The 130,762-nt window shown below is 37.2% G+C and overlaps 6 protein-coding genes across 11 annotated transcripts in view; 3 read left to right on the top strand and 3 right to left on the bottom strand.

The window, feature by feature from the left end:
• The window catches only part of LOC306866446 (tryptophan 5-hydroxylase 1), a 7,371-nt gene extending 5,560 nt beyond the window's left edge, over positions 1-1,811 (bottom strand). For 2 of the 4 annotated variants that reach the window (XR_013783944.1, XM_079411666.1), the window contains exon 1: positions 1,646-1,811. Coding sequence is in view for 2 of the 4 variants with exons in the window: in XM_079411666.1 (XP_079267792.1) it covers positions 1,646-1,741 (96 nt within the window). In the remaining 2 variants the exon portion in view is untranslated. Of the gene's footprint in view, positions 1-359; positions 623-982; positions 1,171-1,645 lie in introns of those variants that run through there. The other 2 variants (XM_079411668.1, XM_079411667.1) reach the window with 2 other exon arrangements.
• Positions 1,812-9,084: 7,273 nt separating this feature from the next.
• On the bottom strand, positions 9,085-22,465 carry LOC306867127 (protein saal1-like). 2 transcript variants are annotated; one of them, XR_013783989.1, is made up of 14 exons: positions 22,299-22,465; positions 21,621-21,820; positions 13,707-13,808; positions 13,544-13,627; positions 13,380-13,459; positions 13,230-13,289; positions 13,018-13,133; positions 12,048-12,210; positions 11,794-11,876; positions 11,038-11,208; positions 10,731-10,921; positions 9,786-9,878; positions 9,425-9,679; positions 9,085-9,271 (listed from the first exon to the last, which is right to left on the bottom strand). XR_013783989.1 is itself a non-coding variant. In XM_079412665.1 (13 exons), exons 1-13 carry the CDS (start codon positions 22,300-22,302, stop codon positions 9,584-9,586), a joined length of 1,443 nt encoding a protein of 480 aa, XP_079268791.1. In that variant the 5' UTR covers positions 22,303-22,437; the 3' UTR covers positions 9,171-9,583. The 2 variants fall into 2 exon arrangements, 1 of the variants encoding a protein (XP_079268791.1); XM_079412665.1 differs by having other exon boundaries at positions 9,171-9,679; positions 22,299-22,437.
• Positions 22,466-35,292: 12,827 nt separating this feature from the next.
• LOC306867027 (mucin-2-like) lies at positions 35,293-63,632 on the top strand (the record flags this gene model as incomplete). Its single annotated transcript, XM_079412491.1, has 45 exons — positions 35,293-35,365; positions 36,342-36,603; positions 36,694-36,808; positions 39,224-39,314; positions 39,477-39,598; positions 39,714-39,939; positions 40,049-40,174; positions 40,397-40,511; positions 40,657-40,795; positions 40,929-41,042; positions 41,592-41,658; positions 41,765-41,902; positions 41,992-42,156; positions 42,475-42,569; positions 42,822-42,948; positions 43,828-44,083; positions 44,186-44,238; positions 44,635-44,735; positions 44,853-45,004; positions 45,222-45,360; positions 45,455-45,559; positions 45,856-46,035; positions 46,167-46,409; positions 46,512-46,668; positions 46,901-47,035; positions 50,563-51,063; positions 54,004-54,233; positions 57,672-58,007; positions 58,369-58,543; positions 59,492-59,739; positions 59,819-60,005; positions 60,124-60,331; positions 60,418-60,593; positions 60,777-60,846; positions 60,964-61,064; positions 61,175-61,206; positions 61,331-61,508; positions 61,594-61,698; positions 61,818-61,858; positions 61,975-62,097; positions 62,185-62,283; positions 62,811-62,939; positions 63,046-63,085; positions 63,190-63,313; positions 63,416-63,632. 45 exons carry the CDS (start codon positions 35,293-35,295, stop codon positions 63,630-63,632), a joined length of 6,816 nt encoding a protein of 2,271 aa, XP_079268617.1.
• Positions 63,633-73,542: 9,910 nt separating this feature from the next.
• LOC306867026 (mucin-5B-like) lies at positions 73,543-81,776 on the top strand (the record flags this gene model as incomplete). The annotated part of the gene is made up of 25 exons (XM_079412490.1): positions 73,543-73,636; positions 74,654-74,918; positions 75,131-75,242; positions 75,745-75,832; positions 75,958-76,037; positions 76,180-76,393; positions 76,660-76,785; positions 76,881-76,998; positions 77,072-77,210; positions 77,403-77,510; positions 77,702-77,771; positions 77,863-77,997; positions 78,508-78,675; positions 78,785-78,879; positions 78,975-79,104; positions 79,221-79,467; positions 79,569-79,609; positions 79,708-79,811; positions 79,965-80,116; positions 80,252-80,390; positions 80,475-80,585; positions 80,723-80,902; positions 80,993-81,103; positions 81,315-81,477; positions 81,634-81,776. 25 exons carry the CDS (start codon positions 73,543-73,545, stop codon positions 81,774-81,776), a joined length of 3,333 nt encoding a protein of 1,110 aa, XP_079268616.1.
• Positions 81,777-91,150: 9,374 nt separating this feature from the next.
• LOC306866699 (Fanconi anemia group I protein-like) lies at positions 91,151-103,662 on the top strand. The gene is made up of 38 exons (XM_079411980.1): positions 91,151-91,280; positions 91,853-91,968; positions 92,106-92,178; positions 92,284-92,414; positions 92,636-92,789; positions 93,070-93,127; positions 93,288-93,329; positions 93,399-93,522; positions 93,604-93,689; positions 93,778-93,910; positions 93,983-94,063; positions 94,491-94,627; positions 94,707-94,887; positions 94,999-95,086; positions 95,188-95,318; positions 95,404-95,474; positions 95,564-95,678; positions 95,769-95,891; positions 95,990-96,058; positions 96,145-96,246; positions 96,329-96,511; positions 97,526-97,647; positions 97,744-97,905; positions 98,603-98,782; positions 98,873-99,039; positions 99,123-99,202; positions 99,279-99,395; positions 99,480-99,531; positions 99,754-99,881; positions 100,398-100,463; positions 100,546-100,642; positions 100,821-101,005; positions 101,164-101,220; positions 102,365-102,424; positions 102,512-102,589; positions 102,711-102,806; positions 102,893-103,006; positions 103,094-103,662. Exons 2-38 carry the CDS (start codon positions 91,867-91,869, stop codon positions 103,154-103,156), a joined length of 4,008 nt encoding a protein of 1,335 aa, XP_079268106.1. The 5' UTR covers positions 91,151-91,280; positions 91,853-91,866; the 3' UTR covers positions 103,157-103,662.
• Positions 102,635-115,834, bottom strand: LOC306866700 (DNA polymerase subunit gamma-1-like). 2 transcript variants are annotated; one of them, XR_013783957.1, is made up of 23 exons: positions 115,663-115,834; positions 114,620-115,230; positions 114,340-114,535; positions 113,137-113,304; positions 112,898-113,044; positions 112,441-112,520; positions 112,172-112,354; positions 111,837-111,988; positions 109,987-110,110; positions 109,681-109,905; positions 109,480-109,597; positions 109,303-109,377; positions 108,821-108,937; positions 108,584-108,744; positions 108,431-108,484; positions 108,235-108,352; positions 106,795-106,930; positions 106,376-106,622; positions 105,873-105,995; positions 105,609-105,786; positions 105,282-105,416; positions 104,967-105,127; positions 102,635-103,392 (listed from the first exon to the last, which is right to left on the bottom strand). XR_013783957.1 is itself a non-coding variant. In XM_079411981.1 (23 exons), the coding sequence occupies exons 2-23, from the start codon at positions 115,183-115,185 to the stop codon at positions 103,310-103,312; spliced, it is 3,621 nt and encodes a 1,206-aa protein (XP_079268107.1). In that variant the 5' UTR covers positions 115,186-115,230; positions 115,663-115,826; the 3' UTR covers positions 102,635-103,309. The 2 variants fall into 2 exon arrangements, 1 of the variants encoding a protein (XP_079268107.1); XM_079411981.1 differs by having other exon boundaries at positions 105,208-105,416; positions 115,663-115,826.
• Between the last annotated feature and the right edge of the window lie 14,928 nt (positions 115,835-130,762).

Genomic DNA, 130,762 nt, shown 5'->3' with positions numbered 1-130,762 from the left:
CTATCATAATTTATAGGAATTCTGTCATTTCTGCTCATTTTTATGAGTTTCAACTATATTAGATTTAGAAGTGAAATTCAAAGTAGTCAAGAAATGCATCCCTCACTGCAGGATGCCACTTTTATTAGACAGCAGTTAAACTAGTCATTTTTACAGTTTGTAGTTTTATTAAAAAAATAATAATTTACTAAATATTGGTCACTGAGGGGTTTGTTTTTAAATAATCCTAAACTGACAAGCAATTCCCGCACACTATCGCAACTTATCAAAAAGGTAATATTTATTAACACAACGTTTTAAAACGTTGTGTTAATAAATATACACACGTGTGACCGAAACGTTGTGTTAATAAATATTACCTTTTTGCAAGTTGCGATAGTGTGCGGGAATTGCTTGTCTGTTGACGCGATCCACCTGGTTGGTCCTTTGTCCTACGCACCTATTACTTGCAGGTGTGCGATGGAGTTTGATCATTAAATAATCCTAAACTACAACAAACTCCAGTTGCGAACAGGTCATCCGATTAAAGGTGCTGGTTCCTGCGTCAGTTCAGCACCGTGGACAGCGACAGTCATCATGACCTGCTTAACATAAGCGCCAGCAGAGGGACGCTCCGCAAGCCCTGTCCCAAGGTTGCAGACGTGGTATTATAAAACATATATAATGTATATGAAGTACATACATCCATATGCATTTAAAAAATGTTTACATACCATCAGCTCCTTTACTAATAATTCATACAAAACTGCCAAAAGATCTTAAATAATCTTTAAACAAATAATTAGCATGAAATAGTATTAAATAAGTAATTAATTCATTATAATAAAATGAATAATCTTCTAATTTCCTATATTAAATATGCATTGCTTTTTATTTAATATTAAGCTATATAAAAATTATTCATTAAAAATTTAATTTAATTTATAAACTACAAAAAAATGAGCTTTAATTGACCCTCAAACAAAGCTTATCATCTACTGACCATGTTTCTTTTATCGCGCATGTGGGAGAGTAATCGTCCCTGTCCTCGTCTTCCCGACAGCAGGATTCCCGACAGCATTAGTGGGTTGACCGTGGCGGGGTTCAGAGTACTGCAATTCACCGTCTCGGTTTAACAAAGACGGGCCAGTGTCTGTCGTCTTAAAACAATCTCATTTGGACAGCGAGGAAGCCTATTATTAGCGCCCTCTTGTTTTAATCTAACACTGGGATTAGGCTGCAATTAATCACTCTTCCACGCACATCTCTGTTAAGTGTACTTAATTTGATGCATCTTTAGATTTGGTGCGAGGAGGATTGGAACATCTTATTGCTAACTGTGTCAAGCATGGATGTGTTACACTTAAAACCGAATGGAGAGCTTTTGTGCACTTGGATAGCGGTGCACCATGGGATCTGTCAACTTCAGTTACCTCCACATTTGTCTTTTCAGAAACCTATGCTTCCTGGAAATCTACATTTGGCATTATAAACCTTAAATAACATCATTTGTTTTGCATAGAAACTCTGTAGAAGACTTAAATTCTCACCTGAGTAACAACTATGAAATATAATTGAAAAAATATATGCAAATCAACCAAATTAGTAAAAAAAAAAAAAAGTTTGCCATTTAAAATGATAGAAATAATGGAAAAAATACGCTTACCTCATTGTTAAGTTGCTTCTCTTCCAATGTCAGACCAAGGTTCATGGAGTCAAAAGATCTTCCTCTGCGCGGTCCCTCACTTTTAGTTGAGTACATGCTGATGTTTCTTATTATTTCAACGAGTATGTCAGTCTTTTAACTGGATGTGCTACAATTGTTGTAATACAATGAGACTGTGCGCTTTGCTATTTATGAGGTGCTGAAGAGGGGGAGGAGGGGTGGAGAGTTAATCTTCCTCCTGGCAGCAAATGGAAAATGAGCAGCTTCTCACGTCATGGGGATATTCATAAGAGAGACATACCTTTTCATATTCTCTTTGACATTCTGCACACAAAAAGATCTGTGTGTGAGGAGAGCTGCGTCAATGGATGGAGTTAGGAACAAAAACGCCCACAGGACACCAAAAAGCCTTTCCTGAAATCTGTCTACACGTGAAAAAACAAATATTATAAGAGCATAAGCCAATTATATATGCCAAAAACACATTTTATTTTATTTTCAAATTAGTGCTGTCAAACAATTAATCGCATCCAAAATAAAAGCTTGTGTTTACATATTACATGTGTGTGATCCTGATCATGTGCACACATTGTACCCATTCATGATTCTGATTTCACTATACGATTTTCTCACAATTTTTTATTTTTTTTTTACAATAAAGAGAGATTTTAGACAAAATGTTTATTTGGATACATTGAAATTTTATAACACAAATTCATATAAACAAACTTTGCCTGTGCTATTTCCTTTTAAAATGAGAGGCAACCACTCTATTTTAATCATGATCCAAACAAAGATGCTCCATACATGCAGCAAGAACAGTTTTTCATCTAAATTAGATTGTATAATTTTGAAATTTGAAGCAAAAACAGAATGGTCTGACTTTAGTTTTGTGAAACTAGACTACATAAAACATCTAAAAGAAACAAAAACAGCAGACAGGCTGAATGAAAAGAGTTTGTAGACAGCTAGAGGTGGCAAAAAATTTGCCTCATAATTCTCTATGTAGGAAAACCCCTGTATATATACTTAGCCTTTATTATTAATAACTTAGCCTTTTTATTTACTATATTGCATACAATTAAACAGTTGCAAAGAGTTTTAATACTGTACAGTGGAATGTAGAACTGGCGTTGGCAAAAGAAGCATGTGACTCCATTCATGATTTTATGGGTCAGGTGTATTCCAGAATTAACATGGAGAGAGTGTTGATAGCTGTGTTTTTTAAGAGGATTGACTCTGATTCCTTGAATGAGTCTTAAAGATGTGCGTCTGAAGTCAGTCCCGGGACTCCACTTGGGAAGATCTGTGCGTACAGGATGTTTTCCTTCTCTTTGTCCCGCCTCAGTGCTTTGTGAGCCTTGTCCCACATCTAGGGTTCACGGTTAAATTACGATAAAATCCCTCAAGAGGATGATCTCTCTGTCCAGGCACCCTTGAAGCGTTAGATTGAGGCGTCTTAGGCCACCAGATTTCATTAGATTTGATGGGTGGATCTTACTCTACTCTACTTAATACAAATTTGTCTGTCTGTGTGAGACAGTGCACCTTTTTAGGACCCAGAGAGAGACTTTGAGGTCTAAATTTCCCATCCTTCCTTTTGGGGTTTGGGTCACATGTTGCGAGAAACAAGTCTGTATCAGGTGGCCTGAAGGATGAGGTCCTCATGACAGGATCATGGCATGGATAACGGATTTATACTGTAAAAACTATTTATCATGTAACCCAAAATATGTTAATCTAAATTAATCTTAATTTAGGTCAATATTAAATTAAATTAAATTTTTTTTTTAAATCAACATTGTTAGTTTAAAGCAGCATTCAGAACTTCAGGTTTTGCAACAAGATATGATTTCATGATCTACAACTTCTGTTTTTTATTTATAAAATTATTTAAAATATAATTATAATAACACATAATTATAAATTATGATTAAAAATATGTTAAAATAAATTAGTAAAGAGTAAAGTTAAAAGTAATAAAATAAATAAAATAATTTTTTATGTAAATCATGTTTATATACGTCTACATATACACACCTAATATATGTGTGTGTCTGTATATGTATATATAAAACAATGTATTATTAAAACACACCCACACAGTATATATATACAATGTATATATATATATATATATATATACACATTTCGTATTTAAAATTGCAAATACAAATTTATAGTGCCGTGAAAATGTTTATGCCCCCTTCCTGTTTGTTTTTATTTTTTTTGCATATTTGTCAAACTTAAAAGATTCAGATAATCAAGCATATTTTTATATTACACAAAGATAATGCAAGTAAATACAAAATGCACTTTTTAAATGATAATTTCATTTATTAAGGGAAAAAAGCTGTCCAAACCTACCTGGCCCTACGTGAAAAATTAATTGCCCCCTCCTGTTACATCATGAAAGAACTGTGATTAACCACATTATTTTACTTTTTACTTTTGTCATTTAGCAGACGCTTTTGTCCAAGGCGACTTACAAATAATAAAAAGTAACTAAAATTAAAAGTTACAACTCTATAAATACTATATACCCACATATTTAAGAAAATAAAGAAATTAAATAAAATTGACACATGCATATAACATTTCAATAATAAACAAATAAATGGAAAAACTAAAATCGATTCCCATCTACTTCCAGAGGCTGTGATGTCCCACACGTGTCAGAGTTTGGGGTGTGTGGGCAGTGTGTAAACTGAGGAAAACCCACCTGGCGGAAGGCAAACAAACTCCTTTCAACTGTGCGGGGTGTGTGTGGAGGAGGCTGAAGACTGCTGCTACATCAAAGCCTGAGCTCCAGGGGTCTGGACACTACACGGATGCTCTGCTGTCATGACTGATGGGTGCAATGTCAGAGCCCCAGGAGCCTTTGAACAGAGTTCGCTTTAACATTACGCCAGATGTGATGATGTGATGAGTTGTGACAGACAGAAAAGTGAACATTGGGCAACATAAAAGGGAATCTTTGTACTATATACTCGATTTTTGCATAAGGCGCTGTTCTAAAGTCCATTCATAATTCATAAATTGCTTTTTTAGAGGTAATACAGGAGTATTTTTAGAGGAGTCAGTTAGGGCAAGACGATGTCTGATACGACTCAAATGGGTTTAAACGGGTACATAATTATGCGTATACGGCTGATAGTTTTAAAGATTGGTGATGAAGATGTTTTGTCTCGTCTTGATAGTTTGAAGTCGGGTCAGTTAGATGAAGCGAATCGATGTTAGAAATCGTTATTTAACCATGATGAGTCAGCCTCTCTCTCTCTCTCTCTCTCTCTCCACAAAACGAGCTCAGTGTTAATTAAAGGAAGGCTTGGCTTACATCATGCAGCCTCTGGTTCTTTTGTGCTGCTTGTTCTGAAGAGGCTCTTAGCTGCAATGGCCAGTGAATGCTCAGCGGTACACACTCATCTCATTACAGCTCACTCACAACCTAACACAACCGCAAGACGTCTACAAACACCCAGACCACATGAGTTCACCCGATGTTTCATAAAGAAAATAATGCTTATTTTAGGACCATTACAATTATTTTCATTGTGATATTCATTTTTTTTATTTCTGGATAGCTAAACATATTTTAGTCATTACAATCAATTAAACATATTCTGTATAATGTTAATATAATAATGTTGTGCTACAGTAATGATAACTTGGTGAGAATCAAAAATTGTGAATTAGCCACAACAAAGTTGACCTTCCAGATGCAGTATGGTAATGAGAATTGTCATGCTTTTTCCAAATCATGAATTTTCCTAAAGCAAAACTACATAAAATTAACAGAAATATTTTGTGAAGAAAAGAATTCAGATTTTAGGGCATTAAAGCTATTTTCATTTATTGATTTCTTAAGAGATAAGCTCATTTTCACCATTACAATCAATTTCAAATGAATAAATATTTATAAACAATAATATAATTTTTTACAGTAATAAGAATCAGTATTCAGAATTACAAATTAAATTCAGATATGGTAATGAGAATTTGGGGGAAAACATTCTTAATTGTCATGAAAAATGTCATGCAAAAATATTCCTGACATTTAAAATTTTCCTAAAGCAAAACTAATTAATTAATAATTAAATACACACAAATAAATGTTACAGTAATAAGAATTTAACAAGAATGAAAATTGAGAGTTACAAATTAGGGAATGAGAATACTGGGAAAACATCCTTAATTGTCATGAAATATGTCATCAAAAAATATTCCTGAATTATTTAATTTCCCTAAAGCAAAACTACAACATGATAAAATTAACAGATAAAAAAATGTGTTTCATAGAGAACATAATTCTTGTTTTGGCACCATTTTCATTGTAACATTTATTTCTTGGCAGTTAAGCACATCTTAGTCATTAGAATCAATCAAATAAATTAATTAAATGTTGCAGTAATGAGAAGGAAAATTGAGAATTACCAATTCTATTCAGATAATGATAATATAAGGAAAACATCCTCAACGGTCATAAAAAACGTCATGCAAAAATAGTCCTGAAATGTTTAATTTTCCTTTAACAAACTACATAATAGTCATTATCATTTATTTTATTATAATTAATAATAATATCATATTTTTGTCTTTATTGTTATTTTTATTTAGATTAAATATAACCTGGAAATGTTCTTAACAGATTTTGCTGTAACCATTTTGATATCCCATTAAATTTTGTGCTGGCCTACAGCAACATTAGCACCTTCCGTATCACAATAAACAATTCAAATTGAAGAATTTATGTATTTACAAACAAGTTAGTCAAAACTTTTCTAGCATTCCTTAAAGAGGCAGAACATCACAATCCACTTTGTGTACACAAAACCAGTGTGTGAGCGAGTGTAACTGGAGACAAGGGAAAGTGTGAGTGTTTCCTCTTGGCAGGTGGCACAGAGAACATGCCCATCCTAGACAGACCCCTCACTGATAACCTGGCCCAGTTCTGTTCATTTCAATCAAGGGATTTATATACACACACACACACACACACACACAGTGTGATAGATGAGCTTGGCGATCCACCCTAATCCCAATAATGATACCAACTCCACAGTTCACATGAGGACACCACTTGCAAACACATTACTGGAGCAATGAAGTTTTCCGGACGCAAAAAAAGTAAAATTACATTTGACTGCTGCAATAGCTTCTAGTCTAATTCTGTTCTCACTGATCTACAGTCTACCAAGAATTGGATGCACGGCATCTGCTGTATGCGAAAATCTGCTTTGCATTATAAATGAGTTCAGCAGGCGTGAACAATAGCAACACGAGTCTGCAATAGCAATACGAGAATAAAGTCTAAATATTTTGAGAATAAGTCAAAATGACAATTATGTACTTGAGTATTAATAAATATGTAAAGTATTGACTTTATTTTCGTAATTTTGACTTTTTCCCCCCAAATATTTCAACTTTTTTCTCATATTGCTGACTTTATTCTCAAAATATTTTGAATTTATTCTCGTAATTTTAACATTTTTCTTAAAATATTACGATTATTTATTTTTTAACTTGGCAATATTATTTTTTTATATTTTTAACGCTGTTGTACATATAATTCATATAGTTGTAGTTAATTTTATAAGATATTTACGTTTATATTTACATATTTATGTATAAAAATGTATATTATAATATTACTATATCATAAATATGTAAAAATTAAAAAAATAAAACTGGTCCCTATGACATGTTTGCTAAATTCTGGGTGATTTGGATTGTTTAGATGGTTATAGCTTGGTGTGAGATGTCAACATGTCATTATTTTAATCTGAATGCAAAAACAATTGAGCACTAAACTGTATGGATAGAGTTTCAACATCAGGGTGAGTAAATAATGACAGAATTCATCTTTAAACAAGTATGAGATGGAATCAGTTATTCTGGGAAATCCAGCGTGAACCGAGAGAAATTTTCATTGTGTGCTTGTTAACAGGAGAGATAAACAGCAGCTGAAGAAGGTTGTGATGAGAGGCAGCTCCACGGCCCTTAATGAGCTCCAGCACACAAGCAGCTGGACGAACGAGTGAAAACCAGACGTACGTGCCAGAGAGCACAATGCAGACGTGTGGCACGTGACCGCTGGCTACTCCAAAGGCCGCATTCATCTTTAATGACATGCATTGTTGAGTTCCTACCTGATCCAATTGTCTATTCTTCAAATGGAATTTCTGAGGTGATCAATCACAAAGATGCCACTGAATTTATACGAACCATAATGAGGCTCCTACCACTGCATTATGACAGTGTTTCAGACTTTTAGTAGACATGCAGTGGCCCCAAAAGCATTTGGACATTTAGCCACTTAAAACCAACGTAAAAAGTAGTTTGTAACAGATTTACATTAACTCAATGTTCCTGAAAAGAAATATTTAGATGTAAATTTGATTACAAAGACAAAAATGCTTTCATTGGAATAATATGAACCAATGAATTTCTGACCTGTTCTCAAAATGAATTTTTTCCAAATGATTTTTATCATTTGAAACTCCATTAAATAAAAACTATTTAATTTACCATTTCTGCTGAAAATATGTAATTAAAAATATGACTCAGTTACTAAATATGAGACATTTGACGTTTGGGGTTTGTGTGTCTTTAAACCCAAATGTATGACTTTTACTGGCTGTTGCACACATCTAGCATATACTGTAGTTAGTGGGCGATGTGCCATTTTTGGTCATGTTACATGCCATCAATTTAGGAGTTCTGGGCATCAGAGGGAAGATGTTTGACAGCTGCCAATCATCTGTTTACGCTTTAACTTCTATAAACAGCACTGCTTCTGTCTTAACCAGTCCTGCGTCAACTCGTATTTGTTGAGCGTTCACTCATACACGCAGTGATCTGAAGCGAACCAACTCAAGTGCTCCCTCACCCTGGGGTACGTCTATCAGATCAGCCTCAGGTAGATCTAAAAACAGACACATGTCAATCAAACGTCCTTGTATACCTGAGTATCTGGCCATTTCAGGCCAACCAAGATTCCCTCAAAAACAGCAAAAGCCAGTGCCTTGAAATCATGCAAATGTGGTTAAAATTAGCCCCTGTCCCTTTTACATTCAGACCGGGTCGAGATCCCAGCTGAGTGTCTGGCCGTGTCTCTCTAAGGTCCTCCTCCTACACACCACATTTCCATAAGAATGCATCGCGCTCTGCATATCAATCCGAACTCTTAATTAAAGAGCTGCTATATTCCTGCTGGCGTCACATACGCGCGGGAAGTGCGCAGTAGACCCTTTCTCCCCGTTCTGATGGCCATTTGGAAAGCAAATGAGGGAAGTGATCACAGCCTGGACGTGGCACGCACATTTGAGGGACACCTGATGGAGAACATCAGTAAACACTCGAATGTATGCAGCCAACGGTGCGTAGAAAAAATGTCAGCGCACTAATCTTTTAGTTTGAAGCATAACACAAATCAAGTTATGTAAAAAATTATTCCGTGAACAATGTTGTGCACTTGAAAATATACAATTAAATAAAAACAATTACTTCTTACAAAACACAATCTACAAAACATGTTTTGTTTACTAAATAGAAATGCTGTTGTATACAAACAAAACGATAATATACACCAGGGCTGTCCAAACTCGGTCCTGGAGGGCCGGTGTCCTGCAGAGTTGAGCTCCAACCCTAATTAAACACAGCTGAAGCAGCTAATCAAGCTCTTACTAGGCACACTAGAAGCTTCCATGCAGGTGTGCTGAGGCAAGCTGGAGCTAAACTCTGCAGGACACCGGCCCTCCAGGACCGAGTTTGGACAGCCCTGATATACACAATTTAAACAAATATTTTAAACTATAACGAAAGCCATTTTATTTTTTGTTGTGTCTAAACAAAAGACGAGTCTTTTCATAAGGAGATGAATTTATATCCAGTATTTTGGGTCTGGAATTTGCTGAAAAATGTTTCCTTTTAAATGTTTCAGCTTGACGCATCAGATGAAATAGAAAAGTCCTTCTTTATAATGTCTGCCAGTTTCGGTTCTACTTCTGACAGCAAGCCAACCAGGTGCTGGACCTGTAGATGAGATGAGAAAAGACGAGAAGCTCTGTAATCACTGAGGGCCCGTAGGAGCAGCGAGAAGGTCGACAAAAAAAAAACAAAAAAAGGGAGAGGAACGTACCGCTGTTATATGTTGAGGTACGAGGGTGCCAACAGCAGACACACAGCTTCTCTCTGTCAAACATCCTTCCTTGACTATGGATGACAACAGATCCTGAAAATTAAAGAGAATTTTCAATAAATTAATATGTAATATATCCAACATTTTAATTTTTACATTTACTTTATATTTTCATAATAATACATTATATTTTTGGATTGTACTTGCATTTAATATACTATATATCTTAATTTAAAATTTTATAAATTTATTATTTTTTAAACATCACATTTTTATAATATAGTGTAACCAAATAATATATAAAGTACATCTTAAATTAGAATTTAATAATTTACGTTTTTTGAAAGCCATTGGTTTTCTGAAGAAAAAAAAAAGAAGCATATTCTGTAATAATTTTACAGTCAAATAAACAAATTATGTGAAAAATTACCTGTTTTACCCTCAGGTATTAAAGGGTTAGGTTGTAAAATAAAATGTTTATTTTTAATCATATAATATAGAATATATAATACTTTAATAAATTATACATTTATATAATATAGTATAATTTAGTATATAATATTTTAAATTAGAATGCAATCATTTATTATTTTGTAAATTTGATAGCTTTAAGTTTCAATTTAATTGCATCCAAAATAAAGGTTTTTGTTTACATAATATATGTATGTATATTTTAATATATTTATTTATAATATAAATTATATGAATATAAATATAGACATGTAAATATGTTCAAAATATATACATGCATATGTGTGTATTTATATATACATAATAAATATACACAGTACACACATATATTATGCAAACAAAAACTTTTATTTTGGATGCTATTAAACGCAATTAATCGTTTGACAGCATCGTTATAATATATTATAATATGGTCTCAAGTTAGAATTGAATAATTTATTACTATTTTGTAAACTGGATAGCTGCTAGTTTCACCTTATTCAGTTGCATAAGGACGGCTGAGAGGAACTCTGCTGTGGTTTCGACTAAAGCTTTGAGCTGTTCATCTTCCTCTTGCTTCACTTCTTTCTGACTCCCTTCAGATTCAGAGTTTCCAGCTGTTCGGCTCTCACGCCATTCAGCATTGAACTGCAGAATGCGAATAAGACTTCCTATTAATTCTGTACCTGTTAAGAATAAACACACATTATGAAATTGAAACAGCAATATAATGGCAAACCTTAAAACAAACACCACAATGCCTCTCATGAAGCAATGAATGCTAAAAGTGTGTGTTTCGTACTGATATCTGTCTGCAGGCTGGAGTGTAACGCTGACAGTAAAGCGAGCGCTGGGGCCAGGAGGGCTTTCTGCTCCTGCAGGATGAGAGGAGGATCGTCCGCTTGACATAAATCCTCACATACGATCTTACACACAAACGTCCACACTGCATGACCACAAGCTCCATCTGATACTGGACACACGGTAAAAACAAGAAATCATTGCATATACCATTTTATGGACAGTCATAATGTATAAATATTTGTTAATCAGATATTTAATCATAGTTTTATTACATTTTATCATTGTTTTTATATTAGACCTAATTTAATTAAAATGAGAAATACTTCAAGGATGTATTAAATTGATCAGAAATAGCAGTAAAGACATTTATAATGTTACAAAATATTTATATATTTTTTTTGACTTAGAATGATTTCTGAAGGATCATGTGACACTGAATAATAGAGTAATGAGGTTGAAAATTCAGCTTTGCATCACAGAAATAAATTACATTTTAAAATACATTACAATAGAAATCAGTTATTTTAAAATGTAATAATATATTTCACAATATTACCATTTTACTGTATTTTTGATCAAATAAACGCAGCCTTGGTGAGCAGAAGACACTGACGCTCAGAGAAGGAACACCAATGTATAGCTCAAGTGATTATGTTATTGCCACTAAAAAAAACTTAATAAATAATAAATGAATTTTCAGGGTCAGTAAAGGTCAGTGTGTGTGTTTGTGTGTGTGTGTGTGTGTGTGTCTCACCCAGAGCCTGCATGCCCTCTTCTACTGTAGTCAGAAGCTGAAGTGAATGAAGATACACTTCAAGAGCCTCTGGACTTTCTGACCTAAAACACAAAAATTTGAATGAGCCTAAATTCATATTTCAAATACAACATTGATCTGATTCAGATAGAACATCTTCTCTTGCTCTAGCAGCAGACAGAGGAATAGGTTGGTAAATGCCTCGGATAGACAGATGAACAGTAGGTCACATCACCTTAATTAACACGTCTCACCTAAGCTGTGTGGCCGCCTCAAGCAGAGAGGACGCGACATCCTGCTGTGTGTCCTTGTTTGGGTCACTGTCGCTGGCTGGGGTGGACACCCAACTCTTCATCATCTCCTCATCCTCATCAAAGAGCTTATCCACCAGCTCCCCAACCTTAACCAGCAAATCCACTGCAGAGAGAGATCAACTTTAGTGTCCCAATACTTCAGCGGCACAGTTATCTGTCTGATAAACTTTGATCTAAGATTAATTTAAACTAGCATCAAAACACATCAAATGTATGCATTTTAAAATTCTGTTGTGATTTTAACATAAATGTCAATTCAAGTAAAATATATTTCTTAAATGTTAGCTCTGATGAATTTAAAACTTTAGATGAAAATATAACCTTTATTATATATTATTTTATACATTAACATTTTAAGAATGACCTAAATTTAGTCATTAATTAGCTATAAGAAGTTATTGTTAGAGAGAAATTAACAAAATATTTTTTCTCTTTAATATATACTTATCAATAACTACAAGACAACACTTGGTCACAAAATAGCTAGTGAAAAAAAATTAAACAAAAGTTAATAAAAAGGTTAATAATAATTCATTATTATGAATGTTTATTGCTAAAACACAAAAATCACACACAAATAAATAAAAAATAAATATGAACTTATATTCAATAAACGGAATGCCATCTTTTCAGAAAATTTAAAATATGAAATTTACAGAAATATTAAATATTATATATTATTTATATAATAAATATTAACAATAATAAAACTTAATAATAAAAAAGGTAAATGTTATTAATTAGTAGTTGCAGTATAAATGTGTAATTAATATTCATTGCTAAAAAAACAAAAATCATACATTTGGGGGAAAACCCCCACAAAATTTCTGCTTAATTTCTTAAGAGTTTCAAGCACTTTTTGTGCCCGTTTTTGAAAGCACCATTAGCAACATTTGTAAACATCACTGACCGTTGGTGGAGCTGCTCATGATGAAACACAGACTGCTGCACATCGCCGGCTGCTGCCGTATCCTCTCCAGCCACAGAGGGGTGACATCAGACTGAGACAGGCACATTAGCAGGAGCCTGAGGAAGCCACAGTGTTGCAAGTCACACACCCGCATTCAGTAAAATGCAGCATGTTTTCTTCTAATTTTGTAACAGGGCTTTATCAGCACTGACCTGCAAGTCTCCAAGAGCGTAGGTGGATCATTGTCCCCGAGAAGAAGAAGTAACACAGAGCTGAGATATACAGAGAACATGTCAGACATTAATTAGTAGTATTGTATTTACAAAAGTAGCTAAATTATTCTGAAGTTAACAGAGAGTTACCATAGGTCAGAGTTCTGGCTGAGAGATACACATGTATCATGGAAACAGGCCATATTACCCAGAATTCCAACACAGATTTCCTGTAACAGAAGCTCTGAGTAATTATATGAAGTCATAAGCATTCAAACATTATGTAAAGCAGTTACAGTGGTAAAATGTCTTACCGTAAGCCGTGGACTACGTGACTTTGTGACCACACCCAGCAAGATGTCTGGAGCTTTGAACTCCTGAAGAAAAACAGCCACATCCTGGAGAGAAAACACATGTAATGTATATGTAGATGGTGGGCATGGAGCAGGGGGATGAATACAGTGTGTTTCAGTTTACCTTATCCATAGCCATGTCCCAAACTTTACACAAGTCCTCCTCCAGATCATCTGTCAGTTCCACTGAAGAATCACTCGGCTCACTTTCTTGATCTGTCACCATCTAGAAGGTAAATGAAGTATATGAAAGAATTGCACAGCTTCAAGAAAACTTGATAGACTGATAGATACATAGATAGATATTATAGTTAATGTAATATAAAAATATATTTAAGTGACCCTTTTTGTAGTTAATGTATAAATTATTTTTCATATTTATATAAATTTACTTTAGAATAATATTTATATAATTATGATAAAAATTATGAAGACAATTCAAATCAAAAGGGGTCACATTATATTCAAATGTAATTAATTTTTTTTTTTTTTTTAAATGTATTTTTTAATAAAACATAAATGTGACCCTGGAGCACAAAACTCTTAAGTCGCTGGGGTATATTTGTAGCAATAGCCAAAAATACATTGTATGGGTCAAAATTGAGCTTGATATTGTTAATGAATTTACGTATCTAGGAGTCACATATGACTCCACCTTAACATTTAAATGTCATGTAAAAAAGGTGGCAAATAAAGTTAAATTGAGTTAAGTTGAATCTTTATTTAAGAAAGCCATAAAAACTTTTGATAAAAAGCCATTGTCATTCCACCATTGCGATATCTTAGAGAGACATACATTTTTAAGCTTTGACAATTTCAAAAGTCTCAAGTATGCTTGTTTGGTATATAGAGTGTTACATAATCTTGCTCCCCCTCCGCTGCATGGCTTTTTCCAAAGACTTGAAAGCGGAGGTAGTACACGGGCCTCTGTAAATGGGGACTGTGATACCATTTAGACATACCACTTTTGGACAAAACGTATTGTCGATAATGGAATAGTTTGGCCCTCCCAATAAGAGAGTGTCCTACTTCCAACACCTTTAAAATTCACTTAAAACAGTGGCTTCTAGAAAATCTGAGATGTATTCATTTTTAACTGTCACACATTTATATACACTTTCACTGTTAAATTGAATGCAGTATAGAGGTGCATGAACAATGTCTTTTCGTATTTTGTATATGTATTTTTGTTTTGCTTGTTGTTAATGTATATGTCATCATTATGTGTACTTTTTCATTTATAGTGAATGAATGTTGCATTATTGTTGGCTGTTTTTGTGTTACCTGCCTAGGGACTGCAGATGAAAAGTAGTTATTGTTACTAATTCTGGCATATTTACATGGTGTATTTTTATACAACAATGTTCATGAATATGCATGGTCCCTATTAAATAAACCAATAAAATATATATATATTTTTCTAAATGCCAAAAATCATTAGGATATTAAGTAAAGATCATGTTTCATGGAGATATTTTGTAAATTTCCTACCGTAAATATATCAAAACTTAATTTTTGATTAGTAATATGCATTGCTAAGAACGTCATTTGGACAATTTTAAAGGAGATTTATAGTTGTATCTCAGTCAAATATTGTCCTATCCAAACAATTTTATTCAGCTTTCAGTTCATGTATAAATCTCAATTTCGGAAATTTGACACTTATGACTGGTTTTGTGGTCCAGGGTCACAAATAGCATGTATTAAAAATGTATATATCATCTGTCAACGTAACAGGTACAGTATCTCACAGAAGTGAGTACACCCCTCACATTTTTGTAAATATTTTATTATATCTTTTCATGTGACAACACTGAAGAAATGACACTTTGCTACAATGTAAAGTAGTGAGCGTACAGCTTGTATAACAGTGTAAATTTGCTGTCCCCTCAAAATAACTCAACACACAGCCATTAATGTGTGGAATTAATGGCCACAAAAGTGAGTACACCCCTAAGTGAAAATGTCCAAATTGGGCCCAATTAGCCATTTTCTCTCCCCGGTGTCATGTGACTCGTTAGCGTTACAACTCCTTCTTGCAAAAAAAATTATCTCTATGAAGAATATCAGTCAGGTTTCAGGCCTCACCATAGTACAGAAACTGCACTTGTTAAAATTACAAATGACTTGCTTCTTGCGTCAGACCAAGGCTGCATCTCATTGCTAGTATTACTTGATCTTAGTGCTGCGTTTGACACTATAGACCATGACATACTCATAGATCGATTACAAAACTATACTGGTATTCAAGGGCAGGCTTTAAGATGGTTTAGATCCTACCTGTCCGATCGCTACCACTTTGTTCATTTAAATGGGGAGTCATCTCAATTATCACCAGTAAAGTATGGAGTACCACAAAGATCTGTCCTAGGTCCTCTGCTATTTTGAATAAACATGTTGCCTCTTGGTAATATTATTAGAAAATACGGGATTAGCTTTCATTGTTATGCTGATGATACTCAACTATATATCTCAACAAGACCAGATGAAACTTCTAAACTATCTAAGCTAATAGATTGTGTAAAAAATTTAAAAGATTGGATGACCAATCATTTTCTCCTATTAAATTCAAATAAAACAGAGATATTACTTATTGGAGCAAAAAGCAGTACACAGAATCTCTTGGATTACAATTTGCAACTAGACGGATGCACTGTTACGTTAAAAATCTGGGTGTTATTTTAATCATATTTATATGTTACATATATGTTATATCATATGTTACAAAAACAGCATTCTTCCATCTTAGAAACATTGCCAAGCTTCAGAACATGCTACCTGTTTCTGATGCAGAAAAGCTAGTTCATGCATTCATGACCTCTAGACTGGACTATTGTAATGCACTGCTAGGTGGTTGTCCTGCATCTTCAATAAACAAGCTACAGATAGTCTAAAATGCAGCGGCTAGAGTTATTACCAGGTAGGGGTGGGCGATATGGGAAAAATATCATATCACGATTTTTTATAGAAATATCACGATTCACGATTTTTATCACGATTCTTTGTTAGTTTTACTATTTTGGTTTTACAAGTTGTCTGAGCATTACAGCCAAACTAGAAAGACAAAGATGCATGGCAGCTATTTAGGCCAAAGTGGGCGAAGATAAAAAATCTTTGTCATTATTTTATTTTTCTTATTAAAAAATAAGAACAAAGATACACATTACAAATACACATAATATACAAATAAAACAAACAGTGCTTTATTTTCAGGTACAATAGGTGTATTTAGCAGAGCATTCAATGAAATTGAATGAACAAATATAAAAATAAAACACTAGATAGACTGATTCCTAAAGCAACTGTTAAAGTTTTTCAGTCAAGAATAGTGAGTGATTTTTCTCTTTTGCGTTTTGTTGTTTTGTTAACGTTAAATGAATAGTTCCCCCACAAATTAATATTCTGTCATCTGTCTGTCAATTCTGTCATAACGTTGTATTTTTATATCATCATTTACTCAAAAGTCGTTTTAAACCGGAATGAGTTTCTTTCTTCTGCTGAACATAAATGCTATTTTGAAGAAGGTGGAAAACCAAACAGTTGCTGGTCCTCAGTGACTTCCATAGGATTTTTCTTTCCTACTATCAAAGTCAATGTGGACCAGCAACTGTTTGGTTTTCCACTGAGTAAATAATGACAGAAATTAAATTTTAGGGTGAACTATCCCTTTAATGACAGTCGACAACATGTTTAGTGTCCTGTCCCTTTAAGAGCTGCACGCATCTAATATACAGGCACGCATCCGTTTCTCTCTTAACTATTTACTTTCATTTTAGAGATAACCAACTGAGTCTGTATGCAAACCTTGTGTGTTTTGACAGTATTAGCGCAAAAGATAACTTAGTTGAGTAATCAGGCACTGTTAGACAGGCGTTTTAGTGCGCGTGCTTCAGGTGTATGCGCTCAGAACAAGCGCACGTCAGACCAGCGCGCGAATGAAACATTTAACCAGCAAGGCTTGTGTGCAAATAATGTACTTTTGCGATCGCGAATAAGTGCAGTGTCCTGTCAGAGTAACTCTACTGCTGTATGTCGTGTTGTCATAGGCGTAATTTACGGGTGGGACGGGTGGGACATGTCCCCACCACTTTTTACCAGGCTCGATATTGTCCCCACCACTTTTAAAAAGTAACTGAAAAATAGATTGCGTAAGGTATGTATTAAAGGAAAAGCACCATCTACAAATCGGCACTCTTCATAATCTAATTCATTCATTTAACAAATTTTTCCGCCGGTCAGAAGTTTTTCAACATCCTCAAAGATGAATATTAAGTCTCGTTGTGAAACTATCGCGAGATACGCGATATGCGTCATGGGATATGTAGTTTCCTTTCCCTATAATTAATTAGTCTACAGATCCTGTACCTCTTTTAAAATTTATTTGTAGTCTACAATGTTAATACTGTATTTTAGTCTTAAGGTCTCTGCACACTGAGTCCGAAATTTTCGCATGCGTTTTTTCGCATTCGCAATCTTAAAAATTCGTCACGCACAGAGACCTTGCACACTGTAAGTAAATCGTGACGTATTGTCAAGTACGTCAAGTATTGTCACTGAGTCCAATGCGTTTTAATTAATCCGTTGCGAAAGAATTCGCAAAACTATACAAAATGTCTTCAAGCAGTGAGGATGATTTTGTTGGCCTCTCTCTTTTTAAAAAAAGAAAAAGAAAAAGGAAATATTGGGTCCATCCAATCCTTAAATTGCGCAGAGAGGAAGGAGAGTTCCACCTCCTCATCAAAGAGCTGCGGGATTATCCCGAGAGATTCAAAGTTTATTTCAGGATGTCAGTGCCTCAGTTTGATACTTTGCTAGCGATACTGAATCCACATATTAAAAAGAAGACCACCAATTTCCGTGAACCAATTTATCCTGAACAGAGGCTGTCTGAGGTATGGATACACCAACAGACACACACACACAGACACACACACCCCGAACTGCTGCATCGGAAAGGTGCGCGCCAGGCATAAAAAAATAGGCAACAGCAGTTCTTTATATTCTGTATCTTTGTATTCCGCAATTTGTTTGTCATAAAGTGCTCTGTGCTGCAAGACGAAGTGTATTAATTTGTCTGACACCATTTTGGATTTTGGCTTTCGCTTGTACGGTGGCTCTGAATGGTCAAAACACCTTCTCAAAGCATCTCAAAATGCTTTATACGGATGCGAGAAACGCAAAAAAATCGAACCCGATCCGATTTTTTTTGACGGACGACAATTTCGGAGGCAGTGTGCAAACGTGATTGACAACGTGAGGTCGTATTTATTTTTCAACGTGCGAAAATTTCGGACGAAAAATTCGGACTCAGTGTGCAATGGCCTTTACTGTGCGTGGCTGCTTCACTAAAAAGCTTCTTGTATCACTTCCACGCTTTCTTTTGGACATTTTGTTGATGTTTTAACATTTATGCTATAGGTAGCAACATTTACTGTTAACTAGCCTTTACATGTGGGGTGGGGGAGGAAAAAATAGAGCTTTTATAAAAACGTCATAAAAAAAAGATTCGTCAAAACAATTTCATTTATTTAATTAATAAAGGTAGTTTAACTATTTCAAACACAAATTAACTCTCATTCATGTTTTACACAAGGTTTTGCGTAGTTCAGGATTGGTTAAATTATTTGATTGGATGAGGAAACATTTTGTGGGCTTGTCTTGACTCTTGAGGTAATGTTGATTCTTCGTTCAGCGCGTGCATTGATCACCTACTTTTAGCAAGTTGTCCTTTTAGCAAGTTGTTCCACATTGTGAATGTTACGTTTTTCTTATTTGGATTTTTATAGACATATTTGTGAATGTGATGCATGTGTGGAAATTAAGTGCATTTCCAACTCTGAACTCAGTCCCCAAGTAAATTCGGTTATTAAATAAACAAATAGCAAAACGTTTTGTGCGGTGTCCCCACCACTTTTCAAAGCAAAGTTACGCCACTGCGTGTTGTACAGTACATAGAGACGGAGGCGCCAGAACTGTATTTGACATAATGTGCGCGGTAGCGCGATACTACGATATTTCTTCAAAAGCAGATCGTGGAGACATTTTTATCGTCCACGATCAAAAATCGTCATATCGCACACCCCTATTACCAGGTCAAGAAAATATGATCATATTACCCCAATTTTACAGTCTCTGCACTGGTTACCTATTAACTTCTGTATCATCTACAAAATATTATTACTTGCCTATAAGGCCCTAAATGGTTTAGCTCCTGCGTACCTAACTTGTCTTCCAACCCGCTCCCTAAGGTCACAAAACTCTGGACTTTTGGTAATACCTACTACCTAGGATAGCAAAGTCCACTAAAGGAGGTAGAGCTTTTTCACATTTGGCTCCCAAACTCTGGAATAGCCTTCTAGATAATGTTCGGGGTTCAGACACACTCTCTCTGTTTAAATCTAGATTAAAGACACATCTCTTTAGCCAAGCATTCACATAATGCATCTTATAATCTTGTACTGCAGTTATATCTGATCAAATGTACATTGTTATTCTTTAGCTTGGGTTGAACAAATCATTTTTGCTTAGATGGAACAGCAGCTACGCTAATTATGTCTCTATTTGTTTCTCTGTTTCTGCCACTAACATACCATGGTAACTAGGAATTACAGAAGCTTCAGTCTAGATCCAACCCTTAAATGATCTGAGATGACCGAACACCTGAGAAAAGATAATGCCAACCCCTCAGAGGATGCCAACGCTCAGACAAAATACAGAATTACCAAATTTTGCCATAAGTTACATATATTAAGTTTCTGCAACATATAAATATATTGTGGAAACTTAATTTCCACAATATATTTCTCTTGTAGAGCTGCTTTGCAACGATTTCAACGAGGGGTCAGCCTGTCAGTGCTCAGACCATACGCCGCACACTGCATCAAATTGGTTTGCATGGCTATCGTCCCAGAAGGAAGCCTTTCTAAAGATGATGCACAAGAAAGCCCACAATCAGTTTGCTGAAGACAAGCAGACTAAGGACATGAATTACTGGAACCATGTCCTGTGGTCTGATGAAACCAAGATAAACTTATTTGGTTCAGATGGTGTCAAGCGTGTGTGGCAGCAACCAGGTGAGGAGTACAAAGACAAGTGTGTCTTGCCAACAGTCAAGCATGGTGGTGGGAGTGTCATGGTCTGGGCCTGCATGAGTGCTGCCGGCACTGGGGAGCTACAGTTCATTGAGGGAACCATGAATGCCAACATGTACTGTGACATACTGAAGCAGAGACTGGGCCGCAGGGCAGTATTCCAACATGATAATGACCCCAAACACACCTCCAAGATGAGAGAAGAAGCTGAGGGTAAAGGTGATGGACTGGCCAAGCATGTCTCCAGACCTAAACCCTATTGAGCATCTGTGGGGCATCCTCAAACAGAAGGTGGAGTAGCGCAAGGTCTCTAACATCCACCAGCTCCGTGATGTCGTCATGGAGGAGTGGAAGAGGACTCCAGTGGCAACCTGTGAAGCTCTGGTGAACTCCATACCCAAGAGGGTTAAGGCAGTGCTGGAAAATAATGGTGGCCACACAAAATATTGACACTTTGGGCCCAATTTGGACATTTTCACTTAAGGGGTGTACTCACTTTTGTGGCCAGCGGTTTAGACATTAATGGCTGCGAGTTGAGTTATTTTGAGGGGACAGCAAATTTACACTGTTATACAAGCTGTACACTTACTACTTTACATTGTAGCAAAGTGTCATTTCTTCAGTGCTGTCACATGAAAAGATATAATAAAATATTTACAAAAATGTGAGGGGTGTACTCACTTCTGTGAGATACTGTATGTTTTTGTAAAAATTAAACAACAAGTAATCTGACGTGCACTTATTAAAAAAAGAAAAGTAATCATACTCATTTTATTATATTTTAAATTAGCTTTTAAATGACTAAAAGTGGCAAGATTGGCAAAGATTGAAATGGACAATTAATTAGTATTTTGGGGGCTGCACTGTGATCTTCTTGTTCTAATATGCCTGGCAAGATGCTTGTTATGGAGACCAATGATACATAAGTCTAGCGTGCATGGTTATACCTGAATAAGGCGGGTCAGAGTGCTGAAGAGCCAGTGTTTGCTGTACACTGTCTCCCCGATGGCGTCCGCCTCCTCACCGGCTTCAGTCTCATCTTCCTCTGGTGGAGGTGATGGGTTGCGGTCCATCTCCAGCGAACCCGTGGTGGAGGATCCACAACTGTCTCCATCCACCTCCTCCTGAGAGCATCTGTCTTTGTGCTCTGATGAAATCAATGCATGACATAAAAGCATGAGTGATGAGATAAAATGCATGCTTAAACCTCCAATACACAGCATAAAACATATGCATGCAAAAAAAAGTCTCAGATAAAATATTAATGTATGCACAAACCTCACATGCACACAAAATGGATACAAAACTTGCACGACTACATGTATGCATGAACTTCTCACTCATTCACGCAAAGCCTGACCTAAATGCATGGATAAATCGAGTTCATGAAGTAAATGCGTGCATATTTAAGTTACTGTACTTAAATTGCGTCAAGCAACATAAGTGTGAATTGCAAACTTACAAAAACCAGTTACGCTGTATGTTTAAAGCTCGAAAGGTTTAGCAGGTTTATTTATATAATAACGTTACCGGTTCAACAGCGTAGCAAATACTGAATCATTCAAATAAACAATCACTTCAGAGAGGATCAACACTAACCTAATAACCCACATATCCCGACTTACCCATTAATAATGACTTTTCACAACAAACGCTAAAATGCACAGAAATATCAAATCGAAAAATAAAAATTAAGCTTCATGATTTAACGTTTTGAACCAGCGCATAAAAGTGAATACTTCCGCTCACAACTCCACAGAGCATGATGGGAAAGAAAAAGGAAAATAAAAGAGGATAGAATAGCCGTTGCACGAAACTCTGAACATAAATGGGCGGAGTTTGTGTCCCGGTTTGACAAGCATAAGTTTGAAAGGGAGTAAATAGTATTTGTCATATTTCTGCTCTGCAATATCTTTTTTTTTTTTTTTTATTCAGTGTCTGTAAATGTTTAAGTGTAATTATGTAGCTATTTAGGCTATTGTCTAGAGTAGTGCTTCCCAAACCTGTCCTGGAGGACCCCCTGCCCTGCACATTTTGTATGTCTCCCTAATCAGACACACCCAATTTAGTTCTTGCAGTCTCTACTAATGAGCTGATGAGTGGAATCAGGTGTGTTAGATGAGGGAGACATACAAAATGTGCAGGGCAGAGGGGCCTCCAGGACAGGTTTGGGAAGCACTGGTCTAGAGATAGAACAGGACGAAGGTCATTTGCACAAGGCACGAATCTGATTAGGCTAAACTGAATGAATGAATGAATGAATGATGCATTTATATAGCGCTTTGTGTATAGCTGTACACCCAAAGTGCTTTACAATCATTTGGGGGTCTCTCCTCAACCACCACCAATGTGCAGCATCCACTTGGATGATGCGACGGCAGCCACAGTACAACGGCACCAGTGCGCTCACCACACACCAGCTACAGGTGGAGAGGAGAGAGAGTCATAGGCTGTGTCCAAATTCAGGGTCTGCATCCTTCGGAGTACTCATTTGAAGGATGTTACGTCACAGCGCCGCGACGAAGGCTGTCCAAATTCGTAGGATCCTTCAAATGCGGCCCACAAATACGTCCTCCTTTTCCCCGAATTGGAAGGATGGGTGTGGTGGATCCTTTCCCGTCCTACCTATCCCATAATTCTTTTCGGCAGAGCGTAATGGCGGACGAAGCGAGCGGTAGCGGAGTGGGAGAGGAGTTTCTCTGACAAAACAAGCTAAAGTTTATGCTTCGGCTCAATGAATTTGTAGGAGAAATTAGTAGAATACTTAAAAACTGTCTTGTAGTCTGATATAAAAAACTCTCCGACAACGAGCAAAGAAAGTATTTAATTTATTTAATTGCTTTATTTCTTCCAAAATAATTAAAATGAGGAGAATAACTCTTTGTTTGTCCATTTTCCCGCTTCTTGCTTGGCGCTGTCACGGTTGCTAGGCGACAGGATATGAGCAACGGGTAAGGGAGGGAACTGAAAGAAGGGTAGGCTGTCCAAATTCACAAACACCGACTTCCGGGTTTTGCGGACGTCGGAGGATCCCTCCTCCTTCAACCGGGTAGGAAGGATCCTAAGGAGGATGCAGACCCTGAATTTGGACACAGCCATAGAGCCAATCAAGTGGATGGGGATTATAGGAGGCCATGATGGTCAGAGGCCAGTGGAGGGAATTTGGCCAGGACACCAGGGTTACACCCCTACTTTTTTACGAGAAGTGCCATGGGATTTTTAATGACCACAGAGAGTCAGGACCTCGGTTTAACGTCTCATCCGAAAGATGGTGCTTTTTGACAGTATAGTGTCCACCTCACTACACTGGGGCGTTAGTACCCACACAGACCACAGGGTGAGCACCCCCTGCTGGCCTCAATAACACCTCTTCCAACAGCAACCTAGTTTTCCCAGGAGGTCTCCCATCCAGGTACTGACCAGACTCAACCCTGCTTAGCTTCAGTGGGCAACCAGTCTTGGGCTGCAGGGTGATAAGGCTGTGACTGGTGCAAATTGGTGCTTTAATATTGTCTTTGGTCGGATTTCTGTATGTCAGTCACCAGTTCTCTACATGAATATTTAAACGGTTACACTTTTTTAATGTAAAATGCCTCTATGGGACAAAAAAACATCATTTGAATGTGGTTTTCTGATCCTCCATGCGCCCCCTGGAGGAAGATTCCTTGTTCACACTGTCTGTGTTTCATATCTTTATCATAAATTGACTAATGACCTAAAACAGTGCAGAATATTTCTTACATTTCCTATTTCCTATTTTACCTTATAACTTTTTCACGTTTCAATGTGGTCTCAGACTTCTGAACCCCACTGTATTTGTATAATGTCCATTCCTGTAGGCCTGTGTTACATTCAGATTTGATATGGATTGTAAATGATTGTAAACTGTACAAATCCTCAACTCGATGGTTATATTATACTCTTTTCGCACTTGAACTCAGTAGGCTAATCTAATAATCGAGGCAATGCATGTACTGCAGTCTTACACTGTCTGTACATACACAACATATAGGCCTATATCAAATGAGGCAGTGTCAATAGAAACTAGAGGCAGTCATGTTGGTTTATCTAATCAATGTTTTATGTTTGTTCCCTCCCTGTGCCAACAATGTGCTCCGTTTCATGAAGGAACAGCTGTTTCTGTTTGGTGTTACAAAATGTTGGAGCCATCATCTCACTTTACATACATGCACATCAAACCTGATATTTGCCTTTGGAGGAACTTATGTACAGTGACAGAGAGAATGTTGCAACTTTTTTTTCAAAGATTGTACTTCCATCGAGGATGTAGAAATTACATCCTGCACTGGCCACTGTGACACCAAATCAATGTGAGAGCATTGCACCCCTGTTGATTACAAATATACTCATTTTTTGTTCTCTTGAGTTCTCAGATGAACTGTATTGCTTCTGAGTCATACTGTCATACTTAACATAATATTTCATAAAACCTCCTTTCTGAGGACCAAACAATGAACAGTAATGATCAATATTAATAAAATGTTAAAATGAAAAAATAGGATAACAGCTTTGCAAATAAAAACTAATTTAAACTGGTGCTCAACAATCTAGTTTGGTACTAAATGTTGATTTGTAGTCTTATATTTCCCATAAATTAAATAAAAATACTTTTTTTCCCCCCTTTGGCAACAGGATTGAGAAATATAATGTCCTCAATTAAAGTCAATTGGGTTTATTAAATTTATTCTAAGTTTATTTAATTTGCAGTAGCCAATTGGTTTCATATTTTTCCATTTATTCGATGAAATTGAATACATTTTAAGTCTGCCTTAAGCATCCAATCCTTTGTGGAGACACTGCTTTATTAGAATAAACTCACATTCAGTACTACACTCATCTAACTGGGGGTTTCTTGGAAACCTGCGCAGGTATTTGATGTACATGAACGATTTGATGCACAGCTATTCCTGCTTCCAGGAGGAGAAATTCACCCTTCGACCGGTGACACTGAAGTGTGCCAACAGCAGCGAGATCCTTCATAACTACAAATGCATAGAGAGCTGCTCATGCACTCCAGTTAAGTGTAAAGACTAGAATACCATTGAATAAAAGATCTTGCTTGACTGATTTGTATATGAACCAATAATCTGACAACCAAAGAAAACAACAATTTCAAAATATATATCCAAATATGGCAATAGTGATGATTGTTACAGTGCATTAATGGATAAAGTTATATTGCACCATTTATTTATTTTTCTGTCTGGTTTCATCCAGGGGTATGGTTAACTCTAGTCTGTATTGGTATCTCTCAAATGGGATCCTGGACATTTTTTCTTTTATTTGGTAGATTCTTTGGAAATGCTTGAGATAATTATGTACTTTTCCTTCCAAATGAAGTGAATTAAAATCACAATAAAGCATAATTAAAAGCATCAATTCCAGTCCACTGGATTTTTTCAAAAGTCCCTGTGAAAGCACTGAAATAAAACCACCAACACTTAAAAACGGGATATCTCACAATGATTAAAGTACAAAGACTTTTTAAAGATTTTAGAAGATTTACAGGTAATTTATTTTAAAAGTCAACTTCTTGATCATTTAAACATTTAACATTGTATACTTAGACATAAATAATCTCCAGTATATAAAAATACTAAAACTTTGTCCATGTTTAATTTGGATTTTGAATCTCACTGTATATAGACTACCTACCTGACCACAAAAAGGTATCGTCATATCCATATCTGCAGTCCCTACACGCCTCACTATAAGAGGTCCCTGTCGTCCACCTACTGAAATTGACTTCAGCATGCACCTGTCTAACAGCATTTCTCAGTCGGTTTTACACATTTCTCCAGACTCAAAACAATTATCCACACATGCTCTTAATTTAACTTATTACAGAGCACTTAATTCTGATTCAGGTAGACTATTTGTGAAAATACTAACCGTTGTCTAGGGTTATGTTATAGCTATCTATCCTGCGATTTCTATTGTGAGGAAAAATTTGATACATGACTAGAACCTTTGGAAAGTTAAAACAAGAAAATGAAGACATCGCATGGGAGAACAACGAAGTAGTGTTTGAAATGAACTTTTTCACTCACCAGCCAATTTGGCTACAAATTTTTGAAGTTACGGCCATTCATAGCTTCTACTGGCCAAAAAAAAGGGGAAATAAACCAACAGCTTGAGGCTCTCTACACTGGACGTGACAAAGCTACTGTTGCAAATCATTTTGTGTCAGTACTAGGGGTGTGAGATATTGCCAAAAAAAAGAAAAGAAAAATATCTCAGTATTTTCTGGGATTGTATCGATAAAGATAATTAGACAATATTTTGCTAAGTGTGTTATTGTGCTGATATCTTAAGCTGACTCCTAAAGTTTTTGATATTCTTGAGTCAAATACTTACATTTAATCAGTCAATTATAATAATAATACATTTAGGCTGTTACTAAACAAATGAAATCACTATCAAGAAAATTTATCTTTACAGAAGATGCATCTGAAGATGTTTTTTTCACATGTTAATGCAGTTTAGAGGGACATTGGATGCTTTAGCATAAATAATGTTTTGATATTTTAAACATGAAATGTTGAATACTGATATTTGAAATTATTTAAAAATGAAAAAATACTTTAAATGTGAAATTAAAACCGTTTGCAGGTGACAGCAAGTCACTAAGTCGTTGCGATTGAACCGTGCCATTTAAATGGTTGATTGATTCATTCAGGAACAAAACACCATCATGTTGCTCAGAGACGCAGAACAGTGCTGTGGCTGTGTTTGGAATGTTTTTTGTTGGCGAAATAGAGCAAAAACAGCCAATATGGTGTCTAAAACGTAAGTCTCTTGATATGAACTTATTGTTTATTGAACTGTTGTATAAAATCAATATCATATTTGTAACCTGATTTTTAAAGAAAAAACGGCACTCTTCGTGTGATATTGATTCACTATATGAATAGATCGAAATATACACAATTTCTGCTAACCCTAAATGCGCACACGCACTAAGTTAGTCTAACCAGACTTACGGTGCGTTACAAACGATATATTTATCGCCTTCCGAAGAGCACTTTCGGAGTGAAAACAATCATGGCCGCCATACTGAAGTGTTGTTCCAAACCAAAGTGCTCAGAATTTCCCAACCCTTCGGAATGAAGGATTTCGAAAGGTACAACTGATGGATACTTCGGGCCCTCATGATCCTTTGCGCCTCCGTATAATGACGCAGAAGAAACAGTTTTTATTCACATTAACTTTCAATGTTAAATTCACATTAAATATAAAGTCAGTCGTATTAAAATATGTTATGGCATGACACCCATATTTGTTTCATTAATTAAACAGACAGGTTTTTATGCATAGTTAATAGATTACATTATTAGGTTACTTTGACCATCGCCCACTAGATCAAGTAACATAATCTAAAGGTGACAATCAAGTTATTTCCTGATATAGTTAATGCATTTGAGAATGTTTCGAATAAAAAGGAAAAAATAAATAAAACATATGCTGTTGTGGCTGCTGTGTGTCACATGACGAACTCTCCCCCAACTCGTGCCCCCTCAAAAATAATGAGTGCATGATGCCCCTGCCTACACCCTTCAACCCTTCGAAGCTCTCACTCCGGAGGGTAAACCCTTTGAAGGGATTAGGGCATAGGGATGAGCCCTTCCGAATGGTACGCATGGACAATCACTTTGTGTATGCGTGCACTCTGTAGGTGTGTTTTGTTTGGCTTGTCATGCTGTCTCATGAGTTCAGTATTTGTGCTAAACCTGTGCAGACTTGGCTTGCATGAACTTCCCCAAGACATTAATGAGTGAACATAATTTACGAAAAGTAACCACCAAATTGGCTAGTAATTTGACGATGTTACCCGCCACAACTGATTTTTACCTGCATTTGGCGGGTGTTATGCTGCGTTCCAGGCAACCCGTAACCCGTGTTTTTCCAACCTTCTACCCATGAAAGTGCACTGGAACGGCAGTCAAACCTGTGACTTCCCAACCATGAACTCGTACTAGATCGATGTACTCCCAGTTCCACGCTCTGACGTCGCATAGCCCGCGAAACAACAATTGCAGCTCCTATGGATGCTGCGTTTATGCAAGTGGTACATGGTGAGAAATAACTTTAGGACAATATAACGCCATGCTGGTTTGTTTACATCTAGCTACCACAATTCCTTGCACTCAGGCAGTTTGGCGTGACTTGCCTGGAACGCTACAAAGTCATGAGTCGTGGTTTGAAGTCATGGCTTACGGGCTCAAAAACCTGCCTGTAACACAGTATTAATTTAAAACCCTGGTTGTCGTGAAAAATTCAGGCTTTGTCCAAATACCCAAACTTGTGGTCTTGGACATTTGAGAGCGTGTGCGCGCGACAGGAAGTGTGCAAGTCTGTCCCATGTCTTCAAAATGCCAAAGTGCAGTGCCCTTAATAGCTACTAAATCCATGCTATCTCGAATACCGCTACGGAGCGCTATTCGAGGCTAAGCGTATCCCATCATGCATCAGATCTCGCGAGAGGTCACGGAAACCTTTCCAATGTAAGTTAAATATTCATTTATTAATTAGATATTACAATATAATTTTGTACAACATTTGCAACTGCTTTAAATCACTTAATTAGAAGCACCACAAATTAAATGATGTCATGTTATAGGAACTACTGAACAGACATTTAAAAGTTGATTTTAAAATGCAAAGTATTTCAAATTCAAATTAAAATAAAGCTATGTAAATACTTACATTTTTACAACACTATAAGTGTGTGTCCCATCAGGTAATGGAAAGTTCGACACACACTTGTGGTCTTCATCCTCACTTGAACACTTGGGCCAAATACAGGAAATAAGTCATTTAAGTAGTCAAGTGCAAAGACTGCAAATGTGAGTATTTGGACAAAGCTTCAGTTTTTGCAAAAAAACTGTTCCAGTGGGTGGAGTATGGGCTACATGAATATCCATGAATTTATTGTGGGCGTGTCCTTGAAACAACATTTTAAGCATTAACTGCAAGGTGCATAGTTAGTGTAATATGATACATAATGATATATAATAATATGATTGTTGGCACACAAATAAGCGAATATGTTATGCTAGCCTATAGGCTAATCCAGATTTTTAGTCTTTGATTTTTTTTAATTCTTTATTTTTTTCTGATTTAGTTCAGATTTTTTACTCTTTCCCTAGAATTACTTTTGTACTGTTCTGAACTCGGTTTGATAACCGAGGCAATGTAATGCAGTCACTATATGCAAGATTCATGTCAAATGAGGCAGTGGCAATAGAAACTCAACGCAGTACAACCAATGTTGGTTTATCTAATCAATGTTTTATATTTGTTCCCTCCCTTTGCCAACAATGTTGCCCGGTTTCATAAGGGTATTTTCTGAAGAACAGCTGTTTCTTGGACTGTCAACACTTGCTTTGCGGTGTTACAAAAAGGTGGAGCCTTTGTATCGGATCTCACTTTGCATGCTCATCAAAAACCTGATGTTTACCTTTGGAGGAACTGTTGCTCTTCTGAAAGAAGTTGTCTGATGGCTTGAGCAGATCTCAATATCACAAAATTATTATATTTGCTGTTGACTGAACAATGATTTACAAAGGAGGGCCTGAATTTACTTGTTGTCTAATGCCATGCCAGCCTTCTGATTATTCACTGTGTAAAGAAAAGAATGAAGGGCCATGTCAATAAACTCTTTTTTTTTGTTTTTTTAATAAAAGCTGCAGTCCATAAGTTTTGCCTCTTTGTCACCATCTCTGTTTGAAAACTTGGAATTGTTGTTTCTTGTGGAGTTATCTTCATTGCGTGGGGTTGTGCTCCTGCATGAGCGCAGATGAATCTAATGTTTTGAGGTGAATGTGTAGCTGTCAGTCACCACACCGGTGTGAATCCTATACTTAGTAATCGAAGATTCTAGCCTACGTCTTGTAATATGTGACCCTGGACCACAAAACCATAATTTTGACCCATACTATGTATTTTTGGCTATTGCTACAAATATACCCCAATGACTTAAGACTTTTGTGGTCCAGGGTCACATATATGACCCAAATAAGAATTTTCACCGTATATTGCCATCTGAACAAGTAAGTAACAAGTCTGCCACATTTGTTCTGACCAACTGAGGAAAAAAGCATTACAATAAATTGCACTACCAATGGTGATTTAATCTAAAGATCGGTTAGCTCATATCACATTAAACCTTGCAAATTATTATTATTGTTATACTTTATTCTCAAATTATTCATGTTAACAACATCAGCATTGCATGACAATGAGTATAGTGTGTATTAGCATGTAGATTTCAATTTCTGTACAGTCTAATATCTAATTGTCATACAAATCGAATTTCATACCAAGAAATGATTTTAACCCAAAAAGCAAACTATGCTCCCTTCGAACTGGTTTTCTGGTTTTCTTGTGTAATCCCAGGCTATCTGTAATCAGAAGCACATTTAAAACTGGAATATAATTTAATTTCATTCACATGTGTTTCATAAACACATTATCCTTTCTGGATTACAATTCGCCATCAAAATGATTTTTTTGACATTTAATTATTCTAGCTGCTGTGAGCAGGGCCGCATTAAGACTGCACTTGGCCCCAGGCCTATGACTTACTGCAGGGCCCCCCATCACAATAATTATATATATATACAAACCCGATTCCAAAAAAGTTGGGACACTGTACAAATTACGACTAAAAAGGAATGCAATAATTTACAAATCTCATAAACTTTTATTTTATTCACAATAGAATATAGATAACATATCAAATGTTGAAAGTGAGACATTTTGAAATGGCATGCCAAATATTGGCTCATTTTGGATTTCATGAGAGCTACACATTCCAAAAAAGTTGGGACAGGTAGCAATAAGAGGCCGGAAAAGTTAAATGTACATATAAGGAACAGCTGGAGGACCAATTTGCAACTTATTAGGTCAATTGGCAACGTGATTGGGTATAAAAATAGCCTCTCAGAGTGGCAGTGTCTCTCAGAAGTCAAGATGGCAAGAGGATCACCAATTACCCCAATGCTGCGGCGAAAAATAGTGGAGCAATATCAGAAAGGAGTTTCTCAGAGAAAAATTGCAAAGAGTTTGAAGTTATCATCATCTACAGTGCATAATATCATCCAAAGATTCAGAGAATCTGGAACAATCTCTGTGCGTAAGGGTCAAGGCTGGAAAACCATACTGGATGCCCCTGATCTTCGGGCCCTTAGACGGCACTGCATCACATACAGGAATGCTACTGTAATGGAAATCACAACATGGGCTCAGGAATACTTCCAGAAAACATTGTCGGTGAACACAATCCACCGTGCCATTCGCCGTTGCCGGCTAAAACTCTATAGGTCAAAAAAGAAGCCATATCTAAACATGATCCAGCAGTGCAGGCGTTTTCTCTGGGCCAAGGCTTATTTAAAATGGACTGTGGAAAAGTGGAAAACTGTTCTGTGGTCAGACGAATCAAAATTTGAAGTTCTTTTTGGAAAATTGGGACGCCATGTCATCCGGACTAAAGAGGACAAGGACAACCCAAGTTGTTATCAGCGCTCAGTTCAGAAGCCTGCATCTCTGATGGTATGGGGTTGCATGAGTGCGTGTGGCATGGGCAGCTTACACATCTGGAAAGGCACCATCAATGCTGAAAGGTATATCCAAGTTCTAGAACAACATATGCTCCCATCCAGACGTTGTCTCTTTCAGGGAAGACCTTGCATTTTCCAACATGACAATACCAGACCACATACTGCATCAATTACAACATCATGGCTGCGTAGGAGGAGGATTCGGGTACTGAAATGGCCAGCCTGCAGTCCAGATCTTTCACCCATAGAAAACATTTGGCGCATCATAAAGAGGAAGATGCGACAAAGAAGACCTAAGACAGTTGAGCAACTAGAAGCCTGTATTAGACAAGAATGGGACAACATTCCTATTCCTAAACTTGAGCAACTTGTCTCCTCAGTCTCCAGACGTTTGCAGACTGTTATAAAAAGAAGAGGGGATGCCACACAGTGGTAAACATGGCCTTGTCCCAACTTTTTTGAGATGTGTTGATGCCATGAAATTTAAAATAAACTTATTTTTCCCTTAAAATGATACATTTTCTCAGTTTAAACATTTGATATGTCATCTATGTTGTATTCTGAATAAAATATTGAAATTTGAAACTTCCACATCATTGCATTCTGTTTTTATTCACAATTTGTACAGTGTCCCAACTTTTTTGGAATCGGGTTTGTATATATAATACTATATATATATATATATATATATATAATATAATACTAGCCTAAGTAAAAATAAGCTTACTGAAGACAATAAGCTTACTGAAGACACAGTCACAAATTAGGCTACAACAGAACAAAGATCATAAGAAATCGACCTACTTGAAATACATAAAGCACTGAATAATAGTGCTTTAAGTAAGTGATTTTCTTTCTGATGTTTGATTTACATTATTGACACAAATGGCAACAGCAGCTATATTAGGCTGCTTTAGAGGAATAGTTCACCCAAAAAAAGAAAATTCTGTTGTTGTTCTAAACCTGTATGAGATTCCTTCTGCTGTTGAATGCAAAATAATATATTTAGAACAATACTGGTAATCAGACAGTTGCTGGGCCCCCATGACTTCCATAGTATGAAAAAATAAACTATAATTGGAGTCAATGGGGGACCAGAAACTGGTTGCGATCATTTTTCAAAGTATCTTCTTTTATGTTGAGGAGAACAAAGAAATTCATAGAGGTTTAGAACATTTTTGGTTGAACTATCCTAGGTACAATTTCTTTATGTTTACTGACGTGACGTAATGATGCTCAAATTTCCCACGAAAACCTACCCGTAGAAAACATTATTAGAAGCTAACCATTGTGAATCGGGCTAAAGTAAGGTGATAGATTTGAACACTGGCTGGTTATGTACTTGCTCAAATATTGATTTTGGATCATTTTTAACCAAAAAAAGTTACAGACTGCAGCTTTAAATTTCATTCTGTAAATAATTTAATATCAGTGTTCCTGAATTTACCATTTTAAGGAATACAGAGATGAATCCATTTGAGCTTGCAAACTGAATTTCAAATACAATTTTATATGTTTTACTGTATAATCTCTCTATAGTTCCCCATGCCTTGATTAAAATATTATATTTGAATAAAATATACTGAAAGTAGAACTTAAAAAGTGTGCGTAGTATTGCATTATCAGATGTACTGTATTTTGCAATATTTCCTTCTTAATGAAACTTAGATTTTTCTTTAAAAAAAAAAGTTGCAACAACAATAGCAGTAAAGAGCCTGAACACAAATAAAAAAGCAAAATATCAACGATTTATTTTGTAATTGGAAAAAAAAAAAAGTATGTATATTTAGGATACATAAATTAGCAGCTTGGACATTCTACTTTAAATTCTTAAAATAAGTAAGCTTTCAATGATGATGAATTAATTATTTTTCAAACGTTGCACAGGGTCAAATATGCCCATATACCCATAAATCGATTTTATTTATTTATTTATTTTTTATTATTAGGTTTTAATTAATTTTTATTAGCATCATGTTGTCTAAATCCTGTCTGTAAAAATTTGGTTATTTGTACTGCAACTAAACAACAATCAGAAATGTCCTATCTTGTTACCATTTGGTGTCCCCTCAGTAAGACTTTTTTATTTTATTTTATTTTATTATTTTTTTTTTATTATTATTTTTTTTTTAATTCACTTTAAATACTGTAGAACTTTTTGATGCCTAATGTTTAATTTCCGGATTAACTAATCATTTTCGAAAGGTCAACAGGGTCAGCCATGCTTGAAAAAAACAGCTGAAGAAACAGCCATAAATGGTTATGCATGACGTCACATTTCTCTCAAGTCTAAAATCTTTAACAAGTAAAGGATCAGGATATGAGCACTGCCAGATGGTGAATGGTTAGTTTGTTTGAATTCACGAAAGCACAGGTGGCATTCAGGAGCTTGAGACACACCTGTGTACCTGCAAAGATGCTGAACGTCAAATTATCTGCATCACAGACAGGATATTCAAACCTCACACGCAATCATATATGTGGACACTCGACATGCACTGCCATTTCGCTGCAAGCTTGATGGAAAATTTGATTAATTTGACACATTTATGATCATATCCTTCTTGAGAAATGTATATGGATGTCTAGAAAGTAACTCAGGACACGTAAGACTAGTTATTTACACAAGACCATTAGTCTTCATCTCATTCTCCATATCAGCTGCTAAATGGTTTATTAATCATGTATTGTATATTTATTTTGCAGGTTTTAGCAGTTATTGTTACTAATCCCCATCACACATGTACATTGAAATTGTAAATTATTCACACCCTGCTGTAAATATAATATTCATTGCATAATTTTATTAAATGTCACATCAAACACTGTTTGCAGAGGCAGAGGAACTGCCGCCCTCACACACACACACACACACACATGCCATCACATAGCATGTTGACTTTTTTTCTGTCACATACACCACAGAAAGCTGGCAGACCCTCCCTGTTGGGTGGGGAGTGAAAGGTGAATGAGAAATGATATAAAAGAAATCCAACAGTACTGCAGCTCTACCTGTAGACAACACTCACCTCCCACCATGGAGTGGAGAACATCTATAGTCTGCATACTGCTTCTGGCGCTTACCAGCATCCAGGTTGATTCAAAGACGGGTAAGAGTTAACAATCAGTCAAAAATTTCATACTTGAAATGGTTCTTGAGGGGTGTCATCTGTCTCGTTTATTTTATTTTTAAAAACTTTTTTTTTTTTTTTTATTATTAGCATAATATTTCTCTAAACCCTGACTGTATGATTTTCTAAATATTTTTTATTAAAATATTATATATATTTTTTAATTTTTTAATCACATCTGTCTAAATCCTGTCCTTATATATTATAATATAATTATTTTTACTACTAAATAACAAATTACTGATATTGTTATAATTTGACGTCCCCTCAATAAGACACTATTTTATTTTATTTTATTACTTAAATTTAGTTCAATCAGTATACAATTTGGAAGATTTTATATTTAAGATTCAATATATGAAATGTTAAGTGTGTACTTATATTGTCACAATTTTAATTTGACAATATTATACACACCTTTTTATTTTATTTTAATTTTAGTTCAATCAGTATACAGTTTGGAAGCTTTTATATTTAAGATTCAATATATGAAATGTTAAGTGTGTACTTATATTGTCACAATTTTAATTGTGAACAAAGTGACAAAGTTCATTTACTTCCCTTCACGATGACTTCAACTTTCCTTAAATTTGTGGATTGACAAATGTAACCAAGTGACCAAATGCAGGAAGTATCTGAGAATGCCTGAATTTTAATTGAGTTTGCAAATAGGGAAAATAATTGTAATTCAAATTTAAGGGCATATAATTCATTTTCATAATGCATTCATAGAACTGCTGTAAGCATATATTTTAATAGTAAATTATATGTTTCACATAATTTTTTTTTTCAGTGATCAACATTTGAAAAGCTTAAAGAAATTTAAGAACTTAAAGAAATTTGTATTTAATTTATATTTAATAAATTATATTTTTCTTTCTTTTCTTTTCTTTATTTTTCTTCTAAAATAAGTCAAACTTTTCACATTTCTTTGTTTTCTCACATTTTTTTGCAGTCTATCCCAGCAACCATGTCAACAACATCTGTAGCATGTGGGGAAACTTCCACTTCAAGACGTTCGATGGAGACGTGTATCAGTTCCCAGGCACATGCGAGTATAACCTGGTGTCCGAATGCCAAAGCCTCATTCGCCAGTTCTCGGTTCACGTGAAGAGAACAGAACACAGCACTGGCCCAAAGATCAGCAGAGTCTCTGTTTCCATCAGTGACATCGGCATTGAGTTGACCGAGAAACAGGTCATAGTCAATGGAGAAAAGTAAGATTCTGGGGAACACAACCAGCTGTAAAAGGCTTTAAATGTATTCTGGTTGGTCAATCTTTCATTTGAATCCTTTCTCTTGTTCAGAGTAACGCTGCCTGTGCACGTCGCAGGGATTCTTGTGGAAGAGAACACCATTTACACCAAACTCTATTCCAAAATGGGCATCACTGTCACATGGAACAAAGAGGATGCCGTCATGGTGAGTTTATAGACTAGTCCGGCTCATCATGAGCTCAAAACAACTCCTATGAAAGTACATCTTTAACCAGAATCAAAAGATATAGTCTAAATATATTTATAGTCTAAATATAATCTGTTCAGAATTTGAATAAATGTTTTATTCTCGTGCTTCTAAGGGCCATATACCCTGTACAAGCAGTAAAATATCAGGAGTGACACAAACATAAATGCAGGATTCATTTTCGAATGGAAGATTTGTCAAAATAGATTAATGCAGACTAATGGATTAATAGAAAAATATTTGAATTTTCATGTCAAAATTATTTATAAAAGTAATGACTGTAAATCTTGCGATATGTGTACATTGCTATTCTTGTTGTGGTAAAAAGTTAATAGTTTTGCAGCACTGCCTACATAATTTTATGACTAAAGCCTTGTTTTTAACTATAGGTTTTCAAATGGATATCTGATTTAAGAATTGCAAACCTTAAATACACTAAACTTGCTTAATTCCTTCTAAGATGGACAAGAGTTCAGTAATTGTGTCAGATGAGTGATTCATGTAACCTATAGAATCGGTTCATACATTATGAGTCACTTGTATGTACTCTTCTAGCTGTGTCTGAAATCGCTCTCTCGTTCACTTATTCACTAATCCCTATATAGTGTATAGCAGCTGAGTGGACTATATCAGAAGGAGTGAACGAAATGAAGTGAACTGTGCGTGAGACCGTGTAAACTCTGCAAAACATCTTCGTCACATAAGTACTTTTATAATTTAGAAAATAGTGTTAATGGCAATAACACTTAAAATGACTTTATATTGTAATTAGCTTTGTGGTTTCATTGATGGTATATTATTAAATTGTTTTGTAATGCTTATTTTCATAATAATTAAATACTATTAAAATACTGTCAACCACAATAAACTCACATTAACACGTTCATAATTTGATGTATTTTGTAGTATGAAACGCCCCCGAGCAGCGTTTTTGCTCACAGATAAGATGACAATGGCTGCGACCGTTAATTTGACATCAGAATGAATACGCCACCACCGAATATATTACCGTATACCGTATATTTTAAATATACACCAAATGATCATCATTTAAATGGCATCTCTCATTCAAACCCGCTCACTCCTACTTCTGCCGCATTGGATTGTGGGAAATAGTGCTTCAGCGAGTGTACATCAGTTGTACACTCAAAATCAGAATGCATTGTGGGTAAAAAGTAGTGAACGCATGTAGGGAATGAAGTCGTTCATACAGAATTCGGACAGCACTACAAAATGTCTGACACCCGATATAGTGCACTATGTAGTGGATAGGGAGTGTTTTTGATTCATTAAAAAGAACCGCTCGTATGATTCATTTGTTAGTGAATCACACAACACAGCTAGTGCTGCTAGATGTCTTTTATTCACTAGAAAAATCAGCTATTAAAGGGATAGTTCACCCAAAAATGAAAATCCAGTCATCATTTACTCATCCTCAAGTAGTTCCAAACCTGTATGAATTTTTTTGTTCTGCCGAACACAAAGGAAGATATTTTGAAGAAAGTTTGTAACCAGGCTGTTTCGGGGCACCTTTGACTTCCATGGTAGGAATAAAAAAATACTAAGGAAGTCAATGGTGCCCCAGAACTGCTCTGTTATTTGCATCCTTACAACCAGTTTAGACCACAAACTAGCATGTAAAGCTTGGGTAAAACATGATTTATTTAGTTGTGGCACGGTTGACTAATAAAATGAATCTGCGTAATAGAATCTCAAATGCTTTGTGGACTAGAAAATAATCTAATATTTTATTTATTTTTTTAATTGGACAATGCGGTCACTTTATTGGGCTTCTCTGATGATTGGACGAGTCTTTACAGCAAACGGCCAAACTGAAATGGCGTAATACACGATTTACAGACAGAGAACTTCAAAATCACGCTGGAGATGGCTGTGGCATTATATTTGACGTTTATTATCTTTTTAAGTACCTAAAGGAGCAGAATTAATTTATTGCTCAACATGACAGTTTCAAGGAAGTGAACAGACAGTAGCATATTGTGCAAGAAGCAGTGAAGTAAAATGCTATATAAGGCAATTCTCTGTGACGCACTGAAGCGTATTTCCATCCTTATGAACATAGTTGTTAACAATAGTGAATTTAAGTCTGCAAGTAAAATTTACATGTGTATACTGACAAAACAAGTACTGTGCAATACCACGGTAACTTGGTAATAATCTGGTACCATTTTGTTTTGTATTTTTACGTCATTGGCTGGCACTGGCCTTTTCCCATAAGACTGAACACAAATGATATTCCATATTCCATTGTTTTGCTTGCTCTGATCACATAACATCACTACTGACATAAAGTCCAAATGGCCACAAATATTAAGTCAAATGATCTAACAATTGTGTGGGGTGCTTTGTTAGGTGGAATTAGACCCCAAATATTCCAATCGGACTTGTGGACTGTGTGGCGATTTCAATGGCGTTCCAGTTTATAGTGAGTTCATTGAATCTGGTAAGTAACTTTTACAGCCTGATTTCTTACTTTTCTGCATATAGTGATTATTTGACCAATTATAAACAATATCAATGTTTATTCCTCATGGATTCCAAATTCGATGAATCTCCAAGAACTTTAAGAATATGCAAAATCAAGTGACTGTCTTATTTATTACAGGACGGAGGGTTGGCTATGCTGAGTTTGGTAATATGCACAGAGTTCCCAATCCAACACATGTCTGCGAAGATCCTTTTGAAAACGACGATGAGCAAAATGTAGTGGACAAATGTGAAAAATTTGTAAGTTACAGAAGAAAGTTGATCATTCCAAATTAAATTGTTAGTCACAACAGCAACTTTTACTATTGTTACTTAATATGGCCCTTCAAGATGTTCCATGTCCTTTTCACAACAGCGGGCAGATTGTGCAGACCTTTTGGAGGATGAAAAGTGGTCTTCTTGTAGCTGGGTTGTGAACCCAGAGCCATATATCAAGGCCTGTATGAATGATATTTGCTCGAGCCAACCTGAAGATGAAGACACCAGCATCTCTGCGCTCTGTGCGACTTTGTCTGAATATTCACGTCAGTGCTCTCATGCCGGAGGAACTCCGCCGTCCTGGAGAACAGCAAACTTCTGTGGTAAGAAATGCCTTGATAATTCTGGTGAAAGTGATATGATTCTTCCATTTTGAGCTGTTCCTTATTATAGCAGCTGTAAAGCAGTTGTGTGTCTTGTATTCCTATGCAGATGTGACGTGCCCATACAATATGGTACATTCTGAAAGCGGCTCCCCCTGTATGGACACATGCTCACACAAAGACACAAACACACTGTGTGAGGAACACAACACCGATGGATGCTTTTGCCCGCCAGGTCAGTACCACCATTTATATAATATAAACTACTGTTCAAAAGTCTGGTTTTTTTACATACAGAAAGGGTGCATTAAATTGATCAAAAGTAACAGTAACAGCATTTATAATGTTACAAAAGCGTTAAATTGTAATAACGTTTCATAATATTACTGTTTTTATTGTATTTTTCCACATTAGAACCACATCAAGTTGATATTGTTTCATTGCATCTTCATTATAGGAACTGTGTTTGATGACATCTTAAACACGGGCTGCATCCCAGCAGAAAAGTGTCAGTGTAAGCATGACCGTGTCTACAGCACAGGAGAGATCCTACGCGAAGATGAGGAAGAATGGTAAGAAAACACATTTAACTCAATATCCATATGTATGGCACTTTTTTATCCTAGTGCATTTTGTGTCCTTTCATGTATTTTATTACTCGTAGACAAGAAAAATATGTATCACCACATCTGTTTGTAATTGTATTGTGTAATTCAGTATATGTAAGGAGGGAAACTGGATTTGTACGAGTATTCCTGGCCCTGGCCTGTGCTCCGTAGAGGAAGGATCTCACTTCACCACCTTTGACGGGAAAGAATTCACTTTCCATGGAGACTGTAACTATGTGCTCTCAAAAGTAAGTGTGTTTTAGTTACTAGCTACACCTTATTTAATTGCTAAGACATGTTGGTTTTTCTTTGGTTTGTATCCATGCTTTCGGAATATGTGAAATTCTTAAAATATGCTAACTTCTGCATTTGTTTTTGTAGGACTGTGAGGAGTCCAAGTTCATCATACTGGGTCTGATCGTTCCTTGTTTTACTCATCAAAGTGACACCTGTTTAAAGTCTGTTGTGGTGCTGTTTGACAACAACATGAAAAATGTGAGTACACCTCTCTACTTCCACAATCTTATATATTTGACTTTTATAGCAAACAGTGTCTTTTTGACAGTTTGAGTGAGTAATGAGATGTACATAATTACAGTGCTGTTCAAATGTTTAAGGTCAGTAAAATGTTTCAGATGTTTATGCTTACCAAGGCTGCATATACAGTTAAAACAGTAATATTGTTAAGCAACTGTTTTCTATTGTAATATATTTGAACGTAATATATTCCTGTGATTGCAATGTAGGAATTTTCAATCTTCAGTGTCTTGTGATGTTTCAGAAATCATTCTAACATGTTGATTTGCTGCAAAAACATTTCTTATCATTAATGTTGAAAACAATTGTGCTGCTTAAACATTTTCTGGAAAACGTGATAGATTTTCAAGATTCCTTGAGGAATAGAAATAAAACAGCAGACTTTACTGTTATTTTTATTCAATGTAATGTGTCCTTGCTAACAATAATAGTATTTAATTTTAAAAAAATTGAAAAGCAGTGTAACTTGTGCAAAATAAAACTATGACGGTGCTCTTTTTTCTTCAGCCCCTGATTATTAAAGCTGACGGGACGGTGCAACACAATGCAGAAATTTCACTTCCTTACATGACAGGTGAAGGAGAAGAAGCTTTTGATTTATTTTCTGTGCTTTAGAGCCTATGTGCTAATATATATATATATGAAGTGTTTTTCAAGTTCCTTGATTCTTTTTCTCTCAGCTGACTTCACGGTGTTCATGCCGTCATCGTTTCACATCATGCTTCAGACCACCTTTGGGCTGCAGGTGCAGGTACAGCTGGTGCCTCTTATGCAGGTCTACATCACCGTAGACCAAAGCTTCCAGGGCAAGACTTGTGGTGAGACATCTGTCTTAAAAAGCAACATCTGCATTAAAAAGTGAACTCATCATGATAGCCAATGTTGTGGTGTTTGTTTGTTTATGCAGGTATCTGTGGAAATTTTAACAAAGTGCTGTCAGATGATCTGAAGACTCCTCAGGGAGGGGTGGAAAGTACAGCGGTTTCCTTTGCAAATGCCTGGAAGGCCCAGTCCAACTGCCCCGACCGTACTGAGAGACTGGACGACCCCTGTTCCTACAGCAGTGACAGCGGTGAGAGACTTTTTACTTCCAAAGTCAATATGGCGATTAGTTTTTAATTTTGTATTCGTATTGTTTTATACATATACCGAAGGGATTATAAGTAGATTGGATAGCAATAGATTCGGAAGCGATCAAGAGCACTAGTGTGTTCACGTATGACCGAAAACCACATCAACAGGTGTCAGTATTCTACCAATATGTTGCATCAGCCAGTATTTCCACATAAAATTACATGGTGCCCATGTTTTAATAAAGTATCTGCTCATTTATGCATGTTTTGTTAAGTAGAAGTTTTAATTAAATTGCCATCTTTTATGATGCTTTTAGAGCACTTCGCTGAGCACTGGTGTTCCAAGATGAAGGACAAGGAGAGCCTCTTTGCCAAATGTCACACCACTGTCAATCCAGACAGCTACTACAAAGTATGATATGAAACAGTAGCAGATTATATACAGACAAGCAGCATTTTCTTAACCTTTTGAAACTGAGCAACCCAGTTGTGTATTATAGTATTTATTAATATTTTAAATGAGCTTTTATGCTTACATGTTCAGTTTTAGTAATTTGTGCTTTTTTATATATATATATATTTCTATTTAGCTTTAAATCAAGGACCGATTTAATTCCATTTATCCCGGCTTCCACAGTGACACAACATGTCTATGTACTTTCAGAGATGCAAATACTCCAGCTGTACCTGTGAGAAGAGTGAGGATTGTCTGTGTACAGTGTTCTCTGCGTACGCCCGGGCCTGTGCGGCTAAAGGAATAATCCTCCAAGGCTGGAGAGACATTGTGTGCAGTAAGATGGCTGAAAATTATTTATTCTGTAGATGGATGGATAAGGGGGATATTTCAGTGAACAAAACGTCAAAAGTCTATTTAATGCTAAGTCGTGTGATTAACTTTTTTTTGCATACAATTTTGTGAGGGAGAAAATGCTAATCTCACAGTCTTTGAAGTCGACAATTTTTCCTTTGCATTATTATCTCTGTATTATAAATGTAATTTTAAATATATTTGAATTGAATTCTAAAGGTTCAGGTTTTTACATCTTGAATTAAAGGTGAATATTTTCCAGGTAATATTTTCATAATTTAATTTTAATTCGGTAGTAATGAAAAGTTGATGCCAACTTCATATCTTTATAGTATAATGCTTACCATTTTTCAAACACTGTGTAAGTATATAAAACAATATAGCTGACTTTATTTTTTAGGAAGGGCATCCTTTACAAGTGGGGTCATTATATTTGGGTGTCTCAAAAAGCTTCAAAATAATCTAACCTAGAAGATTAGAAGAATGCTTATGTAATTTTGCGGTAACGCTTTATTTCGATAGTCCACTTTATACATTCTAGTAACAGTAAGTAACTTTGCAACTACATGTAAACTAGCAGTCATTAGAGTATTAGTAGACTGTCTGCTTAATAACTTCTAACACTTTATTTTGATGGGTCCACAACATACTGACTATGACACACTTTGCAAGTATGTCAACTTATTCTACTAACCCTAAACCTACCCTAACAGTCTACTCTGAGAGTAAGTACACATGTAGTGGCAAATGAATGAGAATTAGTTGACATGTAGAATGTCTAAGTGGACTATCAAAATAAAGTGTAACCAATTTTGCTACATGCATCTTTAAGACAAAATCTCTTTCAATCTGATCTCCACAGAGAAATATACAGAGAATTGCCCGGCCTCACAGAACTACTCCTATGAGCTGCAGAACTGTCAGCGTACCTGTCTGTCTCTCTCCTCTGAGCGCCAAAGCTGCAGTGTTGACTTTGTGCCCGTTGATGGATGCGCATGTCCAGAGGGACTCTACCAGGATGAGAATGATCTGTGTGTACCTATGGAAAAATGCCCATGTTACCACAACGGACAGAAAATTCATCCCGGCAAGTCTTTCACCATTAGGGATGAACACTGGTAAGTGAATGATAATATATTGTGGGTATTAGTGGAGAAGTTATACAAGAAATTTTAAAACTATGAATTTAATATACAATTTGATCTTATTTCTCTGTCCAGTGTTTGCATGAATGGAAAACTTCACTGTCGTTCCTGGAAATCCCGAATTCTGGGTATGAAATGTTACTTTCATCTACTGCATAGGTTAAATGAGTTTGTATTCAGTTTATATGGACTACCATCACTAGTACTGGGCTATCATGACATCTGTAGCCTATGTGACATCAAAATCAAATGTGATATTGAAATGAACTGGCGTACCAAGGTTTTAATAAACAACAAACAGTGAGCAATAAATAGTGGTTGATTAATTTGAATTTTTAATGGCCAGTGCTGATATGTTAGACAACAAGGTGGCAGAAGGCAAATATAAATCATGCTGTACAAGTTAACTTTTATCACAATTGTTTATGTTTTCACTATTGCTTGACACTATTGTAAACAGTTTTTGAATATGGTTTCTTATACAACAAGTACATGAATGATGCAGCGTCTGATATATTTCGCAGGATGTTCCTCTCCGAAGGTTTTTTTCAACTGCAGTACAGCAGCCCAAGATGAACATGGATTGGAGTGTGCAAAGACTTGTTTGCAACAGGAAGTTGACTGTGTGAGTCTCTTCTCTCTTTTTCTTTCCCAGAGTCTATCACTTGATTTTGCTGATAGTGTTATTAGTGTGGATAACAGCATTTTGCTTGTACATAATGTTTACTTCCCTTCTTTACAGTTCTCACTGGACTGTCAGTCTGGCTGCCAGTGTCCGGTTGGTCTATTGGATGATGGGAGAGGACATTGTGTTAAACCGGATAACTGCCCGTGTAAACATGATGGACTGTATTATGCACCAGGAGCTGAGATAACCATAGATTGCAATCAATGGTCTGTAAAAACGGTGTTATTTTATTTCAAGTAATGAAATGTTTTTCAATTGTTTTAATTTCTTTTTTAATGACAATAATAACCCAGTATAAAACAACTGTCATTACCATTGATACATTAAAGTTACATTACCATAAAACCCCTAAATAATGAGGAAATACAACCTGGCCTTTAATGATCTGTAGTATAATACTGTAGTCTCCCTCTATATTTACAGCACTTGCAAACGAGGAAAATGGAAATGTACAAAATATAAGTGTCCAGGCATATGCACCATTTACGGCAGTGGACATTATAAAACGTTTGATCAGCAAACATTTGGCTTTAGGGGAGATTGCCGTTATATTGCTGCTCAGGTATGTGCATTTGGTCAGAGGCTTTATTTTTTTTTAAATTACAAATAAAGCTCTTCCTTCAGTAGGCAACACAGCACGTTCTCTTGTTTTGCAGAACAAATGTGGAAATAAAACTGGCAATTTTCATATAATCACTGAGAATCTGCCTTGTGGAACAACAGGAACCACATGTACAAAGGCTGTCAAGATATATTTGGGGGTAAGGCCACAGGCGTAGCATGCTATGCAGTTTTATGTTTAGCAAAATATTCAATACTATGTGATACATTCAGAGAAAAATAAACGATTTTAGCTGTTCAGCATGTTAAACTTATTGTTATGTGTTGTATAAGACAATAATAGTGTACACATTTTTTCATTTTAAAGGCCAATGAAGGATTTCCACCCCTCATTATCTTCAACATTTGAAAGCAATATATAGTTAATGTCTGTCACTGGATTCTAAAGTTGTTTTACGAAGTTTACGACTGTTTTTTTTACTTCTCTCTCACACAGAGGACTGTGCTAGAGCTTTCTGATGGAAAGGTAATAACCAATGATACTGGAAGTGATTCAGAGATCAAGTACACTGAGAGAAACGTTGGGATGTACCTTGTCATTGATGCTAACATTGGGCTGACAGTTTTGTGGGACCGCAAAACCACCGTCCGCATCATTCTGCAACCTCAGCACATGGTGAGTTGAAGCCATGACTCATGATCTTCAATTTTTTATGCTTTTAACTTACGCTTCCAAACAATTTACAACAGTCCCTGAATTTGATTTATTTGTAGCGCAACATCTGTGCTTTATTGTTTTTTTGACAGGGAGATGTTTGTGGTCTGTGTGGAAATTACAATGGAAATGGAAAAGATGACTTTACCACTCAGGGAAATTTGCCAACTTCAAATATCCTGGAGTTTGTGGACAGCTGGAATGTAGACAACTGTCTGGATGCAAAACCAAACTACAACCCATGCATTGATACCCCCAATCGAGAGACATGGGCAAAAATACAATGTATCATCATCGAGGATATCGATGGTCCATTCAAAGACTGCCATCAAAAGGTACAGTTGCAAAGACTTCTGAGTGAATAAATGGAGTTCCCTATAATGTGGTATACAAGAATCCTACATATTTTTTAAGGATGGAAATGCATGTTCCCACAGGTGCATCCAAAACCATATTATGATAACTGTGTGAAGGACGCATGTGCATGTGACACAGGTGGAGATTGTGAGTGCTTCTGTACAGCTGTTGCAGCTTATGCTCAATCCTGCAATGAGAAAGGTGTTTGTGTGAACTGGAGAACACCTGAGATCTGCCGTAAGCATGTTTAATTCTAGTCCACATCTTATTGTGTAATCTTTAAATGTGATTCATGCAGATTCTGAATTTTCAGCTACTGTGTTTTCACAAAAAAAGATAATGTGTATAAACTGATTGCCTGATCATTGCTTGAAGTGATTTCTTTCTTTTAACAATGTTCTGCAGTTTTATTGCATTTCTTTTAGTTCAACTGTACACATTCATACTTCTGTCCTTGTTTCTCTTTCAGCTGTGTACTGTGACTACTACAATAATGGAACAGAAGATTGTACATGGCATTACAGTCCTTGTCATACACCTTGCTACAAAACCTGTCTCAACCTTAATGGTACCTGCAGTAACAACAGTTTACCCAACCTCGAAGGTAAGTTGACATCTGGTGCACGCTAGTGTGCAGTTTACAAGACTGATATGCACACTGCCTATTTCTGACCTGGCAGTGTGCAAACATAGCTCCGCATCTGAAGATGCACAATTTTAAGGCGACTCTTGGCAAGGTGGCACATTTTTACCCTTTTTTTTTTTTGCTTTTTGTGGCTTTTAGGGACAAAATAGTAGAATTTATTGCATAGGTTATCCAAGGCTTTTTTAAAATTGAAATACTTTTTTTTTTTTTTTTTAAAGAGTTATCACAAAGTTTAACCTATTATTTAAAATTAGTAATCATTTAGAATTAACACTATTTGCTTAAAGTTGTTTTGTATCACTATAATCTCATACCACGGACAATTATTAACCTCATACTTTCGTAAAGATACATCATTTCCTTATTTTGTACTGTAAATGTGACCATTTACACTAAGCACCCAGTTTGTGGGTTTAAAATTTAAATTACATTTACAAAATTAGCATACAATTAGGACTGTCACTAATTATTATTTTGGTAAATGAGTAATAATCTGACGATTCTTCGATCCAGCGGCTGCTGGTCTTTCAAAGAGGGGAAGCTCATTTTCGGCCTACATCATAAAAATTGTCCATTTATTTATATGTAAATTCTGCCCTACGTTCCTCGTGTGCAGTTTGCTAGCTGGCTAGTTCACGCCTACGACGCTAGCCTACTGTACGATCTAAAACAAAAGATATTAAACTCGACTGAGGAAATGTGGGAATTAGGTTAAACTGAAACAAGGAATGTGGTGTATAATTGTGTGAAATGTATGATGAAAATTGGCTAGCAATTTCGCCAAGCAAATACCAAGAAATAGGTTGCAGCAGTTTGTCTTTCGACTACACTTCAGCTCGAATAGCTTCAGCGTTAGCGACTTTTTAATAGTACAAAATCGCTGTCAATCAAAAGGAGATGCAGTCTTTCGACAGACCCTCTAATCATCACGCAGAAGCCCGGAGTCACATAATCGCAGCATTTATCCAATGACCATCTAGTTTCGAAGCACTGAAAAAAACTGTTCAAAGCATCCCCATTGAAGTCAATGGACGCTAGGCTTCAACAGGGAAATACACTGTGACGCTACGGGAATATATGAGAAGGAAATCGAGTCAGCCGACCTGCTATATGTAGCTGATTCTGAACAAACTCGTCTTTGAGATGAACGTGTTCTAACGCATTTATTTAGTGATTTATTTATTTATTTTATTTATTTAGTCATTTAGCAGACGCTTTTATCCAAATCGACTTACAAATGAGGACAAGAGAAGCAATCAACTGTAGTATTAAAACAACTATAAACAGATCCAAAACTAAAAGCTAAAACTTTATAAATACTACCTATACACATTTTAAAAATAAAGAAATTAAATAAAAATGACAAATGCATACAACAAAATTTCAAAACTTAACATTTAAATTAAAAAATAAAAATAAAGCTAAAAACAATTCAAAATATTAAAGAACAAAAGGTATGAGTATAATAAAGATTCTAACATAACACTAAGCCAAACACCAACCACTAACCGGCAAACTACTACTTCTCACCGCTGTTTCCTTATAGTTCCCAATCCCAGTCCTCACTCTCCCCCGCTCTGCATACTGTATTTCATATGTTTCTCTTATCATGTACAACCCTTGTTCTATTCGACAGTAAGTGCCCTGCGAAGTGGATATCACAGGATATTCCACCATGATTACAGTTTGAAACGAGCGTATATGTTCCATACAAAGGGCATTAAAGTGTGCGAGACTTGAATTTAAATAGTATTTATTTACAGAGGTATATTTTGTCACACTTCACACTTTTCTAGTAAGTTTCATCTGTGTGTGAAGACGCTAGCGCAGCGCAAATTAATAAAACTTCAACCATTACAGGCAATGTTATGGGAGTCATGGCATGGATTTTTTAAATTATTTTAATATGTTCCTTGAGGGTCACTTAAAATGTTAATGTTTTTGCACTAAATAAATAAATAAATAAGCAAATATATATGCAAAAAATTATTATTCTCAACCATGTTTCTGAAATTATCAATTTTTAAGGGACGACTCCTTTAAGGCTTATCAGTACATGCAAGATCTTTTACTCTTCTGTTTGTCCTGTTGTCAGCACACTCAAATGTCAGAAACTGACCTGAATTTGTGTGCTGCATCCAGTGTAGATGGTGTCAGTTATTACGCAAGTGTCAGCCATTAAGCGACTGAACACCAGTGGGTGAGGCCTATTATAGTGCGGTGATGTATAAATATTCATTTATGTCATTCAATGCCACCCAATATCAACAAACCATTTTTGGAGCTTGAATAAATGAATGATTTGTTTATAATGAGAGGCATGTTTTGAGCTATGAAACTTGCATGTTTTAATGGTACACAGAGCAAACACAATGGTCCAAAGTTTAAGGCAAATTTGATTTCTCATGTTATGACCCCGTTAAGGAAGCTAAAAGGGATAGTTCATCCAAAAATAAAAATTCTGTCATTAATTACTCGCCCTCATTTCGTTCCAAACCCGTAAGACCTTCGTTCATCTTCGGAACACAAATTAAGATATTTTGATCAAATCCGAGAGCTTTCTGACCCTCCATAGACAGCAATGTAACTAAAATGTTCCCAGGTCCGGAAACGTAGTAAGGGCATTGTAAAAATAGTCCATGTGACATCTATGGTTCAACTGTAATTTGTCAAAGCTACAAGAATACTTTTTGTGTGCGAAGAAAACAAATATAATGGCTTTTATTTAACTATTCTTCTCCTCTGCGTCACCGTCCACCGCCATTCATAAGAGTACCTTGACCCATGCGTGTGATGCTGCTGATGTAGAACACACATGCGCTATGCCTTGTTTACGATCAGAGGAATGTCTATGGAGAGACAAAAAGCTCTTGGATTTCATCAAAAATATCTTAATTCATGTTCCAAAGATGAATGAAGGTCTTATGGGGTTTGGAATGACATGAGGGTGAGTAATTAATGACAGAATTGTAATTTTTGGGTGAACTATCCCTTTAACGTTGCTTAATGTATTGAGTCACTAGCTTTGAAGAATCAAAGCACCATAAATAGCCTGCTGCGTACAGATAATTTGATTGTTTGACAGACAGATGGATAAAAACAGATATGAATGTGAAGTTTAATGTTAAGCAATAGAAAGGTGTTTACTATTTAATATTTCTAACATGACAAATATGGCATTCTATGGATTAGGGCAGTTTTGCAGTAGGCAATATTTATAACAAGCAGTGTTTGAGGGAAATTAGGTTCTTTTTTGTCATGTTTTTAGTACAGCAAGCCAAATTCACCATTTTTCATGTTAAGCATTTTAGAATGTGCCTGCCTGTCTACTCTTACTGTCATTTTTTAAAATTAATAATAAAGTTTGTCATTAAGTGAAATTATTCAACTGAATATATTAAAAGTAATAAAATAATAGAACTTGTATAATAGTTCAAATAATAGCAATCTCTCTTATTTATTTATTTATTTATTTATTTATTCAGGATGTTATCCAAAATGTCCAGAGGATAAGCCTATTTTTGATGAGCAAAATCAGATCTGTGTGGAGGAATGTCCAATACCAGAACCTACCACAACACCAGAACCTACCACATCATCTACCCCTACACCGACAACTACAACGCAGTCTACTACAACAACATCTACGCCTACAACAACAACAACAACTATCACTTTTTCATCAACATCAACTGAGACTATGACACCATGCATATGTTGGTGGTCTGACTGGTTTAATGTATATAATCCTGCATTAGAAGGAGGGGATGACTTGGAGACTTATGAAAACATTGTAAAAAGGGGAAAAGAGATCTGTGAAGAGCCAGTAGATATCGAATGTAGGGCTGTGGGCCAACCTGACATGAGCTTTGAAGATTATATTGCTGCTACACAACAAGTTGCCCATTGCAATGTTTCATATGGATTGGTGTGTAAGAAAACAGAACAGAATGTACGCCCCTATAAGTGTTTTGACTATGAAATACGTGTTAATTGTTGCATCCCTTGTTCCACACCATCTACCCCTACACCGACAACTACCACAAAGTCTACTACAACAGCAGAACCTACCACAACAACACCAGAGCCACCCACACCATCTACCCCAACACCGACAACTACCACAAAGTCTACTACAACAGCAGAACCCACCACAACAACACCAGAGCCACCCACACCATCTACCCCACCGCCGACAACTACCACAAAGTCTACTACAACAGCAGAACCTACCACAACAACACCAGAGTCACCCACACCATCTACCCCAACACCGGCAACTACCACAAAGTCTACTACAACAACAGCAGAACCTACAACATCATCTACCCCTACACCAACAACTACCACAAAGTCTACTACAACAGCAGAAACTACCACAACAACACCAGAGCCACCCACACCATCTACCCCAACACCGACAACTACCACAAAGTCTACTACAACAGCAGAACCTACCACAACAACACCAGAGCCACCCACACCATCTACCCCAACACCGACAACTACCACAAAGTCTACTACAACAGCAGAACCTACCACAACAACACCAGAGCCACCCACACCATCTACCCCAACACCTACAACTACCACAAAGTCTACTACAACAGCGGAACCTACCACAACAACACCAGGGCCACCCACACCATCTACCCCAACACCGACAACTACCACAATGTCTACTACAACAGCGGAACCTACCACAACAACACCAGAGCCACCCACACCATCTACCCCAACACCGACAACTACCACAAAGTCTACTACAACAGCGGAACCTACCACAACAACACCAGAGCCACCCACACCATCTACCCCAACACCGACAACTACCACAAAGTCTACTACAACAGCAGAACCTAGCACAACAACACCAGAGCCACCCACACCATCTACCCCAACACCGACAACTACCACAAAGTCTACTACAACAGCGGAACCTACCACAACAACACCAGAGCCACCCACACCATCTACCCCTACACCGACAACTACCACAAAGTCTACTACAACAGCGGAACCTACCACAACAACACCAGAGCCACCCACACCATCTACCCCAACACCGACAACTACCACAAAGTCTACTACAACAACTCCAGAGCCGCCCACACCATCTACTACAACAGCAGAACCTACCACAACAACTCCAGAGCCACCCACACCATCTACCCCAACACCGACAACAACAACAAAGTCCACTACAACAACACCAGAACCTACCACATCATCTACGCCTACAACAACAACAACTATCACTTTTTCATCAACATCAACTGAGACTATGACACCATGCATATGTTGGTGGTCTGACTGGTTTAATGTATATAATCCTGCATTAGAAGGAGGGGATGACTTGGAGACTTATGAAAACATTGTAAAAAGGGGAAAAGAGATCTGTGAAGAGCCAGTAGATATCGAATGTAGGGCTGTGGGCCAACCTGACATGAGCTTTGAAGATTATATTGCTGCTACACAACAAGTTGCCCATTGCAATGTTTCATATGGATTGGTGTGTAAGAAAACAGAACAGAATGTACGCCCCTATAAGTGTTTTGACTATGAAATACGTGTTAATTGTTGCATCCCTTGTTCCACACCATCTACCCCTACACCGACAACTACCACAAAGTCTACTACAACAGCAGAACCTACCACAACAACACCAGAGCCACCCACACCATCTACCCCAACACCGACAACTACCACAAAGTCTACTACAACAGCAGAACCCACCACAACAACACCAGAGCCACCCACACCATCTACCCCACCGCCGACAACTACCACAAAGTCTACTACAACAGCAGAACCTACCACAACAACACCAGAGTCACCCACACCATCTACCCCAACACCGGCAACTACCACAAAGTCTACTACAACAACAGCAGAACCTACAACATCATCTACCCCTACACCAACAACTACCACAAAGTCTACTACAACAGCAGAAACTACCACAACAACACCAGAGCCACCCACACCATCTACCCCAACACCGACAACTACCACAAAGTCTACTACAACAGCAGAACCTACCACAACAACACCAGAGCCACCCACACCATCTACCCCAACACCGACAACTACCACAAAGTCTACTACAACAGCAGAACCTACCACAACAACACCAGAGCCACCCACACCATCTACCCCAACACCTACAACTACCACAAAGTCTACTACAACAGCGGAACCTACCACAACAACACCAGGGCCACCCACACCATCTACCCCAACACCGACAACTACCACAATGTCTACTACAACAGCGGAACCTACCACAACAACACCAGAGCCACCCACACCATCTACCCCAACACCGACAACTACCACAAAGTCTACTACAACAGCGGAACCTACCACAACAACACCAGAGCCACCCACACCATCTACCCCAACACCGACAACTACCACAAAGTCTACTACAACAGCAGAACCTAGCACAACAACACCAGAGCCACCCACACCATCTACCCCAACACCGACAACTACCACAAAGTCTACTACAACAGCGGAACCTACCACAACAACACCAGAGCCACCCACACCATCTACCCCTACACCGACAACTACCACAAAGTCTACTACAACAGCGGAACCTACCACAACAACACCAGAGCCACCCACACCATCTACCCCAACACCGACAACTACCACAAAGTCTACTACAACAACTCCAGAGCCGCCCACACCATCTACTACAACAGCAGAACCTACCACAACAACTCCAGAGCCACCCACACCATCTACCCCAACACCGACAACAACAACAAAGTCCACTACAACAACACCAGAACCTACCACATCATCTACGCCTACAACAACAACAACTATCACTTTTTCATCAACATCAACTGAGACTATGACACCATGCATATGTTGGTGGTCTGACTGGTTTAATGTATATAATCCTGCATTAGAAGGAGGGGATGACTTGGAGACTTATGAAAACATTGTAAAAAGGGGAAAAGAGATCTGTGAAGAGCCAGTAGATATCGAATGTAGGGCTGTGGGCCAACCTGACATGAGCTTTGAAGATTATATTGCTGCTACACAACAAGTTGCCCATTGCAATGTTTCATATGGATTGGTGTGTAAGAAAACAGAACAGAATGTACGCCCCTATAAGTGTTTTGACTATGAAATACGTGTTAATTGTTGCATCCCTTGTTCCACACCATCTACCCCTACACCGACAACTACCACAAAGTCTACTACAACAGCAGAACCTACCACAACAACACCAGAGCCACCCACACCATCTACCCCAACACCGACAACTACCACAAAGTCTACTACAACAGCAGAACCCACCACAACAACACCAGAGCCACCCACACCATCTACCCCACCGCCGACAACTACCACAAAGTCTACTACAACAGCAGAACCTACCACAACAACACCAGAGTCACCCACACCATCTACCCCAACACCGGCAACTACCACAAAGTCTACTACAACAACAGCAGAACCTACAACATCATCTACCCCTACACCAACAACTACCACAAAGTCTACTACAACAGCAGAAACTACCACAACAACACCAGAGCCACCCACACCATCTACCCCAACACCGACAACTACCACAAAGTCTACTACAACAGCAGAACCTACCACAACAACACCAGAGCCACCCACACCATCTACCCCAACACCGACAACTACCACAAAGTCTACTACAACAGCGGAACCTACCACAACAACACCAGAGCCACCCACACCATCTACCCCAACACCTACAACTACCACAAAGTCTACTACAACAGCGGAACCTACCACAACAACACCAGGGCCACCCACACCATCTACCCCAACACCGACAACTACCACAATGTCTACTACAACAGCGGAACCTACCACAACAACACCAGAGTCACCCACACCATCTACCCCAACACCGACAACTACCACAAAGTCTACTACAACAGCGGAACCTACCACAACAACACCAGAGCCACCCACACCATCTACCCCAACACCGACAACTACCACAAAGTCTACTACAACAGCGGAACCTACCACAACAACACCAGAGCCACCCACACCATCTACCCCAACACCGACAACTACCACAAAGTCTACTACAACAGCGGAACCTACCACAACAACACCAGAGCCACCCACACCATCTACCCCAACACCGACAACTACCACAAAGTCTACTACAACAGCGGAACCTACCACAACAACACCAGAGCCACCCACACCATCTACCCCTACACCGACAACTACCACAAAGTCTACTACAACAGCGGAACCTACCACAACAACACCAGAGCCACCCACACCATCTACCCCAACACCGACAACTACCACAAAGTCTACTACAACAACTCCAGAGCCACCCACACCATCTACCCCAACACCGACAACTACCACAAAGTCTACTACAACAGCAGAACCTACCACAACAACTCCAGAGCCACCCACACCATCTACCCCAACACCGACAACTACCACAAAGTCTACTACAACAGCAGAACCTACCACAACAACTCCAGAGCCACCCACACCATCTACCCCAACACCGACAACTACCACAAAGTCTACTACAACAGCAGAACCTATCACAACAACACCAGAGCCACCCACACCATCTACCCCAACACCAACAACTACCACAAAGTTTACTACAACAACAGCAGAACCTACAACATCATCTACCCCTACACCGACAACTACCACAAAGTCTACTACAACAGCAGAACCTATCACAACAACATCAGAGCCACCCACACCATCTACCCCAACACCGACAACTACCACAAAGTCTACTACAACAGCAGAACCTACCACAACAACACCAGAGCCACCCACACCATCTACCCCTACACCGACAACTACCACAAAGTCTACTACAACAGCAGAACCTATCACAACAACATCAGAGCCACCCACACCATCTACCCCAACACCGACAACTACCACAAAGTCTACTACAACAGCAGAACCTACCACAACAACACCAGAGCCACCCACACCATCTACCCCAACACCGACAACTACCACAAAGTCTACTACAACAGCGGAACCTACCACAACAACACCAGAGCCACCCACACCATCTACCCCAACACCGACAACTACCACAAAGTCTACTACAACAGCGGAACCTACCACAACAACACCAGAGCCACACACACCATCTACCCCAACACCGACAACCACCACAAAGTCTACTACAACAGCAGAACCTACCACAACAACTCCAGAGCCACCCACACCATCTACCCCAACACCGACAACTACCACAAAGTCTACTACAACAGCGGAACCTACCACAACAACACCAGAGCCACCCACACCATCTACCCCAACACCGACAACTACCACAAAGTCTACTACAACAACTCCAGAGCCACCCACACCATCTACCCCAACACCGACAACTACCACAAAGTCTACTACAACAGCAGAACCTACCACAACAACTCCAGAGCCACCCACACCATCTACCCCAACACCGACAACTACCACAAAGTCTACTACAACAGCAGAACCTACCACAACAACTCCAGAGCCACCCACACCATCTACCCCAACACCGACAACTACCACAAAGTCTACTACAACAACACCAGAGCCACCCACACCATCTACCCCAACACCGACAACTACTACAAAGTCTACTTCAACAGCAGAACCTACCACAACAACACCAGAGCCACCCACTCCATCTACCCCAACACCGACAACTACCACAAAGTCTACTACAACAGCGGAACCTACCACAACAACACCAGAGCCACCCACACCATCTACCGCAACACCGACAACTACCACAAAGTCTACTACAACAGCAGAACCTACCACAACAACTCCAGAGCCACCCACACCATCTACCCCAACACCGACAACTACCACAAAGTCTACTACAACATCGGAACCTACCACAACAACACCAGAGCCACCCACACCATCTACCCCAACACCGACAACTACCACAAAGTCTACTACAACAACTCCAGAGCCACCCACACCATCTACCCCAACACCGACAACTACCACAAAGTCTACTACAACAGCAGAATCTACCACAACAACTCCAGAGCCACCCACACCATCTACCCCAACACCGACAACTACCACAAAGTCTACTACAACAGCAGCACCTACCACAACAACTCCAGAGCCACCCACACCATCTACCCCAACACCGACAACTACCACAAAGTCTACTACAACAACACAACCTACCACAACAACACCAGAGCCACCCACACCATCTACCCCAACACCGACAACTACCACAAAGTCTACTTCAACAGCAGAACCTACCACAACAACACCAGAGCCACCCACTCCATCTACCCCAACACCGACAACTACCACAAAGTCTACTACAACAGCGGAACCTACCACAACAACACCAGAGCCACCCACACCATCTACCCCAACACCGACAACTACCACAAAGTCTACTACAACAACTCCAGAGCCACCCACACCATCTACCCCAACACCGACAACTACCACAAAGTCTACTACAACAGCAGAACCTACCACAACAACTCCAGAGCCACCCACACCATTTACCCCAACACCAACAACTACCACAAAGTCTACTACAACAGCAGAACCTACCACAACAACACCAGAGCCACCCACACCATCTACCCCAACACCGACAACTACCACAAAGTCTACTACAACAGCAACAACACCAGAACCTAGCACATCATCTACCCCTACACCGACAACAACACAGTCTACATCAACAACTGAAAGTGTTCAAACTGGAAAACCACCACCAACAACAACAACAACATCTATTCCGCAAATTATAATTACAACAACATCAAACCCTACGACATCACCTACCCCTACAGTGAAAACTGAATCGGTGGTTTCCAGTACTACACCAACACCTACTCCTACACCAACTCGACACTACGACTGTCCTGAATGGGATGCAAACGTACGACTTAATATACTTTCTTATAATTTTTGTATCAAGGGGTCATGAAATGCAGTTTCAGATTTTTATATTGTTTCTGTAGCTAAACTCTACAGGACAGCAGCACTCCAGGACTGACGTTGCCTACCCCTGTTGTAGAGTAACCTCTTATATGTCTTAATAACAAGAACATTTTGATTCTCCATTTCATGAGCCCTTCAAATATATGTGGTGTATTTATTTATTTATTTTCTACAGGAGAAATGTACTATTATAAGTGTCTTTGGTGCCATTTAAATATTCCAAGGAAATAACCTACACTACATTTCAATTTGACATGTATCAGTCTTTCTAATTCTTGTAATTTTTTCTTTATCACCAGACCAATGAGACCTTCTACTTGTGTAAATGCTTAATGGCGAGGTGCATAGAAGACAACATCATTGAAATTATCCCATTTGAATGCCCTCCACTGCAGAACATCACCTGTGAAAATGGCAAAGATCCAGTGCTCGTCTATGATGAGTATGGCTGCTGCCAATATTATGCATGTGACTGTGAGTAAACTGGTATTCACAATCTGCTTTATTTGAGCTGTTATGCTTTCATGGTTTCAAAGGTGCTTGAATTTTGAATGTGTTTCTTTTAAAATTACTATAATTTAACTTTTTAAATGAAAACATTGCAGTTATGATCTGTGATTTCCTTGCGTCTCATTGAATCTCTTTGTTTTGATGCGGTGCAAGAAAATAAAATGGTCTCTGTCACAGGTTAAATGACAAAGTGGTTATGATAAAATTTTCAGTTCTTCAAAATGTCAATTGCTATTTTCAACAATCAATGGACATAGGATCAGATTTACTAAACAGATCAAAATAATGTTAGACCACAATCCTATAAAAGCACAAATGGGAGTGTAAGGTTGTGGCTGATCTACTGCACAAACTAAATAACACAGAAGCAGCCAGCTCATTTCCGTACTAACAATGCAATATAGGAAGTGGAACACAAAATAAAAATTATGTGGCTTGGTAATCGATATATTCAGATAACATTGTCATTCCAAATAAATTAACGCAAGTGGAGAAAATTTTTTGTGGTGCCTCCTCTTGTGTCAAGCACAAAATGGATTAAGATATTTTGGGGGGGCATTAAATAATGGCACAAATACCAGTAATTTGACTACTGCAAACCTTAGTAAATCATGCATGTTTCATTTAAATACTCATCTCTCAGAAATTTTGCATCTGAAAGGAAAACTCCTACAAATGCACATGCAATAAGATCAGCCGCAAAAATTACTGTCCACACATTTCATTGCTTATTTTTTTACTGCATTTCATTAGTAAAAAGGCTGTAATTTTTAACTGCAAAAAGTGGGTTTGCCTGGAACAAGCTATAAGTAAATCTGGCCCTTAGTGTTTTACCAAAGTCAAGTAGCTTGTACAGTTCAAATAATTGAATACTGTTTTTTTTTTTTATTGTTCACCCTCTCCTAATCATAGGCATTTGTGAAGGCTGGGGTGACCCGCATTACGTCACATTTGATGGACACTTCTACAGTTATCAAGGAAACTGCACTTATGTATTAATGGAGGAAATCAGGCCTCATTTCCATTTGAAGATCTACATTGACAGTGTCTACTGTGACCCTGTTGAGCATGTATCCTGTCCCAAATCTATAATTGTGTCTTACAACAAACTAGCCATAAGACTCACAAATCACAATTTCATAGGAGGAGCAGACCTAGAGGTGAGACTTTCTAGATTTGGAATGAATAACATGTTTTGTCTGCTTTACTAAGTATCCTAAAATTCTCCTGTCATAACAGGCTTTTGAGAACAACATAAAGATAGAACAACTACCATATGCTCGTAATGGTATGAGACTTGTAACCTCAGGCCTAAACTTGATCCTGAATATTCCACTGCTGGGTGTTAACATAACATTTGGAGCCACTGGCTTTGGCGTCAGTCTGCCATTCCAGCTTTTTGGAAACAACACACAAGGTCACTGTGGTAAGTCAGCCACCCCCCATTTTCTGTATGGATGGTGACATCACAGTGTGGATGGTATACGAGTGATTTGTTTTTATGCATTGCCCATCTAAATTACTTCAAATTCATTTTCACTAAGGAACATGCAACAACAACCAGGCTGATGACTGCATGATCCCTGGAGGGATCTTGGTGGATGACTGTGCAGCCATGGCAGATTACTGGCCAGCCGGTGGTGTGAACGGTGAAATTTGCACTCCACCAAATGCATTACCTACCGTTGGGGGTGACAAACCTACATCTAAGCCATGCCCAGTTCATCCTGACTGCAACCTCCTTGATAGCGAGTGAGTGGATTCTGTGTGGTGTTTTTATTATAAATGTCAATATACAGAGCTTCCAAAGTGATATTTACTACCTCTGTCTTTCTCAGGGTGTTCAAAGCATGCCATTCCCATCTGTCCCCCAAAAACTTCATTTTAGCATGTGAATATGACAGTTGTCATATGAGCAACCCTGCCGTGGTGTGTACCAGTCTGCAGACTTACGCAAGGGCTTGCTCTCAATTAGGGATCTGCATACACTGGAGGAACTACACAAATCTTTGCAGTAAGTTTTATTTTATTAATTTTATGTCATACTGTTTCTTTAGGTTTTTCCAAAACTAACTTTCGGTTGTACATTTCTGACTTTAAATTCCTTTTTTTATATGAGATTTTCTTTGTGGTCTCAGACTTTTGGATATTTCAAGATTATTGTGTGTAAGTGTTGTATTGGTTTTTTCTTCCCCAGATATTGAATGTACAGCAGATAAAGTCTTCAATCCTTGCGGTCCAGCTGAACCACCAACCTGTGCTGATATGTATGCCCATTTATCCAATTTTTTAAATAATTTAGACATTTTAGAATATAAAAGTTTAAATGTTTATTGGAATGAATCTCAGGTGATATGTGTAATAAAAATGTAAATACTTTGCAGACCTGGACAGAACACCATTAAAGTGCCCACAGAGGGCTGCTTCTGTCCTGAGGGCTCATTGCTCTTCAATAAGGAGTCAGGAGTCTGTGTGAACAAATGCGGTGAGAAGCCTTTGAGTCAAGTTTATGTGCATGCAGATTGAGATGTACAAAATTTGTGCCTTTCTGCATCCTGCATGTCTTAACTGCTTATCTTCCCTTTTTGTTTTTAGGATGCCTGGACGCCTCTGGAACACCACGTGAGGTATGGCGGTGTTTAACAGTTTTAATTTAGCTGTTTGCTCAATACTAGAATTTAATTTCATAGTTCTTAAACTTCAAGGTATTTCCATAACTTTTAACTGAATTCTCTTGATATTTTGTTGCAGTTCGATGAAGTTTTTGAATACAACTGTGAGGAGTGTATCTGTGAAAAGGCCAGCAAATCTGTGACCTGTAAGCCCAAGAAGTGTCCTGATGTGAACCCTGCGAGCTGCACTGAGCCTGGCTTTGTGCTGGTCAATGTCACCGATCCTTCAGACCCATGCTGCAACAAACAAGTTTGCAGTAAGTTAATATAGTTTTTTTTTTTTTCAAGAGTACAGTTTTTTTGGTTTGGGTTTACATCTTCTTTTTGATTTGTGTGATGTAGATTGTGATGCCAACATGTGCCCACCTATGGATACAAAGTGTGCAGTCGGATATGCACCAGTCCTGGAAGTGCCTGACGGAAAATGCTGTCCAGTAATCAAATGCGGTATTGCTATTATTCACATTTCAGTTAATTTTTGTGACATTTCTATGCTTATTTTTGTCTCAGATTGTGTCTGTAATATCATTCTTTATAGTTTTGTGTTTTGTTGTTTGCCTCCTCAGAGCCAAAGAAAGTGTGCGTCCACAAAAATATGGAATATGAGGTAATTAAAAATGACTGTAATAGTACTTCTTTCTTTTTTTTTTGAATCAAACATTTCTGATTTTTTAAAAGTAATAATTAAGCTTTACATGCTCATCTCCCCATTACTTCCCCCAGCCTGGTACCGACATCCCAGTTGTTAAGTGTCAGGAATGCAGCTGTACATGGGACGTGGATCCTAAAACGCAGTTCTTCAAGATCAAATGTGGATTTGTGCAGTGCAATGAGAAATGTGATCCTGTAAGTTGCATGACAAGCTTCTGATCAGCTTGTCTCAGGACTGAGTATAATTTCATTGACTTCATTTGATGTTTATTTTTTTCCCAGGGTTATGCATATGTTGATACGAACTTAGACGACTGCTGTGGAAAGTGTGTGCAAACTCACTGCATTGTCAAAATCAATGGCGTCGATCATATAATGAAGGTAAAGTCAAATGTCAAAAGTTCAGTTGCCTTGACATGTGGAATATTCAGATTAAATGGAACTTGAATTAACATGGGCCAAATTTACTAAACAGGACAAATTAGCATTAGAGCGCAATTCCATAAAGGCGCCAATGGAAGGGGCAAATTCTGCGGGCTATTTACTAACAATGCGCACATTAAAGAACAAAGACACAACCAGATCATTTCCATAATGACCAGCGCAATCTACCAAAAGCAGTGCAAATTACCACGTGCTTTTTTTGGCATTAAATAATAGTGCAAATACCAGTAATTTGACAAGCACAAACGTTAGTAAATTGCATTGCGTGATTCATTTTAATACTCTTCTCCCATAAATTTTGCATCTGAAAGGAAACTCTTACAAATGCATATTCAACCAGGTCAGGCACATTTTGTGTAAGGGACAGACCCAAATTTAAGCCAGTATTCCTTGAAAATCCCATTCCTCCTAACAAACCTAACATTTTTGCAATGAATTTGACCTTGTTCTCTTTTTGTTTGTAGGAAGGAGAAACTTTGCCCTCTACAAATCAGGGCTGTGATAGAATCACGTGTACTAAAGTTAATGGACAGTTCATCACCAACAAATACACAGTCCAGTGTCCTCCTTTCAACATTTCCAACTGCCAGCCTGTCAGTACTTCATATATCATACAAACACACATTTACATGTTATACTGACTGATTATGGTGATTAAATCACATTGATGACATTTTGCCTTTGTGATTTGCTCTACAGGGCACCGTCCAGCAGTCATCTGATGGCTGCTGCCATGTTTGTGAGTATTTGTTTTCATTTTTTTTAAAGAAAACAATGTGAATTTTGGTTGATTTGAGTCGATTATTAATGTGTCTATGTGCGTTCAATTGCCTGTGTTTGAAGGTGTGGACCAAATTAAGGGATGTCAAGTACAGACTGTTCTTGATTATATAAATCACAATGACTGTCAGTCAGAGAAGAAAATGGACCTGACATTTTGTGGTGGAGACTGTACTAGTTTTAGCAGGCGAGTAGACACAGATTCTGTTTCGACATAATTGCATCCTAACTTAAATAGACCGGTTTGAAATGGTTTACATGCGTTTTTCTCTCTTTCTCACATTTGTAGGTACACTGAACCTGGATTGTCCTCTTGTACCTGTTGCCAGGCCACTCGTGCAAGTAATCGCACAGTGAATCTTGGTTGCATAAATGGAGACATAGTGCCCTACACTTACATCCATGTTGAGGAGTGTGCTTGTAGCAGAACTAACTGTCATGGAGCGGGAGTGGGCCACACACTCTTTGAAGACAGCCAAAGAAAACGCAGCTTAGGACTTCCGTGACCAGCAGCAGATCATCATCCATATGAAGACACTGAAATATGAATTCTCTTTGTTTGAAAATTAATTTAAATTGCACATGCTTTGTTTAACATTTCTAAAACTTTATCTATAGGTCTCTATTTTTTCCTTTCTTAAAAATGCATACTATTTTGTTTGTGTTTGAAATTAAAAGCAATAAAAAAGCATCTTAAACCTAAACACATTCATGTTGAGTCTTGCACTGAGAACATTTTTATATTTTGTTTATGATCACATATTTATATATACATATGTAATATTATTTACACTATTTCGCATAACCTTGGTGTCACTAGCGGCATGATCTACTTTTTGAGCTACAGAAATGGTATAAAAGTGAATAGCCAAATAATGTAGTCAGTAGGTTCAAATCATGCTTACTAGCAGCGAAATTGCATGATACAATTTAATTGCTTTAAAATGCTACGATCATCAAAGAATGTAAAAGTTTGAGATCACATGCGTGTCCTTGCTGAAATTATCTAGTGCATCTATTTGTTTTTGTGTGTAGGTTTATGGACAGTCATGTGAACAGTTTGTCAAAAACAGTTTGTCCACTGTCATTGCATAACAGGTTTGCTCTTTCAATAATAAAACCAATAATCTTCCGTTCCTGACATCTCATGTAATATGATTTGTCACCATATTAACTTTGTTATCCTGTTGTTAAAAGAGTAGCTTTCACTATGAGAATGTCAGAATCCCTCCTAAACTTTTGCAGCAGATTAAAGATCCTGTATTTCAAAAATATATGGATTAATCATGAAAACAAATTTTAATATACCATATCTGAAACTTGTACTGACAGGATGACTAATGCATTCTGCAAGACCGGAATTAAAATAGAGCGAAGTTAATCAAGTATCAAAATCTCTAACAAACATGAACAGGTTGTCTTTTAGGAGGTAAATCATGTGTAAATACACTTAATGTAATAATTGTAATGGCTACACTCTTAAAAATAAAGGTGCTTAAAAGGTTCTTCACAGCAATAGAAAGATTCCACAAAGATTCATTCGGTCAAATCTCGTTCTTTTTTATAATCAGAAGAGCCTTCTTTTGCCACAAAGAACCTTTTGTGAAACAGAAAGGTTCCTCAGATGTTAAAGGTTTTTTAGGGAACCATTTAGACAAAAAGGTTCTTCTATGGCACCGCGAAGCACCTTTATTTTTAAGAGTGCATGTTCTTTGATAATACTAGACATTTCTTAAGTACTGTTTCTTCGCACACAATGCAACAGAACATTAGGCATGAAACAGATTTAACACACGATTCGATAATTATACAGAAAGCATTAGGAAAGCAACAGTGGATCAGCTGGTTGTTCTAGTTATAGTACATGGTATTGCATTCAGTCAGAAATATCTCATATATTTAAATATTGACTTTCGGTGGAAGTCTATCAAGTGGTCTATCAACTATGGAGTGATGCTGTGGAGCAGTAGGAGAAATGAGTCCTATGATCTCATTTATCAATCAGAAATTTGATCAGATAAAATCCTAAAGATAATGTTTTTGATCCTATGGAATTCTAAAGGCAGCAAGTTATGCATTTTTATGTGTAAGCCAATGGAAATGTATGTGTACATGTACCATTGTACGCCAGTGCATGCTGACTCGATTTACAGTAATACAATATTGATTGATTTCAAAAGTCCAGCCGTATTGGAACATTTCACTTTTTATATAAAATTGCTCGTCAGTGTTTGTGGCATTCCAGACAGCATGCCACTCTGTGTGTTGTTCTGCGACATGCAACGGTTGATCCTGCTTTGGCTTTTTATGAAATCGTTTCAATTTGTAGAGTGAAATACAGACAAAATAACTGCCAATATTGTGTCTTACTGCATAACAGGGTCTCTTTACAGTAAATGCAAATACCTTGCTAACCCAGAACTAGGAACAGTTACTGAAAAGGTAGATATTTATTGAATAGTTTACTTTGCATCATACTGTGCAACGATGTTTCGTTTGAAATGCACATTAATAACCCATAAGCATTGTTTAAACTCAAATACAGTTATAGAACATTAAACACCCATTTGATTAAAAGATAGAATCCAATGGTAATGTATAATATAGGTTCCACCTTGTGATCTCTAATTACATTCTTCCAATGAAATCTAATATAAAAGATCAAGTTCTAGCAGATAGCTCACATTAGCGCTTGAGGATGGATGTTGTCTCCATGGGAACTGTGAGGATGTCCCAGATGTGGATCCAGCTGATAGGGCTGCAGTCAGTGCAAGCAGATTAGCTGACTAAATAATTAATTAAATAATTTCTGTTCTCATCTCACAATACTAAAATTGTAAATGTGTATCTCTGTTTTTATGTTTATAGACTATATGGGAAATCAAATGGAAGGCATAACAGATTCTGTAGTGGACTTCATGACAACAGCAGCTGGTAAATATTTCCTTTTTATGTGTTGTGTGTTACAGGTATGAATTAGGGGAGTCAATGTAATGACTTTTTATTAATTGTAGTGCTGGGGAAAGTAGCACATTCATTTCTTGGATAAATTTAGGGGCACGTGTATTTATTAGACTAATCATAATAATAATAAAAGGCACCATTAAACAAATATTATTTCAAAGTTAGTAAACTATATGTTTAATCCACATTCATTTGGTTTACTTTGTTAATAAATAGCATTTATCATGTTTAAATTTATTAATTGCACCTAACATTATTAAACATTTAGCCCCGGTACTAATTGGATTGATTTACAAATAATTAAAATGTTACAATTATTAAAAATAATAATAGTAATTAACATATTTTTTAAGATAAATGTCATAAATAAATGTCTTAATGGACCTACACATTGTCTTGTACAATAAATGCCTTCATTTTGTCTTAAAAGCATGATTCAACTCTTTTTAAGTGTTCCCTCCCAGCATGAAAACTGTGATGTAACTAGAGGTATGAAGTATTTTTTTAATAATTCAAACTCCTTTTTTTCAGTGCTAGAACAGATATATTATTAACCCTAAAACTGGCAACGTATCCTGCGGGATACAAGTATTAAAATCAAAATTGTTTTGGGAAAAAATGATCAAGTTGTAAATAAAAATAGCAATAAATAAATGTTCTGATGTCTCTTTATGGTCTTGCCATTTTTAGGGTTAATATCTATTCTCTCTCTTTGTTTAGCAGAAACAAATCCTGATCATCAGTCCACGATCTGCAGCGCATTTCCACTTCAAGACCTTCGATGGTTATTTCTTTCACGTGCAACTACATTCTGGCAGCAGAACATCCGATTTTAACATCCAAATGCAAAGAGAGACTGAAAATGGCTCAATCAATTTCAGCAAAATCACAATAAATCTGCAGGGGACAGTCGTTGAACTCACCAACAATGACATCATCATGGACGGTGAAGTGTGAGTTTATTTTTATTCACTTAAGACTGCATCCAAATGTCCAAGATGTTCCTTAAAAACATTTTCTTTTGTTAAATGTTGACTTTTTTTTTGCAACTTGCATAATACAACCTCTAAGAATGAAATTACAGTCGAGCTGAGTGCATCAAGTGTTAAGGTCTCGAAAAAATATACAGACCAATCTTTGTTGGTACGCTATTTCTCTGTTCAAATATACAATTACTGTATAGTATATTTGTGACCCGGTAGGTCAAAAAAGGCCTAATCTCCATTCTCTAATAATCTTATATTTTTATATGATGTTCCCCAGATTGAACTTTCTGACAGTTACCGAGGCCAGACCTGTGGACTCTGTGGAAACTTCAATGGCATCAAGGCGGATGATTCAACTGACAGTGGTAAACTTTATTATGATAAAATCACCTGCTAAAGTAGTTCAGTAATTCATATTTTAATGACATTATATTTTGTTGATATCTGACCATTTGAAACATGCATAGGTCTGGCCAACTGGAAGGTGCCTTCACCTGAATCCTGTATGAAAGTCGATCTTCAGCTTAATGATCATTGAGTGTAAATGATCATATTTATTAAAATTACTTAATGGACGCCGCCTTATATTGGGATAATAAAGCCCTACATCTACACCTAAATCAACCCAAACACTATTATATTATTAAATAGCCATGAGTCCATTTGTTAAATATTTCCTTTATTTTTATTGACAATAAATGTCTAAATATATTATTACTATTATTATTTATCTCCTAGACAAGTGTTTGCCAGCAGTATCTCAGCAGTCCGGGGTTTAGTGACTGTTACAGGGTGATGGACATGAGTTCATTTGAAAAAGCTTGTGTAGACATGTCAGTGTTACGGCAATCACGACTGTCTCTGCAACACACTCTGCAATTAAATATTCAATAGTCATGCCTGCTGATGTGTGCAAACTGATAAGCAAAGCACACTAAGTTGATAGAGCGTGCAGCGGCCCAGATGTACCCAATCTTTTTAAAAATGACAAATGCTATGAAAATACAGGTATCATTATAAGCAAGTAGGCTACAATAAAAAAAAAGTATCGGTATTGGACTTGCTCTAAAAAAAAGTGGTATTGGTGCATCCCTAATGCTACGAGCAATTTTTTTTTGCACCTAAGCATTACCGCTTGATATTTTCAAATGAAGTCTATTTTCATGCTCAAAGTATTACATTAGATGCAAGCAAATCTTAAATATGAGAACTGTTTGGTTTAGAACATACAGTACTGAATAAAAATGGAACAACATTTTGCTTACTTTTTGTAAAGGCACCATTGAGGATGAGATTGGTAAGAAAGGTTGTATTCCTGTGAATGAGTGCCCATGTGAGCACAATGGCAACATATACCTATCAGGAGAGTCATACACACAAGCTTGTAAAACATGGTGAGTCATTTGCAATAGAACATACAAACATGCACTAGACATTCAACAGAATATACCCATGGTAACATTACTGCCATACTGTGTCAGTGAGTGTGCTGCTGGACACTGGAACTGCATAGATCTGGAATGTCCCGGAATCTGCTCTGTTGTGGGAGGGTCTCATATCATCACTTATGATTTTTTACCTTTGATGGCACCTGTGACTACATCCTCACTAAGGTCTGTGACTGTCAGTATAAAAAATGTGCATTAACCTGCACTAAAAGATACTCCCTTAAATAATAAATTATATCATATCAGCAATGATGAAAGAGGAAGAGGGTTTGAAGATGCTCACAGGACCTGGGACAAAGAAATGAAGTGGAATGTTCACTCCTTAAGAAAATCCCACAATGCACCACAAAAACCAGGGAGAATTGATTCTCACTATCTTCCCTTAACATACATTTTCTTATATTTTTCATGTGCAACAACAACAACAAAAATGTTCTATTATTGTACTGTGATTATAGTGAATAAACCTCAATGTATTTTTAAAATGTACAAAAATAAGATACGTTCATACGCTAGTATGAAGTTGATTATATAGGGATCGTTCACTTAAAATATTATTTTGTCATCATTTCATATGATTGACTGACTTCCTCAGGACACAGAACGGAACTTTTTAAATAATTGTCAAATGTTTTCATGCAATATTTTCAAGCTTAAAAAAAAGGATGAATTAAAAATGTTTTTAAAAATAACATTTGACTTCTGAACTGCAAGTTTTCTGAAGCCATCTGATTTTTTACAACTGAAATTGAAGTCATTTTTCACTGAATTTCTTTTTCTCTAGCTGTTACTGGCTGTGATCAAACTATTGTGCAATTAGTCATTAGAACTTGAGAATCAAATCATTCTGGTTTGTGAATGATTCATTCAGACTGGTTTGCGCTCTAGATCAACAGATTCACTGGAAAGAGCAAAGGAATTCAACGAACATTCATTCATGAATCAGACAGACATAACTACTTCACTCATGAACACGACATGAAGAATTCACCAAAATTTCTTCTTGGTCTTCACAAAAGCTATCATACAGCAATATATGGGTCATCTAAAGTACTTTTTTAATGCTTGCATTGCTTCTGCATGCACTTTGAAGCTTGAAAGTTCCATTCTTTGTCATTGCTTTAAAAAAGCAAACAACATTCTTTAAAAACTTGTATGGGTTTGAAGAAATATGAGGGTGAGCCAAGATATTAATTTTTTGGGTGAAAAATTCCTAAACTGTCTTCAACAGGATGTCTCATCAACTTTTTAAAATAAGGGAGAACAGGGCTTGTTGTCTCATGGGGAATTTGTGATAAGGTCTATGTCAGTGAATTACACAAATGCAGATTTTCTCTGACAGTGATTCCTTGCTATATTTTTATATTTTAAAACCCCCTTAAATTAGAATGATTTCTGTAAATTCATAGAAAACTGTAAACATTTTTTGTAATAGCTGTTGTGGAATTAGGTGAACACAATAAATCAACACCGGGTGAAATTCAGGTAAGGGTCAATTATGCTTAAGGAAGATTTTAACTGAAAAGTTGAACATTTTTCCTCACATCAGGGCTTGCCTTTCTACTTTTGCTTTTTTTTTTAATACTTTTTGGATTGTCTTGTTTTCGTAAATTATTTATTTTAAAATTTTGTATATAGTGCGCGTCACGAGTCTGGGCTGCAGTTCTCCATCTCCTGTCCTCCCGGACTCCACTCGCCTAACTGCACACACCTGCCGCATATCATTCACCTGACACTCATTATTACACCCTCAGCTGTTCCCATTGCCACAGACTATATAGGCTCCTCTCTCTCACCACTCTGCCAGGGTGAATTAATTGTTATATTGTGTAATTGGAATTGTATTATATTAGTGTTTGCTCTGGTCTGGGATACATGCACTGTGTTGCCGTCTCGTATCACTTTCCTTTACTGCTTTGTTTTTTGGCGTTTTTGTTTCTTTCGTTATTAAAGAGAGCCTTACCTGCACTTGGACCCTGACTTCGTCTTTCCACGGCGCTCCTCTTAGGCCCCGTCCACACGAAGACGGGTTTCTCTGTATACGCATACATTTTTTACCGTATAGGCGTTTCGTCCACACGAAACCGGCGTTTTCGAAGAGTGAAACCGATCATTTTTGAAACTGGGTCCCAGGGTGGATAAATTTGAAAACGCCGGTTTCACGTTTTCGTGTGGACGGCGAATCTGTATATTTTCTGAAACGATGACGTCATCAGCCTACGTCTCGCCCCTAATCAGACACCGCTACGTCACATAACAGCGACAACAACAACAACGTCAGACTACGTGCCTGTGTTCGTGCTGCAGAACCTACTGAGCTCATTAGTTTTATTAAAGCAAAATCTTCTGCTTTGTGTGTTAGTTTATATTCAGCGCGCAAGGTTTACGCACATGGTCCAAGTCTTCTTCTCTGTTTTTTTGTGTATCTCTGTGGCAGAATTACAGCGCCACATATTGGTCTGGCATATGTACTACATCGTTTTCAGTCAGTTTCAGTGATTCCGTGTGGACGCAGATATTTCCTGAGACGACTCCGTGTTTACGGAATTTGAGGCAAAAAAAAAAGATCGGATACGGAGAAACCCGTCTTCGTGTGGACGTAGCCTTAGTGTTCCGTGACACATTCAACTATTTTTACATGTAATACATTAGTACAAAAATAAATATACTGTATACATTCAAATGTTCATATACTTTTTTTTCTATGTACTATTGACTCTTCTCAACGAATATCAGATTTTTTTTTATAAAACCTTAATTTCCATGGTTGACTGTCATGGTGAAAAAACAACTAAACATTTGACCAGTACTTTATATTTTGGTGGCCTTGGCCAAATTACTGACACGATAACTAGGTTTTGAAGCATGAATGAAATGTTTTGGGTGAATAACTACATTTTGCAGACATGCAATAAAGTTCAGAAGTTCCAGCAAACAGTTGTGACCCATACGTTTGTGAATTTTATTTTGTATGTTTGCGCGAGTGTTTAATGGGTGTGTGCGCGCATCGAGTTTATATGTAGGCCTATGTGTGAGTGTCTATAGGTGTATATGCATGGTTAATCATATGTGACCCTGGAGCACAAAACCAGTCTTAAGTCGCTGGGGTATATTTGTAGCAATAGCCAAAAATACATTGTATGGGTCAAAATTATCCATTTTTCTTTCATGTCGAAAATCATTAGGATATTAAGTAAAGATCATGTTCCATGAAGATATTTTGTAAATTTCCTACCATAAATATATCAAAACTTAATTTTTGATTAGTAATATGCATTGCTAAGGCCTTCATTCAGACAGACTTCATTTAGAAAGCAATTTTCTCTATATTTAGATTTTTTTTGCACCCTCAGATTCCATATTTTCAAACAGTTGTATCTCAGACAAATATTGTCCTATCCTAACAAACCATACATCGATGGAAAGCTTATTCAGCTTCCATGTGATGTATAAAAAACATTGACCCTTATGACGCTTATGGTTTTGTGGTCCAGGGTCACATATTATGCTAAATACATATCAAATTCTTTTTCAGATATGTAATACCAACACACACCCATTATATTGACCAAAAAGCGTAGTCTGTTGTTTAAGGAACCTTTTGAATAATTTAATAATGCTATTGACGTACTTTAATACGAGGTCGATTTCATTCATCAATACAAGGACCCTGACACTTAGCAAACAGTGAGAAAGATAATGTTTACACATTTAAATATTTCCCATATATTTGACGTTGCATCCAGAAAGATCTACAGCCGTAACAGGTTTCAAATAATTAACCTTCAAACATGTCAAACTGGGCGAGAACTCTGCTGAAAGGCTATTGAATCAAGTACTGTTCCTATTTGCCTTTGAATTATGCCATAGTATTGATATAAGATGCAAGTATTAGTTGACTGTCAATTGATTCAATTATTATTAATCACATTTTAGATGATTAATTAATCAAAATATGAAGGTGGTACTTCAAGCTTAAAAAAAAAATGTATCACGGAAGCACAGAATGCACTGAATGATACCCAGTGTTCCATTACTCGTGGGCCATTTTGAATTTTGCCATGCAAAGTGCTGTGTTTTACCAACCTTTTGGTGAATTGAGACAAAACGTGGTACAGATCATCTAAATCATGCCTCAAACATACCTGTGAAGAATTGGCAAAGTGAGGTTACATGTACAAAAATACTCATTTATTATATTGTTGTGAGCCTGGGCTCTTTAGATTTTTTTAGAATCATGGAGAGTCAGTGAATTTGAAAATGTTCCTAGGCAATACTTTGGCATTTTGACATATTTGTCAAAGTAATTGACATTTGTAACAATGCCTTGATAATACTACATTAATTTAGTGGTAGCATAACCAGCTGGTTAAAAGTTATAATTATAAATAACAATTATATGATGTTGTAAGTAACTGTAGTTACGGATTTTAATCCTGCTAGATTAAAATAATTACTAGGGATGCTATATTTAATGCATTAATACAGTTATGGAGTTTGTGTGCTTGGTTCCATAATTTATTTTTGCAGCTATATGATTTACTAATAAATTCTCATTATTTTTTTAATAAACACCAACATATAAACGTCTCATTAAGCATGATTCATTGACATTTTAATTCTGATAGCTATTAGTTTATTAGTTGAGCAGAAAGACTGAATTTGCTTTGCCAATTTGCCAAAAATTGTAACATGTTCAGTAGTGCTAACAAAGACAATTACAAAAATTACATTGCTAAATAAAATATATTTTACATTGCGGAGGAGTCGAGAGCCACATCCTTGTAATTCAAACAAGCGAAAAATTAATTATTGTGTGACCAAACGTCTTTCTCGTCATTTAAATACAGTTTATTTAATACCACCAACGAAGACATTAAATATTTGTATCTACCAAGCCCAAGGCCAAATTCAAGCAACGGGTCCACCCTCTAATCACAAACTACATTCCTCCAAAGCAAACTAATAGCAATTATAAAAGGACAAGTGCTGCAGATAGCTCACATTAGCTCTTGAGGATGGATGTTGTCTCCATGGGGACTGTGAGGATGTCCCAGATGTGGATGCTGATATGGGTCATCCTGCTGATGAGGCTGCAGTCAGTGCAAGCAGGTATGCAGATTAAAACTGAAAAAACAAAAACAAGAAGACAACCTTAAAATCTTTCAAATGACACTCGAAATAGCATTTAAAAACCTCTTATGTTAAAGACTTCTTGGGGGATTATGGGGATGTTATGAAGGATCCTATGGACTTTACAACCTGGCCGCCAACAACAACAACAACAGGTGAATATTTAATTGTAGTTATGTATTATACGAGATGTACTGACCAAGAACCATCAGATCAATCAGAAGAAGTAAACCTTAAATCTTTGATAAGGAAATTCAAATATATTTAATCAAAGTATTTCAGTTTAAATTTCTCAATCAAAAATGACAGACTGATAACAGTAAAGTTCTCTCTGCCTGAAATAATTGTAAAAACTATTTTACAAACTTTCCTGAAAAAATCAGATTGTTGATTAAAATTTAACATAGATGACAAAAATCCTAATATGATAAAACATGTATATAAACGCACTTACAAGATTTTAGCCATTTTTGTAAGATCAAAGACAATTGTAACACTAATTATGGAACAGAAAACTAAATAAACTGAAAATTCAATATTTGAAATATGTAAAAACTATGATTTTAATTTAATTATGAATAAAGTAAAGTAAAAGTGGTATGCGCATTATAATTGTAAAACATTATTCAGGACATGCAAAGTTCAGAAATATAAATATTACAGCAAAGACATTACTTTGAGGTGTACTATTATTTGAGTGGGTTAATATGACTTTGTGACATTATATCTGTCTTCCAAGAACATTTTTAGAAGGAAAGATTCCTTTTGTTTTGCAAACAAACGTGTTTCATAAAAAATGACAACAGTTTTTCTTTTTGTCTGTTATATTTAGTGTTGCCAATGACGACTGTGATGGTAACAAAAGGTATTAAACAATCATTTAAACTGTATGTTTAGCATCAGTTCTTACATTTTAGGGAACTAAATTGTGTATTTTTGCTCGCTGAAAGTACTCATCACAGATTACATATTTAGAATCTGTCTCTCTTGGTTTAGTTGTACCGAATCCTGATCATCAGTCCATGATCTGTAGCACATGGGGAAATTTCCACTTCAAGACGTTTGATGGTCAATTCTTTCAAGTACCAGACACGTGCAGCTACATTCTGACAGTGATGTGTGACATCTCCACATCTGATTTTAACATCCAAATGCAAAGAGAGACTGTGAATGGCTCAATCACTTTTAGCACAGTCACAATACAGCTGGAGGGAACAATCATTAAAATCACTAATGGCGACATCACCATGGATGATCAAGCGTGCGTTCATTTTTATCTGATATATATTAGCTTCAACCTTTTTTAAACTTCTATTAATTCAAACAACAGAATATTAGTGCTTACTCCTAAAATGATTCTAAATTTATAAAATTGAACCTAAAATCTTAACGATGACAGTTACCTAGTTATATGACTATATCTTAAAATACGCAAACATGTTTGGGTGAATTTTCTTATATTTCCTCTTACAGGGTGCCAATTCCGATCAATCAGAATGGAATTAAAATTGAGGGAACCCAAACAAGTATTAAAGTCTCCAGATATGGAGTGACTGTCTTCTGGGAAGAAGACAACTCTATATTGGTATCGTTTAATAAAATCTTGATGTGGTTACTGTAATACTTGTGATGAATCTGTGATACAACAAGCCAAATAAGAGCTCAAAGGAAAACTGTAAAACTGATTTGATTAAATCTGTTGATATCAGTACAAATCTAAACATAGCAAACCTGATAAAGAGCAGGAGAATTCCAGTGCAGGTTCTTGTTTAGTATGTGTAATGATTAATCCATAACCCTATAATCACACACACCCTTTAAGCCATCATATTTGTTTGCACACAACAAGTAAGACTAGGAAAACTAACCGTCAAACAGGATTCTACAAATCAGTTCTACAAATCATAAAGCAAATATGAGTAAGCCATAGTTAACCAACAGGTTTTGCAGATGTTTCTGACAGCTCAGTGTTGATTTGATAAATTGTCATATATTTTAGCCATAAATAAACATTAGGACAGACTCACTTTGGGAAAATAAACTGTATTTGTATTGCTGACAGTATCTTATTATATGATGTTTCCTAGATTGAACTTGCAGAGAAGTACCAAGGTCAGACCTGTGGACTCTGTGGAAACTACAACGGCAACAAGGATGACGATATCCCTGAAGCCGGTAAACCTGATGTTTCAATCAAATGACGTCATAAAACTTTTGCTTTAGAGCTTATTTCGAATCCCAGACAAAATATATACATCATTTCAGTATGATGTTTGACAAACTAAATAAATTCTTCTCAGGCCCAGCCACCTGGAAGGTTTCTACACCAACTGAATCCTGCGAGGACGTTACACTTCCTCCTGAGGATCAGTGCGACCAGGTATGAGACAAAGCTTTGGGGGCAATATTTTTGCACCAATTTCATTGAATTAAATTGACTGTTTCATTATTTTTTTTTTATTTATTCACTAATTTGCCAATTGAACAATTGTTTAAAATTTATGTTTTTCACTTTTTTTTAGCACATAAGTGTTTGCCAGCAGTATCTCAGCAGTCCAGGGTTTGCCGACTGTCACGGTGTGATGGACATGAGTTCATTTGAAAAAGCCTGTGTAGACGACCTATGTCAGTGTTACGGAAATCACGACTGTCTCTGCAACACACTCACAGAGATTTCACGACAGTGCACTCATGCTGGAGGAAAACCAGGAACATGGAGAACAGAACAGCTCTGTCGTGAGTATCATTTCTGGAAAATTACTAAAAGAAATCAGTAGGAATAATATGGTAATACACTCACAGCTCACTTGAACTGAATATTAGAACTTGCAGACTATATGGGTATGATTCAAATAAATATATAAATAACAATGAGCAAGTGGATTATGAATAATGGGTTCTTTTTTTAAGAATCTGAAACAAGAATGAACAATTCTGTGGTATAAAAGTTGTGATATTGTGTGTTGTGTTTGATATATTAATTGTGTTATTCTGTGGAGCAGCAAAGACATGTCCTCTGAACTTGCAATACCTTGAGTGTGGGAGTCCGTGCAAGAACACCTGCTCAGATCCAACCACAAGTCTACTGTGTAAAGAACACTGTGTGGATGGCTGTTTTTGCCCTGAAGGTAATTCCACACCATATCAAAAGTTAAGCACTTGCCTATTTAAATCTGTTATTTTAAAGCCGCTTTTTTTGTATCATGCTTTTTTTTTCGTAAAGGCACTGTGGAAGACGACATTGGTCAGAGTGGCTGTGTTCCTGTGAACGAGTGTCCTTGTGTGCACGACGGCACAGTATATCAATCAGGAGAGTCTTACAAACAAGCTTGCAAAAAATGGTAACTTTTTTTAATTTAAATTCACATTTAAATGAACCTTCCCAATGCTGACGCTGCTGCTGTACTGTGTCAGTGTGTGCTCTGCGGGACACTGGACTTGTACATACCTGGAATGTCCTGGAATCTGCTCTATTGTTGGAGGGTCTCACATCACCACTTATGATGGAAAGACCTTCACCTTCAGCGGCAACTGTGACTACATCCTCACTAAGGTCCGTCAACACAGCAGATGATCCAGATGTTTTCTTTCAGGGCGAGATAAATGAAAGCCTTCACTTACACATTTATTCATATGGTTTTTATAACAATTAGAAAAGTTCTGACATTATAAAGTTTGCCATTCCCCTGTATGTAATACACACTATATAACTTTGAGGTCCTTACAATCCTTTCTTTCATTCCAGCACTCTAATGACAGTGATATTGCTGTCGTGGGAAACCTGGCCAAGTGTGATCCGTCCCGAACAGACACGTGTCTAAATTCAGTTATCCTTGTCATCTCAGGGACAACTGTAAGAACTGGGTTCCTATTTTTAATGTTTTTGTTATCTTATGATCAGAATGATACACTTGGTTTCAGCATAGTGCAGAGTACATAAAGCATACTTCACTACCATCTTTTTTATTGCAAAATCCTCCAAGATGCAATTACAAAATATATTTTGTTTTCTTTTTTGTTGTTGTTGTTTTACTTATAAAACAGATTAGTATTGCCTCCAATGGTGTTGTGGTACTGAATGGAAACAGTCCATATAAGCTTCCTGCCACCACAGGTGGGTTGACATCCTATAAGTATATTACCATTATAACAATAGGCACCGATGACTAGATGTTCTGTTTTACCCACATATTTTGTTGTCCCAGGTCCTGTGGGCATCTTCCAGCCCACTTCCTCTTTCATCATTGCTGATATGAAGAGTCTTCGTCTAGAGATCCAGTTGGCTCCAGTCATGCAGTTGTATATTGTAGCCAGCACTGAAGAGAAAGGGAAAATGAGTGGTGAGTTTTGTCTATAAATAAATAAATTATATATATATATATATATATATATATATATATATATATATATATATATATATATAGTTAGGGATGGTGGAAAGAGTAAAAAATTGATAAGATTATAAAATTGTCATGATGATCTAAAATGTATATGTATATATATATACAGTATCTCACAGAAGTGAGATACTGTATATATATTTTGTGGCCAGCGGTTTAGACATTAATGGCTGTGTGTTGAGTTATTTTGAGGGGACAGCAAATTTACACTGTTATACAAGCTATACACTCACTACTTTACATTGTAGCAAAGTGTCATTTCTTCAGTGTTGTCACATGAAAAGATATAATGAAATATTTACAAAAATGTAAGGGGTGTACTCACTTCTGTGAGTTACTGTATGACACATTTATAAAATAAAATAAAAAGACCTTTCAAAAATGCATCAGTGCATAGTGAATGAATTACAGGCATTGTATTTTTAATTCTACACCTACACCTTCTTTCAGGTCTATGTGGAAACTATAATGATGTGCAATCAGATGACTTCAACACAGAGTCGGGTATCATAGAGGGCACACCAATAACCTTTGTCAACTTTTGGAAGAAAAACCAATACAGTTGCTCAGATCTTGAAAACACATTTGACAACCCCTGTAGCTTGAGTGTGGACACAGGTACACAGTATTGCAAACATTTACATAAATACATAAATACATAATTATTAATATATGCAATTATTTAACTTGCAAACATTACAGAACTGTCTTTATTCTTTCCATTCAGAGAAACTTGCTAAAGACTGGTGTTCCCGTCTTACAAACCACAGTGGAGTCTTTTCCGCATGTCATTCAGAAATATGTCCTGAGCTTTACTACCAAGTGAGTATTTTTGCACTGAACACTCTTTTCTTTTAAATTTAACTGTATATATGTATAAATTACATGTAATTGCATCTGGGTTTCATTCTCTGCAGTCGTGTGTCTATGACACCTGCAAATGTGCAGATATTAGGAAGTGTATGTGTGCAGCCGTGTCCAACTATGCCCATTCTTGTGCTGCCAGAGGAGTCATTCTCCAGGGCTGGATGGATTCTGAACCCTGTGGTGAGAATACATGTTTGTAGAGTTCAATAGAATTAATGCATTTGAATCATATTCTGCAGATTTGGAATAAAATGAAACAATGAATCGTAATAACAAATGTGTTTATCTGTGCACAGTATCTGAGTGTTCAGAAAACATGCAGTACTCCTACAGTGTGACCAGCTGTGGCAGCACCTGCCGCTCTCTCAGTGAACAAAATAACACCTGCCCAGGGTCCTTCACACCTGTAGATGGCTGCGTCTGTTCTGAGGGAACCTACCTTAACGAAGACGGCAGTTGTGTGCCTGCCCACCAGTGTCCTTGTTACAAAGGCAACCAGGCCATAGAACCATCGGTAACATCCTACATAGATGGTGTAGCATGGTATGAGTTCCTCATTCCATAACCAATGCATTGTTGTTTGAATACCAATGATAACTCTTGACGACAATCAATAACTCCTGATTTGCATTGTCATATTATAGCACCTGTACCCTTGGAAAATTGCACTGCTCCAGTCAAGAATGTAAGCTGGAACTTTATTCTGAATTTGCACTTGTCAAATTCAAACTTGAGTCATCAGTGTGGAAGTTTCCCACTTCTCATACATGTGACTGCTTTTAGACTGTGAGGCTCCAATGGTCTTCTTCAAATGCCCAAATTATGAACCTGGAACAAAAGGGACAGAGTGTCAGATGACCTGTCAGAACCAAGACCTAAACAACTGCGTGAGTTTGGATGGGGAAAAGACAAAAACATTACTTAGCAGTTAGCAGTTTCCAGTTTTCCAGCAGTTATTGTATTTGTTGCCACAAAAGGATTTTGTAAAAGCATAGCAAGGGTTACCAATGCTGGCCCTTCTTGGTTTGTTTTGTCTGTAGGTGAGTACAGGGTGTGTATCAGGGTGTATGTGTCCAGATGACCTTCTGGCTGATGGAAAAGGTGGGTGTATGGAGAGGAAAAACTGCTCCTGTGTCCACAATGGACTCAGCTATTTGCCTGGACAGCAAGTTGAAGAGGACTGTAACACCTGGTGAGCTAACCCCCCCCCAAAATAAGTAACTTAAAAAACATTACAAGATTCCTACTTTACAGTCTTGCTAAAAATGAGGGGTAAGAAACATATAACATTAAAGGGTTAATCTGTAAATTGGTGTCTATATTTCAGCACATGCACAAATGGAATGTGGACTTGTACAGATAATGAGTGTTATGGCACCTGTACCATCTTTGGTGAAGGTCATTTCATGACTTTTGATGGCAAGAAATATTCTTTCCATGGAGACTGTGAACACATCTTAGCCCATGTATGAGACCTTTATTTTTCTTCAAATTTGGTTTTTGGAAAAAAAATTCTGGTCTGACACACAATTCATGTGCAACCCCTTTAGGATAACTGCAATAATGAACAGAGTCCATATTCTCTACGTCTGGTCACAGAGAACATCCCCTGTGGCACCACCAGCACCATTTGCTCCAAATCCATCAATCTTTTCTTTGGGGTGAGTTTATTTCATAGCTCGGAGTCAGCTTGAGCATAGTTTAAAAGTATGTTAAAGTCTGGAATATAATAATATATTTATGCAGACATTGTTTGCTTAAAGATAATTATATGTCACTGACTATTCAAATCCTGCAGAGATACAAGATGATTTTATCGGAGGAGAATGGGATCAAAGTTGTTGAAAGCAATGGCACTGATTACCAATATCAAATCCATACTGCTGGACTATACAATCTCATAGAGGTCAAAGGTCTTCTGAACTTAATCTGGGACAATAAAACGAGTCTGATACTCCAACTTCATCCTATATTTAAGGTAAGCATTACCCTTACATACTCAAAATGCAAAACCATCCTCTTTAGTGTTCATCCACTTACCTAAAAACCTACATGATCTCTGTGGCAGGGCAAGGTGTGTGGACTCTGTGGAAACTTTGACGGTAATGCGAACAATGACTTTGTGAAGCATGATGGAGAAGAGGTCACTGATGCAGTGGCATTTGGAAACAGCTGGAGGGTGAATCCTAGCTGTCCAGAAATTAGCAGCTTGATGAATCCATGTGAAAAAAATCCACATCGGAGTGCCTGGGCTATCAAACAATGCAGCATCATCACAAGCCTTGTCTTTACAGACTGCCATTCACGTGTGAGTAAAAATTATAAACCTTGTGCATTCAGAAAGATTTTGGTCTTCTGAAATTTATATTTAAATGATTTCTTGTCTCAAGGTGGATCCTGGCCCATACTATGATGCCTGCGTAAGAGACACCTGTGCATGTGACAGTGGGGGTGACTGTGATTGTTTATGTTTATGTACTGCCGTGGCAGCTTATGCTGCTGAATGCCGTAAAAAAGGAGCTTGTGTGGCATGGCGAAGCCCAAGCATATGTCGTAAGTCCAAGTACTCTTATAAATTGTGTTCAAAGCAGTCAGAATTCCCCATATGCAGATCTACATGAATTGTGCAGCTTGGAAGACTACAGATCTCTATTTTTTTACCTCATACAAACATTGTCATACTGCTGACTGAAGTGATTGTTCTTGCAGCTTTATTCTGTGACTACTACAACAAAGGTCCAGAGGGATTTAAATGGCACTATAAAACCTGTGGATCCATCTGCATGAAAACTTGCAGAAACCCATCAGGAACTTGTTCTAATCAAATTCCTCTTCTAGAGGGTATGAAATAATCTTTAAATCATTTACAAGTTAAATGTAGTCCAAAGAACATTATGATGAGTTAATTATTAATACATTAATCATTTTTCATTAGATTCAAGAAACACTGAGTCAATTGAAATTTATTTCTTGTTTATTCCTTCTTGCCATTTATTATTACCCTAGGGTGTTTTCCTCAGTGCCCTTTAGAAAGGCCATTTCTGAGGGAAGACACAAGGAAATGTGTTACAGAGGCAGAATGTCTTTCTCTGTGTACCTATGATGGGAAGATATACACATTTGGAGAAGTGGTGTACGATACCACAGATGGGAATGGCACATGTTTTATGGCTGTGTGTGGTTTCAATGGCATGATAATAAGAAATATTACCAAATGCATGACAACAACCACACCATTCACTTTCACAACTCCACCACAAACTACTAAAACAACAATTATAATAACAGTTACAAAGACTTCCACCTCAACACCGACTACAGTAACACTAACAACACCAGAAATGTCATCAACGGCATCTACACCTGCTGGTCAAAAATCAACAGGAGTTTCTACTACTACTGTTATTGCTCCAACACCATCTACAGAAACACAACCTCCCACAGGAACAGAAACACCATCCACAGCTACTACAACTGCTGGTATACCAACATTACCACAAATGTCTACTACTGCTGTTACTGCACAAACACCACTCACAAAAACGCCACCTCCAACAAGAACAGAAACACCATCAACAGCAACAACATCTGCTGGTCCACCGACACCTACATCACCAGGAGTTTCTACTAGTGCTGTTACTTCTCCTACTGCATCTACAGAAAAACAACCTCCCACAGGAACAGAAACACCATCTGTAACTACTAAAACTGCTGGTACACCGACACCAACATCACCAGAAATGTCTACCATTACTGTTACTGCAAAAACACCAATCACAGAAACACCACCTCCAACGCGAACAGAAACGCCATCAACAGTAACAACAACTGCTGGTCCACCGACATCTACATCACCAGGAGTTTCTACTACTGCTGTTACTGCTCCTAGTCTATCTACAGAAACACCACCTCCCACAGGAACCGAAACACCATCCACAGCTACTACAACTGCTGGTACACCAACACCAACATCACCAGAAATTTCTACTACTGCTGTTACTGCTGAAACACCACTGACAGAAACATCACATCCGACAGGCACAGAAACACCATCAACAACAACTACAACTGTTGTTCCATTGACACCTACATCACCAGCAGTTACTAGTACTGCTGTTACTTCTCCTACTCCATCTACAGAAATACAAACTACCACAGGAACAGAAATACCATCCACAGCTACTACAACTGCTGGTACACTGACATCTATATCACCAGCAGTTTCTACTACTGCTCTTACTGCTGCAACATCAACTGCAGATACACTACCTCCCACAGGAACAGAAACGCCTCCGACATCATCAACAATTACTACAACCATAGTTACATCAACAGTTTTGACAGTAACACCTACAGTGACAGAAATCCCATCAACCAAGTTCACTGTATATACAGAATCAACACCTGAAACAACACATGTTACATCACCTCAAATTGTCATCACAACAATCTGTCACTGTACATTTGCAAATCAAACTTTCCCACCTGGTAAGTACTACATGCAATTTTTAACTTTCTCCTATAGTTTTTGATTTGAGAATTTGACAAAAGCATGAACAATTGACATTAATGATGCATATTCTATTATTCTATCTACAGAGTCAATCATTTACAACATAACTGATAAAGCAGGCTGGTGCTACTTCGCTTACTGCAACTCCAATTGTGTTAGTGAAATAACACAGAAACCATGTCCTCAGACTACTACGGTTCCAATTTCAACTGTTCCAAATGACTGTACCGATGTCAACAGAAAGGTTAAAAAAGGAACTCGTCATGTACAATTTATATTTTCCAAAAAAAAATGTATTCTAAGTGACAATTGAACTGCAATATTATTTGAATCTTTAACAGAATGGAGAGACATGGAATGAGGGATGTACAACTAAAAACTGCATAAATGGGAATGTTACCACAAGCCCTGTACAGTGTGATCCAGCTGATTCTGTCATGCCTACATGTGTCAACGGACTAAAGCCTGAGATGGTTTATTATAATAATGGCTGCTGCGCTAAGTACGAGTGTCTATGTGAGTTTAAACCATGCGGCATGAAATTGATAAGCAACACTCTCCTTGTATTCTAATTTACCTTGGTTTAACTTGTTTTCTGAAAAAACAGGTCGATGCAGTGGCTGGGGTGACCCTCATTACAAAACGTTTGATGGAAAATATTATGTTTTCCAAGGAAGTTGTGACTATGTGTTGGTCCGAGAAATCATTCCAAGATACAATATCAGTGTCCATGTTAAAAACTATTATTGCGATGTTACAAATAATTTTGCTTGTCCAGAGTATGTGACTGTGAGGTACAAATCTTATGAAATCAAGCTAGCAAGTAACAGTAAAGAGATACAGGTAAGTCAGAAGTATTTCAGACAAATTTGATCACAAACGTTCACACATTCTTGAAAGACACACTGTAAAATCCAGAACATGCCAACTTAATGCATTTTCAATTCTAGTATCACGTAACACTGCTAGCTTAGCATACAGTATATACACTAAAACACTGCAAAAAAGTAATCTAAGCTTCATTACAACTCAAAAACCATTGTTGCCTACAGGTTTATGTCAATGATGCTGTTAAGGTCCCAACTTTCTTGAATGAAGATTTCAGCATCACTACCTCTGGCATGGCAGTGATTTTGAACATTAATGAAATCAAAGCTGAGATTTTAGTCAGTCATCAAGGCTTTGAAATCAATCTCCCATTCTCCTACTTCCATGGTAATACAGAGGGACAGTGCGGTGAGTACAGTGTGGTGCCCTTGCTGCAATGAGTATAACAATGATAAAGAGAATTTCTTCTGTGGGACAGTGCAACAACTTTCACAGATTTACAACTTTATTGGCATGTCTAGTCTTTGTCAATTCAAATTTTGAAGTTCTGTCAATATTTTTAGGTGTTTGTGACAATGATGCCACAAATGACTGCAGACGTCCCGATGGAACAACTGACCAGTCATGTGAGCAAATGGCAGCATTGTGGGCGGACTCCCCAGAATGTGAAACCCCTCCACCAAATCCAAGCGAACCTCTTCCTACCTGCACAGCACAAATTTGTGAGGTCATCAAGAGCGAGTAAGGCTAAGCCCACAACAATCACTCAGTAAATTTTCAGAAACCCTTCAAGGTGAAATCTGGAATTTCTCCTCCACTAACAGCGCCAAAAAGAATTGCAAAAATATTTAAACACCCCCTCTATCTGCCACTGTTCTGCATTCGGGTAGTTGTACCCAAAACACCATTGGTTAAGCCAGTGTTACTCTGTCCAGTCCACTCGGACTGTTCAAATAAACTGCAATTCCATTTGATACATCAAGTTGCACAAAAAATACACACTTTACCTATAACTAATTAAAAAGAGATTTCAGAGCTAGTTTTTATGACAATTAACCTTTTGTTGAACCATGATATGCTTCAGTTTACGTTTTCTCCCTAAACTTTTGCATTTTATTCAGTTTGTTCAAGAGCTGTCATGACATCATTTCCTATCAAAGCTACTATGAGGCATGTAAATATGATGTGTGCTACAAGAAAAATGACTCCATGGCCTGTGCCAGTGTGGAGGCCTATGCACAGCTATGCGGCCAGCAGTCTATATGTGTGGACTGGAGAGACTCGGCTGACCTCAACGGGCTATGTGGTAAGAAAACAGAATGAACCCACAGTAACACAGTGATGCATCTTTTTCTGACTGTATCCTAAATCGCTTGATTGTCTTTGGTTAATAGCATACAATTGTGCTGATCACAAAGTCTACATGGCATGTGGGCCTAAAGTTGAAAGAACCTGCAGTACAAGGTAACCACTCTCTATATAAATTAATTTCCATATGTGGAAATGTAATACTGTATTTTCCAAATGTCACTGCATTAATAACTTTAATGTCACATGTGCTCGACTTACAACCAGATACAATGAGATGTTTGTGGAAGACCCGAGCAAAACTGACCATCAAACATTCATGGAAGGTTGTTACTGCCCTGACAACACATATCTAGTTAGTTCAACAACAGATCAGTGCACACCTACTTGCGGTAAGCGATATTATTTAATTTACTCTCTCTATATTTGTTATAAATAATGTGTCTTGAAGCCAAAATGTTTTCTTTCCCATTCCCCACATATAGATTGCATTGGCCCCGATGGATTACCAAGACAGGTATGTCTTTTTTAGCAGTAACATCAAAACTATTCACATGACATTTTCCAGGAATGTGAACTTAACTCTAGTCCTACCCCTACCCCCTAACACATGTGTAAAAAGCAAAGCTTAACCATTACACTACTGCAAAATAATGTCTGTATACAGATGATTAACTCATTAAAAGTAAAAACTGCATTTGAACACATTCTACCCCATGCTATACCCATCTTTACCTTACTTCCTCTGCTATAGCCAGGAGATACATGGATCGTGAACTGTACAACATACAAATGCTCCACTGAGAGCTTTGGCGTTGTTCAAGAGCCTATGAATTGTCCAACCATAGAGCCCTGTGGGCACAAATACAAAAGCATCATTGAAAACTGCTGTCCAACCTGTGGTGAGTAATCAATTACAATGAAAATCAGAGAGCTAAACAGACTAATGAAATAAACATGATTACAAAACTGACCTCATTTACTGAATTTCTGATCTAACTGTGCATGATTTATCAATTAAAGGTTCATAATCATCCTGCAGCTTACAAATACAACCTTCAACTTAACTTTCCTGAAATATCATTTAGGCCACAAATACAGGTTGAACAAAAATTCTGAAAAATAGCTGGTTACACTTTATTTCGATAGTCCACTTTAGACAGTCTACTAATTATAACTAACTTTGTAACTACATGTCAACTAATTCTCATTAATTTGTAACTACATGTCTACTAACTCTCAGTAGGGTAGGTTTAGGGTTAGTAGAATAAGTTGACATATTTGCAAAGTTTCTCATACTCATGTTGTATGTTGTGGACCCATAAAAATAAAGTGTTAGAAGATATTAAGCAGACAGTCTACTAATACTCTTAATTACATGGATTTAGAATGTCTACAGTGGACTATCGAAATAAAGTGTTACCCAATAGCTTATTATTTTCTAAAATCATAATAGTAAATGAATGCAGGGTAATATTAAGGAAAAGATTTGAAAATCATACTGTGAACTTCATATTCAATCTCCATGTCCAGTTAAAAATATTTCCTTGAAAGTGGGTGCCAGTGGGGTGTCAAAAGCTGTGTAGGTCTCTAAAGTCCTCTTCCAAAATGCTAGGCTTGATTTAATTATAGAATTTCATCATCCAAGTTTGGATGGGGGAAAAATCTAGTTGAATATCTGAAGGAAACGTTCCCAAAGTAGACATTCAAACTACGTGAAATGAATGTTTCAAAGCACATTTTATCTGCATGTGTAACCACATCGAATTAGAACCACAGCTGTAAACTTTTAAAACATTTCAGGATAATTTACATAATGCTTACATAATGCCTCCTCTGCCCATTCAGTGTGTGATACCAGCCAGTGCTCTATGAAATGTGATGTGGGATATGAGTTAGCAGCAGAGATACCTGAGGACAGTTGCTGTCCACCATGTGGTAAGTCTCAAATTTCATACCCAGACTACTACTATTAAACTTAAAAGTACAAGTATTGTTCTTATTTAATTTTTTTCTACAAAGAAAAAAAAAAAAGTAATGAAAATTTTGTAAAGCTTTTGCAACATTTGGAGTTTTCCTGAATAAAATGTGACTAATCTATAAAACTTCTGACTGTATTTTTTTTTTCTATTCAGTGCCCAAAGATGTATGTGTGCACAATAATACTGAATACCAGGTGAGCTGCTGGGTTCATTTGTTTATGCTAACTGGTAACATCAACAAACAGGAAATGTCATAAATATCATATTCATATCACATTACATTAAATGCCTTTCACTGTTAAAAAGGAAGAAGGTGCAATTTCTATCTAAATCCATAACCTTTTCTATAATGATGGGTTCACTTTCTTTTTAGCCTGGAGTTAAAATCCCTACAGAGCCTTGTTTGGAATGTTACTGCCGAATGGATAAAGACCCACAGACCCAACTACATTCTGTGGCATGTGTTAATAAAGTCTGTACACCTTGTGCTGAGGTAATAATTACAATTCATGCTTCTTATAATATTAAACATATGGATAGATTTCTATTATATACTCTAAACTTATCTGAACTACTAGTAAAGCCCTTTTGGACTGGGAAGGATGTTTTGAGTTCTGTTACAGTCTGTCTTCAGGATCCTACATCGTGTTTTTCATTTGATTCGCTGTGTTATGACCCCTTTAAATGAATTTACTAAAATCTAGTACTTTTTTGATTCTCCAAGGGCTTTGAGCGTGTAGAACAAGAAGGAGAGTGCTGTGGAACAAGCAAGCAAATCAGCTGCATTTATTCTGCACCGGACAACACCACACATACTCTCCAAGTATGCTTGAAAACATTCACAAACTTTTATTACAACCGTCTATTTCACCATTCAACAAACCTTTTCTGTTCTTCGGTCCTCATGTAGTATGTTTCCCTTTTTCTTTTAGGTTGGGGAAGTGAAAAATTACAATTGTGAGAATATTACCTGCAGTGAAATTAATGGCTTGTTTGTGACAGAGAAGATCACACCAAAATGCCCTTATTTCAATCCAGATGACTGTGAGCCTGTAAGTCAAATATGGTATAGTTTATTCACAAACATTACATCGCCAATAATTTATTTATAATAAGCTTCAACAACTTGACTGTTGTATGGTTTGGTTACGTTCTACTAATGTTGAAATGTGTGGCTGCTTACATATAGGGAACTGAGAGATACGATGCAGATGGATGTTGCAAGATCTGTAAGAAACTCTTTAATTATTGTCCATTCATTCGTTCAAAATGATTGACAAAATGATTTTGTCATCACCTCCCTCAACTGTATTAATGATTAAGGAATAATCATCTCAAGCATATATGTAATACATAAAACAATGCACCATATGTACAGTTCTTGAGATGGAGTCACAAGTTTACTTCTCTCTCAAATATCTTAGGTGAGCCCAAGACTTGCATTGTTTTGAAGAACACAACCCATGTGGATGCAAATGACTGCAAGTCCATCCACCCCATAGAAGTGACGTCCTGCAGTGGTCACTGTGGCACCCAATCAATGTAAGAGCACTTGCACATATTATTGATAATGAAAATTTGGTACGGCCTTCATTATTTATTACAACAATCACATTTTAAGTGCTTGCTACAGAAAAACGTTCATGTGAATAGCTGGTATGGTTACAGTCAATTGCATTTGACTCTTAGCCATCAGAATGCATTACTTAAAATTCAAAATGTATAAAATCATCACGGCAGCATAATCTGAGATTTTTCATTAACTTTAACATATCAGATAACTCATGATTACAAAATCAGCTAAAAGAAATGAGCCACACCTCCATTCTCATAATACAGTACTATTTTGCTTTGCGAAAAAGCTAAAAAGCCTATTCATCTTCAGGTATTCAATGGAAAAGAACATCATGATGCACATCTGTTCTTGTTGCCGAGAGGAGAAAGTCAGCCGTCGACAGGTGACGCTGAAGTGTGCCGATAACAGAGAGGTTGTTCATGACTACATTTACATTGAGAGCTGCACATGCACTCCTACAAAGTGTGTAGACTAGAAGGCCTGAAGACTTGATAAAAAATGCTGATCTTGAAGCTTTTCATTTGATTATTGCTCATGTGAACTAAATGACTTAAGACAAGAGATATTTGAAATAATGAACACGGCAACAAATTCATGCTTTTATTCTAGGGCTAGGGTTTTCACTTTAAATATGATCTCAAATGTTGAAATTATCTGTAACAAAACTATTTCAATTGTCTTTCCTATGCTATAATTAAAATGAATGTTCAACACAATAAAGAAGTCAACCAGCAACAATAAAAGTTCATTGCATTCCTTTTTTTTTTTCAAAAACATTTGACAATTAGTCTCATACTCAACTGTGCTTAGAAATGGCTTTTGTGTCCACCAGACAAAGAAAAAACGAAGAGAAAAAAAAAAAATGTAAAAGCAAAGCAACTGTAGTCCTCTACTGTAAATGTGCATTTCCAGATACTTTATGGGAGCCACTAAGATGTATGCATATCCCAAAACCATAAACTTGCTCTGACACCACACTATCCCCCGGTTTCACAAACAAGGTTTAGGCCTAATCCCAGATTAATATGTAAATCTGAGCTGTTTCAATTTAAAGAAACTTGCACTAACTGATCTTAAAATATGTCAGTGCCTTTGTTTTGTCTCAAGATACACATCAGTATTGTTTTTTTCAAAGGCATGTTTATGAAAAGTACTTAAATGTCCTAACTGAACTATTGCCTAATCCTGGTTTAACCTAAACCCTGTCTGTGAAACCAAGCCTATGTGTCTAAATTTTAACCACTAAGTTTACTGGGAAGGCTTTGCAAAAAAGTAATGTACCTATGTACTTGTGCTATATACCATATAATACAAAATCATGCAATATAACCTATGTTTTGTCAATGGTTGAGCATCTAAAGAGTAATTGAATAAAATTAAATATTGCAACAATACAATATTATAATATTGCCACATATTATCACATAACTGCTCTCATAACTGACAATCAATGACAATAATCATATTTCCGATTCCTAGACAGTAGGAAACAGTCATATACAGACTATGATAGATAAGATCATTTGTAAATGAATGGAGAGCTCCATTCCATCTAACATCAACTCACCTGTCAAAAAAATCCATCATTCACTTATAGAAATCGCCCAAATGTTTGTACTAGGCTACTTGGGCTGTAAAAAGGACCTCTAAAAGGTTTCCTCTAGCGGCATCATGCAGAACTGCAAAAAACAATAATTGCTGGTAAAAGGGTAGTTCTGCCTGCTTCTATTTTCTTCAGAATTTTAAAATCGATTCTGTAATCTCAAACGATTGTGATTGGTGCTTCTTAGCAAGCGCTGAGAAAAGTAACATGTACCACGTCCTAATATAACCCGGGAACAGGCATGGCTAGGAATTTTAACCTAATTATTAACGTTAATAATATAATAATGTTAATATTAAACAAACAGTGAATAGTGAAAAATAAGTAAAGAAAAAAGAGACTGGACCTCTAACCCCGCCCACACTCTGGCCAATCAAATGTACAGACGCGACATGACGCGACCGGAAGCGTTTGGCGGGAGTTTCGGTTGTTATTAAACAAGCTAACGGACGGGTTACCGACTGCAAAAAGATACGAGATTTCAAGCAACAGTGCATCTGAAAAGGAACATTTATACACAAATCCTACATAAAATTCACTAAACAGGCAAGTGTTTGGTATTGTAAAGGCAGACTACACATTTAACGCTTTCATATGTCAATATGTCACGTCTTATGCGAATCTGACAGTTGTTCTGGTTTGTTTCAGTATGAATAAATATGAATAGAATATCAGTAGATCTTAATATTTTAACAAATTAGTCTGTTGCATATTTCACATTTTAGTAATTACGTAAATAATGATCATGTATGCATATGGACTAATCGCATGTGTTGCTTCATGAGTCTGTTTTCACATTATAAATGGTTATTTAATAATATTTGTATATTGGTTATAACATCTGTCAAATAGCTATAATTAAGCAGACAATAATTATGAAGTTTCTGTCACTCCCAACTTAATCACCCTCATATTGTTCTGTATATCTATAGGCTATTATTTTGTAGTGGAACACAAAAATAGAAATTTCTGAATGTTTGCAGAAATACAGTAACAAGTAAATATAGTGACCATTACTGTCAAGCTCCAAAAAGCACCATAAAACAGAAATGACACATTTTAGGACGTTGTGAGCTCCTTTGAAATGATGTCTTGCTAATGATGATGTATATTCACAGGTCAGTGTACACAGATGTCTAATATGAAGGTTACGGTGGATAAAATCCTATCGTTATCGGAGAGTGATGGTGTAGATGAGCTACAAAAGCATCTCGCTTTGCTGTCTGATGATCAGGTTTGTGTTTAATGTGTGTACTGATATGTAATGAGGCTGCAGTTGATGCAAATAGTCTGAAATCATGTCATGTATAAGGCAGCATTTTAAATTATATGCAGATCACGTTCAAATCTGCTTTTTGTGTCCTTCTAAAGCTCACAACCATGCTTACTAATAGTGCTCTGAAAGGGAAGGACACGGGCATCCTGATCAAAGCTATATTTAAAGGTAACACTGTGTTCATTTTGTTTCTATTACATTTATAACAAAAAATCTGTAATAACTCTGTGCTGCTTCATCAAATAGAGCTGAATATTGTGTTTGTGATGTTAGGTTCACCGGTAAGCGTTTCGCATGGTGCTAACCACAGACTGCTTGTGTACAAGCACTGTATTCCACTGTGTGAATCTGGAGACCTGCAGACGGAAGTGGCATCCGATATCATTGGGCTTCTGATGTTAGAGGTGAGTTACTTACCATACCGTACTCAAATGAATAGCAATGCACTGGTTATCTTGTGTGGTAATCAGTAGGTTGAAGGTTTAAATCCCACATGAGGTGATCTGAACCTCCAAAGTGTTTTCTAGATTATTACTGTTATTATTTGTAGATAATGAACCTGATTTGGAGGGGTTAAACTTATTAATACTGTACCTTTGTAATATGGTTTTTTTCTGTGCCATAGACACACAGTCTACCTGGTCATGCATTAGCCACATTAGCGTCTCTATATGTGGATGCCATCAAAGTAGGTGAGATGAATAGTGGGAGATCCCTGGAACTTTTCCCAACTATTCTAACAGCTCTTGCCGCTACAGAAGCATTGGCTTATGGGAAAGGTATGCTATTTTTTAAGCCCAAACTGTTCTGTTAAAAAGGAAATGGCTCCGTAGAGCAAAACAGCAAAAATTATATCTGTTCAAAAAGTAATGTTAACTGAGTAAATCTGGGTTAAAGTCCTCTGGAGTAGAGATAAGTAACTTTTTTTTATAGCCTTTTTTACTTTAATTTTCCAAATCAGCATATCAGAATGATTTCTGATTGAAGACTTGTTTGCTTGGTTTCTTATTGATTTTTTATTATATAGTAGCATACATACAAATGCACTTTTTACTTCAGGTGAGCTAAGTGGAGATGAATACAAGAAACAGCTGATCAACAGTCTTTGCTCTAGCAGGTAAAATCTCAATTTTAAATTCTTTTATATTGGTTTTCAATTAGTAATCCATAAAGACAACAATCAAGAAATGTTACATTGCTGTCCAAGTAATACCAGTTCAGAACACAAAAGGCAGTCAATCTTCTGCCTTGAACTAACATATCTCCAATTCATGCAGATGGGATCCACAGTGTGTAATACACCTTACGACCATGTTCAGGTATGACATTTACTGGCTAGTTATCTACTCTTGTCTTGAATATGAAGAAAACTGCATATTTTGTGTTAGGGATGTTCCATTATCTGCTGAGGAACTTCAGTTTTTGATTGAGAAGATTCTGCGGATGTTCCTCAAGTTGGATCTACAGGAGATTCCACCTCTGGTCTATCAGCTGCTGCTGCTGTCTGCCAAGGTCAGTTTATAGCTCATATGTTTTAAAAGTTCTTTAAAAAGTGCACATTGTGTTTATTTGGTCAGATTCTTGTTCTTGCAGGGCTGTAAGAAGTTGGTTCTAGAGGGAATCATCAGTTACTTCAAGAAGCAAGACCAACTTCAGAGAGAGGAGCAGAGAAATGGAGAGTGAGCTACTTGCTTGATTCATTTTTCATTTGACTTGGTATGTAAAATAAAGAGACCTAGATCATTTTTGTATATGTATCTGTATTAGGAGTGAAGATGTGGAGGTGCAGACCATACCACAGGATCAGCTGCGTCACGTAGAAGGAACCGTCATCCTCCACATTGTCTTTGCCATTCGTCTTGACCACGAGCTCGGCAAGGAATTTTTTAAAAACCTTAAGGTAAATATCTGTCTTTTTCACATAACTTTTTCTTTGAGTATCTGTGTGCTAGCTGTTTGTCTTCTTTTGTAGATGGCCCATAGTGATCCATTGTGTCCCTTCAGTATTGCTCTGCTGCTCTCTATGGCTCGCATACAACGCTACGAAGAGCAGGTACGTCTCCGTTTTTCATTATTCCTATTAAAACCTAGTAAGCGGTCTATCAGGACAGCATTTTTATGCATCATGTGTGCTTAAACATTGACCCCCGGTTTCACAGACAAGGCTTAAGCCTAGACTAAAATGTAAATCTGAGCGGTTTCAACAGAAAGAAACTTGCACTGACTGATCTTAAAACATGTCAGTGCCTTTGTTTATCTTAAGATGCACACCAGTAATGCTTTTTTCTAAGGCATGTTTATAAAAATTACTTTAATGTCCAAATTAAACTATGGCCTAATCCTGGTTTAGGCTAAGCCCTGTCTATGAAACCGGGCCTGAATGTCTCAAATTCTTTAAAATGTGCCCGTGATGGCCTAAAAACAGTGGTTTTGCTGTCTCAAACCTTTGTGCCATTCTTAAAATTACCCATAATGCTCAGGTATTTGAGTTCCTGAAGGGCGCCATCACTAAGAACTTCAAGGATGATCAGATTCAGCACAGCTCTAAGTTTTTGCAGGAGCTGCTGCCTCAGTGTAACAGCATCTCCAGCATGATTTTAGACACCGTCAAAAACAGGTCTGGTTAAACTGCAGTGATTTTGAGTTCCTTTATTTATTGTGTAGATTTGTTCAATTTGTTCAGTGTTTATTTGCAGTGTGTTTGGCTGGGATCATGTCACTCAAGGTCTGGTGCAACTGGGGTTTATACTTATGGATTCTTTTGGGCCTAAAGCTGGAGCATTTGGGAAGGTCACAGAAGGAACATCAAGCACGGCTAAAACGCCAAATCAGCTAGCGTGTCGACTAGGTGGACAAGTTCTCCTTGAGAGCTTCAAGGTACAGTATAGTGGTCAACCAATGTTCTTCCAGTTGTATTAATTAAAGCATTCTCCAAATATTTCAAATATGTGACAAGAAGCCAACTCTGTGTGTTTTCTTTTTGTACAGATGCATGAACCAATCAGAGGGGAGATTCTAGAACAAGTCTTGAACCGACTGGTTACTAAAACGGCCTCACCTGTGACCCATTTCATTGGTTAGAAGTTGTCTTTTTTGGCGATTTATTCAAGCTAATTCATAGAAGTTTCATTCATTTATGTATTTTGATCTCTCTTCTAAACTACTTCACTTCCACAGATCTTCTTTCCAGCATTGTGATGTCTGCTCCCATGATCCTCTTGGAATCTTCCTCTAAGGTCACAGAAACATTTGATCAGCTCTCCTTCTTGCCCCTCAGCACTGTTCAGGGTCTTCTCAAAGCTGTGCAGGTAACATCTCAACCCACATGATATTAAGTATGAGCTGCTGTCACATAATCATGTGTGTGATACGTTTAATATTTCCTCTGCTCAGCCTCTGCTCAAAGTGAGCATGTCTATGAAGGATGCCCTCATCCTGGTCCTCCGGAAGGCCATGTTCTCCAGGTATAGCAAGAAACGGTCCACGCATCCGAATGTATTTTCCTCTGTCAAGTCATGACTAAGTCTCAATAAATCTTATCCTTTCTCTGAAGTAATTTAGATGGCAGGAAGTCAGCAGTGGCAGGCTTCCTGTTGCTACTGAAGAACTTTCGTATTCTGGGGAGTTTAGCTCCCAGCCAGGCCAGTCAGGCCATTACATCCAGCCAGGTAAACAAACATCTGCAGACATATGTGCAATGCAGTTTTCATTACATACTCTTGTGTTATTGTGATTATGACTGATTCTGACTCCTCCAGGTCCAGGCGGACGTCCACTCGCGCTATAACACTGCCACTAATGAAGCCTTCTGTCTGGAGATCCTGAGCAGTCTACGCCGCTGCCTCAACCAGCAAGCTGACGTCCGGCTCATGCTTTATGAGGTCTGGCCCTCTCACTTCCCCTACAGGAGTGAAACAATACAGCTGTTTCAGTGATCCATCTGCGCTGTACTGAGAATGTAATGCATTTTATTTTAAAGGGTTTCCATGATGTCCTTCGTCGTAACTCTCAGCTGACGAGTTCCATCATGCAGACCCTCCTGTCACAAGTGTGTATATCATCCTAAATCGAGCTCTTATGCCTTCCTGCTCTGACTAACTGATGGTACTGATCCATTCATTATTTGTTTACCAGTTAAAGCGATACTTTGAACCAGAGCAAGATCTGCTTCCGCCTCTGAAGCTGGAGTCGTGTATCAGCGCACATGGAGATCAGGTCTTCATCCAGGAGCCTCTGGTACAGATGCGATGCCTCAATCACATTGATATATGATGCACTTGATCACATAAGAATTTTCAGCTAATGTATGTTTCTCCAGGCTCACTTGCTGTGCTGCACGGTTCACTGCCTGCTGTGGAACCAGAACATACGGTCAGGTGGCAATGTGAGTGAAGATGATGATGACGAAGATGAGGAGGGTGGAGTCCAAAGTGAACTGCACGGTATATTGGAAAGCATAACGAAGCGCATGATTAAAAGTGAACTGGAGGATTTTGAGTTGGTACGTTGTAATTCCCACCATTGCTTGGAATAAAAATGTCAGAAAACCTGTTAAAAATTCTTGGGGCCAGATTTACTAACAGCTTGTGCCAGTGCAAACCATCTTTTGGCGTTCAAAAAGGACTTTTAGGATTTACTAAAGATGCGCAGTGAAGAATTAGCGCTGAAAAGGCGTGGACACAGTTCTTTTTTGCGCCTGACCGTATTGAATATTCATTTGCAGGAGTTTCCCTTTCAGACGCAAAATTTATGGGAGGAGACTATTAAAATAAATAACATGATTTACTAAGGTTTGCGCTCGTCAAATTACTGGTATTTGCGCCCAGAAAAAGCATGTCTTAAGGAACACTCCACTTTTTTGAAAATCAGCTCATTTTCCAACAGTTGAGTTTTACCGTTTTCGAATCCATTCAGCCTGTCTCCGGGTCTGGCGGTAGCACTTTTTTTTCCATGTAGCTTAGCATAGATCATTGAATCTGATTAGACCGTTAGCATCCCGCTCAAAAATGACCAGAGTTTCGATATTTTTCTTATTTAAAACTTGACTCTTCTGTAGTTACATCGTGTGTACTAAGACTGACAGAAAATTTAAAAAGTTGCGATTGTCTAGGCCGATATGGCTAGGAACTATACTCTCATTCCGGTGTAATAATCAAGGAACTTTGCTGCCGTACCATGGGTGCAGCAAGCGCAATGATATTACGCAGCGCCTGAAAGTAGTCCCCAGCTATATCATAACTAGTTACCTAGCTGGGGACTACTTTCAGGCACTTCGTAATATAAAGCAGGCAGTAATTTGCACTGGTCATTATGAAAATCGGTGTTCTTTAATGTGCGCATTGTCAGTAAATCACATATAGAATTTTCCCTTCCCATTGGCACTTTTATGGAATTGCGCTCTATCGCTAATTTGCCGTTTAGTAAATCTGGCCCTTGGACCGGTATTGGACATTTGGTCAAAGTGGGGATACTGTGGGGAAACTAAATTTTTCATGTCTCATTTAATGTGTCTTAGGATAAATGTGCCGAATTTTCAACAAGTTCCAGTGTTGGAGTGAAGAACAGCATCTATGCTGTGCTGGTGATGGGACTGAATGAGGTTCTCATGGAGTACAACTTCATCACTGCCAATTACAAGTGTGTGTTTGTGAAAGTGTTGTTTCTGATTACTTTTACTTCTTAAATGATGTGTTAGATGTGTTTAACATATTCTATTTTGCACATACTGAGCAGCAAGAACCATTTTGAGGACATTCTGGAGCTATTCAAGCGCTATCATAAGGTGTCTGAGATCCTAAAGGAACGGGCAGGGAAAGGCCGCCTCACGTCCAGCAAAACCTCTCGCAGCCTGCTTTCTCTAGGCTTCATCTCCACACTGCTCACTGCCCTGTTCAGGTACAATTTGAGTGTGTAACTACGTGAGCATTTATACATGAACATATACACTACCGTTTAAAAATCTGGGGTTGTTGATTATTATTTTTTTTTTATGTTTTTGAAAGAAGTCTTATGCTAACCATGGCAGAATTTATTTGATCAAAAAATAGTCAAATTGTATATAAAAAATTAAGTAAAAATATTTTACTTAAAATACTTTTATTCAGTAAGAAATCATTCAATTATTTAAAAATCTCTGCTTCAAATAAATGCTGTTCATTGAACTTTCTGTTCATCAAAGAATCCTGAGAAATGTCACGGTTTCCACAAATATCATTATTAATAACTGAGCAGCACATCAGCAAGTTAGAATGATTTCTGAAGGATCATGTGACACTGTAGACTGGAGTAATGGCTGCTGAAAATTTAGTTTTGCCGTCACATGAATAAATTAAATTCTAAAATATATTAAAATAGAAAGTTATTTGAAATTGTAATCACACAATATCACTTTTATATTGTATTTTTGACTAAATAAATGCAGCCTTCGTGAGCGTAAGATTCAAAAAAACAATACAAAAAAGTAATTATTCCAAACTAGTGATGTTAATTTTTGAAAATTGTAAATTAAAAATTTAAATAAAATGTTCAATAAATTATCAATCCAAATTGTATTATCATCATTATGAAAAAATTATGTATTTAATTATTTTAGAGACAGCACTCAGAGCCGTGAGGAGAGCCTGTCTGTGTTGCGTTCCTGCGGAGACTTCCTGCGCTACTCTGTGAGTGTGGCTCTGCAGAAGATCCAGCAGCTGGAGGAGACGGGACACACAGACGGGCCGGAGGGACAGAGCCCTGATAAAACCTTCCACCACCTCTGTGACATCACCAGGTCTAGGCTTATGTTACTGTCTGAGAGGTGGTTCAGTGCCTGAACGAAGCTGCAATAATTAACCTCATGCATGCCTTTCCCTGCATGCAGTGTGCTAATGTGGCGCTACACCAACGTGCCGTCGACCGTGGAGGATGCTGGGAAGAAGGAGAAAGGCCAGAGTGTGTCCTTACTATGTCTGGAGGGTCTACTGCGAGTCTTCACCACCGTGCTACAGCGATACCCGACACGCATGAGCAACTTCCTGTCATCTCTCGGTGGGCCTCTTGATACTCCTGTCACTTCTACATAATACTTCTGTATGTTTATGGCGTTTTAATTTAACAAAAAAAGCTTAAAGATGTTTCAGGGGAAGGAGAGGCAGAGGGTGAAGGGTCTGATCTGACAGAGCAAACAGCTTTCTACATCCGCCAGTTTCAGGTACCAGCTTCATTTTCTGTCAGTCCATCTGTCCAAAACACATTGGCAAATATTGTACATTTTCTTTTCTGTACAGCGAGCGCTGATGAACCAGCTCAGTGGGGGAGAGGAGGAGCTCAACAGTAAAGAAGCTCAGTTATTGGTCAGCATCCTCAGCGTACTCTCAAGGCATCTCAATCCTTCCTCTCAGCAGGTAGTTCTTCAAAACACACATGCTTTTTCAGTATTAGCTGTATGGAACCTCAATGTGGCTTTTGTTGTTTTTTTTTTTGTGCAGTTTGTGCAAATTATTACCTGGACTGTGAAAATTTGCAAGGAAACAAACTTCGGTAAGTGATTCATGTGCAGATACAAAGATGAAACATTTATTAGGGGCTGCTGAGACGCTTTCAAACCATTGAAATGCAGCATTGCGGCAAAAGTGCAGGAAATCTTTTCAGGAAGTGTGATGATCCATATAAAAAAAATCATCACAATATTCACAATGCTGCATAATTTTGTATCCCAACCCTATTTTCACTGGTTTCTTATAAAGATATGGTCTCTTTCAGAGGACATCTCACTCACTAAGGGCTTGCTGTCCCTGCTGTTCAACCTGCATGTCTTGTATAAAAGCCCAGTGTCTCTGCTCTGGGAGATGTGCCAGGATATACACAGCCAGCTGGGAGACATCGATCAGGTACTGTGGCTTCAAGTCTTCTCAAAGCAGCAAAGTGAGCCTATTTTGAAAATTGATAGTACTGGAGGACTTTACATTTGTGACCATGAACCACAAAACCTTGAAATTGAGATTTATACATCATCTGAAAGATGAATAAATAAGCTTTCCATTGGTGTATGTTTGTTAGGATAGGACAATATTTGGCCGAGATACAACTATTTGAAAATCTGGAATCTGAGGGTGCAAAAAAATTACCTTTAAAGCTGTCTAAATAAAGTCCTTAGCAATGCATATTACTTATCAAAAATTAAGTTGATATATTTACGGTAGGAAATTTACAAAATATCTTCAAGGAACATGATCTTTACTTAATATTCTAATGATTTTTGGCGTAAAAGAAAAATCACTAATTTTGACGCATACCATGTATTGTTGGCTATTGCTACAAATATACCCGTGCTACTTATGACTGGTTTTGTGGTCCAGGGTCACATTTGATCTTATGTCACTAGAATAATCTCTGTTTCTGAGCAGGATGTAGAGGTGGAGAAACAGTCTCATTTTGCCATCATCAGCATGAAAACAGCTGCATCCACCACGGTAAGAACGGACTGTCTTCAGAAACAAGTTTTTAAATCTTCATACCTGTAATTACAGCACATCTGCCTCTCTTTCTTTCCAGCTTCTAGTCTTGTCTCAAGTTGGAAAGGTGTTGGATGAAGTCGACTGGTTGATCGCCAAGAAGAAGGGCCAGATAAGCTCAGACAGAACAATTTCAGGTAATACACCAAAAACCTTGAATCTTTTCTTCTGAAAGCCCTCCAACACACCTGCCTGGAAGTTTCTGATTAGCTGGGTCAGGTGTTTTTAATTAAGACTGTGGCCCTCCAGGACCAGGATTGGACATCCCAGATCTAGGATAAAGAGCATTTTCCTCTGTGTGTGTGTACATAATAGGAAACACCCAGCAGCCACTAGGCCAGCAGGACCTGATTGAGAAGGCTGTCACGATTCAGTTAGGCACACTGCTAACAGCTCTGCATGAGCTGGTTCAGACTGCCCTGCCCCCAGGACCCTGCACAGACACACTAATGAGAGAGCTCAGTCGAACTTACAGCATCCTGACTACACTTAGCAAATATGTGAGTCTCCTTCTGATTTATGACAGTAATGTGATTTATAATCGTCATTTCAGTTTGCTCTGTTATGGTTTGGGGAATCTTTACAGCTCAGAGCTTCACACAAAAACAGTGCTGCACATAAAATTAAAGTCATTAAAAACACTTATTTTATTTTGCAGTATATTCAGCTGTGTGCGACCCAACCTGGCCAGCTACCTGCACGTTTGGAGAAATTGGTAAGATTTTTCTAAATATTTACAGTACAGAGAGGGGCAAGAAAAGAAATTAAGTGTAAAATATAAATGTTAAACTTTAACATGTATGATAATGATGTGGGTCCATAAAGTCTGGTTAAAGGGATTCTCCACCCCAAAATGCTAATTTTGTCATTAATCACTTACCCCCATGTCGTTCCAAACCCGTAAAAGCTTTGTTCGTCCTCGGAACACAATTTAAGATATTTTAGATGAAAACTGGGAGGCTTGTGACTGTCCCATTGGCTGACAAGTAAATTACACAGTCAAGGCACAGAAAAGTATAAACGACATCGTCAAAATAGTCCTTCTGCCATCATTTTATGAAGCGATGAGAATATTTTTTTGTACACAAAGAAAATAAAAATAACATTTATTCAACAATTCGTCGTCTCTCTGTCTCAGCGTAGCAGATGGACTATTTTGACGATATTGTTTATACTTTTCTGTGCCTTGACAGAACCTTTTACAGGTTTGGAACGACATGGGGGTAAGTGATTGACAAAATTAGCATTTTGGGGTGGAGTAACCCTTTAAATCCTGAATCTGATTTCCAGTGGATTAGACTACTGAAACTAATTTCTACTGACAATAAAACCGTTTCTTCAGCATCAAATCAGCAAGACTTCTGAAGGATCACTTGACAGTGAAAACGGGAGTAATGAGGGTGACAGTTCAGTTGTGTCATCACAAGAATAAATTACATTTGAAAATATATTCAAATAGAAAACAGCTATTTTAAATTGTAATTTTCACAATATTAAAATTTCTGTATTTTTGATCAATTAAATGCATAAAATGGCGAACGTAAGAGACTTTTTTCAAAAACATTACTGACCCCAAACTTTTAAAAGGTAGTGTAGTTGCAACGTTTACCTAAAAAAATTGTTTCAAGGATGTAAAATTTGATATACAACTCAACATTAATGCCTTTTATTTGTGATAAAAATAAATCTTTTAACTGTTTCCTACCAAAGGAACCACTATTTTGTTCAAACAGCCATTATTACCAAATAGGGTTATATTTAACTTAAAACAGTAAAAACAGAGTTAAAAATATTCAAGGCATGTTTTTTAGATCCACATTTAACCGAAATGCCACTAAAATAGCTTCTCTTGTGTCCAGGTGAAGCTGTCAGGGTCTCATCTCACTCCTCAGTGTTACGGTTTCATCACGTATGTACAGGTGTGTACCTGAAAAAGATCCTTTTCGATGTTTTTCAACCTTCACTGCACTGTCTGACACATCCTCAAATCATGTTCATTTGTACAGAGTGGAGAGCTGACGGCAGGAGGCCCGGAAAAATTAAAGAAGAAGAAAAAAGAAGATGAGGCGGTAGCAGCTGCTTCAGTAGGAACATTTTTGAATAAATGTTTTGGATTTTTTTTTTTTTTTATGAAAATATTTGGTAATAATTTAGGCTTTGGAGTGCAAAGTCTTAAATGTTTTGTGCATCTGATGTGATTTCTAGGCTAAAGTCCTTCGTGAGACTAAAGCCATCCCGAATCTCATTTTCAACATTGAACAGTATGAGAAGTTTCTCATTCTTCTCTCCAAGAAATCCAAGGTAAAGTCTCTGCACAGCGTATACAACAAAAAGTGTTAACAAAACTTTTGAAAAACGAAGGCACATCTCTGAATGTTTTCAAACAGGTCAATCTGATGCAGTACATGAAACTGAGCACTTCCAGAGACTTCAGAATCAATGCTGCCACATTGGAAGCTGCACTCCAGGAACAGGAACAGCAGCAGGATGAAAGCCAACAGGTGTGTCTTTGTTTAAACATGTTTATGCTCAGGCAGTGCTGTGGGTTTGGGCTCTTCATCTTCAATGGTGTCTATTTCTTTCTTTAGACTGAAGATTCTCAGGTTTCAGAGGAAAATCAAGCACCAAAGAAAAAGAGGAGGAAGCAGTGAAAAAAAAAAAAAAGTCCTCCTTTTGCATTTTTTTTTACAACCCTGTTCGTTCATTTCTCTCATTTCAACACTGAGTTCGTACTAGGGGTGGCAATTTATGTGTTGAGAGAGACTGCATCACCTGCGTTCATTCTTTTCATGCCACAAATATTATTATATCCTTGTAGCTTGCTGTTTTTCTTTGGCCAACGACCCTTTGGTGATCTCTATAATCTGATAAATGTCCAACGCCTCACCTGTTGATATATAAAAACAATATATAAAGAATCCATTACTAACTCTGTCGTAATTAATACATTGTAGTATTTCATTTTATTTGAATTTATAGTGTTAACAAGTTCTTCATGTTCACAAAATGCTGCTATAATCTTAATAAACAAATGTCCACATATGATCTAGTAAAAAATTTTAAAGACACAGTTTACCCAAATTATTTGCTCACTCTCACATCATTCCAAACTTGTATAAAATTTCAGTGGAATAATAAAAGATTTCATACATTATGTAAAAAATGCCTGACTACCCAAAATCTGCAGATTGGCTCTGACTTTAAAGGTGCTGTATGTAGGATTGACACCCAGTGGTTGAACTAGGTATTACAGTCCAAATTCAAAATATTGGAGAGGGGTTTTTTCACCCACCCCCAAACCCCCTCAGACTTGACACACACGCAGGTTGCCAGATTGACGACACCAACAGGAACGAGCGCAGCTTCCATGACAGATGAAATACGCTGTGTTTTCCTGCCAACTGGCAACCCGGGGTGCCAAAATACAATTGGGTAAACTGGGTTACACAAACCAAAACAGAGACAGACATTCCGACACGGAATGCAAATTTTCTGATTAGAATAACTGACTATAGCATTGTTTTTCAGATAAACAAGTATGTTAATTTAGCATGTTTCTTACATATCTGCAAACATGGTATTTTTATGCTTTAGTAGAGTCAAAAACTTAAAGGTGCTGTATGAAAGCAATTACAGTTTCTCCTAACTGTAAATCTGGGCAAAAGTCACAGTGTATTTCAACCTGTAAAGAAATAATTCAACCAAGACTGAAAATTATCTTAACATTTACGCTCAGGCCATCCAAGATGTTGGTCAATTTCTTTCAGATTTGGAGAAATGTAGCATTACATCACTTGCTCACCAATGGATCCTCTGCAGTGAATGGGTGCCGTCAGAATGAGAGTCCAAACAGCTGATAAAAACATCACAATAATCCACAAGTAATCCATGCTTGTGAAGCGAAAAGCTGCATGTTTGTAAGAAACAAATCCATGAAGGCGATTTAACTTTAAACTGTCTGTGACTTTTGGCCAAAATAGGAGTCCATAATACATGATAGCACTTCCTCCAGTGAAAAAGTCTATCCTGTGTTGTCCCCTCACATCAAAATCCACCAATGTATTTGTTTAGAACTGTTTTGGACTATTTTCACTTGTAAACAGTGCACATTTCTCTCCTGATTCTGATGATACAATGTTTTCACTGGAGAAAGCAAAGTATGGAAAGAGACTCATATTTTAGCCAGAAGGTATTTTTTAAATACATGCAGCTTCCCACTTCACAAGACATTAATTGATGGACTGGAGTGGTGTGGATTACTTGTTGATTATTGTGATGTTTTATCATGGACTCTCATTCTGATGGCACTCATTCACAGCAGAGGATCCATTGGTAGCAAGTGATGTACTGCTACATTTCTCCAAATCTAATTAAGAAACAAAATCATCTACATCTTGGATGGCCAGAGGGTGAGTACACCATTTCAGCTAATTTTGATTTTTAGGTAAACCTTAGTCTGACCTTGTCTTAACCCGTATCTCCGCTCCACTCCTGTGGGGTTGGATGGAGTCACGCAGTCCATAGTCACCTCCTTCCGTAAGCACTTATCGATGTCCACCGCACTGAAGAAAGCCACTGACTGCGGCAAGTCCATCATTCCCAGTTTATAGGCAAACATGCACCTGAGAACGGACAAAAATATTCAAGCATGGACTTCACAGGGTAATGCCAAAAATAACAGGAATCAAAGTTAGGCCTTCACCTGGTGAGCAGGTTGGTGATCTGCAGGGCCAGTGCAGCTCTGTAACAATCTTCACTCGTCACCAGATAACGCACCTCATCGTGAATACTGATGCAGAAGCGCCCGTCAACGTTGTGTTCCTCAAACAGCCACCGCATGGCCACCAGCATTAGATGGAGATAGTCCACCGCTGAACTCTGAACCACCCAGTTTACTCTGCTGGTAATGAACTAAAGCATAATAGAAGTCTCATTAATTCCGTTTAGCTCAATTAGCCTTCCTGTAGCTCAAACAGTACAGCAAGTCATTTCATGCAGTTACAAACTTCAGTTGCAGAGGTATAAATACTACAAGAAGATTGTTGAAATAAATTACAACACAAGTTATTTCATATTATAGTGTTTGCCCAAGTGTTGTCTCACCTCATCCTGAACAGCAGAAGGTTCCAGAGCTCTGGAAATCCTGCAGCCAAGCACTGGAGTGGCTGGTTCCTCAGAGTGGGCGATGTTTTCCAGTTTATTGAACATCTCTGATTCTGTACCACCTGCCCACACACGCTGCCCTGTGAGATTCCACTTCCTCTTGCTCCCTCTGGTGGTACTTCAAGGATTAAACACAGGTTTGACATGCAGATTTGTCCAACACAGACTAGCATAAAACAGCTTGTTACACAGTAGTCAGCAGACCTTTGAGCTGCCAGCTTGGAGATTTTACGCAAATCCTGGAGTGAGATGCTGCCATCCTCAGCTCTTTCCACCTCCACATTCAACTTCTTTACCAACCATTCCCCTTCCTCAGACAACTGATATCTGCACATAATCAATTTAAAGCAAAACAAATAAATAACTTTTTTTATATTTTAAAATAATATAAAAAAAAAATCTTTATTTAATCTAATATATTGTTTAATATGAATGTTTGAATAACTTTTTTATATTTTAATAAATCAATTTAAATATTTAATATCTTATTCACTTTTTAAATACAATCAATTTCATGGAACTTGTTTTTAATAACTTTTTATATTTTGAATAATTTTACAACAGCATATCATTTAGTTATTTATATTTTCAATACTTTTTTATAATTTAATATTTGTAATAACTTATTACACTTAATATATATTTTATAGAATCATTTAATTAATACAATTTACTATCTCTTATTTTAGGGGGGTTTTTTTGCCTACCTACGCAGTCCTTTTGTAAGTGCGTACATCTGGCGAGCTTTACTAGCTGCTTCCTGTTGGCTTAGTCTGTGATTGAACTGCATTAGCAGTCGCTCAGCAAACGGCTGGCCGGCCCCATAAATCCGGCCATAGTTGAAGACCTTGGCATGTTCACGGCTAATGCCCACAGCATCTGCAGTACGGCTGTGCAGATCCGTGCCCTGACTTTTCTTTCCCTGGAGCGTCATCCAGCCAAATGCTGTGCATCCTGGAAATCAGAAATTAAGAATGACCAAAGGGTGTAGTTTGCTCCTCATAAGAAACATGATTTGGCATCCTCATTTGTAAGTCGCTTTGGATAAATGACTAAATGTAAGTAAATTTTCTTTTAGGAATTTGCATCTTGGAATCTAATGGCTGGGAAAGTGCATCTGGAATACCATGCATTCCTGCGAACTGTGCTTCTCCCAGTATGGCAGCGATCCACAGCTCTTGAGAGTCCACATCTGCTCCCACCAGGTGATACCCAGGAGGCACCTGCACCATGGCCTTCAGCTCACTGCCTACACGATCTTTCTGCAAACACACACACAAACCCCTCAGACATTAAATGCCACTTTCATGCCACAATTACGGCAGCCCAATTCCGCCACACAAGAAACAAAAAAATTATGCTTTGGTAAATCATTTTTGACATAAGTTATAATTGCTCCTTCGCAGGGAGTTTGATTGGCAGGCAATCTGACCGATCGTTAAGCTGAATCTGCTATTGTTATTTGAAATACAAATCAGGAGAGTAGATTAACATTGGTGGACTTGAACTTGAAAAATGGTGTGTATTGACATCTTTCTGCGGTTGAAACAAGATACCTTCTTATGTTCATTCATGTTTATTTTGTGCTATAACTAGGTAAAGCGGGAGAGATGTTTGGTTCACATGTCGCTTGAACCGAGGCAATACAGCGATCTGTTACACATTAAAGAGCCACAAAATGGTATTTATTTATTGTTTGAATTTAATAAAGAAATGACTAAATTTGAAAGCTGAGACTTTGTTCCATACCTTAAGTAACCTGCTCTGTTTTGCCTGTCGGCGCATTGTCAGCGTCCACTTTGCTCCAAGATGTATTTTTCACTGTGTGAGAACATGATGTGTGGCGTGACCGCAGCATGGCTTGTCGCATGGCGACAGTAACTAGGGGGGGGGGGGGGGGCAGGTCTTTACATAGGGTCAATTATGACAAATGTTGAAATTCACAAAAATGTCACAAATATGACAAAGTAGAAACTGGGATACTACGTGATACTTTTGTCAAAAAGCAGAAATTAAGATACATCATAATTATGGCATAAAATGTTTTGTGATGATGGTTGAAAGTTTGACAAGTCATGACAAAAAGTAGAAATTATGAGCTACTATGTCATAATTATGTCAAAAAAGTAGAAATTATGAGATGCTACATAATTATGAAAAAAATTGAAATTATGTGATAGTCGAGTCATATGGCTTATGACAAAAAAATCAACTCAACTGTCATAATTTCAACATAAGTCAACACAATTTTGATATTTTGTCTCATAATTATAACATAGTACCTCATAATTTATAGATGATTTACCATATCATAACTTTTTTCTTGTGGCAGATATGTGCTTCCATAAGCATGAATGATATAGAGCTAAATCAGTAATAACGATAAACTATATATAATAACAATATATTAAAAATAACTAATAAATAGTATATAATAAAATATACAAGATTTATACACAAACACATACACACGTTTACTTAATGGCAATAATTAATTAACTCCATTAATTATGAACTGCCATTCACAGTGTTTTATGGAAGGCACTGCACTTCGTAGTTGTCGTACCCGAGCATTACTTGCAGTCAGCCACGTGGGTTCTACAGCTCTGCGAGTGACGGTTCCAGCTGTGACGACCTGTGGTAAAATGGCACCATACTGTCCTTCCTCATCAAAGTCATCATGTCTGATGAAGGAGCAGAGAGTCAGACGACTTCTGATGTTTTCACTCAAATGAAAAAGACACAATACGCCATTAACAAACCGTCTGACAGTGCGCGGCAGTTCTGCCTTACGGAGCCATACCACCTTTTGGGAGCTGCAAAGACAGACAAAAAAGAGATTTTGGATCAAATATCAGCTGTAAGCACCATCTACACATTCAAAAGACTAGCATATTTAAAAGAGACTCTCAAACTTGATGCGTTTTTGAGCATTTCTCCAGAATGACATCATCTTGTTGATCTCCAGCGCTCGTGTGGCGTTGGTGCCTCCTCGTCCTGCCTGAAGCGTACCGTCCTCCATTTTAGACAAGAAGTCTTTTGAGAATGGGCTACCCACATTGTTCTCATTTCCGTCCTGTGATTTGAAACTGAGTCATATATGAAGATAACTTGAATGAATGCATTGTATAATGAAGACAAAAATCTTATACCTTATGAGGCAGTTTGAAGAACCAGCATCCAGGGATGTTGACATCATTGTATGGTCCATTTCCATTGTGATAGGGACACTCGCCATTTCCATTTTCGACTAATGCATTTAGATTTTTCTAATGAGTAAATATAGCTATTATTACAAAAAAATGTGTTTGCAAAGCATCAACTAAGAACATTTCATTTTTTAAATAAGATTAAGTAATCAAAATTTTATTTAATTACTAATTATATTTTTAAATAACTTTTTCTATTTTTAAAAATGTAAATGATTTATTCAATTTACTACTATTTAATATATCCATTTAACAACAATACTTTTTTTACACAATGTAATTGTGATTTTAATATAGCACATAATATTACTTGTATTTAAATATAACATTCAATAATATTTTTATAACAAATAAATATAAAAATATATATATATATACACAGTATATATACATATAAAAAGTTTTTTTTATCATCACAAGCTAACCTTGATCCTCTTGGCTGGGCCTGCTGTACTCAGCGCTTCATCATCAAACACTTCCAATCGACTCACTTCTTCAACCTACACACATGCACAAAAACATGCAGACATGGATGAAAATGACCACTTTGAAGGAAAATACTAGCCCTAAAAACGCTATTCAGTAGCATGCAAAGCTCTAACCGTCTGCCATACGGCACTGTCCGTCAACATGAAGTCATCAGAAGGTGGGCTGTCTAGATACTGGGGCTGTTCCTTTCCCTTGCGCTCACAATACTCCTTATAGATGCTCTCAATTGCCCTAGAAGACAAGTTTTAGGAAAGATGCTGTCAAGCCACTGGATTTTTCCTAAAGATCACAGTATTATCTTTGCTTTATTTTACCTGTATGGACATATAGGTCCTTCACTGTCCTCTGAGGTGTCCAGGTTATCTCTGCGGCCTGGTACAAGGTAACCCCAGCCGTGCTGGTCGGTGTAGTGCAGGGGAAAGCCGTCCCATGTGAGACCCATGAGCTTGGGCGTGACCCTCATCTGCAGACTGATGAGACTGGCTCCAGGAGACCAGTCCTCGGCCTCAGACATCTTCACACACAGCTTACGATACCAGCTGAGCATAAACAACGTACAAAATGTGCGCTCATGCAATGTGCTGTTTTATTCAAATGAGATAACGGGTGGTGGTACTTACCTGGGGTGGGCCGGTAAGTGCTGTCTCCTTTTTGGCAGGTAGCTGACTGTCTCTTTTAGTCTCTGTACAAGCTCTCTGCTGGGGTGCAGACCAGCTTGCTCTTCTTCTGGAGGAGGACCTGGGTCTGAAACAGAGTGTTATTAATGTTATTAACCTTTAAAATAACTAAAAGAGAGTGTAATTTTCTTTAAATATTTTACATAATATAACAATAATAATATTGTAAAAAAATATATTATTACAGTATTTATTGTTAAAATTACCGGATAATTCCAGGTTTTCAAAAACCTTAAGAAATCCTGAAGATTGAATGTTTTTTTCCATTTATATACAGTAAAGTTCACAGTAAAGACAAAGTTATAAAAGGTGTAAAAGTTTATACAATATATTTATTTATATTAAATTTATAAAATATATTTAACCTTTCATCAACACTTCTAATCATATACATTATTTTAAATGAATAATTTTCAATACTGATAATAAGAAGATAATAAATGTTTCTTGAGCACCAAATCAATATATTAGAATAATTTCTGAAGGATCATGCGACACCAAAGACTAAAGTAATGCCTGCTGATAATTCAGCTTTGCCGTCACAGGAATAATTTACATTTTGAATTATATTAGAGTAGGAACTTATTTTGAACTGTAATAATATTACTGTTCTCTATTTTTGATCAAATAAATGCAGCCTTGGTGAGACTTTTTTTTAGAAAGTATTTTAAAAATCCAAACAGAAGTGTACTTAAAGGGGTCATCGGATGCAAAATTCACTTTTCAAGTTGTTTGAACATAAATGTGTGTTGGAAGCGTGTGTACACATCCATCCTATAATGATAAAAATCCACCCAGTGTTTTTTTTAAATCCTTATTTTAAAATCCTCTCTCTCAAATCAGGCTGTTCTGAGGTTCCTGTCAGAATTACGTGGTTCGGTACAGGCCCCTCCCACGATAGTTGATTGACAAGACCGTCTTACCTTAGACCCGCCCTGAGTGAGCTGAGAGCTGTCCGCCTCCGGTGCAGGGGAAGACAAGATGTCTCAGATTAAGCGATTGAAGTGCTTAGTTGTTGGATGTAATAATAAATATAGTCGTCAGTTACTCCCGACATCTGAGCTGCTGACTATGCAGAGGATTAATGTTACTTTCGCTTTGAAGTGAATGCGCCGATCCTCGATCTACATAAATGCATCTATGTTCGCACGAATCATTCATGATCCAGCTTTATCTACAGAAGAAGGGAGTATAAGGGTTTTTATGAATCTTTGCAAATCGCATTTCCTAATAATGTGCAAGTTAACCAAGTTCTGCGGCTGAAGTTTAGTATGCTCCATAGATATATATACCTAGATTATCGACTGTTTCTATAGGCCGCAATACGTAAGCCATCCGCCATCTTTGGAAAAGTCTGCGAATCTTTGAGCACATTGACTGTGTGATCTTTGAATATTCATTGATTATTATTATGGTGAATGCGAGATGGCTGATGCGTCAACGTATCTGGAGCGGTCGAATAGGGATCTACACATATCTATAGTCTGCTCGTCACTCCACAGAAGAGAGGGGCGGAGTCAGCAGAGCTCACTAGGATTTAAAGCAACGTGGACTAGATCAGCGTGCTGAAGACAGAGCTGATTTTCACAGGGTAAAGGAGGTGATTTTTACACTACCATTGAGAATTTTTAACCAAAGTATGTTAGAGACTTTTCATTAAGACCCTAAAGTATCATATCAACTTGTGTAAAATGGGCATCCGATGACCCCTTTAAGGAATGTTAACTGTCTGAACGGTTTCAAACAACCAAATCAACCATGAACCACCCTACTGAATAAAACAAAACACCTACCCTCGTTCCAGTCTTCGGGTACATTTTCGTTTGCTGCTGCTGATATTGCCTCAGCATCTTGTTTGGCTTTCTTCTTGCTTACAGGTATTTTCTTTTGCTTGAAGTCCTGAACGTCCCAATCCAAGTCCCACAGCCAGGGATCATCTTTGTACCTGCACAGCAGACCATACCAATAATAACAAAATATTGAATAGCTACTGAGCACTAAAACTGTAAGCAGAACCTATTTTACACCAGGCCCGTAAAAAGTAACTGTATGCTCCTTAAAAGTGGATACATTTCCTTCAGAGACTCCATTTGGTTATTATGAAAGAAACAAGCTAGTGCATGTTTACCGCTCATCCCCCAATAACTGGCAGGCATCGTCAGCCAGAATCATCAATGATTTCTTCATCTCTCTCTGCAGCTCTTCATAAGTGGTCTGGGCATCTTCCAAATACCGCTTCCAGTTCTGATTGACAGGAAGGTAGCATACGCCCATTTCTAGCATACCTGCAAGTGTCACTGGGTGAGGACACCTAGAAAAATGCAGACGACAGGTCACTTAGCAATATAAGCCATAATGCAGAGCTGGTGGTGGGTTTATGTAAATGAAGTGTCATACCGCTCCATAAAGAGAGGCAACTGTTGAATGAAGACCTCATGTGTGGCCAAAACATCAAGAGCACAATACTGCATCAGCTCCTATCAGAGAAAACAAAATAACTTCAGAACACACTAAAACACATTTCCTTCATTTGTACTTGCATTCATTTATGAAAAGGTATAACATCAGAACACATTTGGAGAAATTTAGCATTACTGTCACTTGCTCACCCGTAGATCCTCTGCAGTAAATGGGTGCCGTCAGAATGAGAGTCCATACAGCTGATAAAAACATCACAATAATCCACACCACTCTAATTCATCAATTAACATCTTGTGAAGTAATGTAATGCTACATTTCTCCAAATCTGTTCAGATGAAAAAAAAACTCATCTACATCTTGGATGGCCTGAGGGTGAGTACATTTTCAGGAAAATGTTCATTTTTTACGTGAACTGTTTCTTTTACATGTTTACCTGAAAATGTGTCCTAATGTCCTCCATGCTCCCCTTCACGAACAGATCCCTAGCTTCTTTCTTCAACGGTTCTCCTCCCACGTAGAGAGCATGAACATCAGCAAGGTTATTAATACTGCTAATATCAACCCAGTCCCATGAGCCAATCTGCATTAGAAAATACATACAATTTGTTACCGGTTGGTAGTATTGTAAACTATTAAGGCTGAGCTGACAAAAGTTGCAAGGTCTGTCCGAACCATCGGGCCCTCAGATCTTCGGCCGAGGCGCTTCATGTGCTCCTTCACTTCCTGTAGCCCTTTTCTCTTGCCATACTTGCTAGCCATCCAGAGTGAGCGCTGGAATCCCGTCAGACCTGAGATTGCCATGTGGAGACTCATTGTGTCCAGGAAACGCATTTTGGAGCCCTGCACAGACCAACCCAAAAGCACATGCATTATACACAGGGTATCATATAGTTTTTTGGCCAATATTAGAGATTTCTATTTAATTGTAATTGTTTATTATCAGTTAATACTGGATATTTATTTGTGCATGTTCACTTTAAAATTAATCTTTAAATACACTAATATTTTAATAACACTATTGAAAGTAATTTTTTGCAAATCCCTTTATTTGTTTAATATTATTATTACCATTTTAATTAGCACTTATTTTTATATTTTCAGTTTTGATTTTAATTTTAGTTTAATTTTTTATATTTTTGTTGTGTTTTAATCATTAGTTTTTATTTTTAAATACTTCTAAACGTTTTATTTATACTTCTATTTTATAAATTAAAGTAGTAATTTTAGTAGTAATTTTAGTTTTATTTCAGATTTTCTTCCAATGTTTATGTTTTATTTTAGCTTTATTTTAATTAACAAAAATTACTTTTATATTTTCAATTTTCACTTAAATTTCACTTTATTTTATTTACGTTTTAGTTTTACTAATTTTAGTACTTTTAGACAGACTAATTTTAAATTAGTCACTTGTCAAGACAACATTTTTAAGTTTCCCAAACCTATTTGTCAGTCCTTTTACAGAAAATATTTTCTGTATAGTATCTCCTGTAATATTAAGGCATTATTTCACTCATTTAACAACCCATTGGCATGTTTACAGTTTTCTGATGCTGGTTAACGGTCATACAACATGCAGGAAACTAAGTGTTTTATTTTGATAGTTTTTATTTTAAAATTATTCTTTTTGATTAAATTAATTATTAGCTTTTCAACTCATGAACCCCTTGCAGTTCCATTGTAAACCCCAGTTTGGGAAAGCCTGCTGTAAAATATAATGTTACAATGTTCTGATGCCAAAAATTGCTTTTAGCTTTTAAAATGATCAGCGTTTTAGATTTCATTGTTTTAAGACCAAATAATATAGAATTTTAATATTGTTACACCCTCAGAATCAACAAAAAGCAAGCAAAGAAATATTTGAAAAATGAATCTCACCTTCAATAAGTACTGTTCTTTAATGTGCGCCCGATCAAAGCTCACGTTGTGTCCAACCACAAGCCTCTCCTGCCATACACCGCCCCGCGGTTGAGTGGAGTTTGCTAGAGTCTCCAGAGGGATGAGATCGGACAGCGTCACATCACTAGACCAGGTGTATCTGTCCTCTATGAGCCTCTTACTGCACCACGAGTACCTGCAACACCAAATAAAATTTTTGTCTAGAATCACTGCTAAAATCCCTGGCAAATATATACAGATTATGATCAGTAAACCTCACCAGGCATTTGGGGAAACCGCCACGGCCAACGTAGGACAGTGTCCTTCCTCCATGCAGACTTCCACATCAAACACTACAGCTTTCTCATCTGGGAAATTCACACTTTTGTGCTCTCCACCCGGCCCATACCGAGTCCAGCCCACTTCCCAAGCCCATTCCTTGGGCATCCTGGGAAGTCTGGCTCTCTGAAGCTGACTGGCCGCATCTAGGTAAGGAAGGCTCTGCTTTTGGGCAAGTAAACTGAAGTGTTCGTCGATGTCATTGCCGTACATTTGAGGTAACTTGAGTTCTACGTCAGGTAACAGGACTGTTTCTTTCCCCCAGAGTTTCTGTTGCTCCAAATGTCTTATACTGCGCTCAACATCCTCGTCTGTGTACTCCGGCGTCTGACCCCGAAATATCTGCTCCTGCAGGTTCCTGGAGAGCATCTGGATGTTGAGGGGGTTCAGACGGGTCTGATCTGAGCCCTGCTGGGATTTGGGTTTCACAGAGGTGGAGCACCATCTTATCCAAACTCCAGTTCGTATGAAGGTCTTCCACCGGTGACATGCTATCAGACGGAGCATCGTATTAGAGCCTTGGATGAAACATACTCAGATACTTAGAAGAACCTGGTAAATGAAAAATAAATATAAAAGTTAGAGATGCATCTGAAAGACCACATCTGACCATGTCAAGAAGACTGGCAATGTACTTCCTTCAAAATGTTATTTTTGCCCTTCGCAATCACATTTCAAAGCAGTGTGTGTTTTTTATTATTGTTGTATTTAAATGTAATTTAAATATTTATACTATAAATATACAATATTTTAACATTTTATTTTATATAAAACATTATTCAATAAAATATTTACCATATAAAATAGAATGTTTCATATATGTTTCCAGAGCTCAAAATAAAGGTAGGCTACATAGTTAAGACATACATATGAGAACAAGTATTTCAAATATTTTGATCAAGCATATTTCTTATATTATTTAGTCTGAGAATTCATCAGCTCATATCTGTATTATGAACCGACAAAAAAAATAATGAGAAATACCTGATTAACCACCGTTGTATAAATATGACGCTGCCTTGCTGTCCATGCACTTGCAAATCAATTTAGTTATATTACAGGCAACATTTTATTCTAAGTACAGCCCAAAAACAGACACATTGGGACACTCTACACATGCACACTACAGCTCAATCCGAAGAAATCCTGTTTTTATGAAGCGCAGCGCGCCTCACAGCGACACCCAGTGTTTTGGTACCGCGTGACATTTTCATCAATGACGTAGAATTATTTTGCACCTAAATAATTTTATAGTTACTGAATTGTGAATATTTTTTGATAAATAGTAAAAAAAAATCGCGCCTACCTCCGCTCATCCTCGCTATGTGGATTCAGATCTAGCTTGGTTGAATATTAAGTAGCTAACATGAGTGGTGCAACGTCAGCATTACTTATTTAATATTCATGAGACACCAATAGCTAGTCAGGGTATGAATTACAATTGCACTTCTCTACATCCTCTGTTTTCATTTATTTCCATAATGTCTCTGATAGTTGAATTTTTTAGTAAGCATAGTAGAGCATATTTTCGAGCCTATTTCGTCGGAGGCCTCGTGGCCTAATGGATAAGGCGTCTGACTTCGGATCAGAAGATTGCAGGTTCGAGTCCTGCCGGGGTCGTAGTTTTCCATTTGTATAGCATTTTCTTATTTATAAGGTTTAATGACAAAGGTTACACTCTCAACTTACAAATAACATTTTACTGCACGAGAACAGCCTCATATTGCCAATCAATTATATCGCGGTTACAGGTCTAATGTTACTTCACGACTTCGATATAGCATATTATTATTAAAATGTAATCCTCTCACTAAAATGAGAAACAACGTGACACTATATGAACATTTTAATACTAAATTACCTTATCAAGACGAATTTTTCCAATGTTGTCACATGAGGGCGCTATCGTCAAAGAAAATAAACACATCTAACAGAAAGAGACTACAATTATTTTTTAATTATTTGTAACGTAACCTTTTTATAGCATAACATAATATAATATAGCAACTGAATCAATAATGCGTTTTATGCGCATTTATTTGAAATTTTAAATGAAATCGCATTGTTCTTAAATGTAACATTGATTTAACTAACAATAAAAACATTAGCATATTTATTTATAATAGGCTTATTCATTGAAGCAAATTCAGATAATCCAGAGACGTCAACCTCACAGAAGAACATTAAAGTCCACTCCTTATATACTTAAATTATGTATAAACCTGCATTTTTGTTCGTTCTAATGATGTGGGGTAAAAACAGCAATAAATATAGTAAACTTAGTGCAATACAGTAAAGCATCTCTTTATATTGATAATTAACAAATCTCTAACATACGGGTGATTCTCTCACATCTTCTCCAGTGATTTAATGTGTAGATTATTATGGGTTCAGTTCCGAACAAGTTAATGCTCTTTCTTTTCTTTGCCAGCATAGTCCTATAGAAGCCAGTTGAACAGATACAGCTTTTCTCAGCAGATGAAAGAGCCCTTGTTAGATCAGACCCTTAATTTTGCCAAGTGTGGAGCCTGAAGAACAGGAGGGGAGGGACGTTTGCCTGTGTGTAACTGAGAGAAAGCATTAGATGGGGAGGCATGTCTTTAGAGGGGGTTTGTGTCTTAAACAAACTTCTGTTAGTCCCTGCGAAAGCTACCCGGGGGGCTGAGGATACATTAAATCATCATGTTTAGGAGCTTAGGCACGACTCAGGCCGGCTGAAAAGCCTGTCCGGGCCTTGAGTGATTCTATTCATGTTTGGGGAGAGAGGTCAAAGGGTCAGGGGGGTTCACAGGCTCCGGCTCTATTGGTATGCTAACGTGCAATATACATATATCCTTGTGAAGAGACAGAAATCCTGCCAAATGGAAGAAAATCAACAGTTGTGGAATTAATCTATCTATCTATCTATCTATCTATCTATCTATCTATCTATCTATCTATCTGTCTGTCTGTCTGTCTGTCTGTCTGTCTGTCTGTCTGTCTGTCTGTTTATCTATCTATCTATCTGTCTGTCTGTCTGTCTGTCTGTCTGTCTGTTTATCTATCTATCTATCTATCTATCTATCTATCTGTCTATCTGTCTATCTGTCTGTCTGTCTGTCTGTCTGTCTGTCTGTTTATCTATCTATCTATCTATCTATCTATCTATCTATCTATCTATCTATCTATCTGTCTGTCTGTCTGTCTGTCTGTCTGTCTGTCTGTCTGTCTATCTCTATCTGTCTGTCTATCTATCTATCTATCTATCTATCTATCTATCTATCTATCTATCTATCTATCTATCTATCTATCTATCTATCTATCTATCTATCTATCTATCTATCTATCTGTCTGTCTGTCTGTCTGTCTGTCTGTCTGTCTGATCCATCCATCCATCCATGAGATAGAACACTGGTTTTCCTATTGTATGTAAAATGATAAAAAAAAAAAGTAGAAACACTGTCTTAAATCAAATGTGTGTCGTGTTGAGAATTAATAATTCAATCATTTAAAATAAATAAATTAATTAAATTAAAATGAATTCATTCGTGCAGATGTTTTAGGGACCTCAGTGTCATCCGCCCTTCAGTGGTCACTGGGGAGAAAGAGGAAATCGCCACTCAATTAGCAGTTCTTGACCTGTCATTCTGAACTCTGACCTCTGTCATTTTGGTCCAGTTTATTGTCCTCTAGGGAGCGACCAGCCGGTCCCTATCCATATGATATTCATTCATCTGAACTCCATCAAGTGTTCATTTATTGGTCCGGTCTAAAGGAGTCAAGGTCATTACAAGAACCAACAAAATGCATCTCATGTATGTGTGCTTCTGTTGTTTTTAATTTATGTATGGTATATTTTGCAACTGATATTTGCAAAAGATTATTTATTTAAAGATGTGATTTGTGATTTTATACCTGTTATATTCTAAAACAATATGATTTATTTTACCATATCGCATTTGTCTATGGCTGAAAATCTCGTCTTATTTCTTATTTCAACAAACTGTTCTCAGTAGAACCCGATATAGATCTAATAGAATCTATAATCCTCAAGATTTGGAAATATTATTAATCAATGTGAATCTAATTTACGTTTCGTCTAATTTATCTATACCGAGGCACAATTCAAACACAGCAGTTTTCTTTTAAATAACATAATTAGCAGCCTAACATATTTTAAAGGCGTTTGTACTCACTGTATAAATATGTAAAGGCGCTTAATTATATTTCCTTATGCTGATTTCTCTTCTTCATTTCCACAGTTGTACACATATGAACAGTTTATTTTATAAAATCTGTTACGAAAATCCTTTTTACGAATAGATTTTACGAATCTTACTATGGCGAAAGCTTAGTACTTGAATATTAAGTGACCATTTGACGTATCTTGGTGCAACTTCCAATGGCGAACGTTTGTGTCTTGAATATTAAGTAGGTCGTGCTGACGTTGCTCGCTATCCGTCCAATGCCGAGGGCGTAGTCATGAATATTAATCGAAAATCCTCGCCGTAGTAGGATTAGTGAATCCGCGTGCATTTTAGCGTCTGGTAGTAATATCTCCTTTATTCATAGCTAATTAACACTTAATGCTATCTGGCACAGAGGTCACAGATAGAGAAATTCTCAGTCATTTGCATGAATGCAGGAGGAAGAGAAACTGATAGCCTGACTGAGTGGAAAAATAAACACACTGTGAATGTGAGTGTGAAATTTGGTTTTATGATCAAATAAATAAAACTAAAACAACACAGCTATCTAATTACAACAATTTCAGTTTATAGTAAATAACATTTTCACGACAAATTACATCATTTTTGCAGGGTGTGTTTTTCTGTCTAAAAGCTGTAGCCTAACGTTACCTAATTATTTTAATCTGTGGATTAAACATGAATCGTGCTAAAATAATGTATTATGTTTTAAGTGTTCTTATTAAAATATTTGACTAAAAACCTTGTAACTAAACATTTTCATAACTCGCTGCCCGTTAAAATCTGATTATCATAGTTCTCAACAATATGCAAGTGTTTTATGAAGTCTACAAATTAAGCTGATTCATATCATTCATTTTTTAATCAAATTTTATTCATCCCTACAATACAATATAGCCTACAGTAGAAATATTTTATTTATAAATTAAATTAAATGACAATGCAAAAAATCTGAAAAAACTAATTATAAAAAACACAGGAAATACATAGGCTACCTGTAAATATATATATATATATATGTGTGTGTATATAAAATGCACATCATATTTGTAATTTTCAACAGTTATTAGGGCAACAAAAAATAAAGATGTGACTGTCTTTAAGTAACATTTTTTCTTGCTCTCTCGCACACACACACACACACAGAGACACACACACACACACATCATCCTCATCAACAACATGATTTTATCTGCCTCTTAAACTTTCAGGTGCTTGAGGCTCCCATTGTTCTCTCTGGATGCATAATTAGTCGATTTCCACCGAGTTCAGTCCACATCTGTAAAAGAGAAACAGACCAATGATTACAAGAGGTGCATTAACTTACAATCTAAAAGACCTGCTTCCTTAAACAGTGATTTTTTAATTGCACAGACATTATGCGGGCAAACGATCAGAATAAAACATGCCGTTGTACCTGCCGCTCAAAACACAAATCACAATACAGCTTCACACAGAGACGTACAGAGGCCGCAGAGCGACGATGATACAATTTTAATATTTTCCCATGTTCCACGCTCATCAAAAGCAAAATAAATGATCCGTAATCAATCTCTTTCTCTCTTCCTCAATAGGCCTTTGTAAACAGTGTAAGCGCTCTTTCACAGTGTTCAAATATTATGCATCGAGGTTCCTGATGCCTTTCATTACCAGAGGGGAGCAGCTTCAAGTCTTTCTCTGTTAATTTCCACCCTCTCCCCTATACGTGAGCCCTCGCTTTCTCTTTCTGCCCGCACAACGTAGGATTTGTCCTTTTTTCATTCTTCTTGTTTTCCTCCGAACACCCTCTTCGGGCTCCATGCAGCTTATGCAAATGACTCCTTTTATTATACCCTCCTGCTGCCCGACAACCACACACACATTCTTACACACTGTAATTCTCTTTCCGACACCAAACACACACCTTCAGCATCGCCAACCAATTACAAGACGGTGGTCTTGGCAGATCTCCATTTATATTTACTGAACAGTGCATAAAAACACACATGCATTACTGCAATTACAACCAAACCTTTGCACCTCAGTATTGTGCATCATATGTGCATTAGATTTGAACTTGAGACCGGCGGCTTGTAGATGGTGGGGTGAGAGTACGGCTAGACTGAGTCTCAATGGGGGGGTGGACCAGGTCTGAGCCCGAAGATTCCCAGGCTCCGGGACCGTGCCCAGCTGCGGAGAGAGGCGGGGAAGGGGGGACGTCACTAGACAGCCATGACAGCATGGCCTTTCCACGGGAACATTACTGAACCCTCTCGCCGCCCTTCCATAGCAACTTACACACGGGTCAAAGGGCAAACAGACCCCCGTAAGCGAAGAACGAGGGACGGCATGGAACTAGACGGTCTAAACATATGTGAACTTGAACTTGACTTCCCTGTCGTAAAATCAGTCACCCTTCAGAAGTGGGTGAAATTATGTGAATGGATATCACCATGCTTCCCCAGTTATTTCATAACAGCTAAGACATAACATTTTGTACTACTAGTTTTCTGAAAGGCAAATGAGGCAGTATGTAATTAAAAATGCGTTAATTTGCATACATTTTCAGAAAAGAAATCTATGTAAACCTGTTTCCAACATAGGATACAAAAAAATGTTTACAAATTTATTTATTTATTTTGGGGGGGGGGGGGGGGGGGGGTAGTAACATATAAACTAAAACTGCAAGAATTTTTAAAAACTTTCTAAATTGTACTATTTTTCAGAAACTGGCTTCTGAACACAGGTTCAAAATTCTTATTTCATTTTGCTAGGAATTGAAAGGATCACTCGTCAGCTGTCAACAGCCAGAAATGTTTTTAGGTTTTACATAAATCGGGTGAATAATATGCAAACAAAGCAATATGTAAAAACCTTCCGAATATAGATATGAATAAAACAGCCCAACATTTATCAGTTTATTGACATGCGCTGTTTTGCCTAATAATGAAAATGTGTTTTCTTTTACTCACCCTCATGTTGTCCACAAAATAAGAGACTTTAAAAATAGTAGTGCCAAAGTTGTTTTTGGTCCCCTTGCCTTTCATTACACAGTCAAAAACAGATTTTATTTTGTGTTCAACAGAGTAAAAAATAAAGTCAGGTTTGGAACGACATGCGGATGAGTAAATGATTTAGATTTTTGGGTGAACTATACCTTTAAGTCCTACTTTAGCTCATGTTTGAGGAGCATCTGCTTTTCTCTTCATCAGTTCTGTCCTGCGTTTCACCACAGAGGCTCAATTAAACTCACGAGCCTCAAGGGTTACATGCGCTTTGCATCAGCTAATGAGCGGCCCTAATAAATAAACTATAAACATCTTTTTCAACACTCGGGTAATTTAATCGACTCGTGCAGTAATGCACATTTCCAGCGATTAAATCATAAACAAACCCACAAACTTCTGAGGATGACGCTTTGACTTTGTCCCAGAAGAAATCGGACAGCGGAACCAAATCCGACTCAAAAATCAGGTCAAGTGCTTCTGCTTCGACACTCATCTAGAGGGTCGTCGTAATGACAAAAAATCGTAATATCCGGACTTCTTGATAGATTAGTTCTTGGCCAAAGGTGTATTAAAAGACTAAGATTAAACTTGACCTACATTTACTGTTATTTAGGACTCTGAAAGGCACGTGACATTGTTTACTCCTAGATGTAGAAATTATATTTCTGATGATTAGTAACTTTATCATAGTTACTGACTTTAGTTAACAGCATGTCTTACTGTTTAAGAGCAGATACAGTAGATAGAGTGTGACTAGCACACAGTCAAAGCAGATTTTTGCTTATGGCTGTTGACCTAAATACACAGCAGACATGATCTTGATTTAAATTTACTGGACTTTTTCCAAATTTCCAAACTGAAGTTAGGGTTATTATCTGGTCATAAACTAACTTGCTTTTAACCTGAAACACTCCCATCTTATTCACACGGTTAACATGTTTTATGATATTGACACAGGAAAGAGATATCAAATAGTCCACTGCACAACAGCTCTAAAAGCATTTTGCATGTTTACTGATATCCATTTAAACAAAATCTCGTATTCCTTTTCACATACTAAGACTGCTGCCTGTACACACTGTAATGTGCTTTAACAAAGGGTTAAAGCTTTAATAATATCTTCCTGCTGGGTTTTAATTAGGTCAGAGGAGCTTATTATAAGAATCTGAAGGCAAAATAAGCTCATTTAAAATGACTATTATTATTATAATTATTGCTATTTTAAGTTATATATCACTGAGGTCTTTGGGAACCTAACCATTAAAATCAATCTCAGTAGAAGACTGTTCATTAGAAATGCTGAACTTTTTCAACTGCAATAATAAAAAGAAATGTATCTTAAGCGGCAAATTATCATATCAGAATGATTTCTGAAGGATCATGTGAGACTGAAGACTGAATTCAGCTTTGCATTATTGGAATAAATGTTATTTTGAGATTAAAACAGAAAACAGTTATTGTAATCATATTTCACAATATTATGGTTTCCACTGTAAATGGTGAACATAATATGAAAAACTTTTGAATGGTAGTGTATGAGTAGTTTCACCTAATATGTTTGAGATGGCTTAACCACAAATGCAATTCTGATATATGAATAATTAGCACAGAGGAAGTGACTGCAGACATGAAGGCGTGAGCCATCAGAGGAACTAAAGCATGTCTCCTCATCACGTGTCCACCCCTCCTTCCCTCCATCCTCTGAATCTGTCCATCTCACAATGTGTCGCTACAAACCCTTCCCTATTTGCCTTCCTTTCTGTTTTAATTTTTGAGTCTTTATCGCTGTAATGGCACATTATCAGCATTATCATTTTCTCTCTCTGTATCTCGGTGCCCTCTCTTTGATGAGGTGAAGCTGAGGTGGGGTTGTTGTTTGATGGTTTCTTTACTCTGCGAAGCTCACAGTGCACGAGGTGCCCGCCTCTGATGTCATATGACCTTCATCACAGTGCTGATGCAAATCACCAACCCATGCAGCCTTGTACGTTACCCGGAGGTCTATTAATTCCATCAACAAACAGTGTAATTCTTTACTGTTTCCGAAACAATAGACATTTCTCAATTTATTTCAACAGCAATAAGTACATTAAGTACATTTTGCACCGATACTGTAAATAACTTATGTTGTCTGGTACCTGTTATACATTTACAATGTTAATATTATATTTTGGACACCTTAGTCACACTTAAAAATATATTAATTTCATTGCAATCGACCATTTTGTGAAATGCTGTGCTTAAAAAGTGTATTTGTGTACAAACTTTTGGACAGTGGTGTGTGGAGGCTTTGGACACACACACACACACACACACACACACACACACATATATATATATATATATATACATATATACAAAAAACAAAAATTATTTTAATTTAACAGCTAAATTTGCTCTCAATAAACAATAGAGAACAAAATAACCATCAATGCATTCTATAACACACAAAAACACACTCAGTCCATTTACATCTGCATCCCACTCAGACTCAGACACATATTAACTACATGCAAACTAATTAAGATGATCAGGTGGCGAACACCCTCCGTCTGTAAACATACACACCCCTGTACATACAAACACACACAAAGGCTCTGCGATCTGCATAACCGTCTCATGTCTTTGGCATCTGGTGGTGTCTGGTCTGCATCGGTGTTTCCCACCCTGCCCCCTCTCCAGTCGTGCCGCAGGAGCAGCGGCCCTGACAATGGTGGGAAAGCGGAGCTCTTTATAAAGGAGGGGGCCTCCATTGAGCGCGAGGGACCAGCCGCGAGCTGGGCAGAATATTAATGGCTGACACCACGTTCTGTTCATTAAAGGCACGCATGCTGCAGCTGCCGGCCCTCATACCAGCTTCACCCTCTCCCTGCCTTTCAGAAAACTCCGGACCCAATCGCCAGGAGCACCATGGGCCATTTCTGCCAGGGCCTGAGTCTGGGGGAGGCAGAGGGCCGACCCATGCTGTTTGGAAAATTGCATTGTGTCTGTGTGAAGGCCAAAGAGCAAGATCAAGACACTGTGACTTCCACAATTAGTTCGTTTTTTCCAAAAACTTTTTCATATGAATATATAAGGAAATTAATGCGTATAAATATTTTTTTGTAATTTTAATAAGAATTATCAGACAATTATAAGTATTTTTAAGTATAAATCTCAAATTTATATATTACATAATTACTATTGTTCAAATTAATTTAGAAGGAAAAGTATGTATATAATAATTTAATCATGTAAAATTGTTATCAATACTTTAGGTTCAAATTCATATGAATATGCAGTATTAGGAAAACTATATATATATATATATATGTATGTATATATACAGTGGTGTGAAAAAGTGTTGGCCCCCTTCCTGATTATTTTTTTTTTCTTTTTTGCATGTTTTTCACACTTTAATGTTTCAGATCAAACAAATGTAAATATTAATCAAAGATAACACAAGTAAACACAACATGCAGTTTTTGAATGAAGTTTTTTATTATGAAGGGAAAACAAAATCCAAACCCACATGGGCCTGTGTGAAAAAGTGCTTGCCCCCTAACCCTAATAACTGGTTGGGCCACCCTTAGCAGCAACAACTCAATCAAGCGTTTACGATAGCTTGCGATGAGTCTGTTACAGCGCTGTGGCCCACTCATCTTGGCAGAATTCTTGTAATTCAGCCACATTGGAGGGTTTTCCAGCATGAACCGCCTTTTTAAGGTCATACCACAGCATCTCAATAGGATTCAGGTCAGGACTTTGACTAGGCCACTCCAAAGTCTTCATTTTGTTTTTCTTCAGCCATTCAGAGGTGGATTTGCTGGTGTGTTTTGGATCATTGTCCTGCTGCGGAACCCAAGTTCGCTTCAGCTTGAGGTCACGAACAGATGGCCAGACATTGTCCTTCAGGATTTTTTGGTAGACAGCTGAATTCATGGTTCCATTTATCACAGCAAGTCTTCCAGGTCCTGAAGCAGCAATACAGCCCCAGACCATCACACTACCACCACCATATTTTACTGTTGGTATGATGTTCTCTTTCTGAAATGCTGTGTTACTTTTACGCCAGATGTTATGGGACACACACCTTCCAAAAAGTTCAACTTTTGTCTCGTCAGTCCACAGAGTATTTTCCCAAAAGTCTTGAGGATCATCAAGATGTTTTCTGGCAAAACTGAGACGAGCCTTTATGTTGTTTTTGTTCAGCAGCGGTTTTCGTCTTGGAACTCTGCCATGCAGGCCATTTTTGCCCAGTCTCTTTCTTATGGTGGAGTCATGAACACTGACCTTAACTGAGGCAAGTGAGGCCTGCAGTTCTTTAGATGTTGTTGTGGGGTCTTTTGTGACCTCTTGGATGAGTCGTCGCTGCGCTCTTGGGGTAATTTTGGTCGGCCGGCCACTCCTGGGAAGGTTCACCACTGCTCCATGTTTTCTCGCTGGAGTCCCAAAGCTTTAGAAATGGCTTTATAACCTTTTCCAGACTGATAAATCTCAATTACTTTCTTTCTCATTTGTTCCTGAATTTGTTTGGATCTCAACATGATGTGTAGCTTTTGAGGATCTTTTGGTCTACTTCACTTTGTCAGGCAGGTCCTATTTAAGTGATTTCTTGATTGCGAACAGGTGTGGCAGTAATCAGGCCTGGGTGTGGCTAGAGAAACTGAACTCAGGTGTGATAAACCACAGTTATGCTTTAAAGGGGGGGGGGGGGGGGGGGGACTTTTTCACACAGGGCCATGTGGGTTTGGATTTTGTTTTCCCTTCATAAAAAAACCCTTCATTTAAAAACTGCATGTTGTGTTTACTTGTGATATATTTGATTAATATTTAAATTTGTTTGATGATCTGAAACATTAAAGTGTGACAAACATGCAAAAAAATAAAAAAGAATCATTAAAAACAATCTTTGTTATTATTGTCAAGCTGATGCCATGGCAACTGTCTCCTTGTTTGTTTCAATATATATATATATATATATATATATATATATATAATTTTATTTAATACTGTGCTGCTAACTCATAATAGAAAATGAGACAAACATAATTTTAGGGTTAATGTTTCGGCAATAAATCTGAATTTAGACGTTAACGAACACTAGATCTCTATTAATATATTATGGAGGCCGAGTGCAGCTTTAACAAAGGAAGATGGCAGTCGCTGCTACAGTCATTGCCAGTTCATTTATTTTCCTCACCAAGCCCCCGCCAAAAACCCTCTCGCTAATTAGTGTAGTAAGATCAGATAGGCTAGAAGCAGGGGGGGGGGGGGCAAATGAAGGGGTCTATAATATCCCCAATAAACACACACACACGCACAAAAAAAACACCATGATACAACTCACCTCATGTGCCAGCCCAGCCATCTTAGCTTCTCGTGTAAGATCTCTGTCAAGATGGCCTCCCTTCCTCCCTGTGCCGGGGCTCCAGGACGCTGACGAGGGTTTTGACGCCGCTGGCACTGGCACGGATTCTCCCGTACCCCACAGGGGTACAGATGGCACTGGGGGTTTCTGGGTAGGTGGAGAAGGGAAGATGTAGCAAATGGAGACTGCCATGTTCCTCCAAGCATCTCTCTCTCTCTCGCTCTCTGATGGCTGTGCTCTTGTTGTTGTTACTTTATTGTGCCATATTGTGGATGGAAATAAGACTCTGTATGAAAGGCGAGATGGAAGGAGCGAGTACAAGACAATGAGAGAGAGAAATGGTAGGTACCAAGAAGACTGAAACAACATGAAAAAGAATCATTAAAAACAATCTTTGTTATAATAGTCAAGCTGATGCCATGGCAACTGTCTCCTTGTTTGTTTCAAGCTGCTTGCAGAGATCATTTTTTCTATATAAATATATATACAACATATCATTTAATTTATTTTTAAAGTGTTAATAAATAAAGAATATATATTATTAAGTAAAAAATGAATATAATATAAAATTGCTTAATTTATTCTTTATTTATTAAGTGTTAATAAATAAGGAATATATATTATTAAGTAAAAAATTAATGTAATATAAAAAAATAATTTTGATATATATATACATATATATATATATATATATATATATATATATATATATATATATATCATAAGTAATTATTCCATTAAATACTATAAAATGATCTATATAATAGTTTCAATAAATTAAGCTTATTTTTTATTTTTAAATAAAACTTAATATAATATAAATATTTCCATTTTAATATACATATATAAAGTTTATTAAAATGTATACATAGTTGATGTTTTTTCATTAAATTTGTATGAATTTGTCATTTACATTTTGTATAAAAATTACAATACTGTTTATTAAATACAGTTATACTGATTTATATTTATTAAAAGCAATTAAATGATTATAAATGAATACATATATGTTAAATTAATATAAATTATAATTATTTTACTACATTTATAAATAAATATTGAATATTGATATGAAATTTAATATTGATATAAATTATATTTAAAAAAATTATAAACAAATATGCACACACACATATGATTTTATATATTTTTATGAATTCAATACTAATTGCATTTTTAAATGCGTGCTTTTGAAGATGCAAGGGTGGCAGAACATAGAGTGAATAGCCTCCATTTTAGGGAATAATCTTAAGTGTCCAATCCAGAAACTGCAGCAATGCATGGGAATATCCTCAGTTGCTTTTAAAGCTATAAATGCACTCCATTGAGTCCAACCAATTAGCCAGCACCGTGTATCATTACCTACCTCAATGGATGCCTGTTCTATCAAGAGCTTTTTCCTAAAGAATTAAATGCAGCCTCGTTTAAGAAGCCACTGAATGCAATGATAGGCTGCTTTCCCTGTGTGTGTATATACAGCCAATGAATAAGTGTTTGTACTGCTGCCATTGTTTCTGCCTTTCACACGGGGAAATCCAGCACAAAGAGTCTAAATAGGACTACAGGACAATCCTAAGGCCTCCCTTTAGGCTACAGACCCCAACAAATAGCCTTCAAGTACCTCTTTTGATTGCTGAGCTAGTGAGGATCTCACCAGCCAGAATTCAATGTCACCTGACAACATGATCAAAATGAGAATCTCTCTAAATGTTTTAAAAGCCCTGCACGGTAAGTGTGCAGGGCCATCTTTAAAAATGATTGTCAAGAGAAAAGAACCAAAATATTCTCATTACAAATGCAGATTATGCTAAATAAATTCCCACATTTCAGTGAAAACAATGTTGGGTTCTGCATTCACACAACTGGATGTTGACTGGTTACTAATGGCAACTTTTATTATGAGTTTGAACGCATTCAGACAAGTGAATTACAATCTGATCGGATGTTTTAAAACGAAAACATACATGTGAAATTACCTGAGGTAAAAGTGGATGCTCTCTTGCTTTCAGACAGGTTTTTTCAACAGATTTTGAGAATTATTTCTACTTTCGGTTATCTAGCTTTATGAAAAGTGTTCAAACTCATACAGCTAGATAACCAAAGAGAGAAACCAACCCTCAGAGAGAGGTTTTAGGCCCGAGTGCTGGTACACTGGTGGTCTGGATGTTATGACCGCAGAAACACATCTACAAAGAAATCGCAAGTATTTCGTTAAACAAATCAACAGCCAAAATAAAATAGAGAAATTTTGAGAACTAAAACACACATAGAGTTTATCAATGAATTATACTAAAGAGAAAAGCAATTGAAACAATTCATTTGAGAAAATAATCTACAAATAATGTGTATACTTTTATTACATGTTATTATATAATTTTTAAGGTGCTGATATTTGAGTATTTTATATATCTCTAATTAAATCTAATATCGAATCTTAAATTTATCTGAAGGCAGTTTCTGTAATCCAAAATTAATCTTTTTTCAACAATAAACATACCAAGCACACAACAAACCACTAAAACGATTTATACTATAAAAGATATATACTTTCAAAAGGATCAGTTTCTTTCTGAATATCAAAAAATGTGATATTATAAAGTGTAAAAACTACACACTCAATAAAAGATGCACATTCTCAAAAATTTACACACTCCTTCTATATAGCAAGTCATCTCACCATTACATCTTAAATGCTGTATTGTTTATCATATTTAATGGCATTATTATATAACATACCACAATTGTGTCAGAAATATTATTTTTCTAACCCAAACATGCATTATGGGTGCATGAGTTCCAGACACCAAGTGTTAAGTGACATCATTTTATAATATACATTGTAGACCTCTTGCTAACTTGGTTTTATTGACTAATTATGATTTTCATCAAAAACACAAGCAAATTCAATCTTATCTAAAGAATGTTATCTCATTATGAAACATAGCTTCAGCTCTTACCACTGTTTGACGAAATATTTTGTAAGATAAAATATGTTTATCATCATCATCATCATCAATATGTTGAATATGAGTCTACTTTCATGTCAAAAAGAATAAAGCACAAGACGTTTATCTCACACCAAGTGGGTTTCTGCATTTTTTTGTGATCAATATAAAATTTAAAGCATATTTATAAAGACTTTCATTTTAACCAATAAATTAATTTAGAGCTAATAAGTCACATATACTGCAGGATAAATCTATCGATAATGTGAGTATAATATTTATCTCTAGATTTTATTTGAATTCAAATGGACTGAAAACAAAAGAGATTTGTGCACAGCTTACCTCAAGAACCCCTCATCACCATCATCCTCATCCTCATGCAACTGCACATGGAACACACGAAACATGCAGCATGTCTGTAATCCACAATGTCTCCTCTGCTCCCCAAATGTGCCTCTCAAGCTTACCAAACAATGCATTTCTTCTCAAAACAAGCTGCTCTAGTCTTTCTGGACGCGTGCTGACACTGGAGCGTTTACAACAGGTGGCAAACTCTCCAAAGCCGCATTGATTATATTGATTATGATGATGCCGGTGATGCTGGGCGCGCGGCTA

This window comes from Barbus barbus, assembly GCF_936440315.1.
Source record: "Barbus barbus genome assembly, chromosome: 48".
Classification (NCBI taxonomy): domain Eukaryota; kingdom Metazoa; phylum Chordata; class Actinopteri; order Cypriniformes; family Cyprinidae; genus Barbus; species Barbus barbus.
The sequence above is the reverse complement of the archived record's forward strand: the minus strand, read 5'-3'. Positions and strand labels throughout refer to the sequence as shown.

Coding starts and splice junctions, on each gene's coding strand:
- LOC306867127 (XM_079412665.1), bottom strand. Junction 11,209..11,793: donor AGAGGGCATGCAGGCTCTGG/GTGAGACACACA, acceptor CCGTGTGTCCAG/TATCAGATGGAGCTTGTGGT. Junction 9,879..10,730: donor TCCTTATGCAACTGAATAAG/GTGAAACTAGCA, acceptor TTTAATTTTCAG/GATCTGTTGTCATCCATAGT.
- LOC306866699 (XM_079411980.1), top strand. CDS start 91,867: ATGTCTAATATGAAGGTTACGGTGGATAAAATCCTATCGTTATCGGAG. Junction 96,512..97,525: donor AACTGGAGGATTTTGAGTTG/GTACGTTGTAAT, acceptor AATGTGTCTTAG/GATAAATGTGCCGAATTTTC. Junction 102,807..102,892: donor TTCTCTCCAAGAAATCCAAG/GTAAAGTCTCTG, acceptor GTTTTCAAACAG/GTCAATCTGATGCAGTACAT.
- LOC306866700 (XM_079411981.1), bottom strand. CDS start 115,185: ATGCTCCGTCTGATAGCATGTCACCGGTGGAAGACCTTCATACGAACT. Junction 106,931..108,234: donor TGACTGCAAGTAATGCTCGG/GTACGACAACTA, acceptor GTGTGTTTGCAG/AAAGATCGTGTAGGCAGTGA. Junction 105,996..106,375: donor CTTACAAAAGGACTGCGTAG/GTAGGCAAAAAA, acceptor GATTATGTGCAG/ATATCAGTTGTCTGAGGAAG.